This window comes from Stomoxys calcitrans, chromosome 3 (genome assembly GCF_963082655.1).
Source record: "Stomoxys calcitrans chromosome 3, idStoCalc2.1, whole genome shotgun sequence".
In the NCBI taxonomy this organism is placed as follows: Eukaryota; Metazoa; Arthropoda; class Insecta; order Diptera; family Muscidae; genus Stomoxys; species Stomoxys calcitrans.
The window spans coordinates 114464379-114608557 of record NC_081554.1 but is presented as its reverse complement, the minus strand read 5'-3'; the positions used below and the strand labels follow the sequence as shown (position 1 = coordinate 114608557).

General features: G+C 38.4%; 2 protein-coding genes across 5 annotated transcripts; both read right to left on the bottom strand.

The window, feature by feature from the left end:
- Positions 1-62100: 62100 nt before the first annotated feature.
- LOC131995977 (uncharacterized) lies at positions 62101-71258 on the bottom strand. Of its 2 annotated transcripts, XM_059365341.1 has the most exons (3): positions 71016-71258; positions 70713-70866; positions 62101-63549 (listed from the first exon to the last, which is right to left on the bottom strand). In XM_059365341.1, the coding sequence occupies exons 2-3, from the start codon at positions 70733-70735 to the stop codon at positions 62685-62687; spliced, it is 888 nt and encodes a 295-aa protein (XP_059221324.1). In that variant the 5' UTR covers positions 70736-70866; positions 71016-71258; the 3' UTR covers positions 62101-62684. The 2 variants fall into 2 exon arrangements, with proteins under 2 accessions (XP_059221324.1, XP_059221323.1); XM_059365340.1 differs by having other exon boundaries at positions 70713-71258.
- Positions 71259-71574: 316 nt separating this feature from the next.
- On the bottom strand, positions 71575-138358 carry LOC106081147 (uncharacterized). 3 transcript variants are annotated; one of them, XM_013242917.2, is made up of 8 exons: positions 138100-138358; positions 135960-137551; positions 105456-105951; positions 105273-105378; positions 82295-82611; positions 81650-82183; positions 72560-72772; positions 71575-72500 (listed from the first exon to the last, which is right to left on the bottom strand). In XM_013242917.2, exons 3-8 carry the CDS (start codon positions 105609-105611, stop codon positions 72276-72278), a joined length of 1551 nt encoding a protein of 516 aa, XP_013098371.1. In that variant the 5' UTR covers positions 105612-105951; positions 135960-137551; positions 138100-138358; the 3' UTR covers positions 71575-72275. The 3 variants fall into 3 exon arrangements, with proteins under 3 accessions (XP_013098371.1, XP_013098373.1, XP_059220635.1); XM_013242919.2 differs by lacking the exon at positions 138100-138358 and adding an exon at positions 138039-138056; XM_059364652.1 differs by lacking the exons at positions 105273-105378; positions 105456-105951.
- Positions 138359-144179: the final 5821 nt, after the last annotated feature.

The following is a 144179-nucleotide window of genomic DNA, read 5'->3' as shown; positions in this document are numbered from 1 at the left end:
TCCGATTTTGCTGAAATTTTGAACAGTGAGTTGTGTTAGGCCCTTCGGCATCCTCCGTCAATTTGGCCCAGATCGGTCTAGATTTGGATATAGCTGCCATATAGACCGATCCTCCGATTTAGGGTCTTAGGCCCATAAAAGCCACATTTAATATCCGATTTTGCTGAAATTTGGGACAGTGAGTTGTGTTAAGCCCTTTGATATCCTCCGTCAATTTGGCTCCGATCGGTCTAGATTTTGATATAGCTGCCATATACACCGATCCTCCGATTTGGGGTCTTAGGCCCATAAAAGCCACATTTATTATCCGATTTTGCTGAAATTTGTTACAGTGAGTTGTGTTAGGCCATTCGACATCCTCCGTCAATATGGCTCAGATCGGTTCAGATTTGGATATAGCTGCCATATAGACCGATCCTCAAATTTAGGGTCTTAAGCCCATAAAAGCCACATTTATTAGCCGATTTTGCTATGATTTGAGACAGTGAGTTGTGTTAGACCCTACAACGTCTTTCGTCAATTTGGCTCAGATCGGTTCACATTTGGATATAGCTGCCATATAGACCGATCCTCCGATTTAGGGTTATATGCTCATAAAAGCTACATTTATTATCCGATTTTGCTGAAATTTGGGACAGTGCGTTGTTTTAGGACCTCCGACGTCCTCTGTGAATTTGGATCAGATCGGTCCAGATTTGGATATAGCTGCCATATAGACCGATCCTCCGATTTGGGGTCTTAGGCCCATAAAACACGCATTTATTGTCCGATGTCGCCGAAATTTGGGACAGTGAGTTAAGTTAAGCCCCTTGACATACTTCTGCATTATCGCACTGATCGGTCCAGATTTGGATATAGCTGCCATATAGACCGATCTCTCGGTTTTAGGTTTTGGGGCCATAAAAAGCGCATTTATTGTCCGATGTTGCCGAAATTTGGGACAAAGAGTTAAGTTAAGCCCCTCCACATATTTCTGCTATGGGACATAAGTTATGAGTTTTGCACCGGATTTTGACGAAAGGTGGTTTACATATATAGCCGAGGTGGTGGGTATCCAAAGTTCGGCCCGGCCGAACTTAACGCCTTTTTACTTGTTTGCTTTGTAATAGCATTTGACTGCTTTCCTAGATCGCGATTTCATTTGGAACCACCCAAGCTCGTCGGTAGGATATGTGAATTTTTAAAAAATTAAAAAAAAAAAATCTTTTTATGTCCTAAGCCACTATGTTTTTTCAACAACAAAAAATCGTTTTCCTAATATTTTATGACCATTTAGCCAAGAAGAGTGAATTTTTATGAATTTGACATGAAATCGCACCTGCTGTTCTATGTCTTATCGCCATAAATTTGATGTTTTTAATATATAAGTGTGGGTGGCTCCTATAAGTGTGGGTGCCTTGGCACCTGTAGTCGAGAGTAATGCTTAAAGCGCACAACTAGTCGTCAGACTAATAAATGAGGAAGATACGGATAAACCAGAGGGATGCACAGTTCGTCCCCAGCCTTTAAGTAAAGGTGGAGTTTCTGACTCGGATTCAGACTGCGACTGTGCCAATGAAACAGTCATCCCAGCCGAAAAAGCTGAAGCTTTAGTAGACGACATGGGAGTGAGAGCAGAGCAGAGACGAAGGACATGTTGAGGCTTTTGATGAAAACCCATTTTCCACAGGATAGGACGGGACTCACGGAGACACTGGAATCTTGGAATAATGACGTTGATCGAGGGTTTATGATTACGGAATTTATGGTGAAGGAATCCTTGAGGAGCTTCAAACCATTTAAGTAACCCGGTCCTGATGGAATATTTCCGGCGTTACTGCAGAAAGAGGCAGACTATCTGGCGCCTCGTCTGGCCAAAATTTTCACAACGTGCCTAGGACTTTCATATACTCCGAAAGCCTGGCAGGAGGCAAGGGTGGTGTTTATACCTAAGCCCGGTAAGGCAAGTTATGCGACACCAAAGGCCTAGAGACCCATAAGCCTTACGTCCTTTCTACTCAAAACCATGGAACGTATTGTGGACACCATGATAAAGAGTATGACATCCAGCGAACTGTTCAAATACAAACAGTATGCCAATATCAAGGGAAGGTCGGTGGAGACTTCCCCTCATGAGGTTGTGCATAAAATAGAAGAATCGTTCGATGCCAAAACATACACTCTGGCGGTATGCATTGACATCGAGGGGGCTTTTAACAATGTGCGGAGCGACACACTGATCCAATCCTAAGACCAGTACCTGGTGGATCCAGTTCTTAGAGACTGGATAAACCATATGCAAAGGAATAGGTAGATAAAATGTGTGTCCAATGGCATATACAATATATAAGGGAGAAAGTGGCACAGGGCACGCCCCAGGGGGGCATTTTATTGCCTCTCCTATCGGTTACCTCCATAAATGACCTATTACGGATGCTGACTGAGGTGGGATTTGAACCCGTCTGCTACGCAGACGATGTTATAATACTTTAAGGGGTAAGGATCCGAACGAGCTAGGCAGAAGGGCCGAAAGGGTCTTGCATATGGCATATGGCTGGGCTAGACCCAGAGGTCTCAATGTTAACCCAGAGAAGACTGAATTATGCCTGTTCACGAGGAAGGCGAAGGTGGGCCAATTTAACGCACCACATTTCCTCAATAAGACGATTTCGATATCTCACAAGGTCAAATTCTTAGGTGTGATCTTGGACAGGAAACTGAATTGGAAACGTCACATTCAGGAGCGTACTGAGAAGGCTCACAGATGTTGGGCACGATGTAGACGGGCCGTAGGATCGAAATGGGGCCTGAATCCTAGGATAGACCACTGGCTCTACAGGAGCGTGATTAGACCAATACATACATACGCCTCAGTGGTTTGGTGGACTGCTATGGAGAAAAAGTGCAACATAAGGACCAAACAGACTAGATATCCGACCCCTTGACATACAGATTAAGTGTGAGGCAGCCACTGCGGCTATGAGACTTAAGGCGATGGGAGTATGGATTGAGGATGGGAGCAGCTCATACCATCGCGGCATTATCGAGGCGACGATGGGAGACCTGGAAGGAAGTGAAGAGGTTTCCGATCGGATACCTGAGATGAACATTGAAGTCGAGTGCGAGGCACTGCTGTCAGCGGCACAGTCTTAGATTGACGGAACCCTAGTATTGCCATGCCATGTTACAGGAAGCAATAAGGAAGTCAGTATAGCTAATGGTATCATAACGGGACACATAGGACTACGAGCTCACTTATATAAAATCGGTGCGGCAAGTGATAGCATGTGTAGGGCATGCGGGGAAGATGATGAGGCGTTGGAGCATTTTCTTTGTTATTGCCCGGCTTTCTTGTCCAACAGATACCGGTTCTTAGGTGGAGACACAATATCAGACATGAACCAACTTAGGGGAGTGGCATTGAAAATAATTGAGGATTATGTAAGTAGCACGGAATTCCTAACTTAAAATTTTCTTTTTAGAGGTTACTTTATAGTTTTTTGAGCGCACAACAAGCCGATTACTGGCTTAGGTCTATGTCCATACTGGCATGGGGCGGATTAATATCTGCACCCTCTTTTCAACCTAACCTAACCTAACCTAATATTGGAATCTCACACCTAAGAATTAATAAAAAAAATTTTTCTTTGATTTTTTTTTTCGATATAAAAAATTGTCGACTTTCGAAAAACCAAATTTTCCCCAAAACATGACCTTATATGACGGAAAAAATTTAAACTATTGGGTTGCTCAAAAAGTAATTGCGGATTTTTAAAAAAAAAATAAATGCATTTTTAATAAAACTTAGAATAAACTTTAATCAAATATACTTTTTTTACACTTTTTTTCTAAAGCAAGCTAAAAATAACAGCTGATAACTGACAGAAGAAAGAATGCAATTACAGAGTCACATGCGGTGAAAAAATTTGTCAACGCCAACTATATGAAAAATCCGCAATTACTTTTTGGGCAACCCAATAGTTTCCTTCATACACTTTATAGAAGTCCAAATTTCATTAGTATACCTGTTTCCTAAATCCAGCTACGATTTTACTAAGTCAGCTCATTTTTTGGGTATTTTTCTACCCATTCGTCGCTAATATAATTGAGTCCTCATATCTCCAAAACTATGACGATTCGTTTCATGTGGCCCCCACAGCAGGAGCAGCGTTATTTCTCACATATCAACCAGTTTTGTTCGATTTAAGCACTGGCAGTATGAGCCGATGGCTGAACTCTGTGTAGAGAACAAATAAGTTCGGCAAAGTTGTGTTTCTTAGTTGCTATTGGCATTGTTGGAGGCCACCGTAGCTCAGAGGTTAGCATGTCTGCCTTTGACGCTGAACTCCTGGGTTCAAATCCCGGTGAGACCATTAGAAAAAATATACAGCGGTGGTTTTCCCCACCTAATGCTGGCAACATTAGTGAGGTACTATGCCATATATAACTTCTCTCCAAAAGAGGTGTCGCACAGCGGCACGCCGGTCGGATTCGGCTATAAAACGAAGGCCCCTTATCATTGAGCTTAAACTTGAATCAGACTGCACTCATTAATATGTGAGTAGTTTGCCCCTGTTCCATAGTTCATGGGCAAAATTTGCAATTTGCAATATCAAAGAAATATTTGAGCAATGTCTAGTTGGGTGTACCAATTCAAGCAGACTGCACATTGTTGCTTCAATTCTAAAAACCTCTCAAAAAAATTAAAAAATCAGGAAATTCAACAAACGGAACATAAATGTACACATGAACGCATAGTTGTATATCGGTTTGGTTGTGTTTGAGTACTATGGATACCACCAGGTGAGTGGCGTTGTGCTAATTTATTTTTTCGACACGCATATACTCCTTTAATGAATTGGGCGATGCAAGTATGTATCGTATACCTGGCTGGCATTGATTAGGAAGCAGCATATTCAGCCAACCATATAGTACCGGAATGAGCAGTGTTAATTCTCTTAATGAATGCCTTTTAGGGATTTCCATCCCGAACACAGTACACTTGTTGATTTTGGATAAAAGCCGGTGTGCCGATCACAAAAATCTCAGTCCTTACTACCAGCAATACCAATATCGGATTGTCCCTTCTGAACTCTTCCAATTATATCTCACAGAGTTCGTTTAAAATTCGTTTGCAACACATCGAAATACCCATTTCCGACCATATTTAACAGTTATGTGCGAAGTAATAGGGATAGCAATTAGCTACATTGAAAAAAAATTCCCAATTTAAAATATTTGAGACAAAGATTAGCAAACTAAGTTTAATGACGATTATTTTTTAAGGAAAGATACTTTCTATACTATTAAAGATAAAAATACCAAATGAAGGTCAAAACATCGTTGAAAGTTAGGAAATTGACTTTGGGTCAAGACAACAGTGTACCTTAGTTGAAGACGCAAAATAGCCTTACAAAAAGTAGGGTCTTTAAATGTCACGTTTTTCTAGGTTAAGATACTAAGTTTAATAATATTGGACAGGTGTCAATGAATTAAAATAAGGGTCAATCCGAGATCAAAATTTGAAACGAATGGTCACGTCTGTTAGTAAATAGAAAATTTAATTTGAAAATTAGCATCTTTATTTTAAAGTTTTGATTTTTTGGCTCGTTATAATTGTTGAAATCCCACGAATAAGGAAATATATTAAATTTTCAACCAACTTTTTTTCAGTGTATATAAAAATTTTATGCGATAGCGAGTCTCGTTGGCTTAAAAGCAGTAATGGGCACACTAACACTGTTCAACAGACCAAACTATGCTTGTGTGAGTATCATCAAACATCAACTAAATGAAATAGCTTTGAAATAGAGGCAGCCGAACGAAGCCGCACTAAGTTGCTTGCATTGTCCGCATACGAATTTATGTGCGGATGTGTATGCCGCCTCCAATGATTAAAACCATTGAGTTATGGGTTGGTTCAACATGCATGCAACATTGTGGAACAGTGAAACGGGCGGTAGGACGGGGAAAATCCTATGGGGGGATCCGGATCGTGAGAAGTCGAGGCTATTACTGAAAGGAAGTAAGAAGGAGGTCAGTATAGCTATCGGTATCATAACGGGACACATAGGATGTGTAGGGCATGTGGGAAAGACGATGAGACGTTGGAGCATTTCCTTTGTCAATGCCTGGCTTTCGTGTCTAACAGATACCGGCACTTAGGTGGGGACACAATACCAGACATGAACCAACTTAGGGGAGTGGTATTGAAAACAATTAAGGAGTTTGTAAGTAGCACGGAATTCCTAATTTAAAATTTTCTTTTTAGAGGTTACTTTATAATTTTTAGAGCGCACAACAAGCCGATTACTGGCTTAGGCGGCATGGGGCGCATTAAAATCTGCACCCTCTTTTCAACCTAACCTACTTTTATCTATTTAACCAATTACTATTTTCCCATTTAACCCATGAAAAACCAAAGCAATAAAAAATTATTTTGTTTTTTTATTTTTTAATTTTTTTTTTGCCCATTTAGGCGATATATTCGCCTTAACGGGCAAATCTCTTTCGAGACAAGTTAATGATCAAAGAATTTTTTGTAATGAAAAAGTAAAGCCAGAAGATACCACAACCCCTACCATAGGATGACGCGCTTCGACCTCTTGGTTAAGATGTCATCGTCGGAAACTTTTAGTTGTGAAGGCTTCAAGGGTTGTTGTTCTTATTAGCGAATTAATTGCGAAAACGCCTTTATGATATCAGCGCGATACTAATCAAGCTCGACATCCTGTCTGCTAGATGTACTTTTTCCAATGCATGTTGTATACAGAAAAAAAATAAAAATCGGCTTCAATCACGAAATTAATTGACCCAAATATTTTTTTAATTTAAACTGTTTCCATCACGAACATGATAATTTCAATTCGAGTTTTTGAAAGGGGAACAAATTATCAATTACAAAAATTGCCTATTCATTTATATAAATAACAAAAAAATTTTAAAAATTTTCAATTAATTTTTTAATTGATCCAAATAAAAAAAAATAATTGAAAGTTGTGAAATTTTCAATAATTTTTTATTTGATCCAATTAAAAAATGATTGAAATTTTGGAAATATTCAATTAATTTTTTTACTTGACCAATTAAATTTCAATTAAAAATATGCAAATTTTATAAAAAATTTTTTGCTAAAAGCGCAATATAAAGCATTTAGATCCAACATGGCTCACATATTTCAAACTCCTGCAACACGAATTTGAAGTATATGTTTGTTCATGATCACTCCTTAAAATGCAACGGAAAATATTTTTTTTCCCAAATAATAAAAGAAAGAGAAGCGTGACGGGTTTATGTCTAGCTACCGACATATTGTAGATTAACAGTAGTTAATATATTTTTCATTCCAGCATATGTTATACTGAGATCGATGCTAAAGAAGACTAGAATTGCATATAGAAAATTGAAAAGTTCGAAATACTGTTTTTGGGGGACTTTTATCTTCTATATATAGAAAGTATTTATAAAAATTTCCCTTAAAATTTGCAGTTTTCCTTTATAAAATCAGATGTTTTCAATGAACTGGCGAACGAATCAAGTGACAAAAAGGAAAAAGTCAGTGGTTAAGGCTGTTATTGTTTCATTGAAAAAGATAACATTTTTAAACACATTTATATTGGGTTGCCCAAAAAGTAATTGCGGATTTTTCATATAGTCGGCGTTGACAAATTTTTTCACAGCTTGTGACTCTGTAATTCCATTCTTTCTTCTGTGAGTTATCAGCTGTAACTTTTAGCTTGCTTTAGAAAAAAAGTGTAAAAAAGTATATTTAATTAAAGTTCATTCTAAGTTTTATTAAAAATGCATTTACTTTCTTTTAAAAAATCCGCAATTACTTTTTGGGCAACCCAATATATACAAATTTTTTAAGATTCAATTCAAAAAATGATTGAATCAATTAATATTTTAATTGAAAAATTTCCTAAATTTCAATCACGACGGTAATTGCAAAAAATCCGGACTCGATCAAAGAAATGATTGGTTCAATTTATTTTTTAATTGAAAACGTTTTTATTTTCAATTCAAATTTAAATGGAAAACATTTTCACGATATTTTTTCTGTGTAGATAGATTAGATTTTTTGATCGCGCAACTAAAATGACTTCCAAGGCGGGGAGCCGTTGCCGCAGTCTAGCGTTCAAAGCTGTTGATACAACTTCTGGAAAATGCACTTAGACATTTGCTTAAATTTAAAATGTAGAATTTCGACCAAACCCGTACATATTGTGGGACTCGCAGAAGAAATCGTGCAAAATTTTAAGATCTGTTGATAAATGCGTTTTCAATGGTCCTAAAAGTGAAAGTCGGGAGAGACACATATTTGGGAGCTATATCTAAATCTGAGCCGCTTCCTATGAAATTCATCAGTGTTTACAGGACTCACAAGAGAAATGATCAAATAACTGCAGTATTAGTTAAAATCAAATGAAAATGTATGTTTATGGGAGCTATATATTAATCTGCATCGATTAAAACCAAAATCAGCACACACATTAAAATTGATAAAAGAAGACATCGTGCAAATTGTGAGTGAATCTGTTAAGATATACACTGACAAAGGGACAAAAAGTGAAAATCGGGTGATACATATTTATGCAAGCACTCCTTATCCCGATGATATAACGGCGCAGTGGAAAAACCACGAATCCGTACTTGGGTGTCAGAAGCCTCCTCCAAGAAACCCATGGTACGACCAAGAAGGCCGAAATGCTACTGAAGCCAATAATGCGGCACACAGAGCAACCTTGCAATCAGTAGCAAGGCGCGAGGGGAAGAGACGTGTCGGGAGAACACGAGAGAGAGAGAGAGAGAAACATCTTTTCTGCAGAGCTTAAAAGGAAATGTAAAGACGTGAGTGTAAACGAATTGAGATGTACAGGACTCAGAATGAATTCCGGAAATTCTAGCAAAGAATCGAACCAATGGCTTTGGGGTAGGCACATCCTGCTACAGAAACAAAGAAGGAAATTTGGTAACTGATACAGATAGTGAGCTGAGGATATAGAAAAAAAACATTTTACCCCGCTGCTAGTCTCCGACGATGTCCGAAGAGGATACCGGAGAACCTGATGATGGTATATAATGATAACCTCCTAGTCAAAATGAGGTTCAAGTAGCAGTGACTCGACTGAAGAATAACAAAGCGGAAGGAGCCGATGGGTTGCATGCTGAACTATTTAAGACCGGTGGCGAAACGCATACCGCAGCTTGTATGCGCGATCTGGCTATGTCCCGTACACAAGAAAGGAGGCAAGACGGAATGTGCCAAGTACAGAGGAATAAGTCTCCTCCCCATGTGTACAAGATTAAAACCCTGAAGTCAATCAGATAATTGGGCCCTATCAGTGCGACTTTAGACTTGGTTAATCCACCATAGACCACATATTCACACTGTGCCAACTCCTGAAAAAGACATGTGAAGGCAGCTCAACTCCTTCCATATCTGACTACAAAACCACAAAACCACTTTCGACAGCCCCATACTTTCAAAGGTATTTTAAGATATGTCTGAGTTTGATTTCCATGCAAAACTAATATGATTCTGCAGGATGACACTTGCTGATACACGTTCCTCAGTAAAAATAGAAAAGTATCTCTCCGGAGTTTTCAGAAAAGGAGAAAGCTTATCGTGTGATATCTTAAATATCTTGCTAGAGAAGATTATACCAAATGTAGAAGTAATAGATATGGCCTATGCCGACGACATTCATATCGTGGGTGGGACACCGAAAATAGTAGATAGACAAAAAATAGACAAAAAAAAATAGCCAAAAATTTGTTATTTCTGAAAAAAATTGAGGCAAATGTACCACAAAAAAAAACTATTTCAATAACTAATTGTAATTGTTCATGCACTTTGAGATTGAACGAGTGGGTCACGTCAAAATGCTTGATCGGTAAAAAAATTACAATCAAATCGGTGTGGTAGATCGAAAGTTATGTGCATTTAAGGAAATCACTACAGGAGCACTATAACCCAGAATAGAAAACCCTATATTATAAACAGGGTGCCCGATTCAAGCATTTTCTGAAAACTTACATCCTCTACTGCAAACAGGTCGAAGATAGCAAAACAATCCGTTTTCTTGTTTCAAAATTATAAAGGCTTTACAAATACAATTAAAATGCTGAAATAGTTTTGGCGAGTAAACAGTGGGCTGATCCATAGTGCGCCGTAACCGAAATGAATGCCACCAGTTTTGAAATAAAGCGAAGAATGATACTGCCAAACAGATGCTACTTTGGATTAAGGGAAAAGTTTAGAAACAAGGCCAAGTTTCGACAGACGCAGATCACACTATACAAGACACTGATACAACCCGTGTTGTTATATGGTTCCAAGGCACGGGCACTTGTGAAAGCAGACGAGACAGTGCCTGGAGTGTTTGAGAGAAAGATTCTTAATTTATGGGTCAGTTTTCATTGATGGAAAGCATCGGCGTCGTATGAACCACGAACTCTTTGAGCTGTATGACGACGTTAGCATAGTTAAACGTGTCAAAATAGAACGGTAGAAAATTGTCAAAATTCTTCAGATACTGTTAAATTGGTTAAATTGTCGTCGCTACTTGGTGCAGCAACTGACCCATCGGTGGTGATATTAGGTCCTAAATTCAGAACTAAATTGTATACTGCTTGTCAAAACACTATTTATAGACCGATCCTAATATTTCAAATCGATCATGAAATTTTTTCTTTTGTGCTCATTTTAATTTGCGCTTAAACCAGTGATTTATGATTTCAACAGGTTTTTGTTTGTGTCGGTCAATTGGTTTTAAATTACTTCTATTTCCATTAATTGTACTCAAACAAACTGGGAACAGTAAGCAACTATAGTTGTTAAATATATAAAACAAAAAAATGTTGACCAATTTTTACGAAAAGCCATCAATATTCTGCTTAGACCTTTCCACCGGCCTTCTCTTGACATAGGCACGCTGTTTGTATTTGAGCAGTTCGCTGTATGTCCTACTCTTTATCATGGTGTCCACAATACGTTCGATGGTTTGGAGTAGAAAGAACTTAAGGCTTATGGGTCTGTAGGCCTTTGGTGTCGCATAACTTACCTTGCCGGGCTTGGGTATAAACACCACCCTTGCCTCCTGCCAGGCTTTCGGAGTATATGCAAGTCCTAGGCACAATGTGAAAATTTTGGCTAGACGTGACGACAGATAGTCTGCCTCTTTCTGGAAATATTCCATCAGGTCCGGGTGACTTAAATGGTTTGAAGCTCCTCTAGGATTCGTTCACCATAAATTCCGCAATTATAAACCTTTGATCAACGTCATTATTCCAAGATTCTGGTGCCTCCGTGAGTCCCGTCATATCCTGCGGAAAATGGGTTTTCATCAAAAGCCTCAACATGTCCTCCGTTATCTCTGGTCTCACTCCCATGTCGTCTACTAAAGTTTCAGTTTGGGCAAGGGTTTTTGAGAGAAACTATTTTATCTTGGCGGCGTCATTAACGCTATCGATCTGTTCGCGGAAAATCCAAGATATATTTATTAACAGGTAGTGGCAGTTGCCCAACAACAAAACATTGAGAACACTATCTGCCAAAATCGGTGATTAGTGATTGTTTGTGTATGCTATGGTTCTTAACTAAAACACACACACACAACCAATACTCGTTGACAGATAGTGCACTTCACGAGAAAAATTTTAGTCAGCTGTTTACGGCACTCGACCTGGTAATTATGTCATGAGAAAAGCTTCCAGGAGGCACATTTGGCGCTCTGGTAATTTTATTGTATTCCTTGAGCTGGGTGTAATGCACATTCCAATAAAAGTCAGCTTTTTTACGACGTGCTCTGTTAAAAAGTCTGCGAACCTCTTTCCCATATTACAAATCTCTCCGATCATCCAGGGTTTTTCTTGGGCTGATTTCCTTTCTCGTAGAGGACAACTGTCTTCGAAGGACCCCACCAGTGCAGTCGTAATCCTGTTGACATTTTCGTCAGTGTCTTCTATGCTTGGACAATCAAAATTATCTTGCGCAAGCCTTCCGAATTTTGTTCAGTTGGTTTTCAAATTATTCCGGAAGTTTATCGGATTCGGCGCTGACCGTGCTATTCTAAACTTAATGTAGCGATGTTCAGAGAAAGAGTGTTGTATGGAGACCCTCCAACCCTGAACCCCATCGATTAGATTTTCTGAACATATCGTCACATCTAATACCTCCTCCCTAATCCTATTAACAAAGGTAGCGGTATTGCCAATATTAAGTGTTATTAGATCGTTAGTATTCAAGAACTCTGCCAGGGTTTGGCCCCTCTCACCCGAAATGTGGTGAGAGTTCGCATCGCACCCTATTAGTACCTCGTTTCCTTTTTTGTTTTGCTTTCCTCACCAGCCGTTGCAGCTCCGACGTGGGTGGCAGTGTCGGAGAGTAGAAAAGCAGATAAAGTATGCTCCACCGTCTCCCTGTCTCACCACTGTTGCATCCGACGTTGGAAAATGTATATTTTAAATTTTTATGACAAATAACGCAGGTCCTCGGCCGAGTACCATTGTTAGCGTATGAACTTTATAAGCTTATAATTGGCAGACTTTTTTCTTGATTGCGTGACATTCTAAGTCGATAAAATAATCAGTCTCTCTAGCGAGACTCTCGAAATTATACATTAAATTTCAGTTATAAGTGCTAGTCCAACACTAAAAAAATTTGGCCCTAATATAAAAGATTTTGTTCATAATAGTGAGGAAGAGTTTTTTCAAAAATTAGGTCTTGTTTTCAAAAATTAGGTCTTAAACGCAAAGATTTATTAACCTTAAAAATAGTACGTTTAGTCTTGAAAATCTCGTCCTTAACATAAGGACGCCTATCTTTAAGCTAAAGTTGAGGTGCCTTATATTACAGTATATTAACTTAAAAATAAAGAAATTACTTTTAAATTGAAGGTTATTGACTAAGAGTCTAAAATAACATTGACATTAATAAGACATTTTTGCAACTTTATTTTTAAGACTAAAAAACACTTCAACAAAAGTCATGTTTTTATTAAATTTTAAGAAATAGTCCTTATTATGTGGCATATTTCCATATTTATTAAATTAGACATGAGGTCTAAGGCCAAATATTAAAAATCGGAGGGCAATCCCAATATTGTGCTCAAGAATTAAAATATGGAGATAGGTTTCCATAACTTTTGTTTAAAAAATTAAAAAAAATTTCACCTGGCCGCCGCACAGTGGGCCAAATGGCAAAAAAATTGGAAATAAGTCTACAACTTTTTATCTGTTGATTTTAGCCATACAAAATGTTCTAGACATTTGTAGAGGAGGACATAGGCTTTCAGAAAAGTGCTGTTGTTGGTCCATATCTTTAATACAGGGTGAGCTACAGGGTGTGAAAGTTGACCACTTTTGACTTCTCCAAGCTTCTGGGGGCCATAACTTTTGATCTACTCAACCGATTTACATGATTTAGGACTCTAGAGAAAGAGCTTGACAAGATCTAAAAAACTTATGCATAAAGTACCATGCCATCGTGTACTGTTAAGGAGTTATGAATTGTTTAATTTTAAAATATGAAAATTTGGCCTTGGTTTTTTTCAGTGTTTTTTTAATAACTCCGTCAATTTTAAAGCTATAAACTTCATACTTCACACAAATTATGCCAGCATATGTGTGCATAAAATACAAAAGGAATCACGTGAATATCTTTGGCGGTTTAAAAATGGCATCGTTTTCAATATGAAAAATATTTTTTTTGTCAAAAAATTGCAAAATTTTTCAAAAAAGATACTCCCATTTCCTTTAAGTTTTCGCAAACTTTGGCCGTCAAAGCATTATCATTTCTTTCCATTTTCACAAAGTCGAGGTATTAAGAAAAGTTTTAAGTGCTAATTTGGCTAATTTCGATATCAAACAACACCGTTATCTTAAGACCAAAATGGCCAATTTTTTTACTAAACTTCAAAAGTTTCTCACTGGAAAAAAAGTTCCACGGGGATTTTTTCGCTTTTTTTGAACTTAAATGAAAGCTTAAAATGTTCCCAACATTTTAAGGTATGTCTCGCCATATCCTAGCCATAAATGAGATCGTAGCGATCAAAATACTGAAAAAAGTCAATTTTCAAGTAGTGCTATATTCATTGCTAAAAAACAAGTATTACGTCACATTTTATTGCAAAGATGTTAAATAAACTTTTATTTGGTAACACTTCTTCTACAAAACACAAAAAGAATCATGGAAATATCTCTATTCTATTCCATTTTATGGAACCGGCAATAAAAAAGTCAATTTTTCAAAAAAGTCGAATTTCCCAAATTTTGTTTTTGTTGTCCTAATTGCACATGACACACTATAGCCATATTTACGCAACATACCTTATCGTAAAGGAAATTTTCATACCTTTCCAACGATGTATAAAACATTTCTCAACTCGGATTCTATCTACTCTAAAATTCATTTACACTTCATTAAACTCTATATAAAAATGTCTATTTGTGAAATGGAACCTTATATGGGGCCTACACTAAAACATTGATAGATTTGCCCAGGGTTTACAATACAAATGTGTTAGAATAAAAAAAGGTCTCCTGCCAAAGTTTAAAAAAATTGGAATAAAAATATGTGTTTTAGAGCGAAAACACTTCGCATCGGCGTGCGTTTGTATAGTACCTACATCTATTTTTAATGTAAGCTGATGATTTTTGAATAAAAAGTAACCTAGAAATATACCTGCATATATATATATATTTGTGTTAAGATTTGATGCAGACAAATGTTACCTGTTTCGCTATGTCGAATTCCCAGGAAATCCACCGTATCAATGAATGTGAAAAAACCTACCCATAAAAAATTCATTGTCATTTTTTTTAACCAAATTCGAGTCCAGGTAAATAATTATAGAAGAGTAAGTAAAAAGAGGCACTTTGGACCCCTTTTTACGATTGCGTCTGATACCTGAAATGGGTCATTAATTGTGAATATATTGCATAAATATTTGAACAAAATCCAAATTTTCTTCATTATATTTTGTAGAGGCGTAAAGGACATTTATAAGTTATGGAAGTCATACTGAAGTATTCCACTCTTTCGAAAATTGTATGGGACATCAAAAATGATTCCAAATCATACACGGAGTCATTTAAGGAACTTGTTTACACTTTGGACCACATATATGGAATAAGGCTAAATAAAGACGCTTTAGACAAACTTGAAAAATTCTACAAATCATTTGAGAGAAGGTTGCCAGAATGTTCATTCGCAAAAATCAAGTTTTTCAAAATGTATGAGAAGTGGCTGAAATCGGATCTACTTATTGAAATTAAACCGCTGATTCCCGGCCGGCCTAGCAAAGCATACGACGAAGTTACGGAGAAAACCAAAAAGAAAAAACAAGAGGAACTATTGGCGGCACATCCGCCAAATTTAATAAAAGATACGTTCAAAACAGCATTGCTAAAAACACAACCAAAAAATGTTGGACGAATTGTCGATGTTTTACCATTAGCATCTCCGAAAAGGGTAAAGAGAATGGTAGAAAGTATTCCAACTCCAAAATCGACTACAGAATTCACGGAGGAAGATGCACTGGCCCTGATTTTGAACCTAGGCCTCTCAAGAAACAAATACTCAACAATGAGGAAGGCTCTTCGTGAAAAAGGATGGGGTTGTTTACCCTCAAAACATAAATTGTACAACACCAGGACGAAAATGGTGCCATCAAATATATACGTGGACGAATTAAAAGCAAGAGTGAAACTTGCTGATCTTGTTGAAAATACAGCTGTTAGAATTATTTCTAATTTTACTGAAGAACAGTTGAACACATGTAATAATTCCGAAGTGGTTTTGATCAGCAAATGGGGTTGTGATGGATCATCTGGATTTTCCGAATATAAGCAACAAACAGAAATAGATACCAACTTCGCATCAATTTTCATGGCATCATTAGTACCATTGAGAATGAGATTGTACAAGGACCAATCTTCATCATCGAAAGAAAATGCATTTCAAGATATATGGATAAATAGAACACCTGGGTCAAAATATTTATGTCGCCCAATTCGGTTTGAGTATACAAAGGAAGACCGGAACACAACACGATCTTTGGTGAACGAAATAAAGGAAGAAATTGCTGCATTACCCATGATTGTTATAAACCAATTGGGAAGAAATATAAAAGTTTCGTTTCAACTACAACTCACTATGATCGATGGAAAGGTGGCAAACGCATTAACTGGCGTTATGTCCAATTGGAGATGCAATATTTGTGGCAAGAAGAATGGGCAATTCGAGGACAAGTCTGATGAAAATTTAGTAAACGAAAATGCGCTCAATTTCGGTATTTCGCCCCTGCACTGTAGAATTCGATTCATGGAGTATTGTTTGCATTTATCGTATGACCTTAAATATCGGACTAGCCCTGGAAACCGCGATGTCTCTGCTAGAAACAACCAAGATCTTCACAAAATGAGGCAGGAAGAGAAGAATCGAATCCAGTTGGAGTTTAAACAAAAGGGACTTATAATAGATAAACCTCTTTACGGATACGGAAGCACAAATGATGGCAACTCGGCAAGGCGGTTTTTTGAGGACCCCGTATCGACATCTAAAATAACCGGTCTTGATGAACACTTGCTAAGACGATTCAAAGTGATTTTGGCTGTAATCAATAGCAAAAAGATGATAAATTCAACCAAATTTGAAGCTTATAGTAATGACACAAAAAACATTTTATCTGATTTATATTCGTGGAAAGCTTTAACACCGACAGTACATAAAGTCTTACATCATGGCAAGGAAATTGTGGAATACAACATACTTCCGTTAGGAGAACTTACAGAAGAAGCTCAGGAATCCCGTAATAGAGATGTTAAACAGTTCCGGCTTTTCAATACCCGAAAGAGCACCAAATTTAACCAAAATTATGATTTACTTCAATATTTATTGTTATCGTCTGATCCGGTACTATACAGCATCAGAACTAAATGGCTACCAAAAATATGTGACGATATAGATAAGGACGATCCCGATGCCATTCAAATTAAAGAGCTTTTAAATTTTGATACCTTAGATTATTTGGTAGAGAATAAAATCAAATAATACAAAACTAAAATGCTTTTTTATTTTGGGAGTAGCTAATATACATATAAACGCACGCCGATGCGAAGTGTTTTCGCTCTAAAACACATATTTTTATTCCAATTTTTTTAAACTTTGGCAGGAGACCTTTTTTTATTCTAACACATTTGTATTGTAAACCCTGGGCAAATCTATCAATGTTTTAGTGTAGGCCCCATATAAGGTTCCATTTCACAAATAGACATTTTTATATAGAGTTTAATGAAGTGTAAATGAATTTTAGAGTAGATAGAATCCGAGTTGAGAAATGTTTTATACATCGTTGGAAAGGTATGAAAATTTCCTTTACGATAAGGTATGTTGCGTAAATATGGCTATAGTGTGTCATGTGCAATTAGGACAACAAAAACAAAATTTGGGAAATTCGACTTTTTTGAAAAATTGACTTTTTTATTGCCGGTTCCATAAAATGGAATAGAATAGAGATATTTCCATGATTCTTTTTGTGTTTTGTAGAAGAAGTGTTACCAAATAAAAGTTTATTTAACATCTTTGCAATAAAATGTGACGTAATACTTGTTTTTTAGCAATGAATATAGCACTACTTGAAAATTGACTTTTTTCAGTATTTTGATCGCTACGATCTCATTTATGGCTAGGATATGGCGAGACATACCTTAAAATGTTGGGAACATTTTAAGCTTTCATTTAAGTTCAAAAAAAGCGAAAAAATCCCCGTGGAACTTTTTTTCCAGTGAGAAACTTTTGAAGTTTAGTAAAAAAATTGGCCATTTTGGTCTTAAGATAACGGTGTTGTTTGATATCGAAATTAGCCAAATTAGCACTTAAAACTTTTCTTAATACCTCGACTTTGTGAAAATGGAAAGAAATGATAATGCTTTGACGGCCAAAGTTTGCGAAAACTTAAAGGAAATGGGAGTATCTTTTTTGAAAAATTTTGCAATTTTTTGACAAAAAAAATATTTTTCATATTGAAAACGATGCCATTTTTAAACCGCCAAAGATATTCACGTGATTCCTTTTGTATTTTATGCACACATATGCTGGCATAATTTGTGTGAAGTATGAAGTTTATAGCTTTAAAATTGACGGAGTTATTAAAAAAACACTGAAAAAAACCAAGGCCAAATTTTCATATTTTAAAATTAAACAATTCATAACTCCTTAACAGTACACGATGGCATGGTACTTTATGCATAAGTTTTTTAGATCTTGTCAAGCTCTTTCTCTAGAGTCCTAAATCATGTAAATCGGTTGAGTAGATCAAAAGTTATGGCCCCCAGAAGCTTGGAGAAGTCAAAAGTGGTCAACTTTCACACCCTGTAGCTCACCCTGTATTAAAGATATGGACCAACAACAGCACTTTTCTGAAAGCCTATGTCCTCCTCTACAAATGTCTAGAACATTTTGTATGGCTAAAATCAACAGATAAAAAGTTGTAGACTTATTTCCAATTTTTTTGCCATTTGGCCCACTGTGCGCCGTTTGGTTGAGTGTTGGTATAACAGTGCACCTGTTATACCAATTTTCAATCTAATTCCATAAAAAATTATGCTTCTAGGAGCTTAAGTAGTAAAATGTGTAGATCGATTGGGAGCGTTATCCAAATCTAACCGATTCGCACCGAAAATAATAAAGGGTAAATTGTGTGACACGATACATCCTTCATATATCGCAAACTGGCGAAACCACTGCACAAAATGCCCAAAAATACTTTGACTGACAATCAATCGTCGAATGTGGTGAATCAAAATATAAAAATTTGTAACATCCGGAAGACACTGAGAAAAGAATGAAGGCATCATATCTTGTGGTTTGATGTCTCAGCGAACTTCACACTTGGAGAGCCTAGCAACGAAACATTCCGGAATCATATTGAAATATAGAAAAATAAAAATAAAAATAGAATAGAAAAATAAATAGTTAATAATATGCCATATCAAAGAGTGAAAGTTTACAAAATAGTTTTTTTGCGATAGTTTAATTCTATTCAAATATATTTAAGCATTAAGAATGTTCTAAAAATACCTAATTATAAAAAAGGAAGATTTTTAAAGTTTTATGACAGCTTTGTAATTTTTTTTATTCCATTTGACGCCATAAAATAACGGGTAATTACACCCTTTGGGTTTTTTTTTATTCCCATGTCCTTTCCAATGTCCATTTTACGCCGTAGAATAGTAGTTGGAAGTATCATTTGGATTTCTTCCACTTTGCTCAAATGATTTCGATTTAATGTTGATGGCGGTAGAGAATAATAAACAAAAACATGAAATTTGCAGGTCTTTGATGGCTACCATGCCGAATGCATGGGTCACAAAAATGTTCAACGGTTGTTATGATCTCAATTATACAGGCGACATTTGTGAGATATCAGTCATATTAAACTTCTGTACATTTTGGTTTCGCTTATCGGCACACTTGTTGTGTTTTATTTTAGTCCTATACAGGTCAGATGTTTTGACTAGAATTTCAGTGCAAAGTTATCCTGGATAGTTATCGATAACACGCAATAACAGATAATAATAACCGATTCATCGTGATTTGCACTATATAGTACAAATAAAATAAACATACAAACTATTCGGACTCAGCTATAAACACAAGGTTAAAAACTGGAACCGGGCTGCTTACATTGATGTAAGAGCAATTTCTTGTTATCCAACAAGATCTTTAAAGGAAAATTTGCAATTTACGTTAACTTTTACGATTGTTTTTTGAAAATAAATTTTGAAACGTGTTTTTAATTTAATTTTATCAAATCTAAATAAACATATATGTGAAAAGATAATGCTAATTTGCCCGTGAACATTGCATTAAGGATCTGTGGGGAAACTACTCTCATATCAATGAATGCTATCCGATACAATCTCAATGGTGAGGGACCTCTTTTTTATGGCCGAGGTCGAACGGTAACCTCTAAGCTTCTACCCCAATATTTAAATAGTAATATCTAATAAATTAAGGAAATCTTATATATAAAAATCAATTTGTGTTTGTTTGTATGTTTGTGCGTTCCTTATAGATTCAGAAACGGCTGAACCGATTTTCTTAAAATTTTCACAGATGGTACATATTGACCCCGTGGTGAAAATAGGGTACTACATTTTTTGATATCTGAAGGGGGGTGGTGCGATTTAAGAGAAATTTTGTGTGCTCTCATATAGTACCCTTAAAATAAAAATTTGGTATCCAAATTTAGGATAAGAAAACGTATCTGATATCCAATTGTCGGACAAAGTGCTAGGGGGACCACCCCAAGCCCCAAAACAACCCTAAATCGGACGTATTTACCGACCATAGCAATATGGGACTCAAATTGAAGGTCTTTACGAGTAGATATCCAAATGTGGGACCACGTTTCTGGGGGTCCACCCCTTCCCCAAAACACCCCCAAACAGTACTTATTTACTGACCATGGTAATATGGGGCTTACATAAAAGGTATATGAGTGTAGAATTCGAATCTGATATCCAAATATGGGACCAAGTGTTTGGGGGGCCGCCTCTCCACAAAAACCTCCCCCAAGGGACAAATTTACGACCATAGCAATATGGGGCTCAAATGAAAGGTCTTTGGGAGTAAAGCACGAATTTGATATCAATATTCGGGAAAAGTGTTTATGGGGCCACCTCACCCCCCCCCCCCCCCCCCAGCAGACGGCTCTCCTGAAAGATAACATTTTCGTCTCTACGATGCAACAGTTCCAATATGGATTAAAAGGGCTTCGGCCAAAACAAAGCCATGGTTCAATTCAAGAATCAAGGCGCTTATCGGGGATAGGCACTTGGCTTACAGTAGATGGAAGCGTTTCAAGTCTCCAGAGCTAATAGAAGAATTCCGTGAAGCCAGGAGGAAAGTTAATAGTTTTATTAATGCGGCTAAAATGGAATATTATTTTTCAAGATATGATTGCGCAGTGGGCTCGAAGAGTAAGTGGAAGGTGATACATGACATCGGAGTAGGTAAAGCCAAGTCAAACACTCGATACAATGGGGATCTAGATGAACTCAACAGGACCTTCGTAAGCATACCCGATATACAAACGGACACGCAATTTTACAGTGATGATAATGGGCCGGCTTTCGTTTTTGATGCCCGTAGTCCTTGACCATGAGGAAGTTTATGAGAGTTTTGTCCGTGTTAAGTCAAATGCAATTGGCTTGGACGGAGTTGATCCGAGATTTGTACGAATGTTACTTCCATATCTCTTAACGTACTTCACGTACCTGTTTAATTCAATTTTGAGCTCCAGTGTATATCCTATTAGTTGGAAGCATTCAAAGATTATCCTCATTTCTAAATCCAACGTTGATTTTCGGCCGATATCAATTCTATGCTACCTCTCTAAGGATTTCGACAAAATTCTTCATGGACAGATGTCGGTATATCTTCACCAAGAGTCCCAGTTGTCAGAAAGACAGTTCGCCTTCCGTTCTGATCATAGTTGCATTACTGCATTGGTTGTGGTGGCTGAATCGATCAGTGATGACATTGATGATGCTTTCTGGTTCTTTTGGATCACTCCAAAGCTTTCGACATGGTTGATCACCTTAATTTGTGCATGAAACTACGGAATTTTTTTAACTTCACATTAACGGCAACGAGTCTGATTATGTCGTATCTGAGCGATAGACGGCAGTCTGTATGCGCCGGGAATATATTATCAAACCCCTTGTTCGAACCTAAGGGGATTCCCCAAGGCCCGATTATAGGTCCACTTCTTTTTTCATTATATGCGAACGACTTGCTCGTCGACTAGCACATGGTCAGATTATGATGTATGCTGATGACGTGCCGATTTTTCAAAGCGGCCTTGTGGACAATGTAGACGACTGCATAAGTAGACTTAACGCGGACCTACATCGCGTTTATGACTGGGCGACTGCAAATGGTTTGTTGTTAAATCCAAGTAAGTCTAAATGTTTGGTTGTTCACAAAAACAAGAATTTCAACATGCGACAATCGGATATTTACGTTAATGGTCAGAGGATTAATATTGTATCTAGTGCGAAGAATTTAGGCGTGGTTTTTAACAGTTCTTTGAGCTGGTCCGATCATGCTAACATTGCAGCCGCGCAGACTTATGCAAGGCTTTGTGCTTTATGGATCACACACTCGTTTACACCCATAAAGAACCGATTTCTTCTGGCGAAAACATTACTAGTTCCAAGTTTGATATATGGTTGTAAACTTTTTTCGAATTGTGATTCTTCGAGCCTCCGAAAATTGAATGTAGCTTTTAACAGTATAGTCCGTTATGTGTATGGTTTAAAAGGAGTCAGCATGCATTCTCTATTTGGACTTAGTTTCAACAATCTTCTAAATACCACATCATTAATATTTTTACATTAGATTATTGTGGAAAAGAAACCCAGATGTTTGTTTGAGAGACTGAGATTTGCCCAATGTGATAGAGGAAGAAAGTTAATACCTTATAGCAGACGGAGTTTTATGTCTGAACGACAATTTTGTATTAGCAACATACGTCTTTGGAATAATCTACCACACGATATTCAATGCATCAGCAACATGATGATTAAATCATTTTTAAGGATTTTTCACTTTCAACTGTTTAAAACATTAAGAAGTCGCTAACAAAAATTTTGAAGTGGAACAATAACAACTAAAGTGAAATTTTGGTGCAGTTTGGTATCGATTATCCGTGGATCAATTACCTGGAATTAATAACGAAAATAAAATATTTTTATTTCAATTAGTATTTTTTTTTTTTTTTTTGATTCATTAGGTATTATTAAAAACATCAAAGTTAAATAACATATGTGTAAACAAAGATTTGCCACTACTGTGGTACAGTGTATTATAACTTAGTGCATTTGTTTGTAACACCCAGACGAAAGAGAGATAGACCCATTGATAAGTATACCGATCGACTCAGAATAACTTTTTGATTCGATTTAGCGATGTCCGTCTGTCCATGTTAATTTGTGTACAAACTACAGGACTTCATTTTCATCCGATCGTTTTCAAATTTGGCACATACTTTTTTTTGACGTAGAGGCGAAGCCTTTTGAATTTGGAAAAAATCTGTTCAAATTTGGATATAGCTCCCTTATATATGTTCGCTCGATTTGCAGTGCTAACGCAATTAAATGGTGGTTTGTTAACCGATTCTATCGAAATTTGGCAGGAAGAATTTTCTATTTAATCTCGACATTGCTGGTGAATGCCACAGAAATCGGTTCAGATTTAAATATCGCTCTAATATATAGATATATATACTAGCTGAACCGGGCCCGCTCCGCTGCGCCTTGTTTTACTTTATATGGAACAAAAGTTTCCATGGAATATTTATTTTCGACAATTAAAGATCTTTTAGTGAAATGCCATGCTACGAAAAAAGTATATCGCTTGACTAACAGTTTAACAATATAAGTGACTTTATCTAAATCCCATATGATCTTTATTGGTCTACGAATTTAAGTTTGGATGTAAGGTGTACTCCATTCTTAAAATACTTCATTTCAGCCCGATATTCTCATGATGTCTGATTAAGTGGTGTTTTAGGGGGAGAGGTTGTCCCCCAGATACTTGGGCCTGAAAAAATATCATCTGAAATACCATTTATTTAAACCCCGTATTGCCATTGGCTTAAGAGAAGTTTACAGGATGAGGCGTCCCCCAATCACATGGCCCCAAAATAGGTTATCAAATTCGTTTTCTAATCTCAAATACCTTTCATTTGAGCCACATTTTGGCGTGGTTGAAAAATGTTTTCCCTTTGGGGTTTTTTTTGGGAAAGGGGTGATGCCTAAATACATGGTCCTACATTTGGATATCAAATTAGTATTCAACTCCCAAATACCTTTATTTGAGCCCCATATTGCGATAGTCAGTAAAAAATTGCTGTTTGTGGGGTATTTTTGGAAATGGGTATACCCCCAGAAAATTGGTCCCGAAAATGGGTATCAATTCTTGCTCTACCCCCCAATACCTTTTATTTAAGCTCCACATTGACGTGGTGGGTAAATATGCCCGATTTAGGGGTGTTTTGGCGATTAGGGTGGTCCCCCAAACACTAAGCCCTGAAAATATATCAGCAACGTACTCTTTTCTCATATATCTATATAACATTTAATTAAACCCCATATTGCCATTGCCCTCAAAATTGGATATCAAATTCGTTTTCTAATCTCCTTATTGCAAAAGTCAGCAAATATGTCCGGTTTGGGGTATTGGCCCTAAAAATATAATATAATATTTAGTTCCACTCTCTTTAAGACCTAAATTGTCTTGGTGAGCAAATACGTCCTATTTGGGGGTTGTTATGGTGGTGTGACGTCCCCTAGACAGTTGGCCCCTAATGTTGATATCAAATACGTGGTCTACTCCCACATACCTTTAATTTGAGTCCCATATTTCCATAGTCGGCAAACATGACCGGCTTGGGGGGTGTTTTGGGGGATGGGCGGCCACTCAGTGAGTTGGCCTTGAAAATATATATCGGATTCGTGTTCCACTTTAAAAACCCTCTTATTCGAGCCTCATATTGCAATAGTCAACAAATACTTCCTATTTGGGTGGTGTTGTGGGAGTGGGGTGGCCCCATAGACACTTTTCCCGAATATTGATAAAAAATTCGTGCTTTACTCCCAAAGACCTTTCATTTGAGCCCTATATTGCTATGGTCGTAAATTTGTCCCTTGGGAGAGGTTTTTGTGGAGAGGCGACCCCCCATACACTTGGTCCCATATTTGAATATCAGATTCGACTTCTACACTCAAATATCTTTTATATAAGCTCTTTATCCCCATGGTCAGTAAATAAGTCCTGTTTGGGGGTTGTTTTAGGAAAGGGGTGGACCACCAGAAACGTGGTCCCACATTTGGATATTAGTTTCGTATTCTAGTCGCAAATACCTTTCATTTGAGTCCCATATTGCCATGGTCGGTAAATATGTCCGATTTAGGGGTGTTTTGGGGGTTGGGGTGGTCCCTCTAGCTCTTGGTTCATTAATTGGATATCAGATACATTTTCTTATCCTAAATACCTTTCATTTGAGTCCCATATTGTCGTGATTGGTCTAAATATATGTTTGATAGGTTTTAGGGTGGGGCAGCCCCCCTAGGTACCCCATCCGAAATTTGGATACCGCTTTCCTCGATGCTTACCAAATCAAAAAAGTTTGGTCGAAATCGGTTTAGATTTAGATGAAGTTAATATGCAATAATGTTGTCATTTGTTATTACAGTCGGAACAAATTTGCTTTGCTCGAAATTTGATACGACTTCTTCAATAACCCATCAAAAAACATACGCCGAGGTCCATCAAAATTAGTTAAGAATCAGATATAGCTCTCACTTTGTACTTATAGGGTAGCTGTAGGGTATTATACAGTCGGCACTGCTCGACTTTTGCCTTTCCCTACTGGTTTAATTTGCAATCGAACGAAGCTAAAGAAAAAATTGAGGAGAAGAAATTGAAAGATCAATCCGATGTATTTACTTAAGATTTTCGGAAGCACAATTCTTGCCCGCTTTGGCTGATGTTTGTGATTTGTTCTAATATGACTTACAAAATCTATGCCAAGTAGGATCAGAATCAATGCATAAACTGGTATTTGTAGTTCTCATAAAAACCGATAACATTTGTTGATTCTTGAGGAGGATACAATTTTGAACCGATTGAAACTTTTTGTTTTGTTTTAAAAAGAAATCGCGTAAAATATGGGTTTTCCATTGTAAATCACAAACATAGTACCTTACTGAACTTAAGTTGGAACTGTGACTTGTTTTCGTTGTAAAGGCTGGTACAATGTTCTCTTTTTGCACCAATTTTCGCTACCTATTATTCTAACGATTCTAGTTTAAAGTTGTAAATTTCGATATTTCCATCCGCAAACACATTTCCATGCAGGAAAATCTACAATTATTTGAAAAAAATATCATTCATGATTTCTTTTAAATTGGATTTCGCTAGCTTAAAGCGGACATAGTACCAAACTTAACTCGTCATTCAGAGGACTCACGCAATTATATTTTCCGCCACTACTGTTGTACAAGGCATTATACCAAACTGCACTAGTTTGTAACACCTACAATAATATATGCATACCAAACCATGTTGGTATGACTTTGTTGAATTGTGCTCGTTAGGTTAGGTTGAAAAGAGGGTGGGGATCCGCCCCTTGCCACTATTGGCATACAACTAAGCCAGTAATGGGTTTGTTGTGCGCCCTAAATACTAAAAAATAACCTCGAAAAAGAATGAAAGAAAATCTAAGTTAGGAATTCAGTGCTACTTACAAAATCCTTAATTGTATTTCATACCACGCCACTGAGTTGGTTCATGCCTGGTATTGGGTCGCCACCTAAGAACCGATGTCTGTTAGCCGCGAAAGCCAAGCAATGACATAGAAAATGCTCCAACGTTTCATCATCTCCCCCACATGCCCAACACATGCTATCACTTGCCACACCGATTTTATATAAGTGAGCTTGTAATCCTATGTGTCCTGTTATGATACCGAAAGTTATACTGACCACTTTTTTACTTCCTTTCATTTCCACATTTTTTAAATGCGCGTTCGCAGCCCACGTCCTTAACTCGGACTGCGTCGAACCGAAAGGCTTCGGGATAACCAAGTTTATTCACAGCATTCCACTGGCCTTCACTGCCAATTCGTCTGATTTTTCATTCCCCCTTACTCCGCTATGGTTCGGCAACCAAACGATGCGGATTTTGCCATCCTCAGTGAAGGCGTAAATCTCCTTCTTACCCTACAAGACTGTTCGTGACCTTACCGTCCTGGTTGTTATTGCCCTGATGGCTAGTTTACTGTCCGTAAAGATTTTAACACTCGACGTCCTCGCGTTAACAACACACCACCTCACACATTCCGTGATCGCCCGGATCTCCGCCTGCAGGACCGTATTATGGTCAGGCAGCCTAAAATAGATCTCAGCCCCTGGGTTCTCAATGTAGACCCCCATTCCCACCCTGTTCTCTAGCTTTGATCCACATGTGCAACATGATCTTCCAGATGGCAATACTAGAGTTCCGTCAATCCTGTACCTGTACCAAATTTCAACAAAATCGGTCCGTATGGGTGATATACTCAAACTGATCCGATCTAAACTATATTCGGCACGAACTTCAAAGAGCAAAACTCAGCTCACTGTGTCAAATTTTAGCAAAATCGAGCAATAAATATGATTTTTATGGGCCTTAGGCTTTTAATTTGAGAATCGATCCATATAAGGGCTATATTAAGATATAATCCGACCTAGACCATACACCACGCTCATATACCATACACCATACACCTAGACCATACACCATACACCATCAGCTCAAAAGTCTGTAGGCTGATTGCAATAGACAGAGGGACAGGCACACGGGCATCGTTAATTGGTCTTAGAATTTTACGATGATCAAAATAAAAATATATGTGCAGTCCGATTCAAGTTTAAGCTCAATGATAAGGATCTTCCTTTTTATAGCCGAGTCCGAACGACGTGCCGTAGTGCGACACCTCTTTGGAGAGAAGTTTTACATGACATAGTTCCACACAAATGTTGCCAACACTAGGAGGGGAAAACCACCGTTGAAATTTTTTCTGATGGTCTCACCAGGATTCGAACCCAGGCGTTCAGCGTCATATGCGGACATGGTAACCTCTGCGCTACGGTGGCCTCCATACATATATAAAATTTTTTTCAGAAAATAGCAAAGTCTGCTTAATATTTGTAGTTAATTTTGCAGTTATTACAGCTGCAGTTCTGCTGACTGTTGCTTAATTATGAAGGGGATGTTAGAAGGAAAAATAAAATGGAAATGTAAATGTATGTTTTGGTGGATGTTTATAATCACCACTGAATGTATACTTTCCATAATCTTTTTTCTTTAAATTTAAAAACAAAGGCCCATACCAGTCATGTTCACATTAGTAGAGCAATAACAAACAAGTAAAAGCGTGCTAAGTTCGGCCGGGCCGAATCCTATATACCCTCCACCATGGACCGCATTTGTCGAGTTCTTTCCCGGTATCTCTTTTTAGATAAGCAAAGGATAAAAGAGGAGAATTGCTTTGCTAATTGAATTGAATGTTGGAGACCACAGTAGAAGTATAAAAAGTAAAATTTCAGCCAAATCGAATAAGAATTGGGCCTTTTAGGGGCTCAAGAAGTAAAGTGGGGAGATCGGTTAATAGGGGAGCTGTGTCAGGCTTAAGACCGATTCAGACCATATTTGACACGTATGTTGGAGGTCAGGGAAGAAGCCGTTGTACAAAATTTCAGCCAAATCGGATAATTATTAGGCCTTCTTGAGGCTCAAGAAGTCAAATCCCCAGATCGGTTTATATGGCAGCTATATCAGGTTATAGACCGATTTGATCCATACTTAGCACAGTTGTTGGAAGTCGTAACAAAAAAACTCATGCAAAATTTCAGCCAACTTGGATAGGAATTGCGCACTCCAGTTTGTAAAGAAGTCCAGATTCAAGATCGGTTTATATAGCAGCTATATCAAATAACAGACCGATTTAAATACTAGCCTAGGCACAGTTATTGGAAGTTATAACGAAACACGTCATGCAAAATTTCAGCATTTCTTATCCAATTTCAAATTGGATAAGAATTGCGTCCTCTAGAGGCTCAAGAGTCAAGACCCCAGATCGGTTTATATGACAGCTATATCAGGTTATGGACCGATTTTAACCATACTCAACAAAGTTGTTGGAAATCATAACAAAACACCTCATGCAACATTTCAGTCAAATCGGATAATAATTGCGTCCTCTAGTGGCTCAAGAAGTCAAGATCCCAGATCGGTTTATATGACAGCTATATCAGGTTATAGGCCGATTAGAACCATACTTACCACAGTTGTTGGAAATCATATCAAAATAATTCAAGTAAAATTTCACGCAAATCGGATAAGAATTGTGTTCTCTAGTAGCTCAAGAAGTCAAGATCCAAAATCGGTTTATATAGCAGCTATATCAAAAGATGGACCGATTTCGCTCATTTACAATCCCAACCGACCTACACTAATAAGAAGTATTTGTGCAAAATTTCAAGCGGCTAGCTTTAATCCTTCGAAAGTAAACGTGCTTTCGACAGACAGACGTACGGACGGACATGGCTAGATCGACATAAAATGTCATGACGATCAAGGATGGATGTACTTTATGACAGAATGACGAAATTAGTATACCCCCATCCCATAGTGGAGGGTATAATAATAGATGGATAATAATATATTCCAATGCAATGGGGTAAAATGAATATACATGAACACCTAATTCAGTTTCTACAGTGGTCGCCAATTTTGGCTACGTTTCACAATGGAATTCTTCCATTTCTATTTTCACATCCTAGATTTTTTTGTTTGCACTCCTCCAATGCACACTAAAAATTAATTTCATTTCAAAGTCATTGAATTTTATGCTATCGTAAATACATTTTACACTTTCTTGGCGGGTTTTCTTTGGCAAATTTATTTTCGTCTAGCCCCGTTTTATTGAATTATATCAAGGATGCACAAAGTGAAAAGCAAGAAATTTTGTTTTTATATTCGGTGGTGTATGCGTACATATATTTGTCTCATTGGCACTTCTGTTTGGATGACATGTGTGTGAATTTTGCTTTTTGTGGAAACAGATACATACTGTTTATGCTATTGCATATTGCAAATTAGTCCATGAACATTCCATTAAGGAAGAGAGGCAAACTTCTCGCATTTCAATGAGTTCTGTCCGAACCAAGTTTAAGCGAATTGACATGGGGCCTACTTTTAATAGGCCAGTCCGAACGGCGTGACGCAGTGCGAACCCTCTTTGTGGATAAGTTTATGCTACTAGCTAACTATTTTTATTCGTATAATTGAAAAGTTGGAATGGAATATAGAATTTCAATGTTAAAAATTGTCAAAACAACTAATCACTTTTTTAAAAATGTTTTTATACCCCCCACCATAAGAGGGGGGGTATACTAATTCTTCATTCTGATTGTAACTACTCGAAATATTCGTCTGAGACCCCATAAAGTATATATATTCTTGATCGTCGTGAAATTTTATGTCGATCTAGCCATGTCCGTCCGTCTGTCCGTCCGTCTGTCCGTCCGTCTGTCCGTCCGTCCGTCTGTCTGTCGAAAGCACGCTAACTTCCGAAGGAGTAAAGCTAGCCGCTTGAAATTTTGCACAAATACTTCTTATTAGTGTAGGTCGGTTGGTATTGTAAATGGGCCATATCGGTCCATGTTTTGATATAGCTGCCATATAAACCGATCTTGGGTCTTGACTTCTTGAGCCTCTAGAGTGCGCAATTCTTATCCGATTGGGATGAAATTTTGCACGACGTGTTTTGTTATGATATCCAATAACTGTGCCAAGTATGGTTCAAATCGGTTTATAACCTGATATAGCTGCCATATAAACCGATCTTGGGTCTTGACTTCTTGAGCCTCTAGAGTGCGCAATTCTTATCCGATTGGAATGAAATTTTGCACGACGTGTTTCGTTATGATATCCAACAACTGTGCCAGGTATGGTTCAAATATAGCTGTCATATAAACCGATCTTAGGTCTTGACTTCTTGAGCCTCTAGAGTGCGCAATTCTTATCCGATTGGAATGACATTTTGCACGACGTGTTTTGTTATGATATCCAACAACTGTGTCAAGTATGGTTCAAATCGGTCTATAAACTGATATAGCTGCCATATAAACCGATCTGGGGTCTTGACTTCTTGAGCCTCTAGAGTGCGCAATTCTTATCCGATTGGAATGAAATTTTGCACGACGTGTTTTGTTATGACATCCAACAACTGTGCCAGGTATGGTTCAAATCGGTCCATAACCTTATATAGATGTCATAGAAACCGATCTTGGGTCTTGACTTCTTGAGCCTCTAGAGGGCGCAATTCTTATCCAATTTGAATGAATTTTGGTACGTAGTATTTTGTTATAATATCCAACAACTGTGCCAAATATGGTTCAAATCGGTTCATAACCTGATATAGCTGTCATATAAACAGATCTGGGGACTTGACTTCGTGAGCTTTTAGAGGGCGCAATTCCTATCCGATTTGGCTGAAATTTTGTACGACGTATTCTCTCATGACCATTAACATACGTGTTTATTATGGTCTGAATCGGTCTATAGCCCGATACAGCTCCCATATAAATCGATCTCTCTATTTTACTTCTTGAGCCCACAAAGAGCTCAATTCTTATTCGAATTGGCTGACATTTTACACCGGTCTCCAACATAAATATAATTTAATTGTGGTCCAAACCTGACCATATATTAATATCGCTTTAATAGCAGAGCAAATCTTTTCTTATATCCTTTTTTTGCCTAAGAAGAGATGCCGGGAAAAGAACTCGTCAAATGCGATCCATGGTGGAGGGTATATAAGATTCGGCCCGGCCGAACTTAGCACGCTTTTACTTGTTATTAATTAATGCCAAGTTTAATTGATCAAATTTAATTCAATATTGTTTCTGTGTACTTATTTGCGGATGACAGCAATCTCTGTCAATACTATTTATTCGACCATAGGCTGGATCTGTTTGAGATTGAAGACAAGAGGCGGAATATGGATGGGACACTCCGCCGGACTGTACAATGGAAGATAACTAATATGTATGGGCAGGTACTCTCGAAGCATCCTTGGAGCAGCTCGAAAATGTCCACAGGAGATCAATGGTGTTGGTAGGGGATAGCATAATATCCACTATTCCATCGGTACTTTCATGGTGTGTGTAAGGATGTTCGTTACAAATACAAAACTTTCCCGGAATTCACACCATTTTGTAATTGATTGGCTAGCTGGCCGGACAATGCACTATAGAGATAATTTTTTTTCCGCCCGTTGTTGTTGTTGTAGCACATTGCAAGATGAGTGAAATCGTTCGGGTTCATGTGATCGATTGTAATGGTCATTGGTTATTTAAAGACGCATTGTTATATTGAGTATCATAGGCGATCAGTATTTAAGAGAGCTGGTGCTGCCCATTTAGAAAGCATTCCACTATCCGCAACCTGTGGATGCGCCCGGTAGCTCTCAGCTGAGCTTCTCGTGATGACTACGTATGACCACCACACAGACCGGAGTTCAAAGTTCCAGCCTGTGTTTGATGTTCATAGTTATCCCTTTCCGGGATAGTTTTCGGCCGTACTGTTCGTGTGTGGAATTGACTTCCGGCTGATGTTTTTCCCACATAAAGCATGTTGGTCAAATAAAAAAGAATCAAAAATCCAAGGCTAAGCTCAGGATCTTACGCTCTTAGGTCAGAGGTGCACAAAATTAAAAAAAAAAAAAAACAAGTAAAAAGGCGTTAGGCATAGCAGCTATATCGAAATATGTTTTGGACCAAATACTTATAGGTACAAGTTATTGTTCAATTGTGTATAACAAAATATTGGTCTTTTTTGTACATCTGAACCATATACGACACGGATGTCGAAAAGCCTAACATAATTCACTGTGTCAAATTTCAGTGAAATCGGATTTAAAATGCCTCTTTTATGGGGCCAAGACTTTAAATCGAGATATCGGTCTATATGGCAGCTATATCCAAATCTGGACCGATTTGTGCTAAGTTGCAGAAAAATGTCGAAGGGCCTAACACAACTCACTGTCCCAAATTTCGGCGAAATCGGACAATAAATGCGCCTTTCATGGGCTCAAACCCTTAAATCGCGAAATTGGTCTATATGGCAGTTATATGGAAATCTTGATCAATCTAGGCCAAATTGCAGAAATATGTCGGGGGACTAAACTCACTGTCCCAAATTTCGGCGACATCGGACAATAAATGCTCCCTTTATGGGCGCAAGACCTTAAATCGAGAGATCGGTCTATATGGCAGCTATATCAAAATCTGGACCGATCTGTGCCAAATTCAAGAAGGATATTGAAGGGTCTAACACAACTCACTATCCCAAATATCTCACTATCCCAAACAACTCACTATCCCAAACAACTCACTATCCCAAAGATCTCGAAGGGCCTAGCACAACTCTGTCCCAAATTTTAACAAAATCGGATAATAAATTTGGTTTTTATGGGCCTAAAACCCCAAATTGGCGGATCGGTCTATATGACAGCTATATCTAAATCTTGACCGATCTGGACCTAATTGAAGAAGAATGTTGAAGGGCCTAACACAACTCAAATCGGATAATAAATGTGGCTTTTATGGGCCTAAGACCCTAAATCGACGAATGGGTCTATATGGGGGCTATATCAAGATATAATCCGATATAGCCCGTCTTCAAACTTAACCTGCTTATGGACAAAAAAAAGAATATGTGCAAAGTTTCAGCTCAATATCTCTATTTTTAAAGACTGACGGACGGACATGGCTAGTTCGTCTTAAATTTTTACGCTGATCAAGAATGTATATACTTTATAGGATCGGAAATGGATATTTCGATGTGTTATGGTGAGCACGGTCGTTCCGGTTCAAAGAACCGATCGCCACGAGAACAGGGTGGCCATTGGTTATTTAAAGGCGTCAATAACCTGCTTTGTCATATGGAGCATGATATGTACTCAGTATTTGTGCAAGAGCCAGTGCCGCCCGGCCTCTCACAGAGATTCTCCTGCTCGATACCGCTGATTGGCCGTGACTGCCGTTACAGGTACTCCATATGGAGCATTCCACTATCCGTAACGTGTAGACGCGCCCGCTAGCTCGACGCTAAGCTTCTCGTGACAGCAATGAACACCACACATATCTGACCTCAATGTTGCAGCCTGTGTGGTGCTCACAGCTATCCCGTGCCGGGCTTAAACATTCTTGTTGGATTTATTTGTCCAGCTGTAACCAATATAGGTGTTGTTTTTGTTTCTTTTTAAAGTATAAAGCAAAATAAAACCCTTTTTCCAAAAAGTTTTAGGTAAAATGTGGTTGCGATTAATGCATTGGGCAGACTACAGAGATTGCAATTACGAAGCTAACCAAGCTCCATTTGTCTGCTTTGCGCCAAAAACCCTTTATTGGTTTCAGCTGGACAAATAAATCCAACAACAAAATAAAAGAGAGCAAAAACAGCTTAAATATAGTTTAAAACATTTGTTTGATAATCACCTGGTGAAAAACTAGGTCGTTTAACATCTTTGTAACTTTAACGCAACAGCAGTAGAATGTAAAGGGAGCTTGCACTCACAAAAAGTGTAGGTTCTGAAAAAGTCAGAACAATAGTGCTTTTGTTACCCTAGGTGTACCCTAGTACCCCCACGACCCATTAGCTACCTTTCAAAGCATTAGGAATTCCAATATATTGAGGGAACAAGTTAATTATGTCGATTGGGATTACACATGGCATAACTATCACATGTGGTTTGTATCAATTAGAGGATACCTACAGAGAACAAACACTTTTTTGATCGCGATAAAACGGCTGCTTTTCGCATCGTATTGTTAGTGGTGATGACAAGTTGATGTTAATGTAACCACATATTTGCAAGTGGAGGTAGCGATACTCGCCAGGCTTCAATGGGTTAGCAAGCTCGTTCTGATTATATAGCAATAAATCGGCTTGTCCGCGACTGCAGTTGCAGCAACTTCTACGGAGCATCCCACTATCCGCAACCTGTGGACGCGGATAGCAGAGCTTCTCGTGATGACGATGTACACCACACAAATTAGAACTCAAAGTTCCATGATGCTCATGATTATCCAATGGCGGGTGATGAAATGGGAAAAATAAAGTAACTCCAAGATATGGCGAGTCTAGCGCGAAATAATTCAAATTTGACATTAGAGATATGATTAAGTTGTTTGATATTTCCGATTACCAACACATCAATGAGTTCGAAACTGGTTGTGGTTGTAGATTTAGGTATACTTGAAGAACAACAAATGACAGTCATTGTGTCCATCATGAGTCATGACACATGACATATCAGTGCTTCTGATTGCAGACTGTCATTTGAACCTAGCCTAACCTAACATACTTTTAAATGAATATCGAGTCATAGCTAGATATGAATAGATAGAGTTATGCAAATAATGTCTCTTCTAAATGCAGAGAAGAAATATAGACCTAAATTTGACCGATAAAATATGGTTTTGACTTATAAAATACTTTTCAAACAAGGTAATTGGTGTCAAAATTTTGCCATATCCCAGTTTTTTACCTGTTAGGGCGAAAATCGTTAAATTTTACAATTTTTGTTTATTTTCATTGGAAATGTAAAAGGAAAGCCAGCGATCGCTGGCGTAATTTGGTAACAATTACTTATCAGTAGAGATGGGTGATGGGTAAATACTTACTTATCAGTAGAGATGGGTGATGGGTAAATACCCATTTATACATAAAAGCTTGGTATCTATAATTTTGCAGATATTCTACGGAGCATCCCACTATCCGCAACCTGTGGATGCGGATAGCAGAGCTTCTCGTGATGACGATGTACACCACACAAATTAGAACTCAAAGTTCCATGATGCTCATGATTATCCAATGGCGGGTGATGAAATGGGGAAAATAAAGTAACTCCAAGATATGGCGAGTCTAGCGCGAAATAATTCAAATTTGACAATAGAGATACTATTAAGTTGTTTGATATTTCCGATTACCAACACATCAATGAGTTCGAAACTGGTTGTGGTTGTAGATTTAGGTATACTTGAAGAACAACAAATGACAGTCATTGTGTCCATCATGAGTCATGACACATGACATATCAGTGCTTCTGATTGCAGACTGCCATTTGAACCTAGCCTAACCTAACATACTTTTAAATGAATATCGAGTCATAGCTAGATATGAATAGATAGAGTTATGCAAATAATGTCTCTTCTAAATGCAGAGAAGAAATATAGACCTAAATTTGACCGATAAAATATGGTTTTGACTTATAAAATACTTTTCAAACAAGGTAATTGGTTTCAAAATTTTGCCATATCCCAGTTTTTTACCTGTTAGGGCGAAAATCATTAAATTTTACAATTTTTGTTTATTTTCATTGGAAATGTAAAAGGAAAGCCAGCGATCGCTGGCGTAATTTGGTAACAATTACTTATCAGTAGAGATGGGTGATGGGTAAATACTTACTTATCAGTAGAGATGGGTGATGGGTAAATACCCATTTATACATAAAAGCTTGGTATCTATAATTTTGCAGATATCTTGGGTATTTTCCAAACAATTGTTGATTATTTCGTATTCTTTGTATATAACCCTGATCTTCTGATCTCATAAAATCGGATTTTAGATTTTAGTTATATATAGCCGCTATATAGACAGATTTCCAGACTTAAAGTCTTGAGGCAATGAATTGGTCATTTTTCATCAGATTACGATGAATTTTGTGAGTGAGTTCTGGAAGACCGGATGATAAATGCTCCTTTTATAGGCTCATTACACTATATCGGGAGATCGGTCTATACGGCAGTTATATCTAAATATGGTCCGATCTGGACCACATTTGATAGGAAAAGGTAGGGGTCTACCAGAACACACTGTGCTAAATTTTATCGTATTCGGGTAAAAAATGGATCTTTTATGGCCTCAAGACTTTAGGTCTGGAGATCGGTCGATATAGCGGCTCTATATGTAACTAAAATCCCATTTTATGAGATCAGAAGATCAGGCTTGCAAATGCAAATTTTGCCCATGAACATTCCACTAAGAAACAGAGGCAAACTTCTCAAATATCAATGAGTGCAGAACGATTCAAGTTTAAGCTCAATGATAAGGGGCCTCCTTTTTATAGCGAGAAGTTTTTTTTTTTTATAGAGAGAAGTTGTACATGGCATTGTACCTCACAAATGTTGCCAGCATTAGGAGGGGAAAACCACCGCTGACAATTTTTTCTGATGGTCTCGCCAGGATTCAGGCGTTCAGCGTCATATGCGGACATGCTAACCTTGTGCTACGGTGGCCTCATTGGGTAAATACCGAAGAGTTGGGTATTTACCCGGTTATTTCTACTTATCAGCTTTATAAGGCGTGAAGGCTTTATTGCGAAAACGCCTAAATGATTCAAATACTACATCGACAACTCTGTCTATTAGCTGATCTTCTCCTAATGCATATATTTTTGTGTAATGGCAAATTTTCTGTCTGCACAAATTACACTCTTCCATGGTATGCACATGATTTTGTGCATCTGCTGGAAGTTGCATTGGTGACCTCGAACGTTAGACAACGTAATTGGTGTGTGTTGCGATCTTTGGCTTTCCTTTTTCATTTGCAAAGAAAATCTCCCATCATTGAGCTCGTCTCGAAAGAGAAACACACAAAAATTTTTGACATAGAAATTCGATTTTCTTTTTTATCACGGCAAGTGATTGGTAAGCAAGGCGTATGTTGAACACATTTTTAACTGTACGAATTTAATGTTTATTTAATAATAGTATAAATTATTCATGTTTCAAAATTGTAATTTGTTTCCTTTCCAACAACAGGAACAGGAATGCGAACAGGAGTGCGAATGAGTCAAATATATGTTTAGCTTCTATCACATTCAGACACAAGGTGGCGCGACTAGACGAAAACAAGTAAAAGTGTGCTAAGTTCGGCCTAGCCGAATCCACTGCTAAAAGTTTACGCAAAGGATTTGGACCATACGTAACACGATTGTTGGAAGTCGTAACAGAACACTTCGTACAAAATTTCAGTCCCATCTGATAAAAATTGAGGCTTCCAGGGGTTTGAGATGTCAAAACAGGAGATTGGTTTATATATGCTATATCAGATTATAGACCGATTCAAACTTGGCACGATTATTGGTAGTCGTATCGGAATACTATGTGCAAAATTTCAGCCCAATAGCATAATAATTGCCGCTTCTAGGAGCTCAAGAAGTCAAGTTGACGCGCCACCTAATGGGAGCTATATCTAAATATGAATCCATATGACCCATTTGCAATCCCCAACGACCTACATCAATTATAAGCATCGGTGGAAAATTTTGTGCAGCTACACTCTACCAAATTTTTCATTCAAAACAGCAAAAATATTTACTAAAACAGCAGTTTTTTCTGCTGAAAACGGGAAAATAGACATTACTGCTGTTTCTGCGAACATAGGGCTGATGTATTAGCAAACAATTCGGTCAGCAATAAAATCAGCAAACAAAATCTGCTGTATTGAAGACCCAAGTCTGCTTAAAAAAATGTGTATTCTAATTTTAATGGTTGCCTGTTACTTGTTTTTTTTTTTAGAAATTTTGTTGGAAGAGGTGATTTTAATTTCTGGAATATTGCTGTTAAGAAGCTCCTGATCATTGGTATACATTTCGCTTTTTTTTTGTTATTGCTCTACTAATGTGTGCAGAACTGGCATGAACTTTTGTTTCATATTTTAAGGAAAAAGTAATGGAAAGTATATATGTATGCAGTGGTGATTGCATATCAACATCCACTGAGACACACATTTAAATTGAATTTTAACTTTTCTTCTAACATCTCCTTCAAAATTAAGCAGCAGTCATTTGCAGCAAACAACAGACTTTTCAGCAGTAAGCTTGCTGCTCTGAAATTGCAGAACTACTGCTATAATAGCATATCTGCTGCTACAATAGCAGCAAAATTAACTACTAATATTCAGCAGACAGTGTATGCTATTTTCAGCAAACTTTCTTCTATGAGTGTAGCTTACGCGTTCGACCGCTATCGTCCGCCCCCCAAAGGAGGGGCAGACCCTCCCCCATACCTCAATTTTCAAAAACGCCTGATCTCGGAGATGCGTGCACCGATTTATGCGAAATTTTTTATACCACCTCATGGTACTCCAGAAACACGACATTGGTAAAAAATTTTGGGGTCAAATAATCTGGGGTACGCCCCATCCCAAAACTCACCCGAACGGACATGTGTACCGATTGGGACAATATGGGTATCAAATGAAAGGTATTTAAGAGAAGAGTACGAATTTGGTATACAAATTTCACTCTTAAGTTTGGGGTGGGGTCCCCCACCCCCAAAAAAGCCCCAAGAGGGCACTTTCACCGCTTTGGGCAATAAAGAGTATCAAATGAACTTGGCATTAAAATGTTACCCTAAGAGTCGGGGGGCCCCCGCCCCCTAAAACACCACCCAACAAGACACTTTAAACGCTTTAAGTAATATGGGTATCAAATAAAAGGTATTTAAAAGTAGAATACAAATCTGAGACAAAAATTTATTTTTTTGGTGTCTGAGGGCCCTCCCCACCCCTCAAAACCCCCCACAGGACAAATTTACCGATTGGGAAAATATGGATATGGGTATCAAACGAAAGGTTTTTGGAAGCTGAGTACACATCTGCTATAAGAATTTGGTCCAAGGTGTCTACGGGGCCTCGCTAACCCAAAAAACCCCCACAACGGGCATAAATGTCCGGATCTTTAAGAATATAGTATCCCAATTGGTCGCTTTGAAATACAATACGATTTTGAATGTAGATGGCAACTATGCCTTGTAAAACTTCTCTCTAAAGAGGTGTCGCACTGCGGCCCGCCGTCCGGACTCGGCTAAAGAAATTATAATTGAGCTTAAAGCTGGAATCCGTCTGTACTCATTGATATGTGGGAAATTTGCTCCTTTTTTTAGTGGAATGTTCATGGGAAAAATTTGGTGTTTGTTTGTAAGTATGTGAGTGGCCGCTCCACCCTGTATACACCTCTAACTGGAATGGTTGTGGAGTATTGCAAAAAGGGGCTCAAATCTATATCTGTTTCACGGCCAAGTATTTTAGGGACACCTCACCTCATAAACTCCCCACAAACCACACATATATGTAGCTCCACACAATATGTGGTTCCAATGTGATTTTCAGGAGTGGAGTATGAATCTGATATCAACTTTTGGGGCAAAGAGTTTGGCTACTCCAATCCACCACCAAGTCCAAGAGAATGGAAAAGATCTAACATCCAAACTTTGAAAGGGCGGACCCTCCCCTTACCCTATTTCCAAAAACCTCAGATCTCGGAAATGGGTGGGATATCTAGAGGGCCGTCCCACCTCAAAAGCCACCAGCCAAATGGAATATAAACCAATAATGACAATATGGGACTCAAATGAAAGGTATTTGAGACCAGAGTACGAATCTGATATATGGGGATCCGCCTCACTCTCAGAAACACCCCCATATCGGATATATTCACCGACAATAGCAATATACGGCTCCAATGAAGAGCACCAATATAATTCCACATTGCCGCGAAATATCTGAAAGGCCCTACCAGCACCCCCAAACAGGACTTATTTCCTGACGTGACCGAATAGGGCTCAGATAAAATAAGAGATTGGAAGAAGGCGCAGACGAGCGGGCCCTGTCCAGCTAGTATATATATAAAATTAAATAAATTTTAAACAATAATTTGTGTAACAGTGGGACTAAGAAAGCACTGTTCCAAAGACAGGCGAGAACTAGTCCACAACTACAAAAAATAATCAAAATACTATGAAAAATATACCGATCAATTTAAGAAATAGTAGTATGCTTTGATCAAACGATTGCCAATGGCTCATTATATAAATATTGGCTGAAAAGCCAAGGAGACTTAATCTAACCGAAATTGGTCTCACTATTCGAAGACGTTTGTTTGAAATAACTTATTCGAAAAAATTCCAAGAATGTTGACATTGCTTATCAAAAGGTATACAGTGGGGCCAAAGTGTTGATTCGTTGGAGATTTTGGACAACGGTATAGGTTCAATAATGAAATATAAAACTTCATGGACATGCTACAACTCTGGAGCATATTATGTTACATTATGCAGATTGGAATATGCTTCTGAAATTGGTACTCTAACAATAATGGCCGGAAACATACTAGTAAATTGGCATGGGATGGCTTCAGATCACTGGGGTTCAAGATAAGCTGTGACTTGCTCGGTCTCCTGTCGGCAATCCCATTGAACATTTATAGGGATACATTGAAATTATATTGAAGAGAACCGAATGTCAAATGCGGAAGAGCTTTGGAACGCTTTGTCACTACGACCTGTCCTATTCAGTATATAACACACATTTCTCACTGCCACACCTTTAACATGTCAAAGACAGTGCTTTGCTATGAATCATGGACCTAGCAGCTTCAACAATTTTCCGCATACATTTTTTGTCTCGAACACTTTTTTCCGAACAAGTTCGGACCCATTGTCAGAACGAATGGTTCGGACATTTCTTCCTGTTTCAGTTTCCACTTGAGACAAGTACTTTTTTAATATTTCTGAAACTTGCGACTTTGCTTTGATACAGTAAACATGACGACAGTTGAAATATTCACCTCTTAACAATAACATGTATCGTGAATCACCTAGAAATAGTCCTTGCATTGGTCTGCATAACTCTGTATGAACCAGATCACCTGTTTGGTTGACTAGCTCTCTTTAAATTTTATTTAAATAATTGTCAATGTTCCTTACCCATTACACAACCTTCACAAAAGAAATCATTTCCGGAACATTCAATGTCATACTTCTTTAACACCTCCTTTACGTGCTCTTTTCATTGATGACACAATCTTTCATGCCAAACTTGCAAGCTATTCATATTTTCCCCTGCATTAGCCTCGCCAATGATTGGAATTTTCACCTCTATCAACAACACAAACATTTTAGAATGCTTGCGGACTCCTTTCAGTGCAATTTTCCCATTGTAAGTAAAAATAAGTAAAAATACAATAATTTGCTTCTGCTGGCATTGAAAATCCTTTATCAATGATGAAAACAAATTCAATTTTATGTCTGGAATAAAGAAAACACCGAATTCCAAAAGCCTCTGATTTATGCGGTTGAACGAACAGTCTACATTTCTAAACACATAGACGACTTGACAAATTTGTCAACGTCCGCTCACTCTTTTCCGCTGACCGTATTCATACGGTGGTGTCATAAGGATTTTGGTTATCATCATGTTGTCTCTTATTTTTTCACCTAAATCACTCAATTGTTTGGTAATTTTCAAGCTTCCGTAATAAGTTGAAAAACAACTGGTAAAAATTCGGAAGACTACTCGGAAGAAGATTTGGGCAAGTAATTGAGATTGTCCAAGCATATAGAACATTGACGACAATGTCAAAAGGATTACAACTGCACTAGTGGGGTCTTTCGAAGATAGTTGTCCTCTTCGAGAAAAGAAGAGGGGCAAGGTAATTGAGATTGTCCAAGCATAGAGAACATTGACGACAATGTAAAAAGGATTACAACTGCACTAGTGGGGTCTTTCGAAGATAGTTGTCCTCTTCGAGAAAAGACATCAGCCCAAGAAAAACCTTGGATGACCGGGGAGATTCGCAATATTGCGAAAGAGGTCCGCAGACTTTATAACAGAGTACGTCGTAAAAAAACGGAAGTTTATTGGGATATGTATTACTCACGACTCAAGGAATACAATAAGACTATCAGAGCGGCAAAACGTGCCTTCTGGAAACTTTTCTGCGAACAGATCTCTCAAAAACCCATATACACACTGAAACGTTAGTAGACGACATAGAAGTGAGAGCAGAGACAGCGGATAATATGTTGAGGCCAGAGCTGCGGAATCAGAGTTGAGCAATTTTTCCTGGAGTCGGAGAAAAAATTATCTCGACCCCGACTCCGGACAAAATAGAAACAAATGTCTCAAAAAAAAAATTATATTAAAAAAAAATCATTAAAATGTAGTCTTTAGAAGAAATTTATGTGAAATTTTGCCTTAACAAAAATTTCATCGAAATTTTGTTTTTAGAAAAAAATTCTTTAAATTATGTTATTAAAATTTTAGAGTTAGAAAAATTTTATTGAAATATTGTCTTAAGAAAAAAATTCATTCAAATTTTATCTTTAGAAAAAATTTTATAGAAATTATGTCATTCGAAAAAATTTAATTGTTTAAAAAAAAATATCGGAATTTAGCCTTTAGAAAAAATCTCATAGAAATTTTGTCTTTAAAGAAAATTGAAAGTTTTCCTTTAGAAAATTTTTGGAAAAAATATCAATATAATTTTGTCTTTAATAACTTTCTGTGAAATGTTAACTTTAAGTGGTCCTTCAAATTTTGAGTTATTTTTTTTTTTAATTTTGTCTTTCAAAAACGTTTGATTGAAAAATCTTATATATAAAAATCAATTTATGTAGGTTTGTTTGTTCCTTATAGACTCAGAAACGGCTGAACCGATTTTCTTTGAATTTTCACAGATGGTGCATAATGATCCCGTGGTGAAAATAAATATAAAAAATGTATTAAATTTTTTGATATCTGAAGGGGGGCGGACCATCCCCCTTAACTTAATTTTCAGAAACGCCAGATTTCGGAGATGAGTGGTGCAACTTAAGCGAAATTTTGTGTGATCTCATATAGTACCCTAAAAATAAAAATTTGGTATCCAAATTTGGTATTTAGGATAAGAAAACTTATCTGATATCCAATTGTCGGACCAAGCCCCAAAACACCCCTAAATCGGACATATTTACCGACCATGGCAATATGGGACTCAAATAAAAGGTATTTGCGAGTACAATACGAATCTGATATCCAAATGTGGGGTTAAATATGGGGCTTAAATAAAAGTTATTTGAATGTATAATACGAATCTGATATCCAAATATGAGACCAAGTGTTAGGAGGACCACCCCAAGCCCCAAAACACCCCTAAATCGGGCATATATACCGACCATGTCAATGTGGAGCTTAAATGAAAGGTATTGGGGGGTAGAGCAAGAATTGATACCCATTTTCGGAACCAATTTTCTGGGGGTCTACCCCTCGCCCAAAATACCCCACAAACATCAATTTTTTAGTGACCATCGCAATGTGGGCCTCAAATAAAGGTATTTGGGAATAGAATACGAATTTGATATCTAAATGTAGGACCATGTATTTAGAGCATCACCCCTTTCCCAAAACACCCCCAAAGGGAAAAAAATTTCGACCATGCCAATATGTGGCTCAAATAAAAGGTATTTAAGATTAGAACGCCAGGGGGACGCCTCATCCTGTAAACTCCTCTTAAGCCAATGGCAATGTGGGGTTTAAATAAATGGTATTTGTGAGAAGAGCACGATGCTGATATTTTTTCAGGACCAAGTATCTGGGGGACCACCTCTCCCCGGAAAACACCACTAAATCAGACATCATGAGAATATCGGGCAGAAATGAAGTATTTTAAGAATGGAGTACACCTTACATCCAAACTTAAATTCGTAGACCAATTAAGATCATATGGGATTCAGATAAAGGCACTTATATTGGTAAACTGTTAGTCAAGTTAGAATGGTATTTCACTAAAAGATCTTCGAAAATAAACAATCCAAGGAAACTTTTCTTCCATATAAAGTAAAGGAAGGCGCAGCGGAGCGGGCCCGGGTCAGCTAGTTCTATATAAAAATTGCATGAAAATTTTGTCTTAAGAATACACTCTATTGAAATTGTGTATGTATTAGGAAAAAATTACATTAAAATTTTAACTTTGGAAAAAGTTTCATTAAAATTTTAAGTTTGGAAAAAATTTCATTAAAATTTTACGTTTGGAAAAAATTTCATTAAATTTTGTACCATAGGACAAAAATTGTTCAATTATTAAAGTGCAAATTTCATGTTTTAGTTTTTCCATGTTTACCCCGCATATCCTTCAACGGATATTTAAAAATATTAAAAACTCCCACAATTTTTTCAGGTTGGTCCATTAATCGCCTTACGTATTACGAAACAATTTTTAACATTTTTTTTTATAAAAACTAAAATCAATCAAACCAATATGGACAATATTGGACAGCAAACGACCCACAATAAGAAGTATCTATGCAAAATTTTAAGCGAATAGCCTCATTTGTTCCGACGGTATCGTGATTTCGTCTACCTATTGATCGGATGGATGGATATGGCTAGATTGACTTCGAATACTCAGACGATTCAGAATATTTATTATAAATATTTCCTCGTCCTCTTCATCCTTAATTTTTGTTAAAAATTAGAATTGGAAAAAGCGCCGTAGGTGATTGAATTGTATTTTATTTTTGCCTTTTCATAATCTACCTTTCATTTGGTCCAAAATACTTAAGATCCCGTAGGTCCTACCCAGTTCCAATATTTAGTTCGTGTTTTCACATATTCGTAATCTACTCGCTAATACCTTTCATTTGATGCCTATATTGTCTTGGTTGGAGCACCTCACCTCCATTCTTTCGTGGTGGGTATAAAACATAGCATGGAGGTTTGCATTGACATCGAAGGGGCGTTTAATAATATGCAGACCGACACATTGATCTAATCCTTAGACCAGTACCGGGTGGACCGGGTCCTTAGAGACTGGATAAACCATATGCAAAGGAACAGAAAGTGGAACAGGGCACGCCACAGGGGGTCATTTTATTGCCACTCCTATGGGTGACCACCATCAATAACCTACAACGGATGCTGACCAAAGAGGGATTTGAACCCGTGTGCTACGCAGACGATGTTATTATACTTCTTAGGGGTAAGGATCCGAACCAGCTATGCAGAAGGGCCGAAAGGATCTTGCAGATGGCATACGATTGGGCTAAATCAAAGGGTCCCAATGTTAACCCCAAAAAGACCGAAATCTGCTTGGCTCAAGAGAAATGCAAAGGCGGGTCAATTTAACACACCTCGCCACTGCTGCCAGCGGCACAGTCTTGGATTGAAGGAAGATCATGTTGCACAGATGGAACAAAGCTAGAGGACAGAGTAGGGGTCTACATTGAGAACCATGGAACTGAGATCTGTTTTAGACTGCCTGACCATAATACGGTCCTGCCGGCGGAGATCCGGGCGATTACGGAATGCGTGAGGTGGTGTGGTTTTCACGCGAGGACGTCGAGTGTGAACATCTTTAGGGACAGTAAATTAGCCATCAGGGCATTAACAACCAGGATGGTATGATCACTAACAGTCTTGGAGTTTAAGAAGGAGATTACAGCCTTTTTTGAGGATAGCATGATCCGCATCGATTGGGTGCCGGGCCATAGCAGAGTAAGGGGGAATGAAAAGCAGACGATTTGGCAGTGAAGGTCAGAGGACTGCCGCCAATAAACTTATTTAACCCGAAGCGTTTCGGTTGACGTAGTCCGAGTTAAGGGCGTGGGCTAATGTGGAACAGCGACACGGTCGGTAGGGCGTAGAAAATCCTATGGGGAGATCCGGGTCATGTGAAGACGAGGCTATTACTGGAAGGATATTAGAAGGAGGTCAGTATAGCTGTCGGTATCATAATAGGACACAAAGCTCACTTTTGCAAAATCGGTGCGCAAGTGATAGCATATGCAGGGCATGGGGGGAAGATGATGAGACGTTGGAGCATTTCCTATATCATTGCCCGGCATTCGCGGCCAAACAGACATCGGTACTTAGGTGGAGACACAATACCAGATATGAAGAAACTAAGGGGTGTGGTATGGTAAACAATTAACAGTTAGATTATCTTTTTCGAGGTTGATTTTTAGTAATTAGAGCGTACAACAAGCCGATTACTGGCTTAAGTGTATGTCCATAGTGTCATGGGGCGGATACATAAATATCCGCACCCTCTTTTTAACCTAGCCTAACCTATCATTGAGCTTGAACTTAAATCGGACAGCACCCATTGATATGTAAGAAGTTTGCCTCTGTTCCTTAATGGAATGTTCATGGGCAAATTTTGCATATTATTTTTGTACCCTTGGGAGCATCGTCTGCATCGGTTTTTTCACTAGTTGCGTCAATCCATTTTACGCATTAAAAAGGGTAGAGGGAAGGTGAAACCAAGAACATACACAAATGTCATATTTATGACTAAAACAAAGGAGCACAAAACTAACATTTTCTCTGCAACGCTAAGAAGGAGAAGAGCTAGATTCATCGATCGGCTTAGAATCACTTCCTGATTTGATTTAGCCATGCCCGTCTGTCTGTCTGTCTGTCTATTTATACTTGTAATCAGGGTACAGGTCGCATTTGTTGTCCAATTTTCACAAGTCTTTTTTTTTTGTCCAAGGACGCTGTTGATTTTGAAAAAAATCGGTCCAGATTTAGATATAGCTCCCATATATATCTTTTATCAAATGTCCGCATTAAAAGTTGTAGAAGCCACAGTTTTTGTCCGATCCTTTCAAAGTTTAGTGCAAAGTGTTGTTTTTTTTTTGACGCCCCAATATGTGTGCAAAATTTTATTAAAATCGGATCAGATTTAGATATAGCTCCTATATTTTTTTTTTTCATCCGATATGGCCTTTTAAGTCTTTAGTATCCACAATTTTGGTCTGATTCTTACAAAATTCAGCATGAGATGTTTCGTGTAACGTCTTAATATATGTGCAAAATTTGATCAAAATCGTGTCAGATTTAGATACAGATCCCATATATATCTTTCATCCGATTTGACCTATTAAGGCTGTAGAAGCCACAATTTTGGTCCGAAGTGGCAAGAAGTGTTTTTTGTGACGTTCTAATATATGTGCAATATTTCATCAGATTCGGATCAGATTTGGATATAGCTCCCATATATATCATTCAGCAAATATGGCATTTTAAGACTGTAAAAGCCACAATTTTGGTCCGATCTTTACACAATTTTGCATGATGTGTTTTATTTATGGTTTTATGAAAATTTATTCCAATTGAGATATGGGTTCATATATATATTTTATCCCATATGGCCTTTTAAGGCTGCAGTCGCCACAATTTTGGTTCGAACTTTATAAAATTTAGCGTGAGGTGTTAAACGTCCTAGCACGTGTGCTAAATTAAAGTTGGTCTAGATTTAGATATATATCCGATATATCTGTCATCCGATATGGCCCTAGCGACCATTTAAGTCTTATCGAAAAAAAATCTTACAAGGTTCTATGGAGTTTTTCAATAGGTTTCATATATTGAAAGTAGTATGTATGTTGATTCGGTGGTGTAGGGTATTATATAGTCGGCTCCACCCGACTTTTGCTTTTCCTTACTGGTTCAATTTTCGTTTTGTCAAATAAATAAGTTTTTTGTCACGCAGAGAGTTAAAACATTAAAAGAGGGTGGCCCTTATTATTTATGTCGAATTTAACTGCGATTGCCTAAATTTCACAGCTTTATTTCGTCGGTATTATACAAAGTAAAATGGTCTTAAGTTTGGCTGAAGTTCGGTATGAACCCAACATACTGAATATAAATATTTTGAACCCCAACTATGACAAATAGGAATTCCGTGCTACTTACAAAATCCTTAATTTTTTCAATACCACTCCCCTAAGTTGGTCCATGTCTGGTAATGTGTCTCCACCTAAGTACCGGTATCTGTTGGACAAGAAAGCCGGGCAATGACAAAGGAAATGCTCCAACATCTCATCATCTTCCCCGCATGCCCTAAACCTGCTATCACTTGCCGCACCGATTTTACATAAGTGAGCTCTTAGTCCTATGTGAACCGTTATGATAGCAATAGCTATACTGACCTCCTTCTTGCTTCCTTTCAGTAATAGCCTCATCTTCTCACAATCTGGATCTCCCAATAGGATTTTCGCCGTCCTACCGACCGTTTCGCTGATTCGTCCCCCACTCCCTTAACTCGGTCTGCGTCGAGCCGAAAGGCTTCGGGTTAACCAAGTTTATTGACGGCAAACGATGCGGATTTTACCATCCTCAAAGAACATGATCTTCCAGACGACGATACTAGGGTTCGGTCAATCCAAGACTGTACCGCTGACAGCAGTGCCTCGCCTCAAGGTTCATCTCAGGTGTTCGATCGGAAACCTCTTCCCTTCCTTCCAGGTTTCTTATCGTCGCCTCGTAAGTATTGGTCTAATCATGCTCCTGTAGAGCCAGTTGACTAACTTCGGATTCAGGCCCCATTTCGAGCCTATGGCCCTTCTACATAGTGCCCAACATCTATGAGCCTTCTCTGTACGGTCCTAATTGTTACACTTCCAATTCAGTTTCCCGCCCAAGATCACACCTAAGTATTTGACCTTGTCAGATATCGAAATCGTCTTATTGAGAAAACGTGGTGCGTTAAATTGGCCCACCTTCGTTTTCCTCGTTAACAGGCAATATGCCTGTCTTCTCAGTCTTCTTTGGGTAAACATTGAGACCTCTGGGTCAAGCCCAGTCATATGCCATATGCAAGACCCTTTCGGTCTTCTGCATAGCTCGTTCGGATCCTTACCTCTTAGAAGTATTATAACATCGTCTTCGTAGCAGACGGGTTTAAATCGCTCCTCAGGAGTGACGATAAAATGCCCCCTTTGATGTGCCCTGTGCCACTTTCTCCCTTATATTTATGTCATGAGACACACAATTTATCCACCTGTTCCTTAGCATACTGGATCCACCCGGTACTGGTCTAAGGATTGGATCAGTGTGGGTCCGCAGATTGTTAAAAGCCCCCTCGATGTCAATGCATACCGCCAGTGTATACGTTTTGGCATCGAAGGATTCTTCTATTTTATGCACAACCTCATGCAACCACCGACCATCTCTTGACATAGACATGCTGTTTGTACTTGAGCAGTTCGCTGGATATCATAATCATTATCATGGTGTCCACACTACGTTCCATGGTTTTGAGTAGAAAGGACGTAAGGCTTATGGGTCTGTATGCCTTTGGTGTCGCATAACTCGCCTTGCCGTGCTTGGGTATAAACACCATTCTTGACTCCTGCTAGGCTGTTTTTGAGTATATGAAAGTCCTAGGCACGCTGTGAAAATTTTGGCCAAATGAGGCGCCAGATTGTCTGCCTCTTTCTGTAGTAACGCCGGAAATATTCCATCAGGCCCGGGTGGCTTAAATGGTTTATAAACCTTAGATCACGTCATTATTTCAAGATTTTGGTGTCTCCGTGAGTCCCTTCGTATCCTGTGGAAAATGTGTTTTCATCAAAAGCCTCAACATGTCCTCGGTTGTCTCTGCTCTCACTCCCATGTCGTCTACTAAAGTTTAAGTTTGGACATGGGTTTTTGAGAGAAACTTTTTTATCTCGGCGGCGTCACTATAGCTATCGACCTGTTCGCAGAAAAGCTTCCAGGAGGCACGTTTTGTCGCTCTGGTAATCTTATTGTATTTCTTGAGCCGTGTGTAATACACATCTCAATAAACTTCCGTTTTTTTACGACGTGCACTGTTAAAAAGTTTGCGGACCTCTTTCCCAATATTGCGAATCTCTCCGGTCATCCAGGGTTTTTCTTGGGCTGATTTCCTTTCCCGAAGAGGACAACTATCTTCGAAGGACCCCACCAGTGCAGTCGCAATCCTGTTGACATTTTCGTCAATGTCTTCTATGCTTGGATATTCTAAATTATCTTGCGTCAGATGGTTAGAGAAAGGGTGTTCCATTGAGACCCTCCAATTCTAAACCTCATCGATCAGATTTTCCGAACAATAAATTACAAATAAATAAATTACAAATTAAATATTAGTACCTCATTTCCTGTCTGTTTTGCTTTCCGTTGCAGCTCCGACGTGGGTGGCGGTGTCGGAGAGTCGAAAGGCAGAAAAAGTGATGCCAGGTATGCTCCACCGTCTCCCTGTCTCACCACTGTTGCATCCGACGTTGACAACTCTGGGGAAAATATATAATTCAAATTTTTATGACAAATTAGCTGAACCGGGCCCGCTCCGCTGCTTCTTCTTTTACTTAATATGGAACAAAATTATCCTTTGATAATTTTTTTCGACAATTAAAGAGCTTTTAGTGAAATAACATGCTACGAAAATAATATACGCATATCGCAAAAGCATAACAATATAAGTGCCTTTATCTGAATCCCATACGATTTTTACTGGTCCATGCATTTGCTCGCAGGGTATAAGGTCATTAACGTTTGGGTGTTAGATATACTCTATTATATAGTCTTTATTTCAGCTCGATATTGTCATAATGTCCAATTGAGGGGTGTTTTCGGGGGTGAGGTGGTCCCTTAGACTTGGCCCAGAAAAAATATCAGCATCGTGCTCTTCTCTTCATTTAAACCCCATATTGCCAATGGTTTAAGGGGAGTTTATTAGATGAGGCGTTCTCAAACATTCGGCCCCAAAATTTTTACTCTTTGGGGGATTATTGGGAAAGGGGCGGTGCCCCAAATACATGGGCACATTTGGATATCCGATTCGTGTACTACTCCCAAACATCTTTCATTTTAGCCCCACATTGACGTGGTTGGTAAATATTCCGGATTTAGAGATGTTTTGGGGAGTGGGGTGGTCCCCAAAACACTTAACCCTGATAATATATCAGCATCGTGCTCTTCTCTAAAATATCATTTATTTGAACTCCATAAAATTCGTTTTCTAATCTCAAATACCTTTCATTTAAACCCCTTGTTGCAAAAATCAGCAAATATGTCCGGTTATGGGCCCTAAAAACTATTCATATCGAGATCCACAACCATTAAGATCCAAAATTGTCATGGTGAGCAAATACGTCCTATTTGGGCGTTGTTATGGGGGTGGTACGTCCCCTAGGGAGTTGATCCCTAATGTTGCCATAAGATTCGTGGTCTACTCCCAAATACCTTTCATTTAAGCCCCATGTTTCCATAGTCGGCAAACATGACCTATCTTGGGGTTTTTTTCTTTTACAAAGGCCGTTCAGTGAATTGGTCCTGAAAATATATATCAGATTCTTGTTCTACTCTAAAATACTTCTTGTTACAGACCAAATTTTGGAATGGTCAGCAAATACGTCCTATATGGGTGGTGTTATGGGGGTGGGGTGACCCCATACACACTTTTTCCCGAATATTGCTGATATCAATATTCGTGCTTTACTCCCAAAGACCTTTCATTTGAGCCCCATAATGCTATTGTATTGTCCTCTTTGGGGGTTGTTTTTGGAAGGGGCAATCCCACATTTGGATACCAAATTCGTATTCTACTCGCAAATACCTCTCATTTGAGTCCCATATTGCCAAGGTCGGGAAATATGTCCGATTTAGGGGTGATTTGGGGGTTGGGTGACCCCAAGCACTAAGTCCGACAATTGGATAGCAGATACGCTTTCTAATCTTAAATACCTTTCATTTGAGTCCCATATTGTCATGATTGGTCTATATATATATTTGGTAGGGTTTTGGGGGTTTTAGGTACCCCATCTAAAATTTGGATATCAAATTCTGCTCTCTGTTCTTTAGACTGCGTTGACTTTCCTGTCACCGCACCGCCTGATGTCATTGTTTTAGGTTTGTAGTTTAGGTGTAGTCTTCCGACTTTTTAAAAAGTCGGCAAGGGTTCCATCGTCGGGTTCCTGTTCGTTGAGCTCTATTGGGTTTCCATTCCCTGTACTGCCTGATGTTTCAATACTAGGATTTTATCCTTCCAAATTTTAAGTAAATGGGCTTCTTGGGAGTATTTGATGGTACCATCATCGGCTCCCTATTCGTTGGGTTGCATTAAGTCTCCTGTCGCTGCGCTGCCTAATGCTTCAATATTAGGATCTTGGGATGGGTTCGTAGCCGGGTTCCTGTTGTAAGGCTGTGTTGGGTCTCTCGCCACTGCACTGCATGCTATTTTAGTATTAGTATCATTGCTTCTCCTAGTCTTTCCAATATTGAGAGATGCTGCGATTGTCTCGTTGTCGGCCCCTTGTTTGTTGGGCGGTGTTGAGTCACCTGCCACTGCACGGCCTGAAGTCGCAGAATGAAAATTTCTGCCTATCCTAGTCTTCCCAATCTTAAAAAACAGCTTTGCTCCCGTAGTGCGCCATGCCTTTAGTCTTAGCCAAACTTGTCACGGTGACTTGATCAATGCCAACCACAAAGAGAGTTCCTTACTCCTCCTCTGCGACCAAACCTTCGTTTTGCTTGCCCAAGAATCCCACCATGCGTTCCGTCGCAAATTTACTGTCCCATCCCTTGATGAAGACCGTAGCCTTTGTGAGCTGGGGGACATCCATCTTTTTCAACACGTCGAGCTTTGCGCCCTCCCAGGGAGCGTGAATAGCTCTGACTAGCCGTTTGACGGTATCAATACATTCCGCCGACGCAAAACGCAGCGTAAAGATGTCCCCTCTAAACTCGCAGCTCATCATTAGTATGGGTGGACCCACTACAGATTTCCATATATGTTCAAAAAGCCGAAACCCTATATACGTTCATAACGCCATAGATTCCTTCACGGGAAAGGGAAAATTCATATTTAGAAAATGCAAACGACGCAAACTGCATGCCATTGAGAGCAGAATTCTAATTGCGGCATGTTCTTTGATAATTCTCATTTATATATATTCGCAAGCGCCACCAACCAATCTATGTGCGAAGTTAAAATTCTTTGTCTATATATATTACTAGCCGAACCGGGCCCACTCCACTGCGCCTTCTTTAAATGTCTAATATCTTTTTAGGGTAGGGACACTTCGCCCTGAATGCGGAGATCGAATTCGTGCCATTGTAACCTATGACGCAAAACGCGTTCGAATCCTGGCGAGAACATCGGACAAAGCGGTATTTATCCCCTCCTAACATTTGCGAGGTGCAATGCCATGCATGGTCATTTAAACAATTTTCCCCAAAGAGGTATTGCACTGCGGGACGCCGTTCGGACACGGCTATAAAAAAGGTCCCTTATTATTGAGTTCAAACTTGAATTGGAAAGCACTCATTTATGTGTGAGAATCCGCCCCTCTCGGTTCCTGGTGGTAATGTTCTTCCTTAGGGTAATGTCCTTTCCTTTCATCTGAGTCCCATATTATCATGATCGCGAAATAAACCTGTTTTAAGGGGTTTTGAGGCTGGGGCGGCCCCACAGGTAATTGGACCCAACTTTTATTTTAAAATTCGTACTCTACTCTTAAATACAGGACAGGGTTCGCTCCGCTGCACCTTCTTTCACTCTCTTATTTTATCTGAGCCTTATACTGGCACTGTCAGGAAAAAATTCCTGTTTGGTGGTGCTGGTACGGCCTTTCAGATATTTCGCCCCAATGTGGATATCATATTGGTGCTCTACACCCAAATTTCTTAGATTTATGAGATGAGTCGTCCCTGAAACACTGCCCATAAAATAGATATCAGATTTGAGCACCTTTTTGCCATAATCCACAAATATGTCCAGATTGAGGGGTATGTAGGGTGTGACGGCACCCACGCACTTAGCTCTGAAAAATATCAGCATCGAGCCCTACTGTTACTGTTAAATTCCTTTTATTCGAGCCACAATTGCAATTGGTTTAGGGGAAGTTTATGCGGTGACACTACCACCAAACACTTGGTCGCAAAATTGCATATCTTCTTATATATAAAAATAAATGTGTGTTTGTTGTTGGTTTGTTTGTTAGTTTGTATGTTTGTGTGTTCCTTATAGACTCAGAAACGGGTGAACTGATTTTCTTGAAATTTTCACAGATGGTGCATAATAACCCCGTGGTGAAAATGGAGTACTATATTTTTCGATATCTGAAGGGCGGCGTACCCTCCCCCTTACCCTAATTTTCAGAAACGCCAGATCTCGGAGATGGGTGGTGCGATTTAAGCGAAATTTTGTGTGCTCTCATATAGTACCCTAAAAATAAAAATATGTTATCCAAATTTCGGATAGGGTACCTAGGGGGGCCGCCCCACCCTAAAACCTACCAAACATATATTTAGGCCAATCACGACAATATGCGACTCAAATGAAAGATATTTAGGATAAGAAAACTTATCTGATATCCAATTGTCGAACCAAGTGTTAGGAGGACCACCCCATCCCCCAAAATACCCCTAAATCGAACATATTTACCGACCATGGCAATATGGGTCTCAAATGAAAGGTATTTGCGAGTAGAATACAAATCTGATATTTAAATGTGGCACCACGTTTCTGGGGGTCCACCCCTTTCCCAAAACACCCCCCCAAACGGGACTTATTTACTGAGCATGGGAATATGGGGCTTAAATTAAAGGTATTTGAATGTAGAATACGAATCTGATATCCCAATTGGAAATTGGGGGGCCGCCTCTCACCAAAAACATCCCCCAAAGGGGAAAAATTTATGACCACAGGAATATGGGGCTCAAATGAAAGGTCTTTGGGAGTAAAGCACGATTTTGATACCAATATTCGGGAAAAGTGTCTATGGGGCCACGCCACCCCCACAACACCACCCAAATAGTAAGTGTTTTCTGACTATTGCAATATGAGGCTCAAATAAGAGGGGTTTTAAAGTGGAACACGAACCCGATATATATATTCAAGGCCAACTCACTGAGTGGCCGCCCATCCCACAAAACACCCCCAAGTCGGTAATTTTTGCCGACTATGGAAATATAGGGCTCAAATTAAAGGTATGTGGGAGTAGACCACGTATCTGATATCAACATTAGTAGCCAACTGTCTAGTGGACGTCCCACCACCATAACAACCCCCAAATAGGAAGTATTTGCTCACCAAGACAATTTGGATCCTAAAGAGAGTGGAACTAAATATTCATAGTTTTTAGGGCCAATACCCCAAACCGGACATATTTGCTGACTTTTGCAAGTTTAAATGAGATATCCAATTTTGAGGGTAATGGCAATATGGGGTTCAAATAAATGATATGTAGATATATGAGAATAGAGCACGTTGCTGATATATTTTCCGGGCTTAGTGTTTGGAGGACCACCGCAATCCCCAAAACACCCCTTAATCGGGCATATTTACCGACCATGTCAATGTGGAGCTTAAATGAAAGGTATTGGGGGGTAAAGCAAGAATTGATACCAATTTTCGGGACCAATTTTCTGGGGGTCTACCCCTTTCCCAAAATACCCCACAAACAGCATTTTTTTACTGACTATCGCAATGTGGGGCTCAAATAAAGGTATTCGGGAGCAGAATACGAATTTGATATCCAAATGTAGGACTATGTATTTAGGGCATCACCACTTTCCCAAAACACCCCCAAAGGGAAAAAATTTTTCGACCAAGCCAATATGTGGCTCAAATGAAAGGTATTTGAGATTAGAAAACGAATTTGATATTTTGGGGCCATGTGTTTGGGGGACGCCTCATCCCGTAAACTCCTCTAAAGCCAATGGCAATATGGGGTTTAAATAAATGGTATTTGAGAGAAGAGCACAATGCTAATATTTTTTCAGGGCCAAGTATCTGGGGGACCACCTCTCCCCCGAAAACGCGACTAAATCAGAAATCATGAGAATATCGGGCAGAAATGAAGTATTTTAAGAATGAGTACACCTTACATCCAAACTTAAATTCGTAGACCAATAAAGATCAAATGGGATTCAGATAAAGGCACTTATATTGTTAAACTGTTAGTCAAGTTAGCATGGTATTTCACTAAAAAATAAATATTCCAAGGAAACTTTTGTTCCATATAAAGTAAAAGAAGGCGCAGCGGAGCGGGCCCGGGTCAGCTAGTCAAATATATTTTCTACTGTCAAATACCTATCATTTGAGCCCCTTATTGCCATAGTAGGCAAATATGGCCATAGCTTCCATATATATCTTCCATCCGATATGGTCTTTTAAGGCTATAGAAGCCACAATTTTGGTTCGATCTTTAAAAAATTTTGCATGGAATGTTTTATGTCCAAATGCATATGCAAAATTTCATTAAAATCGGTTCAGATTTAGATATAGCTCCCGTATATATCTTTCATTCGTTGAAGGCTATAGAAGCCACTATATTAGTCCGATCTATGCAAAATTTTGCATAAAATGTTTTATTTGAGTTCCAATATGTGTGCAAAATTTCATAAAAATCGGATCAGATTTCGATATTGCTCATATAGCTCGGAGATTTCCCTCTAACACGTCTTTTCATTTGAATGCAAAATATTCTCGGTCGTCCTACATGACTGTTTGGTATTGTTTTTTTTTTTTTTATTTTTGACAAGAAATACATTTGATATCCATATTGTCCCAATCGGTTCAAATGTCCTGTAGGGGTGTGGAGGCCCTCAAACACCAAGCAATAAATTTTTATGTCTGATTTGTACTCCCCTTTTAAATACCTTTCATTTGATTGCCCAAAGCGACAAAAGTGTCCTGTTGGTTTGTGTTATTGGGGGTAGAGTATCCCCTCGACACATGGGGTGCCATTTTTATGCCAAGTTCATACTCTACTCATAACTACCTTTCATTTGATACCCATATTGCCAATAGCGGTAAAAGTGTCCTGTTGGGTGCTGTTTTTGGGGGTGGGGTACCCCCCGACACATAGAGTGCCATTTTTATGCCAAGTTCGTATACCTTTCATCTGATATTCATATTGTCCTAATCGGTATATATGTCCTGCTGGGGGTTTCGGGGGGTGGGCGCCTCAGACACCAAAAGATACTTTTATGTCAGATTTGTATTCTACTGTTAAATACCTTTCATATGATACCCATATTGCCCAAAGCGGTGAAAGAGTCGTGTTGGGGGGTTTTTGGGGGTGGGGAACACCCCCCGAAAATTAAGAGTGAAATTTCTTTACCAAATTCGTACTCTACTCTTAAATACCTTTCATTTGATACCCATATTGTCCCAATCGGTACACATGTCTGTTCGGGTGGGTTTTGGGGTGGGGCGTCCCCCCAGCTTATTTGACCCCAAAATTGTTTACCAATTTCGTGTTTTTGGGGTACCATAAGGTGGCATACAAAATTGGTTCACGAATCTCCGAAATCTGGCATTTTTGAAGATAAGTGTAAGGAGGAGAGTCCGCTCCCCCTTTGGAAATCAAAAAATGTAGTACCCTATTTTCACCGAGGACCCAAACTCTACCATCTGTGAAAATTTCATGAAAATCGGTTCAGCCGTTCGAGTCTATACGCAACAAACAAACTAACAAACAAACAAAGCGCAAAAATTTCATTTTTATATAATAGACTAGCTGATCCCGGCCCTCTCTGCTGCGCCCGATTATGATATGTTAGAGAGGAGTACTCTTAATTTAAACATTTCTGCGTAATTGTGGTTGAAATGTATTCCAATTTTCCAGAGACAAAAGTGGGAGTCAATTTCGTTCTCAATTCCCAAAGACCTTTCATTTAAGATCCATATTGCCACGGTCGGTAAATATTTCCGATTTGAGGGGTTTTATGGGGTGGGGTGACGCACGAAACACTTAGTTCCACAATTGGATACCAGATTCGTTTTTTACTCTCAAATACCTTTAATTTGAGTCCCATGTTGTAGTGATTGGTCTATAAATCAGTTTGCCGGGTTTTGGGGGTTGGCGGTTCTCTTAGGCATCCCACCCCAGATTTTTAAACCATTTTTTTGTTTTTAGGTCGCTGTAAGTGTGCAAACAAAATTTAGTTTAAATCCGAGATCTGTCGATTTTGAAAATTAGGGTAAGGAGGAGGGTCCCCCCATCGTCACATAACAAAAAAAGACGTTCCCTATATTCACCACGGGTCCATAATGCACCATATGTGAAAATTTCAAGAAAATCGGTTCAGCCGGGTTTGAGTCTATATGGTACACACAAACAAAGCCATCGACAAACAAACAAAAATTAATTTTTATATATATATATAGCTGAGCCCGGCCGGCATCACTGTGCCTTCATTTTCACCACGCGGACATAATTGTTCTTATTCTTACTCTAAAATTTTGACAACATTTTAACTAACAAGACTTTTCTGCAAAATTTATTTTTCTATAGAAATTTTTTGTATTTATATCTATTTTTTTCTATGGCAAAGATTGGCAATTAAACTACCTTAAACACCGTTTTGGGTGGAAAAGTTAAAAAATAATACCGCAAATAAACGCAACGAAATTCCTATATTTTATTTTTGTTTATTCAAAGGACCGATAGGTTGTCATAACAAAGATACAATACATGCTGGATGATTAATTTTTACCACTCTGCCCTCTCTCTGTTCATGTTGGATTCTCCAAATTAGCGCCATCTACTGGTTGTTTGCAACTAAATCCAATTGGATCAAGTAAAACCAATTGAATTAAATGTTAGTGCTTCCCGCTTAGAGTGGAACGTCATTTGGTGGTTGTCTATGAGTAGTCATTCATAGTCAACCACCATACCATATGACTAACTATTAAATAGTCGTCATTTATTCTTTTTTATACCCTCCACCATAGGTATACTAATTTCGTCATTCTGTTTGTAACACCTCGAAATATGCGTCTGAGACCCCATAAAGTATATATATTCTTGATCGTCATGTCATTTAAGTCGATCTAGCCATGTCCGTCCGTCTGGCTGTCGAAAGCACGCTAACTTTCGAAGGAGAAAATCTAGCCGCTTGAAATTTTCAACAAATACTTTTTATTAGTGTAGGTCAGTTGAGATTTTAAATGGGCCAAATCGGTCCACGTTTTAATATAGCTGCCATTTTAACCGATCTTTGGTCTTGACTTCTTGAACCTCTAGAGGGCACAATTCTCATCCGATTTGGCTGAAACGCAGTGTTTTGGTATCACTTCCAACAACTGTGTTTAGTATGATTCAACTCGGATCATAACCTGATATGGCTGTCATATAAACCGATCTGGGATCTTGACCTCTTGAACCCCTAGAGGGCACAATTCTCATCCGATTTGGCAGAAATTTTGTACAATGGCTTCTCTCACGACCTTCAACATACGTGTCTAATATGGTCTGAATCGATTAATAGCTTGATACAGCTCCCATATAAACCTATCTCTCGATTTTGCTTCTTAAGCCCCACCATGCGCAATTCTTAGTCAAATGAACTGAAATATTACACAATGACTTTTTCAATGTTCAGCATTCATTTATGGTCCGAATCGGACTATAACTTGATATAGCTTCAATAGCATAACAGTTCTTAATTAATATTCTTTGTTTGCCTAAAAAGAGATACCGCGCATAGAACTTGACAAATGCGATCCATGGTGGAGGGTATATAAAACTCGGCCTGACCGAACTTGGCATGCTCTTACTTGTTTTTAATCAAATCAAATTGCCATGTTAAAGGATTTTCTGTGGTAAAGAACTAATTTGCCAGTCTATATATTTGTGCGGTGGCGATAGTTCTTACTATTAAACTATGTAAAACTTTTAAACAAAAAAGTAATGCAACATGTCGTTTGGTCTTGTCTATCGATGAGCTAAAAAGGGTCGCAACCATAAAGTTAAGGTTTGCAACTCCTGCTATCACGCTGAACGTCACAATTTCGGGGCTATGACGTCCTACATTTTGTGTCCCCACAAATTAATTAAATCACACAGTGTCCCGTTAGGTCATTATAATTGATCGACTGTTTTGGGGTGAGGTGGTCCGCTAGATATATGAGCAGAATAATGATATCAGATTCGCAGTTCACAACCTTATACCTTTAATTTTACCCCATATTGTCATGATTGGTGTATACAGCCGTTTGGTGGAGGGCGTCTATATGAGGGTTGTGCGCTACACCCCATCTGCCACTTGAGCACAAATTTGAATAACGCACTCTATTCAAAAAAATCTATCACATCACTCCCCATTGTTTTAATAGGTCAAATAACATATTGGAAGCGATTTTAGGAGGTAAAGCACCACCTGCATTCTTGGACACAAAGTTTAATGTTATATTCGCAATCTGCTCTCAAATGCCTTTCACTTGAGTTTCATCAAGCTATGATCGACTAAAATTCCCATTTGGGGAGCTTATCGGGGATGGGGCGACCATCAATTACTAAGACCACCTTTTTTATGTCATATTCGTAGTCTACTCCCGAATTCCTTTCATTTGAGTCCTATATTGATATACACGCCCAATATGTCTATTTGGAGCAGTTTTTTGGGTTGGGCGAACCCTTGGATACATGAACCCAAGTTTTTATACCACATTCGTATTCTACTCTCCAATACCTTTCATTTGATATCAATATTGTTCCTATCGGTCCACTTTTGATTTTGGGTGGCGTTTTTGTGGTAACGGTGCAGGGTCCGCTCCTTTAAACATCAACAAATTACATAGCCTATTGCTCCATCCGGACCATATTCGTAATCTACTCCCGAATACCTTTCATTCGAGTCCCATATTGTCATTATCGTCCAATATACCTATTTTGGGGGGTTTTAGAGTCGGGGCGGCCCCCCAAATAATTGGACCCAATTTTAATATGGAATTCGTACTCTACTCTTGGATACCTTTCATTTGAGTCCCATATTGCCTAGATCAGTCCACTTTTATTTTTAGGTGGTACTTTTGGGTAAGGGGGAGGGTCCGCCACCCTTGTGATATCAAAAAATTATATAGCCTATTGCTTCTTTCGGACCACTTCCTACAATCTGTGAAAATTTTAAAGAAATCGGTTCAGCCGTTTTTGAGTCTATACGGAACAAACTTATTTACAAACCCATAAACAAACAAACAAACATACAAACAAACTTTCAAACAAACACAAATTCATTTATATAAATATATATAGATTGACAAGGAATAAATGTTTATATTAGCTTTTCACTATACTTTTACATAGTAATTCTATTTGATATCCATATTGTCCCAATCGGTTCCGATGTCCTGCTGGGGTGTTTGGGGGTTGGGGAGGACCTCAAACACCAAGCAATAAATTTTTATGTCAGATTTGCATTCTTCTTTTAAATACCTTTCATTTGATACTTATATTGCCCAAAGCGGTAAAATTGTCATGTTGGGTGGTGTTTTTGGGGGTGGAGTACCCCCCGACACATGGGGTGCCATTTTTATGCCAAGTTCGTACTCTACTCATAAATACCTTTCATTTGATACCCATATTGTCCTAATCGGTATATATGTCCTGCTCGGGGTTTTGGGTGGTGGGGAGGTGTGGGCGCCTCAGACACTAAAAGAAAAACTTTTATGCCAGATTTGTATTCTACTTTTAAATACCTTTCATTTGATACCCATATTGCCCAAAGCGGTGAAAGCGTCCTGTTGCGGGGGTTTTTGGGGGCTTGTATCAAATTCGTACTCTACTATAAATACCTTTGATTTGATACCCATATTGTTCCAATCGGTACACATGTCTGTTCGGGTAGGTTTTGGGTTGGGGCATCCTCCCAGGTTCGTGTTTTTGGGGTACAATAAGTTGGCATACAAAATTTCGCTTAAATCGGTGCACGCATCTCCGAGATCTGGCATTTTTGAAAATTAGGGTAAGGGGGAGTGAACAAATTCGGTATGGTGGACTGTATTGAAGGTTGGAATTAATCCTAGGATGGTGTAGTTAGGCCCTCTGAAAGACGAATTGTTGGTGAATTTTAGGCACAGAATATGACCGCAAATTCCTCGTTGCCGTTTTGGAAAGAAATAGAAACATACACAATTGGAATAAATTTGCAGAAATAGCAAATATACTTTTATTTGGATTTTATGTTTTCTTACCAATAAATAACAAAACTGCTTTGGTGGACGGATTTATAGAGCTTAGTCTAAACGAACAGAGTTAGTTCATCGAAGGTTGGGATAACAAGAAGAAGTTAATTGCGCATCCAATCTTATTTAAAGCCTTGGATATGCTTGTTTCGGAAAAGATTCTTGACATTTCAAGAATTGCAGCTAACTTCTATTTTATAGATAAACGGGTCAAAATGTTGATAACACCATTTCACATGCAGATGGCGTTAACATTCTGACATAAACATTTCCGGCCCACTTTGCAAGGATTGCAAAATTTTTTTTTTTTTTTTAAGGAATTCATTTTAAAGTTAATCTAAGAAATTCATATGTAGTACAATTCTTATTCTATTTAATTCAAATTATAAAATATGTGATACGTTTGCATACAATTAGTTCCAAATTGTAGTGATAAAGTCTTAAGATTCTAAAAAATCGAGAAACTATCTTATTTCGGTTTGGAGCAAGATTGTGTAAATTGGCTTTGCCGATTTCGTAACAGAAAGACAAAAATTATGATGCATCAGAGGTATTGCACGACCCAGATAAAACCCACCCGAAGATAGTGTTCATTGCTACTGGTAAGCCATCATGGCTTGGAATCAATCCAGGTAAAACAATTTTTGAATATAAATCTGCCCCAAAGACAATAGCCACTGAGCTAGGCTTAAAAAAATTTGGGTCTGCCAATACAATGTTATTCAGCCTAGTCCTAATCGCAGAATTCACTTCTCTGGCTGGGATCTTCAAAGACATCCGATTGTTGACTTCCATGGTTGCCTCAATAGTAACGTAAGGAGATTTTCGAGATCGAATAACAACCGAACAGATAGTGTCATTTCCAAATTTTATAGTGGGTAGTTTCAATTCCTCTACCAATGACATAGAAATTTTGCTTACGGAGCTACAGGTGTCCAGTACAGCTCTTACGTGGGTCTGGTTTGCTTCGGCTTGAACAGTAACCACAGTCGTTGGGAAAAGTGCAACCCCATTTGGTGTCGTTATTGAAGTTATGGAAACTGACTTTGGAATGACTGACTTGCTGGTATCATTTTTCTTATTAGCAGATCTTCCTTTAATCTTACTGGCTTTCGGAGATCTTTGCTCACCGTTTATATGAAGTAATGTATGATGATTACTTCCGCAGGTTTTGCAGCCCTTTTTGGTAAAACAAGAGCCTGCAGAATGCTTATGGGCCAAACAATTGGGACAGTAACCGTGAAGTAAAACCAAACGCATTCGCCCATCAACCGGTTTACTTAAAAAATTGCGACAGTCTCGAAGAGCATGCTTTCCTTTACATACGCGACATAAAAAATTATTATCAATTATTCGATCTTTTGTGGGTTCTGTTAATCTTTTTTTCGTAGACGGCATTCTGAAATATGAATACATGATGTGATACGCGAAAGGTCATGAATGTAAAATATAGGGTAATTAAGGAAGTAGAACAAGTTTTACCAAAGGCCGCGTAATAGTACCCCTTTGAGTGATAACATCTGCCACCCGGACTAAACCATCTTTGCCTTTGTAAATCTTTGAGACTCGTCCTAATCTCCATTCGGTAGGAGCCAGAGCTTCGTCCCTAATAACAACCAGAGCACCTACGTCAATATTCTTTTGGGGGTTTTGCCATTTTTGTCTTTTGTGGAGCTCTTTTAAGTACTCATGTTTCCAACGAGTGCTGAATTGCTGGGAAATTGCCTTTACTCGACGCCAACGGTTTAAAATGGATAAGTTGGTTTCGGATTCAGAGTTTTCAGCAATGGATAGGATTGGTCCTCCAACTAAAAAATGACCAGGAGTGAGAGCCAATAGGTCATTCGGATCTTCAGACATTGGCGAAATGGGTCTTGAATTCAAACAAGCCTCTATTCTGGATAAAATAGTGGAAAACTCCTCGTAAGTATATTTGTGACTTCCAGCCATTTTTCGGAAATGGGCTTTGAAGCTCTTAACTCCCGCTTCCCATAATCCACCCATATGTGGGGATCCGGGAGGAATAAAATGCCAAACGATTTCCTGGTGAGCAAATTGGTATAATATAGACCTTCGGGACTCTTGCAGAAAATTCCTCGCTAACTCTCTAGAGGCACCAATAAATGTTTTGCCGTTGTCAGAGTATAGTGATCGTGGACAACCTCGACGAGATACGAATCTATGGAAACTTGCCAAAAAGGCAGGGGTGGACAGAGTGCTCGTGGCTTCTAAATGAATAGCTCGTGTGGAGAAGCACACGAACACACAAACATAACCTTTTGTTATTATGCAGGATCTGCAAGTATAAGTCTTAATATCAAACGGTCCCGCGAAATCGAGGCCCGTATAAGTGAATGGACGTGAAAAGGTTGTCCTTTCAGGAGGAAGTGCGGCCATTAACTGCTCCTGCAATTTTTGTTTGGAAATCGCGCAAATCTTGCACTGATGAATTACTGTCTTAATGAGGTTCTTTGCTCTAGGAACCCAAAAACAAAGCCTTAGCGTACGAAGCATTAAACTATTCGGCCCGTGTAAAGTAATGGTATGAATAAACTTCAGTAATAACCGAGAGAATGTGCAACTATATGGGAGGATGATAGGATATCTTTCGTTATAAGAAAGACTCCCCGAATTTGAAAGACGACCACAAACTCTTAAAACGCCATTTGTGTCCAAAAATGGATTGAGGTTGGATAGAGAACTGGACGTTTTAATGACTTCCTTTCTTGATAAGCATCTGTATTCCTCCGGATATACCAGCTTTTGAGAAAGCAAAATAAGTTTGTTTTGTGTAAGTTTAACCTCACGAGAATCTAAAGCCAGCTGTTCGGATTGAAAGGTTGTCTGTCTCCTGGTACGGCATATAAAACGAAATACATAAGTAAATACTCTCAAAGCTCGATGAAATGAAGAAAATCTCGCTAATAAGTCATCGTAGTCTTGAAAATAAGAAAAGTTACATGCGACAGCCTTTGCCTCCAGCATGTCTTCGTCTATGGAAAAAGTAGACTCAAGAGGCCACAGACTAGCCGAGGTCACTAACCATGGAGGCCCAAACCACCATAAATCTGAGGGAATTAGATCCAAAGGGATTGAACCGCGGGAGGCGATATCCGCTGGGTTTTGTCCGGATTCAACATGAGACCAATACTCTACACTTACAAGCTCAGAAATTTTCGAAACTCGGTTGGCAATAAAAGTCTTCCAATGAAATGCCGGCTTCTTGAGCCAGGCAAGGACTATCATCGAATCAGTCCAGCAGAAGACTTTAAAGTCTTGAATTGGAATATGACCTGCAAGTGAAGAAATTGTCTCAGCGAGTAGAACGGCCCCACAAAGCTCCAATCTAGGAATCGACAATGTCTTGAGAGGAGATACACGAGATTTTGCCGTCAGAAGATGTGTCGTTACCACACCGGATGGTGATTCAACACGAATGTAAACCACAGCGGCATACGCTTTCTCGGAAGCGTCGGAAAACCCATGAATTTGGACATCAAACTCCGGAGAATAGTCTATCCAACGTGGAATCACAATCTGCTCTATACTTGGATAATTATTGGAAAAGTCCTGCCATTTCGCGAGAAGTGAAGGGGACAACTTATCGTCCCAGTCAATTCCTGAAACCCAAATGTCCCGCATTAGTAACTTGGCCAAAACAATAAAAGGACACAACCACCCCGCAGGGTCGAAAAGCTTCGATATTTCCGAAAGGACCTGCCGTTTAGTGGGATGGGAAGGAATACTCAATCTCTCAACGGAAAAATAAAAAGAATCGGACTTGGCATTCCAGCGCACTCCCAAAGTCTTCGCAGTGCTTCTATCCTCGAGTTGAAGAAAGTCTCCGTTCAAAAGATGCTCCTTCGGAATGTTTCGTAGGAAGGTAGCGGAATTCGAAGTCCATTTTCTTAGGGAGAATTTTGCGGATTCAAGTGCCCCTATCAGTTGACGTTGAGCCTCCATAGCCTCCTCAATATCGTGAGCGCCAGCCAAAACGTCATCGACATACATGCATGTCCTCAAAATGTGGCTGGCTATAGGATAGATCTCACCCACATCTTCAGCCAATTGCAGGAGCGTGCGTATCGCAAGATATGGAGCACAATTGACCCCAAACGTGACTGTCTTCAATTCGTATTCTCTAATGGCATTCAAGGGCGAGTCACGAAAGACAATCCTATGAAAGCGTGTGTGTTCATTATCCACCAGAATTTGGCGGTACATCTTTTCGATGTCACAGTTAAAAACATAGCGGAAGAAACGCCACTGTAGGAGTAACAGGGTCAAATCGAGCTGCAAGGATGGCCCACTGAGCAAAACGTCATTCAAGCTTCGTCCATTGCTAGTCGGGCTTGAAGCGTTAAACACTACTCGGATCTTCGTAGACGAACTCTCTGGACGAAACACCGCGTGGTGAGGAAGGTAATAACCTAATTCCGGATCCTGGCATACCTCCCTCATATGTCCCAGCTCAAGATACTCATTAACAACAGCGTCATACTGAGCCTTAACATCGGGCGTTCCAAGAAGACGCTTCTCACTCCGAAGAAACTGGGCTACCGCCAACTTTCGGGAGTGTCCCAAGCCAAGGGAGTGGGGGAACCCCTCTCTGAATGGAAGAGATACAATATAACGTCCGGAGGAGTCCCTTCTAGTCGTATTCTTGTAATTCTCTTCGCATATGAAATCGTCTGGACTCATCTCTCTATGTCTGGGAAGGTCTTCCACCTCCCAAAACCTAGATATCTGCCTATCCAAGGAAGCCCCATTGAAAAAGGAGACACGGGCGTTAAAGGAGCTAATCGGAGACAACTTGACCGGGCCAGTCAAAATCCATCCGAACACCGTCTCCTGAGCTATAAGTGAATCGCATACGTTACGCCGAACTCCACCCAGCATGATAAACGGAATCAAGTCAGCACCCAGTAACATATCTATATGTGAGGTCTTGTAAAACTCCGGGTCAGCAAGTCGCAAATCGGGAAGTGATGAAAATATTCCCCGTTCAACACCAAAAGTGGGCAAAGCCGATGTGAGATGTGGAATAACTATGGCCGTTGCCTCAATGACTACCTCGGCATCAAATCGAGATCCGATGGTCAACGAACACATTCTTTTGGATTGAGCCGAAGTAGTCCCATTCAAACCAAATATCTTGGTGGAAGCGAATTTAGAGGGTAACCGTAATTGATTAAAAAGTTTCTCAGAGATGAAGGATGCCTCGGAACCCGAATCTATCAAGGCCCGTGCAGGGAAAATCTCGTCATTATAGACAATATTAACTACCACCGTTCCCAAGAGAACCATGTTAATGCGAGTCGCGGCACAAGACTGAACCTGCAATGTATTGTCCCCCACGGTGGGATCCTCGGCTGGAGGGGCATTTTGGACCGGCTCAGGCACATCTCTATGAAGAAGAGTGTTGTGTCTTCTCTGACACTCACCACAGTTATAAGCACTCTTGCAATCCCTAACCCCATGAGCCTTCGAGAAGCAATTTAAGCACAATTTGTACTTTTTTATACACGACAATCGATCAGAATAATTCATAGAAATAAAGCGTGGACACAATCGAATAGTGTGACGTTCATCTGGGCAAAGCTTGCAAACTGGAGGAGCCAAACTATTCTGATATGAGCCCACACGTTTCGGAATGTTACTCTTGGCCTGATTCTTGGGCTTATCATTCGAACTAGCGGACGGTAATGACCTATTAAAATCGGATACTGTCTCTAAAGTCTGAAAGCGGCTGGTCAAAAATGAATCAAGTTCATTCCAAGAGGGGATCTCCCTCTTATCCTGCAACGAATGTTCCCACAGTGACAGTGTAGTCTCTGAGAGTCTCGTGCTGCAATGATACACAAATACAGGATCCCAACTTGAAATATCAACGTCATACAGCCTCAATGCAGATATAACCCCATTAATGGCGCTTCGAAGTCTCTTAATAGAATCACTGGATTCGACAGAAGCGTTTTCAAGACTAAAGAGAATCCTTAGCTGGGTATTTATAAGCAGCCTCTTATTCTCAAATCTTGCTCGTAAAGCCCCCCATGCGACATCAAACCCCTCATTCGTAAGTGGAGCCTTTCGAACAATTTCCAGTGCTTCACCGCGAGTCTTATTATTAAGGTGAAACAACTTCTCCACGGAAGACAATCGTGCATTCCGAACATAAAGAGCGGTGAATAAATCACGAAATGACGGCCAACTGGAATAATCACCGGAGAATGCCTCAATGTCGCAAGGGGGTAAATGAACGTTAGAATGGAGACCTATGTCGGAATTCTGCACCACTGGAGCGGAAGATGCTGTCGAAATTGCCCTCTTGAGCTCAATCTGCTCGCAGATCCTAGAAATACTGGAAACATATGTCTGGTATGCAGTCTGGTATCGAGCTTTCAACGTCTCAATATCAACCTTTGCATTTTCGTCAGATCTTGAGACCTCGCTCATACTGGACTCATAAACTGGCCTAACACGTAGCCATAGATTTCTTAACTCCTCTTTGTGTACCTCCAAAGAGTGAACTGTTGAAGAGGATAGGGTCTCGCCACAAATATCTGCATTGAACTCTATCAACGCATCAGAAATCAAAATAAAATTGGAAAGGGAAGTCATTGTAGGAAGAGAGTAGTCTCGAAAATAAAGTATCAATCAAATTAAATAATGAAGCCAGTCGGAGAACCAATAACACAATCTGATCGTCGATCGTAGAAACCAGAGATACATAAAAGGCGAGAGGAATTCAAGCAGAAATTAATATCAATATATGTATGTATATATTTACTTATATATTTACTTCATTTGTCTCTTTTCTCCTTAAAATTAAAATTGGAAAAATATCAATTATATAGCAGTGTAAACGAAAACTTTATAAACTTAATGAAAACATCAGTTATAAATATGCCATGTAAAATATACACAAATGTATCCCATGGATGCAACGTAAATAAATCTAATCCACAGATTGTATCTTCTCGAATGCAGATGACCAGGCGGATTAATAGCAAAAAAAAAAAATGGTACTGCTGTGAGCTGAAGAGAGGTTGAAACAAGTGGAATCGGAACTAAAACCATTAATAGCAAGTAAATTCCCCGCAGTCCAAAAATGTTAAACTCTCAACTATTCTCAAGAAGAATGTAACAGACTGGAAAATGTAATGCTTGTTATAAAATAAGTGGAAATATAAAATGCGCTCTCATTGGTAGGAGCAGAACTGAAGAGAGTGAACGAAAACTGGAACATAATCTTAAGGCGCAATGAATAACATAACTCTCAGCGAAATACAAAGAGAGAGTACGAAAAAAATAGAAACAAAATTGCCTTAAGGCGAAGAGCATTAAGAATATCACTCTCAACAGGGCGAAATATCAAAGAGAGCACCCAACAAAAAACTTGAAATGACAATAGGGCAAAATTCAGAAATGACGAGGGGGAAAGATATAATTTGTAAAGCACGTTGCTTTTATGTGTAGCATGCGTTCATGTGTAACTAAGCAAAAGAATAGGCGGTGACAGAAGCACAGCCAAAAAAAGTAATGCTTTGCCTATGAGTGTCAAAGAAGGCTAACTCGCAGAATAGAAATTATTTTAGAGGGTATACACTTGTTGTTACCAGTAGAATTTCTGAAACAGTAAATCAATGGCGAATGAAAACACTTGTCCGTCTGCGTTAAAATTCACAGCAAAGATACTTTATCTTCGATTAATATAAGATTTCAAATAAAAAAATAATGAAAATTCGCACTGAAAATATTCTCGTCTGAGTTTTATGATGAAACCAGTTCATACACTTTATTAGTGTTTAAAAGCACTTTATCTCAATACGAATTCAAAATGCATGCATATCATTTAAAAAAATATCACTTTTCATCATATTGTATCAAATTTGGAACTGAAGAACAACATACCTGATAACAATCACTAAAAATTATGGCGTGGCTCCTCTTGTAGTCTTCTCTATAATCCCACTAGTGACATCATTGATCCTTCTTACTGCACATGCACTATACAATAAAACTTCAGGCACCAGCCTTCACGGTCATATTTCTTCCTCATAAAAAAATTGATTTAACGTACAGTTAGAAATAACACTTCAACAATTCTGCGCCTTGTGCCAAAATTTGATCACTTGAACATGCGAAAAGCAAATGATTGTAGGAAAGAAATGAAATTCTTCTCTAGCATAAATTTCACATGTACGCTTTAACTTGCAGTTTCGCGATTGGAGTGGGAGTCAATGGGAATGAAACGCAATGGAAATATTCTTGTACCTAAGCATAAGATGATGACGGAGATTCCTGCGACAAATAGTCTTATGTTGTTTCCCAACGGACACAGTTCGGAATGACGGTAGAAATATTGACGGGCTATGCTCTGGTTATTCACTCATATTAGTTGTTGTTTTCCACGTACGATCTGATGGCAATGAATCCATAACCTTAAATCGGTTTCTGTGTCTAACTTATAGCGAATGCACGCTAATTAACAACTTGTTCTATTTCATAATTTTACTGCCTAACATTTGGAACTTTACAAAAACTTGTATGCAAACGTACCTGCAGCTTTGAAGTGGTGGCATTGGAATCACGGTCTTCAATATTAATCGCTTTCGGGGATTGCCTTATCCGGTTCGAAGGACCATGAACAAATTCGGTATGGTGGACTGTATTGAAGGTTGGAATTAATCCTAGGATGGTGTAGTTAGGCCCTCTGAAAGACGAATTGTTGGTGAATTTTAGGCACAGAATATGACCGCAAATTCCTCGTTGCCGTTTTGGAAAGAAATAGAAACATACACAATTGGAATAAATTTGCAGAAATAGCAAATATACTTTTATTTGGATTTTATGTTTTCTTACCAATAAATAACAAAACTGCTTTGGTGGACGGATTTATAGAGCTTAGTCTAAACGAACAGAGTTAGTTCATCGAAGGTTGGGATAACAAGAAGAAGTTAATTGCGCATCCAATCTTATTTAAAGCCTTGGATATGCTTGTTTCGGAAAAGATTCTTGACATTTCAAGAATTGCAGCTAACTTCTATTTTATAGATAAACGGGTCAAAATGTTGATAACACCATTTCACATGCAGATGGCGTTAACATTCTGACATAAACAGGGAGTGTCCACCCCCATTTAGGATATCAAAAAATGTAGTACCCTATTTTCAGCGGGGGCCCAAACTCTGTCGTCCGTGAAAATTTCATGAAAATCGGTTCAGCCGTTTTTGAGTCTATACGGAACAAACAAACAGACAAAGCGAAACAATTTCATTTTTATATGTATAGTAGATAGTATTTATCTACAATATGTCTCACTTTTATTTTGTGCACCTCTGCACTAAACCATTCTACATTGGTGGAAAGCAGAGGAGAGCACCAGCCCAAGTGGATTTATAATTGAATAATAACCATTGCATTTGTAGTTCGTGTATAGTTTGTTTATTTAAAAAATATATTTTTTGTTGACTAGTATTAGATGTTTAATAAAATTGTGGATTAGTGGATTTTGTTTTAGATTTTTTTTTCTGATCTCTTCGCTCTCTATAAAATCTTGTGAACGAAATAATTTTGAGCTCGAAATGCTTCTATGCTTCATTGGGATTGAATAAATATCGACCATGCTTCAGGGGGATATTTTCTAGATACTTATGTTGGTTTTATAAATATGTCAGTATATAAAGATTATAATTTGTATGAGATACTACTTCTGCTACTACTGCTGATAAAGGGTCACGTATAACTTATTTTACGATAATAATCTGGTCATAGAGGCTTATATGAATTGCAATATGTATTATTAATCAATTAAGAAGAAACATTAAAAACGTTGCCTAATGTATGTATGTATGTATGTTTTGTTTATCGGTGAGTATGAATATATGAGTGTGTGTATTTGTATAAGTAAAATGTTTTGATGGATTCAAAGGTGGGGGGGGGGGATTCATTGCTCCAACAAATCATTTGCATCCTATATAAATGCAACATATGTATGTTCTATGTAAGTGCTTATGTATGAGTGAATGAGTAATTGCATGGTATTCTGAGTAACAAATATATAAATTAACAGATTTACTAGATTTCATATCTAGATTTTAATGTGATTCGGGGTACATTGACCTATTTAGCCGATGGATAATAGTAAAGCACCGTATTGCCGGGCAATTGCCAATGTGAGGCCTGAAGTTCAATCAACTGCAGCAAGGTGCGACGAATAGCTGGAGCCGAATCGCTTGCATTCAAGAACGCATCCCGTATCATTGACAACAACAGCTCCAGCTGCTGTGGTAATTGCATTTCCAAATCTTGGCCAATACAAGTCAATACGTAGAACAAACATTCAATCTGAAAGAATTGCGGTATAAATTGGGTCAGGCCATTTTATAAAATCTGAACACACTTACCTCTGATAGGGATCTTACTGGAGGTTTGACACAATCTTCGCAACATTTAGATAAGAGCGTTAGTAAAACCAGTGGAGGGGGTGCTCCTTCGCATTGGGTGCGCAGCTGAAGCTGCCGCCGCTTTAACTGACAAAACATTTCTGTTAGAAATGCCATGAAAGCGGTGAAGCGAGCTCTCGACGGGGATTTCATTCCTTGTATAGTGAATAAAAGCTGAAATAAAAAAATTAAATGTGTGTTAGGAATGTCTATAAAAGAAATTTGTTGTAGCCTATATAAATTGGTGTCTCGCAATATATGCAGAAGTGATAGGTGACGACGTAGTGGTGGTATAGCTATTTTCGTAAGTAGCCATTTGAAGTCTAGTTTTCGTTCCAAATCAACACGTGAGGATTAAATAGAAATGTTTTCGACAGAAATAGAATCTGCGCAAGAGAAATATTCGTTAGTTTTTTCTATCGACCTCGCAATGACGTTGTGAATGGCAAGTTTTCAATAACTTAGCGACGCACAGTGGCATGGAACAGAAAAAAACTATTAAAAATTATGTCATTTGGGAACGGACAGAGAAAACTATTTGAAATTAAAAATGGTTAGAGCGGAGATTTAGTCGAGATCGTGTGCAAAATTTCAAGGCCCGAGGTCGTCTGGGCGCCTCTTGGCAATGCCCTTAACTTGGTCACCTCGGCATTTCGAAAAGTTATTCAGGCTGGAAAATCTTCATTTGTGGTCTGATTTCCAATTTTTTGATGGATATTGGTAGTCTTAAGGCATTAAATCGCACGATCTAGGCGGCTAATTGACTGGTCCAGAAAGTGAAATAAAATGTTCACCGAATTCGCCTCTCAATAAGTCCATTGTTACGCGTGCTGTGTGGCATGTGGCACCTTATTGTTGAAACTACATGTCATGCAAGACAAGCTCAGTTCCTGGGTTCTCAATGTAAATCCCCAGGCCCACTCTGTCCTTTAGCTTCCAGATGGCAATACTATTGTTCCGACAATCTAAGACTGTGCCGATGGCAGCAGTGCCTTGCACTCCACTTCAAGGTTCATCTCAGGTATCCGATTCGAAACCTCTCCCTTCCTTCCAGGTCTCCTATCGTCGCCTCGATAATGCCGCAATGGTATGAGCTGCTCCCATCCTCAATCCATTCTCCCACCGCCTTAAGTCTCATAGCCGCAGTGGCTGCCTCACACTTAATTTGTATGTCTATCTGATATCTAGAATAGTCTCCAGTACTAGGGCACTGGAGACTATTCTAGATGTGGTCCTCATCGCTCCGCCTATGCCAAGACAACATATTCTCTAAACCTGTTGTATAGTCCTTATATTGCACTTTTCTCCATAGCAGTCCACCAAACTACTGAGGCGTAAGTAAGTATTGGTCTAATCACGCTCCTGTAGAGCCAGTGGGCTATCCTCGGATTCAGGCCCCATTTTGTCTGTCTACATAGTGCCCAACATCTGTGAGCCTTCTCCGTACGCTCCTGAATGTGACACTTCCAATTCAGTTTCCTGTCCAAGATCACACCTAAGTATTTGACCTTGTCAGATATCAAAATCGTCTTATTGAGGAAACGTGGTGCGTTAAATTGGCCCATCTTCGTCTTCCTCTTGAACAGACATATTTCAATCTTCTCTGAGTTAACATTGAGACCTCTGCAAGACCCTTTCGGCCCTTCTGCATAGCTCGTTCGGATCCTTACCCCTTAAAGTATTATAACATCGTCTGCGTAGCAGACGGGTTCACATCCCTCCTCAGTCAGCATCCGTAATAGGTCATTTATGGTGGTCACCCATAGAAGTGGCGATAAAATGCCCCCCTGTGATGTGCCCTGTGCCACTTTCTTCCTTATATTTATGTCATGGGACACACAATTTATCCACCTGTTCTTTAGCATATGGTTTATCCAATCTCTAAGGACCGGATCCACCCGGTACTGGTCTAAGGATTGGATCAGTGTGGGTTCGCACATTGTTAAAAGCCCCCTCGATGTCAATGCATACCGCCAGTGTGTACGTTTTGGCATCGAAGGATTCTTCTATTTTATGCACAACCTCGTGCAGGGCAATCTCCACCGACCTTCCCTTGACGTAAGCATGCTGTTAGTATTTGAGCAGTTCGCTGGATGTCTTACTCTTTATCATGGTGTCCACAATACGTTCCATGGTTTTGAGTAGAAAGGACGTAAGGCTTATGGGTCTGTAGGTCTGTGGTGTCGCATAACTTGCCTTGCCGGGCTTGGGTATAAACACCACCTCCTGCCAGGCTTTCGGCGTATATGAAAGTTCTAGGCACGCTGTGAAAATTTTGGTCTGATGAGGCGCCAGAAAGTCTGCCTATTTCTGTAGTAACGATGGAAATATTCCATCAGGTCCGGGTGACTTAACTGTTTTGAAGCTTCTCAAGGTTCACCACAAATTCTGGAATTATAAACCTTCGATCAACGTCATTATTCCAAGATTCCGCTGTCTTCGTGAGTCCTTCGTATCCCATGGAAAATGGGTTTTCATCAAAAGCCTCAACATGTCCTCCGTTGTCTCTGCTCTCACTCCCATGTCGTCTACTAAAGTTTCAGTTTGGACATGGGTTTTTGATAGAAACTTTTTATCTTAGCGGCGTCATTAAAGCTATCGACCTGTTTGCAGAAAAGCTTCCAGGGGGCACTTTTGCCGCTCTGGTAATCTTATTGTATTCCTTGAGCCGTGTGTAATGCACATCCCAATATACTTCCGTTTTTTTACGACGTGCACTGTTAAAAAGTTTGCGGACCTCTTTCCCAATATTGCGAATCTCTCCGGTCATCCAGGGTTTTTCTTGGGCTGATTTCCTTTCCCGAAGAGGACAACTGTCTTCGAAGGACCCCACCAGTGCAGTCGTAATCCTGTTGACATTTTCGTCAATGTCTTCTATGCTTGGACAATCTTAATTATCTTGCTCAAGTCTTCTTCTGAGTAGCCTTCCGAATTTTGTCCAGTTGGTTTTCAACTTATTCCGGAAGCTTATCGGATTTGGCGCTGGATGTGCTATCCTACACCTGATGTAGCGAGAGAAAGAGTCTTCCATGGAGACCCTCCAATCCTGAACCTCATCGATTAGATTTTCCGAACATATCGTCACATCTAATACATCCTCCCTAATCCTATTAACAAAGGTAGCGGTGTTACCAATATTAAGTGTTATTAGTTCGTTAGTATTCAAGAACTCTGCCAAGGCTTGACCCCGCTTATTAATGTTGGTACTACACCACGAAATGTGGTGAGAGTTCGCATCGCACCCTATAAATACCTCATTTTCTGTCCGTTTTGCTTTCCTCACCAGCCGTTGCAGCTCCGACGTGGGAGGCGGTGTCGGAGAGTCGAAAGGCAGATAAAGTGATGTCAGGTATGCTCAACCGTCTCCCTGTCTCTATCAGAGCGTGTGTAGCAGTCTCGCTGCGGTGGAGGTTTATCTGGATTACCTCAATCATTGGTCCTCCAATAAATGGGCATCTTGGGAATAGGTGATGATCTCATCGCCTGCTCCTTGTTCTTTAGACTGCATTGACTTTCCTGTCACTGCGCTGCTTGATGTGATTGTTTTAGGTTCTTTGTCTAGTCTAGTCTTCCGACTTTTTATAAAGTCGGCAATGGTTCCATCGTCGGGTCCCTGATCGTTTAGCTGTATTGGGTTTCCATTCCCTGCACTGCCTGATGTTTCAATACTAGGATCTTTGCCTATTTTAGCGTTCCAAATCTTAGTAAATGGGCTTCTTGGGAGTAGGTGATGGTACCATAATCGGCTCTCTGTTCGTTGAGTTGCATTGAGACTCCTGTCGCTGCGCTGCCTAATGTTTCAATATTAGGATCTTTACTTATCCCAGTATTCCGAATCTTTAAGTCGGTGATGGGTCCGTCGTCGGGTTCCTGTTTATTAGGCTGTGTTTGGTCTCTCTCGTCACTGCACTCCCTGCTATTTTAGTATTAGTATCATTGCTTCTCCTAGTCTTTCCAATATTGAGAGATGTTGTTGGGCGGTGTTGAGTCACCTGCCACTACACGGCCTGATGTCGCCAAATGAAAATTTCTGCCTATCCTAGTCTTACCAATCTTGAAAAAGACAGTTTTGCTCCCGTAGTGCGCCATGCCTTTAGTCTTAGCCTAACTTGTCACGGAGACTTGATCAATGCCGACCACAAAGAGAGTTCCTTCCTCCTTCTCCTCCCTGTGGAAGACCTCCCAATTCTCTGCGACAAACCTTCGTTTTGCTTGCCGAAGAATCCCAACATGCGTTCCGTCGCAAATTTACTGCCCCATCCCTTGATAAAGACCGTAGACCAGGTCGAGCTTTGCGCCTTCCCAGGGAGCGTGAATAGCTCTGACGAGCCGTTTGACGGTATCAATACATTCCGTCGAAGCAACACGCAGCGTAAAGATGTCCCCTCTAAACTCACAGCTCATCATTTGTATGGATGGACCCTCTACAGAGTTCCACACATGTTCAAAAATACGATCGTTAACCAAATCCTCCACTTGGGACCGATGATCTGGTGGAATCCTACCGGATGCACAGCCGATGTTGATGACTGCATAAGTCAGCTCATCTCTGTTGTGCTTCCTTGCCACTCTGGCGTAAGAGTGCGGCTCCTTGTCGTTCTCAGCGACCATCTTCCCGTTCCGTGATGACTGTGGCCTCCTATTGGAGGACACAGTCCTCCATGAAGACTCAGGGGCCGTACGCGCTTCCTTCGGCCTCTTCCGACTTTGTCTACCTCCGCAGGACACTGTCTGGAGTCACCATTGGATGGCTTTGTTTTCCCAAAGTACTTGAAAGCGGGGAGCTCTTTTTTTCTTCAGCGTCTTGGCAGTATTATGCTATTCGGGAGATCTGATTCTTTTTCCAGCTTCCGTAGAAGTGCTTGGAATGTCAGTTCTGTCCCTTCCAGCATCCTGCACTTTCGCCCGATTATGCTGCCTCTGTCTCCTTCGTCGTGCACCGGATCTCAGTCTGCTTGTGAACTTAGCAAAGCCATCGCTCATTTCTGCTATCATCCCGATGCCCTTATCTATCGATTCGGCTGCGATGACTCTTTCATTGACACAGTCGCTGTCTGAATCCGAGTCAGAAACACCACCTTTACTTAAAGGCTGCGGACGAACTGTGCATCCTTCTGGTTTATCCGTCTCTTCCTCATAAATTAATCTGACGACTAGTTGTGCGCTTGAAGCATTACTCTCGACAATAGGTGCCAAGGCACCCACACCTATAGGAGGGGAGGACAACACGCTACGGTCTGACGCCACCACCGCAGATGTTGAGTCTTTAAGGTCCATTTCTAGCCTACTCCAAAAGGCTTTAAATTTTTTTTAGTAGTACCCTTTCCGAGATACGGATATATATATTTTTTTCTTTGAGGAGGGAAATAAAACCACGTCCGCTCCACTCAACGGCTACAAAATAATTCGTACACCAAGTATTCCGGAATTTAAACTACTTCTTGCAAAGAGTAGTCTAAATGTTTTTCTTCTTCCGTCGTTAAACACTGAAGATTCAGTAGTAGCCAGCCTTGAAATAAATAAGTCTCATTACTGGCTGGCTTCCTTATGTATGGCACACGATTCAGAGATGCCGCCTTCAAACATTAAGTTGCTGGTTGAAGCCGCTTCTGCAGGGAAAAAGAGCCTCATTGTGAAGTGATGCTAATGCACATCACCAGATATGGGGAAGTTCTGATGTCAACGAAAGAGGTGAGCTGCTTATTGAATATATTTGTACTTAAGGGTATAAACCATCCTTTATTACCAGGAACAGGCAAGAGATACAAAATATTACCTTTGTATCGGAAGATACAAGCGCAAGAATATGCGACTGGGCAGTGTTGGCTGACCACAGCTTCTCTGATAATCGTTTTTTAGTTTCAGCCTTGGAGAAAAAACTGCAGAAGTGGACCCACGCTTAAACAGATGAAAGGCGGATTGGGATAAATTTCGGCAACAATTCTGCACGCCTATCCCTTCTAGACCAAAAAAGGGAAGTGGGAACTGCGGAGGATGTAGACATAGTGGACAAGCGGATCACGAAGGCCCTAAATGACTCGCTTGTGTCAGCATGTCCTAGTGCCATGCCAAGGGGCAAACAGCGACCGCCATGTAGGACCTAAGGAAGGACTGCAGAAAAACTTTCAATAGGGCGAAAGCCAAAAGATCACAACACGATTGGGACATCTATAAGGCTGAGCTAAGGAAATAATAGGGCGAGCTGAGAAAGGCTCAGAACAAATCCTGGGTGGAATTATGTAGCTCCGTGGAGGATACATATGAGGCCTCTCGGCTAAGGAAGATTTTGTCCTCGAGACCTATTACGGTGGGGTATATTCAGAAGTACTCGTTGATACACATTTCCCAGGAATTTTTCCAACGGACAAGGTGGCGCTAGAAGAGAAGAAGATATACTCTGCTTGTATCAGAATGTCATATATACCTGTAGGATGGAGGGACACGAAGGTCATTTTCATTCTGAAAGCAGGAAAACCTTACCACACGAAGGCGAAAGATTTTCGTCCTATTAGTCTGTCATCCTTTATGTTGAAGACTCTTGAGAGGTTGATAGAACCATATCTTAGGGCAAATATTCCTGGAAAGCGCCTGTTGCGGCAATAGCATGCATAAAGGCAAATTCACTGAAACTGCCCTTCGCGACCTAGTCGGCTACATAGGGTCTCTCCCACTGTCAATGAATATACAATGGAAGCATTTCTTGACATTGAAGGTGCTTTCAAAAATGTAAAACCGACGTCAATCATGAAGGAGTTGGAGTTTCTAGGCATCAACTCTAACGTAAGAAGTTTGTTAATAATGATGCATTGCATCATGCTAAAAGATGCATTACGGCAGGCTTGGGATCTGCGGATCTAAAAAGATGGGTCAGCAGAGGAACACCTCAAGAAGGTGTACTGTCTCCTCTACTTTGAAATATAGCCATTAACAATATATTATTGTCTCTGGATAAAAAAAAGGTGTAAAAGTGGTCGCGTATGTTGATGACGTGGCAATTGCGATTAGGGGAAAGTATCCCAGCACTCTTAGAGATATACTGCAGGAAGCTCTATATGACACAGCAAAGTGGGCTACCGGAAGCGGTCTAGGCGTAAATCCTTGCAAAACAGAAGTAGTTCTTTTCAGCAGGAGATACAAGTTGCCTAAAGTGGCACCTGTCTCGTTGGGAGGAGAGAATGTTCCATTTACTGAAAGCGCAAAATACATGGGTATTTTGCTGGACAGGAAATATAACTTCAAATCCAAGTTTTGCACAATTATAAGCAGATCTCGGAGGCCGCCGTAGCGCAGAAGTTAACATGTCCGACTATGACATGCTAGGATCAAATCCTAGCGTTAACATCAGAAAATATTTCCAGCGATGTTTATCCTCTTACTAACGCTGGCTACATTTATGACGTATCCTGCCATGTTAAAACATCTCTACCAAGTGGTGTCGCTATGCGGCATGCCGTTCGGACTCGGCATAAAAAAGGAGGTCCCTTATCATTGAGCTTAAACTTTAATCCGACTGCACTCGTTTATATGGGAGAAGTATTACCTGCTCCTTAATGGAATGTTCAAGGGAAATTTGGTTTCGTACAAGCAGATCTCAATTTGTAATTCAAACTCTTCCAGAGTTTATTTGGATTTAATTCTATGTTTCACAATACACAATTTTTTAAAAGCCTTCCATTTTCGCACAACTCCATTATGGTTTTATATTGTGTTTTGGTGTACTCTAAAAATTACTTATGGGAGTTGTTGTTTTCGCACATTTAAATACCTACTTTGGGATGGATAGTTCTTTATCGCGTAAATATTACCAAACAATGTATATGTCTTAGAAATTCTTGTTCTGTTTTCTTGTACCCGGCAGCCATGTGTCTGTTGCTCTAATGATTTTTGTCGTTGGACTTATCACCATTTTTGTATCTTGGGCGAATCTTTAAAAATGGTCACTTTCCAAGTCTACAATCAGCACTCGACCGAGCTTCGCAATATACTGACTGCTCTTTGCTCAGTCAAAACAAAAAAGAGAAAAAATGCTGTGTGTGGGAATGTGTCTATACCAGTGACGAGTACACAATTGCAATTATTTGCAAGCCCATAGGTCTGCTTTGGATTTCTTGTATATCTACAAAGTAATGTGCAAAGTGTGAGTATTTTTGCCAACCATTGGTCTATACGCTCAAATACACACTCTTTCCTCTAGTAGGAGAAATACAAGAGAATAATTATTGGCCTGATAAACGAATAATCATTTGATGCTATCAAAGCACTTTTGCAATTAAAAGGTTTTTAGTTTAACAACAAACGAAAGGTAATTTTACCATAAGCGAAGCTGCTAAATAATAATGTTAAATAATCATACGCTTATGGCTAACGATTAATTTGTTAAGCCGAAACGTTACATGGTTCCAATAAAAGAAAAACTTCGTGATAAAAGTATTTTGTTTGTCGTAAAAAAGTCCCAAAGGTTTTATTTGTTTGCGTGTAGTGAGCGGCCGTGTGTACGAACTATACAGGTTTTGGATCAATTTAGGTCATACTTGAAAGTCATCGAAGAAAATTTCCGCCAAATCGGATTAAAATTGCGCCCTCTTGAATCTCAAGAAATAAAATCAGGAGATCGTTTTATAGAGCAGCTTTATCAGATTATATACAGATCCGGACTATACATTTTTTAGCCAAATCGTATAAGATTTGCACCCCATAAAGGCTCAAGAGAGAAGATCGATTTATATGGGACCTTTTTATAAACATGGAGCGATCTGGTCCATTTACAACCCGAACCGACTACATTAACAAGAAGTTTTGATGAAAAATTTGCAGCGGGTAGCTTTACTCCTTCAAAAGTAAGCTTGTTTTCTATAGACGGGCAAGGACCACTTTTTCATGTCATGACGATCAAGATTATGTATTATTTATGGGATCTTAGGCCCATATTTCGAGATGTTACCAACGAAATGACGATACTAGTATACCCCCATTCTATGGTCGAGGGTATTATGAATGAAGAAAAAAATTCAGCATTCCCAAATTTCATTTTGTATATATGTATGTACATACCTTTTCTCTTTCTTGATACCATTGACGGCATGTATTTAGCAAAGCCTCTAAAAATGTCTCCTTTTGCTCTTTGGCTATGATGTTAAGGCAAAGACGAGCTATGGGCAAAGCAAAGCGACGTCCCTCGACCGCTCGTTTAATAAAATGCGATGTCAGTTCCATGAGACTACGAGAGTTCAATTTATTTGGATCCTCTAGGGCTGTGTCAATAAGAGCTTGAATTTCCGGTGGAAATGGTCCTATGTCGGTGACTTCGTTGCCCAAACCCAAACCGAGCCCAGCAATGCCACGTGTTAGTGCATCAGCGGAAGACAATGATTTGGAGCGTTGTAATGGCGATATGTTCATGGCAATATAAGGATCCATTGGGCCATTGACCATCTGATTGTTGGTCACAATATAGGGATTCACGTTGTTCATTTGTTGTTTATAATTCTGATTCAGATTATTGTTCATCTGAACCATATTCATTTGTCCCTTATTGTGATGTATCTTCTGAGGCTCTGGAGCAAACTTCACACGGTTTGCAGTCGCCTATATAAACATAAAGTTATTAACATATTTATATGTGTATGTATGTATGTATGTATGTGTATGTTAGAGTTTTTTTTTTCATTTTAGGTCAGAAGAAACAAGTGTACTCACATGCAGTATATTACCACTAGAAGGAGAGTTTATTATTGGCACCTGAGGTGAAACGGCTCCATGTGTCATATGACCCATTTGCATAGGATGCGAGTGTGTCACCAATATCGGACGATGACCACCTCCACCACCCGCCATGTGATGACCTTTGTGGTTTAATGTACCCAATGGTAAGCTTCCCACAGAAAGACCGGCTTGTCTTCGATTCACCATGGCATTGTTTGCCGCCACAAACTGCATTTGTTGGTGCAAGCCCGTGGGAGAATTGGGGAAAACCATGGATGAACTTGAAGAGTGTTGTAGGTTGTAGTTCAGTTCTGAAAATAAAATCAAAGCAATTTGAAATTATTTAACAACTTTATTTGATGGGCTACAAAAGATGTTCGAATTTGCGAAGATCTACAGTTCCAAGTAGATGCACCAGTGAAACGTTAATCGGAAAATAGACAAAATTAAGAAGCCCAATAAACAATATAGCATGCATTAGATTTTTAATATTCATTTACAAGAGCAGTTATTGAAAAAAAAAACGGCACAGAATAATCTAAAATATTTTGTACCGAAAAGGCTGGGTTGAGGAACACCAGAGGAGCCAATGATGGTCCTAGAGATCGCTTTCCAAATTTCCAACTTTGAGTACGACGAATTTAATATGAACTCAACCCTTTTAATTAACGAATTTCCAAGCCCACATTAATCCATAATCGGGGAAAAGCTTTACAAAAGTCTGTGTAGATGGTCTCAGGCTGTCAAGTGCTCCTGAAAACATCATTGATAAAATATGTAATTTTCAAAACGTTTATTACATTTGAGCAAAATTTTCTACATCCATGTTGGCGTCTAGTCATTATTGAGGAAGTTTAATGAGAAATAACTAAGTCTATAACTTTCCCATTTACTTAGGCATAGCACTAAATATGGAGATACCCTTGTTATTACAAGCAACATTACGGCAGCCAAATTTGGGCCGACTATATAGTATCCAACACCACCAAGTCGACCAACTTCTTTTAAATTAGTTTTAAAAGCACTATTTTTATAAAAAAAGTTAAAAACAAAAGTTCAATAAACGTTTTCTGCAAACAACATTTGTACAATTTTTTTTTAGAAACAAAATTGCAAAAATTTTGTTTCTAAAAATAAATTTTTTTACCAAAGGCAATATTCTTTTTTAAAGAAAACGGGTCATAACCTGATGTAGCTCCCATATAAACCGAACTCCCGATTTTACTTCTTGAGATTCTAGAGGGCGTAATTCTTATCCGATTTAGCTGACATTTTACACAGTGACTTCTCCTATGCCCTCTAATATACGTGCCAAATATGGTCGAAATCGATCCATAACCTGATATAGCTCCCATCTAAACCGATCTCCCCATTTTACACTCAGACACATTAGTCTGCTGATATCAGCAAACACTGTCTGCTGATATTAAATTAAACAGTTTAATATTATGGATTAATCCATACAACATTTTTGAATTTCTAAACAACAATTAAGCATTTGCTATATATTTATAACAAAAATTGCCAATTTTAGGTGTTAATTTTTGGTCTAAAAGCCTTAAAAACTAGCAAATTGCAGAATATTGGATAAGTTTTACTTTGTATGCTTGCAAGCTTGAAAGATATGATGGAATTTATGAAATATTTATGACATTTTTGACCTATTTTTTAACTTTTGATCATTGACAAGGAAGTGTTTGCTGTTTTAGCACAAAATTACTGCTGTCCCATTTCAGCAGACTTTCTGCTGTTACAGCAAAAGTTGTTGCTGTTTTTACTAACAAATTTCTCTGAGAGTATTTCTTAAGTCCTTGTAGGGCGCAATTCTTGTCCGATATGGTTGAAATCGGGCCAGAGCCCCAACAAAATGATTTTGTTTAAAGAAAAAGTTTAAATTAAATTTATTATAACAAAAAATGTTAGTAACCATTTTTAAATATAACATTTCATGTTTATAATGTTCAACAAAAGGCAACATTTTGCTGCTGCCAAGGCCGCCTTGAAACTATTTTTCGTAAGGACAAAAATGTAATGAAATTCTTAGTAAAATCAAAATTTTAATAAATTTTTTTCTAAACAAATTTTAATGAACATTTCATTCTCTAATGACGAAACTTCAGCACGGGCCGGACCTTCTCAAAATTATTTTTACAAAATTTCATTTAAATTTTTTCTTAAGACAACATAATAATTAGGTTTGGTTAGGTTGAAAAGAGGGTGCAGATATTAATCCGCCCCATGACACTATGGACATAAACCTAAGCCAGTAATCGGCTTGTTGTACGCATTGAAACTAAAAAGTAAGCTCGAAAAAAAAGGAATTCCGTGCTACTTAGAAAATTCTTAATATAATTTTCCATACCACTCCCCCAAGTTGGTTGCTATAGTGTCCCCACCTAAATACCGGTGTCTGTTAGTTAATTAACATTTTCTAGAGAAAAACTTTTTAAATTCTCCAAGTTTTTTTCCTGTTAGGGCGAGATCATTAAATTCTACAATCGGAGAAGCAAATGGAAAAGGAAAGCCAAAGATAGCAACACACACCAACCACTATGGGACGCGTTTCGTCTTTGGTTAGAAAACTTCTCATTACACAAAAATACACGCATTAGGAAAAGTACAGCTAGTAGACAGGGTTTTCGAGTGTGGTTAATGTGGTTATTGTATCATAGATGCGTTTTCGCTATTAATACGATTCAAATCCAACATACCAACTCACGGCCCTTGAAGCCATCACACTTAATATGGTTGAGAAGTCTTCTAACCAAAAACGAAACGCGTCCTATAGTGGTTGGTGTGTGTTGCTATCTTTGGATTTCCTTTTCCATTTGCATCTCCGATCATTGAGCTCGTCTCGAAAGAGAAACAGACAAAAATTGAGAAACTTTTTATAAAAAAATGTCAATACATTTTTTTCTAAAGACTGAATTTTAAAGTATTTTTTTAAGGACAAAAGTTTAGCGAAAAACTCTCTAAAGACTATCTAACCTCGAGATTATTTTTTAAAGCCAAAATTTCAAAAAATGCATTTTGCGACACTTCATTTTGCATAAAAATTTTTAAAGTCTTTTTATTATGCTTATCTGTCCCAAACAACATCTGCTAAAATTTTTTATGGACAAATTTCATTAAATATTTTTAAAGACAAAATTTTGACCCATTATGCCTGACCGATTTTCCGATTTTGATGAATTTTTATCAAAAAATCATTATCTTAATACTTTATGACCATTTAGCGAAGAATGCTGGATTTAATGATTTTGGCATAAAATCGCACCTGCTGTCAAAAGAAGTAGAATTATTGCCAAAAATTTATTTTTTTAAGATAGAAACCAACAAGATATTAAAAAGGATTCCAGAAAAATCACTCCTAAGAATTTTGAGAAATTTTCTCGTTTGATTTTTGGGATATAAAAAATTGACGACTTTCGCCAAGCCAATTTTGGCCCGAAACATGACGGGAAAAATGTTGTAACTGGTTCAGTCATCGAGCTAGAATTTTTTTAAGGCAGCTCCATTTTTGGGCATATTTTGTCGATAATGAGTCAATGCCGTTTTGTTTAACGACTGAATCGCAAAGTAATTTTTAAAAAAAAAAAAAAAAAATTATTTTTTTTAAACCAAAAATTTATTAAAAGTTTCTTTAAGCCAAAATCTTCATGGAATTTCCTTGCCAAAAACAATTAAGTTCTAAGTTTTTTCTTATTTTTTTATTATTTTAATTGAAATTTTATCTGTAAAAAACTTGACTTTAAATGAAATATTTTGCACTGTTAGTCTGAAAAACTTTTCAAAAGAATAATTAGTAATATTTAATTATAAATTATTTGAATTACTTCAGCAATGGAATGAAACATTTTTAGGATTGGGAAACACAATTTTTAAACACCGAAATCATCACCCAGATTAATTTACATTTTAAAAAAATTATTTCAAATAAAACAATTTAGTTTTTTTTTTTTGGAATTCCATAATTCACAATACAGTATTTAAGGCAATTGATGCGGAACTCAAAGTGATTAAGGGACGAAAATTCTAGTTGAAATTTGATAGTTTTGTTGGCTTTGGCCGTAGCTTTAAGCACATTGAAATGTTGTTTAAATCTTTTAAAAATTTGCTTTTTGAATTTTTGATTTTTACGAATAATGATGTGCCTATGCGCTATGTACGAAAGTCGTTAATGATATTCGACGAGTCAAATTGTATATCTATAAAAAGGTGGGTATTAAGTTCGTGTTTTACTGTTAAATACCAATGTTTTTCACCATTACTTTTTTGAAAAACTACAAAAATATGACTGATAACATAACACTTTTATTAAATTTGTATCATAAATAATGGGAATGAAGTCAGAAAGTCTTTTTGCTTGAAAATCTATTATCTACAAAAAGTAATAGAAAAAATATTATTTTAAGCTGTGAAACACGAACTTAATACCCGCCTTAAGTGAGGAAATGTATTAAAATAATATTAATCAGCAGTCATTTATTTATGAGGGCATGTTTTATATTACACTTACTTTGCCGCTAGGTCATTTGACATTAATTAGTTGACAAAGAGAGAACAAAGTTTACAACTGCAATAACGTGAAATCTCTTGGTGTTTCTGATTTTAAGTTCTAACACCTTTTCTTATTTTTATACTAAACCGATACCATATAAACCGGTCTTGGATCTTGAGTTCTTAAGTCACTAGAGGGAGCATTTCTCATCCGATTTGACTGAAATTTAGCATGACGTGTTCTGTTATGATTTTCAACAACTGTGATTAGTATGGTTCAAATTGGTCCATAACATGATATAGCTGTCATATAAACCCATCTGGGTTCTTGACTTCTTGATCCCTATCCGATTTGGCTGAAATTTTGCACGACGTGTTTCGCTGACTTCCAATAACTGTGCTAAGTAAGGTTCAAATCGGTCCTTAACCTGATATAGCTGCGATATAAACCGATCTAAAATCTCGACTTCTTGAGCCATTAGAGCGCGAAATTCTTAACCGATTTGGCTGAAATTTTGCATGACGTGTTTTTTCATAACTTCCAACAACTTTGTCAAATATGGTTCAAATTACTCTATAACCTAACATAGCTGCCATATAAACCGATCTGGGATTTTGACTTCTTGAGCCTCTAGGGGTCGCAATTAATATGCGATTTATCTGAAATTTTGTACGACGGATCCTCTCACAACCATTAACATACATGTTTATTATGGTCCGAATCGGTCTATAGCCTAATGCAGCTCCCATATAATCTGATCTCTCTATTTTACTTCTTGAGCCCCCAAAGGGCGCAATTCTTATTCGAATTGGCTTAAATTTTACACAGGTCTCCCACATATAATTTAATTATGGCCCGATTCGGGCCATAAATTGATATCGCTCTAATAGCAGAGCTGAACTTTTCTTTTGTCCTTTTTGTGCCAAAGAAGAGATGCCGAGAAAAGAACTCGACAAATGCGATCCATGGTGGGTATATAAGATTCGGCCCGGCCGAACTAAGCACGCTTTTACTTGTTTCTCCAATAAATTAGGAAAACTTAGGACTTATAAACCCATGATGGAAATTATAAGCATATACGACAATAGTTGGATGCAATTTTTACCTTTTTTTATCTTTTCCATCAAAACCGGATTTTTCGATCGATTTGAATTAATTTTAATTTAATTAAGCAAAATGTATATGGATATTCGTAAAAATTGGTAAAAATTTATTTCTTGAAATATTTAACAAATCGAGTTGCTTTATATTTTCAGTTTGTTTGCGTAAAATTTTATGGAAATAAAAGGCTTTCAAAGCTTAGGATCGGCCTTTAAATAATGTGTTGGCATTCAGTGCAAAATTCAGCTCTGATTTTATGACCAAATGTCACCGCCGATGGGGTAAGGTACAAGGTACGAGTATCTTTACCAATTTCACAGTAACGGAGGATTTTTTACTTTTTGCGAGCGCGTTGAGAAGTACAACTCTGCAAACAAATATCAAAGAGAATCAGGTCACAAAAGTTAAAAAATTTTTAACTTTGACGACTAAAAACACAATTTCACCTGTGACAGCACAAAATGACGCTCGTTTTCAAGCGTTGATGTAGATTTTTTTTTATTCTTCCGCCCTGCTTTTGTGGGATTTGTGTGCATCCTGTTTCGGCCTAATTGCTTATTGCGTTATTCCATCATTAACAAAGTGATGTCGGTAGGCTGGAGAATGCGTGGAAGACTATTAAACCTAAGATGATGAGTTCAAATCCTCTCGTCGGTCACTGACAAAACTTATGAAATTGTTTAAGTAGAGAGACTGGCAGAGAAAAAACCAAGAGCAATCAGAAAAATAAAAATTATTCTTTAAAACTTTGTGACAAGTGTCAAAAGAAATCAGTTACGGAACTAGTTTTTTGGAATTAGAAAAAGTACTAGTTCCAGGGTCAACTGGTTGCCCCAATGACAAACCCATGTCAAAATTCACCAGTTGCTTACACTGAAAGTAAACACATTTTTTAATTTTACATTTAATTTAAGTGAGAAAATTAATGGTGTGCATTAATGTTTATTGCGTTATTACCATCATTAACATGAAAGCTAGAGGATGCGTCAAAGACTGACAAACATGAGATGATGAGTTAATTAAATTTTATCTTAAACTCTTTAGACCTAAGTTCCGTAAATAAAAATTGCTTTTTATTTCATTTGTCCCAACGTTTCGTCAATTTGTGTTGACCTCTTCAGGGGATACGACTATTTAATTAAAACATTACATTAATTTCAAATCTTCATGAAAATTCACATAAAGTTTTTTCCGTTAAAAGCACATTCATTAACAACATGACATTAATTATATTATAGACAACTTAAATTTTAATATCACAGATCTTTATATTGCAGCACGGTAACTTATACTAATATTGTTTGTGTCCTCTTTTAAGTTCATGGTCCTACCTACCTTTTGTTGTATTCTTTCTAAAGTGTATCTCTTTCACTCTTTGTTTTCTTTATCTAATATTTTGACATTTTCGGACAAGTCTGCCCCATGTCCCCTTTTCAAATATGTTGCGCCAAAGCTGTTTTCTGCGTTCCTTTTCTAATGTCAGCTCTGTGTTCACCCATTCTTGTTTGCATCGTTCGTTTTGTTGTTCCTACATACTCTTACTCTCTTACATTCTATTTCGTTAACAATATTGCTTTGTTCTTGTTTGCCGATTGGAGTATTCGATTCGCTCTGTATGCATATTTTATGTTGTTTGTTTTGTTCATTAAAGTTCTTAAGCTTTTGTTATCTATTAATCAGGGATGTATTTGAATATCGTTTGGTTTCTTCATTCATTGTAGGGTTGCCATAAGTGCTGTTTAGTTTTCGTTTTATTTCGTCGAAAAGTTTATTTATTCAAATCTCTACGTCGATCACTGACAAAACGTACAAAATTGTTTAAGTAAAGAGAGAGTGACAAAGAAAAAAATAAAAAATATATATATTTTTCTGACTTTGACAAATGTCACAAGAAATCAATTACGAAACTAGTATGTTGGAATTAGCCAAAATACTAGTTCCAGGATCAACTGATTACTCCAATGATAAACCCGTGTTGAATATACCAGTTTAGTCCTGATTACTTTGGAGCTAGTGAATTAACAGTTTTGGAACTAGTGACCTGGACGACTGGGCATCTACTCATTCCGTTTGTAACACATCGAAACATTAATCTGTGAGCTAAAGGCGTGCACAGTTACAGCAACAATAGCAGCTTGAACGCTTTTCAACAATTAGTGAGTACAGATGAGTAGAATTCTGTTTGATATTTTGAAAGTAACAGATCTTTTATCCTATAGTTTATCCAAACAGCTATTGGTGGTGATACAACAAATGTTTTTTGCGCGCTGTCCGAACGAAGGCTCACAATGTTACTGTGGGCATACGAAATTATTAGCACCCATCTACGATGTATACACAATTTTATTTGTTTTAACACCAGCAAAAAAGATGTTTGCGGTACCACAGATATTTGAAAACAAGAAAACAAATAAATACCTTCCTTACTCAAACACAACACCCTTCTGTTTCTCCTTTTATTTTTCAATAGAGGCCACCGTAGCGCATAGGTTAGCATCTCCGACTATGACTCTGAACGCCTGGGTTCGAATACTGGTGAGAACTATGCTATTGAAAAATAGTATGGCAAATAGAGTTGTCGAATTGCGGCACGCCGTTCGGACTAGGCTATAAAAAGGAGGTCCCTTATCATTGAGCGTAAAACTGGAATCGGACAGCACTCATTGATATGTAAGAAGTTTGGCCCTGTTTTTTCAAAGGAATGTTTATGGGCAAATTTGCATTTTACTGATAGTATAAAGTATATATATGGTATATCTGTTTTGTTGACGCTTACAGTTACCCAGTGCACGCATTTATTTCGAACCCATTTTTTTGACATTCTAAGTCGATTAAGCCATGTTCGGTCGTATGTCGGTCTGAAGTATGATTGTCAAAACTTCGATAGCAGTCGAACGAATAAAGATATTTTTGCACAGATACTTCTTATTGATGTGGGTCATTGAGGATTGCAAATGGGCCATATCGGTTCGGATTTTTTTATAGCATATAAAACCACGTTTACACTGTTCATTAAATCCTGATTTAAGGTTGATTTTATAAAGGAAAAACAGATGATCGAGCCATTAAATCCGGATTTAAAGAGCTCGTAGAAACACCAATTTTGGCCGATTTGGCACAGACTATATTCTCAAGACTTCAAATATCTGTGGTAAGTATGGTTAAATTCGATTCCTGACCCAATGCAGCTCCCATACTAACCGATTTCTCGATTTTAGTTCTTGATTTCAATTGTTGTCTGATCTGGCTGAAATTTTGCATATGATGTTCTTTTACGACTTCCAACAATCGTGCCACATATGGTCCACATCTGTCTTCAACCTAATATAGCTCCAATATAAACTGATCTTTCGTTGATTTGCCCAACATTTTTCTGGTAGTGTTCTGTTAATACTTCAGACATTTTCTACGTAAAGTACGTAAAGCATTTAAATGAACGGAAACCTAGCTAAAAAATAGTATGTTGAAATGTAAACATGTATTAGCTTAAATTTCAAAATTTTTCTGACATTTTTCGACAGCAGTGGGTGCTATTAAATATGTAAGAGTTTAATATAAAAAAAAAACATAAAAATGGACTTTTAAGATGTGATTTAAATGAATAGATAGGGAGTAATGTGCTGTATGTAACAGTTTTAAAGAGATTTCAGGAACAAAGATAATAGTTCAACTCAAATGAGATTTTAATAAGAAAAATTTAGTATTATTTTTTTCTTTTAACCTAAATGAGTTTAGAATACACATTTAATGCTGATTAATATTTACAGTATAAATAATCAAAATATCTACCATATATTGGCCATATGCGCGTAGTAATTAGCCATAGTTCCTTTTTTACATAAGTCAATCTACCGATTTGGCTGATCCTTTTGTTTTGGTATTTTCAGCCAAGTTATAACAACAAAAGCGCACCATGTTCTGAAAGGCAAAATCTTATAAACCACTCACAATTGATCGCATGTGACAAGTTCTTTGAATAAATGATGTTAGAGCCATATCAAATTATGGACCGTATTGATATAGCTGTTAGATGTCATAAACAACCACCTTCAAAGTTTCAGGCAAATCGGAAAGTAATTGCGCCATTTAGAGGCTCAAGAAGTCAAATCGGGAGATCGGTTAACATGGCAGCCATATTAAAACACTTACAACCCAACCAACCTACACTATTGAGCTGGCATGGCAACTAAGGACTTTTCGCACTGGACTTGATTGTTTTAGCTCATCAAAAACCCGAAAAGGTGACAACTAGTGCCAAACGAGAAAAATGTACTATGTTAACTCTTTCTGTAAATTGAGAAATTTTTACGAGAAACAAAATACTTTTATTACGTAGTTTTTCTTTTATTGTAACTGTGTAACGTTAGCCAGAAACGAAGTATTATCGAGTGTAACTAACTTTGTTTATTGTAAACCCTTTGCAACTTTGCCTACGGTAAAAGTACATCTCTTTTGTTGTAAAAACAAAAACTCTTTTATTGCAAATGTATTTAGATAGCCGCAAGCGATTATTCATTCGAATGACCAATAATAATTATCTTGTGTCTCTCCTACTAGAGAGAGAGAGAGAGGGTCAGTATTAGAGGTGTGCTCGTGAGTTGTCGTGTAACGCAAAATTCTTCGTACGTGAGCGTGAGGGAGTGAAATCATGCTCACCACACCAATCCTCACGAGACACTCACGAAACGATTACGACTCATGAAACAAACAAAAATAACATGCTTGTTGTTTAAAGTACGGATTTATCTACAGATGCAAAGAAAGAAAAAGAGCAAATGAATGGCTATGCAGAGCTGATACATTTTATACATTAAACAACATTTTAACATTTATACATTAAAAAGTTCGGCCGGGCCAAATCTTGGGAATTCACCATGGTGGGTAAAAATTTATACAAAATTAATTTAGTTGAAGAGCATAATTTTATTCTACATATTAGATTTCTGTAAAACCAGCAAAAATTAAAGCTTCTTGGAAGTCGTAACAGAACACCGCAATGCAATTTTCAGCCAAATCGGACAAAAATTGCTGCTTGTAATGACTCAAGAAGTCAAATCGGAAGATCGGTTTATATGGCAGCTATATTTAAATCTGATCCGATATGGCCTATTTGCAATCCCCAATCCCAAAATTTCAAGCGGCTAACTTTACGCGTTCGACCGCTATCGTGATTTCGACAGACGGGCGGACGGACATGGCTAGATCGACTCAGACATCGAGACGATCAAAAATATATATACTTTATGGGGTCTTAGACGAAGATTTCGAGGTGTTACAAACGGAATGACTAGATTAGTATACCCCCATTAGTATACCCCCCATCGTCATTGTTTCGTGAGTCTTGCGTGAGTGTACGTGATTAAAATTTTTGTCTCATGGGCGTGCGTGGACTTGAGTCCACATTAAAAAGCCATGCATGAGTAACGTTTTTCTCCCGTAAGCGTGCGTGTGCGTGAATGAAATATTACTCACGCGCACATCTCTAGTGAGTATTTAAGCGTATAGACCAGTGATGGTTAAAGTTTAGCTATAAACATCGAAATTAATCCAAATATACTCTGAAAGAGTCCGAATTACCAAATTAGATCTGCTTATAATTGGTACAAATTTAAAGTAGAATTGTGTAACAACATTAATTTGAATTTGGCAGCTTTTTAATATGGCCAATCTATTTTTAAAATTTAAAAGAATATTCATATGCACAAGCATGATGTTAAATTTATTTATTATTATAGAAAAACTGATTGAAACCCCGAATAAGATTTTATGTATCAAGAATGAAAGTCGCAAATTCTTGCAAGAATTTATCGCAATAAACATCTACTTTTATCATAAACAACATCCAATGTTTTTCAGAAAAGAAGTTTACACCCCGAAACTTTCTGCATATAAAAGTCTATTTGATTTTATGTTTAAGTCCGTTTTATGTTTAAGCTAGGAATTCGGAGTGAACAACAAATTACAACTGTCCCATTTTCAGCAGACTTTCCGCTGTTTTAGCAAACATTTTTGCTGTTTTTACTAACAAATTTTTATGAGTGCAAGGCCCCCGATATCCAAACCGAATATGGTCCATATCGTGTCGTTATTAGATAAAGCTGCCATATAGACCGATTTACCGATTTAGGGTATTCAGCCCATAAGAGGCGCGTTTATCACCCGATTTTGTTGACATTTAGAACAGTGAGTTTGATTTACCCGGAATGAGTACGGTCAAGATCGGTATATATTTATGTAGATACCAGCTGGACAGGGCCCGCTCCGCACCGCCTTCTTTTACTTTATATGGAACAAAATTATCATTTAAATATTTATTTTCGACAATTTAGGAGCTTTTAGTGAAGTACCATGCTACAAAAACTGTATATGTATATCGCTTGACTAACAATATAATTGCCTTTATCTGAATCCGATATGATCTTAATTGGTCTATGAATTCGCTCGGGGGCTTTAGGATCATTTAAATGTGGTTGTTTGGTGTATCCCATTCTTAAAAGACTTTATTAGAGCCCTATATTATCATGGGGATTTTCAGAGTGGGAAGGCCCCCAGGGTGGTGGTTGGTGGGTTAAAGGGTGATCCCAAATGTGGGTATCAATTTCGAGTTCTACTCCCAAATAGCTGTCAATTGAGCCCAATATTGCCATGGTCGATAAATAGGTATTTCTGATTAAGGGGTGTTTTAGGGAGGTGGGGTGGTCTCCCAGACACCTAGCCTTGAAAAAGTATCAGCATCGTGCTATACTCTCAAATACTATTTATTTAAACCCATATTGCCATTGGTTTAAAGCGAGTTTATGGGATGAGGAGTCCCCCAAAATTGGTTAACAAATTCATTCTGGTTTGGCGTATGGGCGCTAAAAACTATCAACATCGAACTCCAATCTCTATAAGACCCAAATTGTCATGGGTAGCAAATACATCCTATCTGGGGTCTATTCCCAAATACCTTTCATTTGAGCCCCATATTTCCATAGTCGGCAAGCATGACCATTTTGGGGGGATAGGGCGGCCACTCAGTGACTTGACCCTGAAAATGTGTATCAGATTCGTGTTATGCTCTAAAATACATCTTATTTGAGCCCCATATTGTAATGGTCAGCAAATACGTCCTATTTGGATGGTGTAATGGGAGTGAGGTGGTCTCATAGACACTTTTTCCCGAATATTGACATCAGATTCGAGCTTTACTCCCAAAGACCTTTCATTTGAGACCCATTTTGCGGTGGTTGCAAATTTGTCGTGTTTGGATTGTATTTGGGGAATATCATATTCGTATTTTACACTCAAATACCTTTTATTTAAGCCTCATATTGCTATGGTCAGTAAATAAGTCCAATTTGGGACCCGAGAATCTTGGTCCCACATTAGGATATCAGATTCGTATTCCCTTTTCAAATACCTTTCATTTGAGTACAATATTGCCATGGTCGGTAAATATGTCCGATTTAGGGGTGTTTTGGGGTTTGGGATGGACCCCCAAACACTTGGTTGGATAGCAGATACCTTTTTTTATCTTAAATACCTTTCATTTCAATCCCATATTGTCGTGTTTGGTCTATATATATACCATATTAAGTTATAGCTGTCATATAGGTCCGATTAATCGCACTAGGGTTTTAAGCACATAAAAGCCCCATTTATTACGCGATGTCGCTGTAATTTGGAACAGTGATTTGGTCTACGCCTCTCGTTAAACGAACTGAACATGGTCCAGATTAGATTACATTTAGTTAAGGCTGCCATATAGGCCGATCTGTCGATTATTAGTCTTAAGCCCATAAAAATCCGTATACTCTATTTCGATGAAATTTATAACAGTGAGTTGGATTAGATTTCCCTTTGTCGAACCTGATTTGGTCCAGATCGGACCATATTTTGATATAAATCTGGAACATGAAGTTGCACTAGGCCGAACCGCGTTGGTCCACGTCAGACCATATTTGGATATAGATATCATATGGACCGATATATGAACTTAAGCCATACAATCCTCATTTATAACCTCATTTCTCTCAAATATGCAACTGTAGGTTGTAAAGGCTTCTCCGCACCTAAACAGAATATGATCCAAATCGGCCAATAATTGGTCGTTAATATGCACATAGTAGGTTTCTAATAAAATAGGATAATTAATATATCCTTGGTGGTGGATATCCAAAGTTCAGCACGGCCGAACTAAATGCGTTTTTACTTGTTCGCCATACGGGAGTAATAGAGACGTATTCAGAACATACTTGGCATGAATGTTGGAGGTTATAGGAGAAATTATTATGCAAAAGTTCAGCCAAATTGAATAATAATTGCGAACTCTAGAGGTTTATGAAGTAAAGTCGGGAGATCGCATAATATGGGAGCTATATACGTTTAGGGATCGATTGAGACTATACTTGACAACCATTTTGGAGGTCTTAAAAGAAGCAAAATTTCAGCCAAATCGGTTGACAATTGCGCCCTCTAGAGTGGCAAGAAATCAATTCGGAAAATCGGTTTATATGGGGGTTTTATGAAGATATAGTTTGATATAGATAGTGATCAAGAATACATAAAATCGAAATTAAATATTGCTTGATGTTGTAAACTTAATATATCAATTGCCCTATGACGGTGTGTATAAGAAGAAAATTGAAAAACAAATAGTCAATTTAAATTTAAACGAGCGGGAGCGAAGTGAAAAAAATTGCCGGAGCGGAAAAAAGATACGCTCTTCGGAACCCTGGGTTAAGCCCAATGATCAGGGACCAGTTTATTTCGGAGTCCGAACGGCATGCTTCTTAAAGACAGGCGTTGGTTCGTAGAGAGTATCAAATGGCTGAAGACATCACAAATGGTGCAGCATGAACGGGAAGATAACATTTTTTCAAATTTTTCAAATTCCTTAGTTTTTTTTTTTCATTTCAGGAAAAATCCTAACGCCAAGCCACGATTGAAAATAATTTCCTTAAAATTATATACTTGTTTGTAAAATTGTCCAATTATAGTAGTTAGTGCCCTTTCACTTTTTTACACAAATTGTGGTGGTTTTCCACTCCTAATGCAGGCGAAAATTGTGAGGTGCTATGCCATGTAAAAACTTTTCCCCAAAGAGTTGTCGCACTGCGGCACGCTGTTCGGACGCGGCTATAAAAAGGAGGCTCCTTATCATAGAGCTTTAATTTTAGCCGGCCAGCTCTCCCTGATCTGTGAGAAGTTTGTCCCTGTTCCACAAAAGTTTACTCTCTCCAAATTCGAAATATTTGTGCAAAATTTCAAGCGCGTAGGCGTGCTTTCCACAAACAAACGGCCAGACAGATATTCGGAGCGACATGCTTAAATCACCTTAGAATGTCAAGACGATCAAGAATGTACGGATATATACTTTGTTGGGTCTAAAATCAATATTTCCATCAGTTACAAAGGGAATGGCGATTAGTATATCCCCATCCTATGCTGCACAGTGGTCCCGCCCATACTCAATGCTTTTATTTAGGAAAATCTTCTTAGAACATGTCAAACTATTCAACTATTATCAATTTTTTACAATTTGTAACGGTACTTTTGCCCAAACGCTCCATAAACACAGTTCTTTTTCACCAAAATATCGCATTTGAAAAAGGAGAAGAAAGGTGTTGTCAGAAAAAGTCAGCATCTCTGTGAAAAAAAGTGATGAATGAATTTTGTAAAATGGATGTTGTAGAGCAAGGGAAAGGCACACCCTGACACAGCGACCGTATATATTTGAAAGCCTCAAGTCTTTAGAAAACGAAAATGTTGTAATTGGGTGCAGCTGTTTGGAGCTGCATGTGTAGTCTTCGATTTAGTGACATAACCTCAATGTGAGAACTAAATAAACATTGAGTTGACACATGGGTTTAAATCTAGTAATTCTTTTAAAATGCCAGTAAATTTTATAAATGGGTATTGCTCATGAATTAATCTATGTATATTCTTTTAATAATATGACATATTTAATTTCGAAACGTTGATGTTTTTTGGCAGAGTTGAACTATTTCGTACTATTTTAAACTTTTGTGTATTGATTTTTGATTGAATTTTAAATCCGATTTCATTCCTGGTGCATCAAGTCAATGAGTCAGCCAAGCAACTCTTTTACATTTATAATACTCATTCCAAAAATAGGGCCGAAATTGAATATTTGCATTCTAGTTATCCAACATCGTACCAAATTCACTTACTTTCTTGCATTCCTTCTTGAATAGGGACTTTAGTACCAATAGTTATATTTAGGTCCAAGGAGCACTTACTTTAAATGTTAATAGCATTAAATCAGATCTTTACAACATTGCCGCAAACAAAATTTCAATGCTATATTGAAATCTGTTGCCTCAAAAGTGAAAATGGTATGTTTCACATAAATGACACATTTTAGCGCCAATTAATAGTCTTTTGTGCCAAATAGTACTTATTGGTACCAAATAGTACTCTTTGGTGCCAAAGAGAATTTTTTTGTACCAAATAGTACTTTTTGGTACCAAATAGTACTTGTTGGAATTAAATATTACTTTTTTTGTACCAAATACCACAATTTTCATACAAAAATTTTACTGACCAATCCATACACCAAATTTCCATTAGTTAGGTTAATTTGAAAAGAGGGTGCGGATATTGTTCCACCCCCTTCGGGAAATGGTACGGAAGGAAGTACAAATCGAAAAGTTGTACTAAAAATGGTACATTTCGTACCTTTTTAATACAAAAGTGTACAAATCAAGATATTTCACGCTAAATTTCAATATTATTGCTTTAACCGTTTTGTCTAGAGGTTTGCCTATTATTCCTCCTTGAAAGATATATATATGCAAAAAATTAAACGTTTTGGACTTTATTACGACAAACAAAATACTTGTATTCTACTCTTTCAAAGAGTAGGTTTTCTCTTTCCGTCGCTAAACACTGAAGATTTGGTAATAGCCAGCATTGAAAAAAACAAGTCTCATTACTGGCTGGCTTCCCTATATATGGCACACGATTCAAACCTTAAGTCGCTGGTTGAAGCCACCTCTGTAGGGAAGAAAAACCTCATTGTAGGAAGTGATGCTAATGCACAGTACCAGATATGGGCAAGTTCGGATGTCAACGAAAGGGGTGAGCTGCTTATTGAATATATTGTAAGTTGCAATCTGGCGATTTGTAATCAAGGGGATAAACCGACCTTTATTACCAGGAACAGGCAGGAGGTGCTAGACATTACCTTTGAATCGGAAGATATAAGTGGAAGAATATGCGACTGAGATGTGCTGCATGACCACAGCTTCTCTGATCATCGCTATATTAGTTTCAGTCTTGGAGAAATGGTCCCACGGCTAAACAGAAGAAAGGCGGATTGGGATAAATTTCGGCACAAATTCTGCACGACTATCCCTTCTAGACCAGAAAATGGAGTGGAAACTGCGGAGGATATAGACACAGTGGTCAAGCGGATCACGAAGGCCCTTAATGACTCGCTTGTGTGCTATCCTAGTGCCAAGCCAAGGGGCATACAGCGACCGCCATGGGGGACCCCAGAGCTGGTTGGTCTAAGGAAGGACTGCAGAAAACTCTTCAACAGACCAAAAGATACACGAATGGGACATCTATAAGGCTGAGTTAAGAAGATATAAGAGCGAGCTGAGAAAGGCTCAGAAAAAATCCTTGGTAGAATTATGCAGTTCCGTGGAGGATACATCTGAGGCCTCTAGGAGGTAATTTTCAATCCGAAAGCAGGAAAGCCCTACCACACGAAGGCGAAAGATTTTCGTCCTATTAGTCTGTCATCCTTTATGCTGAAGATTCTTGAGAGGTTGATAGAAACATATCACATATCTGAGGGCAAAGATTCCTTGAGATCGCCTGTCGCGGCAGCAGCATTCATATAGTAAAGGCAAATCCACTGAAACAGCCCTTCACGACCTAGTCGGCTACATAAAGGATTCTCCCACTGTCGAGGAATAATCAATGACAGCATTTCTTAACATTGAAGGTGCTTTCAATAAAGTAAAACCGACGTCAATCATGAAGGAGTTGGAGTTTCTAGGCATCAACTCAACCGTAAGAAGGTTTATTAATAACTTACTTTCAAAAAGATGCATTACGGCAGGCTTGAGATCTGTGCATCTAAAAAGATGGATCAGCAGAGGAACACCTCAAGAAGGTGTACTGTCTCCTCTACTTTGGAATATCGCCATTAACAATATAGTATTGTCCTGGAAAAAAAGGTGTAAAAGTGGTCGCTTATGCTAATGACGTGGCGATTGCGGTTAGGGGTAAATTTTTCCAGCACCATAAGAGACATACTTCAGGAAGCTCTACGTGCAACAGCAAAGTGGTCTACCAAAAGTGGTCTAGGCATTAATCCGTGCAAAACAGAAGTAGTTCTTTTCAGCAGGTGATACAAGTTGCCTACAGTGGAACCTGTCTCCTTGGGAGGAGAGAATATTCCATTTGCAGGCAGCGAAATACCTGGGTGTTTTGCTGAACAGGAAATTAAACTTCAAATGCAACATTTTGGAAAGGGCAAGAAAGGCAACTCTTGCCCTATACACCTGCAAGAGAGCCATTGGCAAAAGTTGGGGGTTTAGACCGCGTGTCATGTATTGGTGTCAGACCTATAATGCTATATGGTGTTGTGGTCTGGTGGGCGACGCTTCAAAAGTCCACCTACTGCTCAATATTTAACCGGATCCAAAGGACCACTACCGTGAGGTTAAGAGAGCTTTCTCATTGGTCCTGTTGCGACTACGGACACTGTGTTATCCTTGATATAATATCCGATGTCCCAGGCAATGTGGATTACACCCTACCTGAGCCGCTTTTTGATAAAAAGTACTGTACCACTATTCCTGATAAAACCGATTGGAATTACGATATCTCTGGGAACAGAAGTTACATAGACTTCTATACGGATTGTTCCAAACTAAACGACCAGGTGGGCTTTGGGGTGTAATCTAAAGATCTAGAACTGGTCATATCGAAAAGTTTACCCGACCACTGCAGTGCGTATCAAGCGGAGATCCTTGCAATAAAGGAAGTGGTGAAATGGCTAAGATATAAAGTCATTACGACAATTGACATAAATATTTACTCAGACAGCCAGGCAGCCATTTAATCCCTGGAGAACGTATTTCTGAACACAAAAACCGACCTCGGCTGTCGCAGATCTCTCAACGAGATGGCTGAACAGTTCAAAATTCATCTGTTCTGGGCGCCGGGCCACAGAGATATTCCAGGAATACTGGAATCTGTAGGCATGTCTCTTGCAAAATGTAAGCTAAGTTTTCAGGACTAGGTCCGAAGGACATCGAAAGATAGAAGGTCACAAAGAGGAGGCTGTGAGCATTCCAAAACTATGTGGTCTAATCTAGACTTGAAGAGGTCTACCGCTTTGTTGTCGTTGGCTAGAACAGACGTCTCAGTCATTGTGTCCGTCATGACAGGTCACTGTCTAATCGGAAAACATCCTGACAGACTAAAGATTGCCAGCAGCTACTGGTGCATAAGCTGTGTGGACATCGAAGAAGAAGAGACTATAGAACACCTGTGTGTGTGTCCCGCACTAGCAGTCAGAAGGAGTTCCACTTTAGGTTCGGATTTCTTTGAGAACCTGTCTGATTTAGCGGATGTGAACATTCGCAAGTTATTGGGCTTTTTAAAGCGATGGTTCAACGGTAGGAACTAGAAAGCATCTTCCTTCTTCTGTTTCTGTGGTATCACAATGAACGAAAACGTCTAAGTAAGTCTGATGCCAGACTGACACTTAAACCTAACGTTTCACTTCAACAAATCAAACGTTAGCCATAAACGTAGCTTTATTGAACGTCACTAACTTTGTTTATTGTAAACCCTTTAGCAGCTTCGCCTACGACAAAAAGGACCTTTCTTTTGTTGTAAAACCAAAAACTAATGAATTTGCAAAAGTGCTTATAATAGGCGTATTCGTGTACCGGACCAATAATTATTCTCTCCTACTACTCTTCGTGTCTCTCTTACTAGAGAGGAAATGTGTGTATTTGGGCATATAGATTAGTGGTTTGCAAAAATACTCACACTATTGAATATTACTATGTACGTAAACAAGAAATCTCAAGCAGGCCTATGGGCTTGCAAATAATTTCAATTGTGTGCTCGTCACTGGTTTAGACAAATTCTCACACACAATATTTTTCCGTTTTTGTCTTAACTCATCAAGGGCAGTCAATATATTGAGCAGATCGGAAGAGTGTGGATGGTAAATTCGGAAAGTGAAAATTTTTAAAATTTCGCTATGAGTCCAAAAATTTTAGTATGTCCAACGACAAAAATCGTTAAAGCAACACACAAATGATGACAGGTACAAAAACACACAATAAGAATTTCTAAGGCACATTGTTTTATAACATTTTCGCGATAAAGGACTGTCCATCCCAAAATAGGTACTTAAATGTGCGAAAACAACAACTTCCATAAGCTTTTATTGTTTTTTTTTTTATTTATAGCATAATGAATACACCAGATCTAAATACAAAAGCATAATGGATTTGTCGAAAAATCGAAAGGCTTTTTATATAATTGTGCATCATAAATTCATAAATTCAAATAAACTATAGAAAAGTTTGAATTAGCAACTGAACTTGGCATCCTCTTCAATATGCAAACGTATTTTAAAATCCAAAATGATATACTAAGACATAAGCAAGACGCTAAATTAATTTATAAAAAAAAGAAAAACTAGTTGAAACCCCTAATAACAAGTCCTATATATCAAGAATGTAAGGTATTGTCGGGATTAAAAAAAACTTTATATTTGTTACAAATTCATGCAAGTTATCGCAAAAAAAAAACATGTATTTTATCGTAAACAAAGTTCAACGTTTTAGCGAAAATTTCCTTTATGGGAAACGATTTATATTTTTGCGTGTATGTATAGACTATAATACAGGTAAAACATGTCCGATCATGCCTAAACGTTGACATTTTTTTGGCTTTGTGGCAATGACCCTTACCTAGAAATTTGAAGTCGATAGCTTAACTAAAACAATTTTTGTCGCACCTTCCCATACAAATAGAACCTGTGTGTGCTGGAGGTAGAGGTGGGCATTTTAGTTCCTTTAAGTGATCGCTCCTCTTAGTTCCGTTCCACAAAAGGAACTAGTTCATTTTCTTAGTTCCTTAGCTCCTTTTTCATTTGCGATCCTCTTTTTTGGTTCCTCCATACAAAACAAAAATGAGCTTTGAATTTGGTTTTGAACCTTAAAATTAGTGTTTTTAATTGTACACATAGATACATACAATCATTCCAACTGTATATGTAATTGAATTTAAAATTCATTTTTTGTACTTTGTTTTAAACAAGTATTAAGTCTCGATGCTGAAGAAAAGAATCGAAGCGCATCAAAACAATTTAGATTTGTTGACAATAAATAAAAAACAAGTAAAAAGGCGTTAAGTTCGGCCGGGCCGAACTTTGAACCACCACCTCGGCTATATATGTAAACCACCTTTCGTCAAAATCCGTTGCAAAACTCATAACTTATGTCCCATAGCAGAAATATGTGGAGGGGCTTAACTTAACTCTTTGTCCCAAATTTCGGCAACATCGGACAATAAATGCGCTTTTTATGGCCCCAAAACCTAAAACCGAGAGATCGGTCTATATGGCAGCTATATCCAAATTTGGACCGATCTGTGCGATAATGCAGAAGTATGTCAAGGGGCTTAACTTAACTCACTGTCCCAAATTTCGGCGACATCGGACAATAAATGCGTGTTTTATGGGCCTAAGACCCCAAATCGGAGGATCGGTCTATATGGCAGCTATATCCAAATCTGGACCGATCTGATCCAAATTCACAGAGGACGGAGGGCCTACAACAACGCACTGTCCCAAATTTCAGCAAAATCGGATAATAAATGTAGCTTTTATGAGCATATAACCCTAAATCGGAGGATCGGTCTATATGGCAGCTATATCCAAATGTGAACCGATCTGAGCCAAATTGACGAAAGACGTTGTAGGGCCTAACACAACTCACTGTCTCAAATCATAGCAAAATCGGCTAATAAATGTGGCTTTTATGGGCTTAAGACCCTAAATTTGAGGATCGGTCTATATGGCAGCTATATCCAAATCTGAACCGATCTGATCCATATTGACGGAGGATGTCGAATGGCCTAACACAACTCACTGTCCCAAATTTCAGCAAAATCGGATAATAAATGTGGCTTTTATGGGCCTAAGACCCTAAATCGGAGGATCGGTCTATATGTGAACCGATCTGAGCCAAATTGACGAAAGACGTTGTAGGGCCTAACACAACTCACTGTCTCAAATCATAGCAAAATCGGATAATAAATGTGGCTTTTATGGGCCTAAGACCCCAAATCGGAGGATCGGTGTATATGGCAGCTATATCAAAATCTAGACCGATCTGGGCCAAATTGACGGAGGATATCAAAGGGCTTAACACAACTCACTGTCCCAAATTTCAGCAAAATCGGATAATAAATGTGGCTTTTATGGGCCTAAGACCCTAAATCGGAGGATCGGTCTATATGGCAGCTATATCCAAATCTAGACCGATCTGGGCCAAATTGACGGAGGAGGTCGAAGGGCCTAACACAACTCACTGTCCCAAATTTCAGCAAAATCGGATAATAAATGTGGCTTTTATGGGCCTTAGACTCTAAATCGGCGGATCGGTCTATATGGGGGCGATATCAAGATATAGTCCGACATAGGCCATCTTCGAACTTAACTTATGGACAAGAAAAGAATCTGTGCAAAATTTCAGCTTAATATCTCTATTTTTAAAGACTGTAGCGTGATTTCAACAGACAGACGGACGGACATGTCTAGATCGTCTTAGATTTTTACGCTGATCAAGAATATATATACTTTATAGGGTCGGAAATGGATATTTCGATGTGTTGCAAACGGAATGACAAAATGAATATACCCCCATCCTTTGGTGGTGGGTATAATAATATGTGGATGCCACCAAAGGAAAGGGTCCCTCTTGGATGCCACCACGTTTCTATATTTGTGCCACCACATTCATTTAATGTGGTTGCCACAAATAATTTATTTTCCTTTCACCTAAATTACAACGTACACAGTTGTTGTCCATTAAAAAAAGTTGACGATTCTATTTAGTTGTTGTATGGCATGCCAATCAGCTGGTCTACAAATTAACAAAAGGGAGCAAAAGACAAGTGTGCATGCAAAAAAGGAATTACGGAACTATAAACAGAAAAGAGATGAAACTAGTTCCAGCAGTTCCTTAATTGGATAAGTTCCAATGAACTAGTCCCATCCGGAATTACCCAACTCTAGCTGCAGGGTATACAAATGTGTCTTATATGAAACTAGAAGCCCCTTATGTGGCTGGTTTTTTACAGATACATATGTGTACTTACTAGGTGGTCTGTAAATGTCCATTGTGGGCTTGCCTCTCAATTGTCCACCCGGATTGTTGGCGGCAGCTTGAATGTTAAAGGCTAGACTGCGTCTTTTATTAGCGTTCTGTAATCAGAGGACAAATTGAATTAGCATTTCTCGACAATGTGAAAACAGGAATGCTATGACTATTGTGTGTTCACCTGTTGATTGGAGGTGCGCACGAAACTTCGCTCACGGGTTATACTGGCTGGTACAATGACCTGTTGCTGCGGCTGAAATTCGGGTGATTTGCGTATTTTACGCCCATCGTTATGGTTGCCCGCCATCGACTGTGATTGTTCAACTTTATCAGCCATCTTATTGGTTATTTGTTGGGAATATTAGCCAATTTCTCTGAGAGTCACAATTCTTTGGCGTCTAAGATTAGTGTGTGTCTTTATGGGATCTGTGGGAGTTACTAATGTACTCGTATGTGTAACTTGCTTAAGTAAAATATATTGCTCTTCCTTTTATTTCAATGGTTGTTAAATTGTAATTTCAAATATCACATTCAATGTTTCATTTTAGAAATAAACAATAAATATTTTTTGTTTGGTTTTTGGTTTTTATATATACACAGTATATGTTTTCAATTATACGTTTTTTTTCATCCGTAGATATATCGTAGGTTTATTTCGAAGAGTATTTTAGATTATCCTGTAAAGAAAGCGAAAAAACAAATGGAAAAGTTTTTAATTTATACAGAAGGAATGGAACGGTGAATGAGCTTTTCAGCAGGACAAAATCCAAAGTCCAAAAAGAGGATAAGTCAAACGTCGCACAGTGGGCCAAATGGCAAAAAAATTGGAAATAAGTCTACAACTTTTTATCTGTTGATTTTAGCCATACAAAATGTTCTAGACATTTGTAGAGGAGGACATAGGCTTTCAGAAAAGTGCTGTTGTTGGTCCATATCTTTAATACAGGGTGAGCTACAGGGTGTCAAAGTTGACCACTTTTGACTTCTCCAAGCTTCTGGGGGCCATAACTTTTGATCTACTCAACCGATTTACATGATTTAGGACTCTAGAGAAAGAGCTTGACAAGCTTATGCATAAAGTACCATGCCATCGTGTACTGTTAAGGAGTTATGAATTGTTTAATTTTAAAATATGAAAATTTGGCCTTGGTTTTTTTCAGTGTTTTTTAAATAACTCCGTCAATTTTAAAGCTATAAACTTCATACTTCACACAAATTATGCCAGCATATGTGTGCATAAAATACAAAAGGAATCACGTGAATATCTTTGGCGGTTTAAAAATGGCATCGTTTTCAATATGAAAAATATTTTTTTTGTCAAAAAATTGCAAAATTTTTCAAAAAAGATACTCCCATTTCCTTTAAGTTTTCGCAAACTTTGGCCATCAAAGCATTATCATTTCTTTCCATTTTCACAAAGTCGAGGTATTAAGAAAAGTTTTAAGTGCTAATTTGGCTAATTTCGATATCAAACAACACCGTTATCTTAAGACCAAAATGGCCAATTTTTTTACTAAACTTCAAAAGTTTCTCACTGGAAAAAAAGTTCCACGGGGATTTTTTCGCTTTTTTTGAACTTAAATGAAAGCTTAAAATGTTCCCAACATTTTAAGGTATGTCTCGCCATATCCTAGCCATAAATGAGATCGTAGCGATCAAAATACTGAAAAAAGTCAATTTTCAAGTAGTGCTATATTCATTGCTAAAAAACAAGTATTACGTCACATTTTATTGCAAAGATGTTAAATAAACTTTTATTTGGTAACACTTCTTCTACAAAACACAAAAAGAATCATGGAAATATCTCTATTCTATTCCATTTTATGGAACCGGCAATAAAAAAGTCAATTTTTCAAAAAAGTCGAATTTCCCAAATTTTGTTTTTGTTGTCCTAATTGCACATGACACACTATAGCCATATTTACGCAACATACCTTATCGTAAAGGAAATTTTCATACCTTTCCAACGATGTATAAAACATTTCTCAACTCGGATTCTATCTACTCTAAAATTCATTTACACTTCATTAAACTCTATATAAAAATGTCTATTTGTGAAATGGAACCTTATATGGGGCCTACACTAAAACATTGATAGATTTGCCCAGGGTTTACAATACAAATGTGTTAGAATAAAAAAAGGTCTCCTGCCAAAGTATAAAAAAATTGGAATAAAAATATGTGTTTTAGAGCGAAAACACTTCGCATCGGCGTGCGTTTGTATAGTACCTACATCTATTTTTAATGTAAGCTGATGATTTTTGAATAAAAAGTAACCTAGAAATATACCTGCATATATATATATATTTGTGTTAAGATTTGATGCAGACAAATGTTACCTGTTTCGCTATGTCGAATTCCCAGGAAATCCACCGTATCAATGAATGTGAAAAAACCTACCCATAAAAAATTCATTGTCATTTTTTTTAACCAAATTCGAGTCCAGGTAAATAATTATAGAAGAGTAAGTAAAAAGAGGCACTTTGGACCCCTTTTTACGATTGCGTCTGATACCTGAAATGGGTCATTAATTGTGAATATATTGCATAAATATTTGAACAAAATCCAAATTTTCTTCATTATATTTTGTAGAGGCGTAAAGGACATTTATAAGTTATGGAAGTCATACTGAAGTATTCCACTCTTTCGAAAATTGTATGGGACATCAAAAATGATTCCAAATCATACACGGAGTCATTTAAGGAACTTGTTTACACTTTGGACCACATATATGGAATAAGGCTAAATAAAGACGCTTTAGACAAACTTGAAAAATTCTACAAATCATTTGAGAGAAGGTTGCCAGAATGTTCATTCGCAAAAATCAAGTTTTTCAAAATGTATGAGAAGTGGCTGAAATCGGATCTACTTATTGAAATTAAACCGCTGATTCCCGGCCGGCCTAGCAAAGCATACGACGAAGTTACGGAGAAAACCAAAAAGAAAAAACAAGAGGAACTATTGGCGGCACATCCGCCAAATTTAATAAAAGATACGTTCAAAACAGCATTGTTAAAAACACAACCAAAAAATGTTGGACGAATTGTCGATGTTTTACCATTAGCATCTCCGAAAAGGGTAAAGAGAATGGTAGAAAGTATTCCAACTCCAAAATCGACTACAGAATTCACGGAGGAAGATGCACTGGCCCTGATTTTGAACCTAGGCCTCTCAAGAAACAAATACTCAACAATGAGGAAGGCTCTTCGTGAAAAAGGATGGGGTTGTTTACCCTCAAAACATAAATTGTACAACACCAGGACGAAAATGGTGCCATCAAATATATACGTGGACGAATTAAAAGCAAGAGTGAAACTTGCTGATCTTGTTGAAAATACAGCTGTTAGAATTATTTCTAATTTTACTGAAGAACAGTTGAACACATGTAATAATTCCGAAGTGGTTTTGATCAGCAAATGGGGTTGTGATGGATCATCTGGATTTTCCGAATATAAGCAACAAACAGAAATAGATACCAACTTCGCATCAATTTTCATGGCATCATTAGTACCATTGAGAATGAGATTGTACAAGGACCAATCTTCATCATCGAAAGAAAATGCATTTCAAGATATATGGATAAATAGAACACCTGGGTCAAAATATTTATGTCGCCCAATTCGGTTTGAGTATACAAAGGAAGACCGGAACACAACACGATCTTTGGTGAACGAAATAAAGGAAGAAATTGCTGCATTACCCATGATTGTTATAAACCAATTGGGAAGAAATATAAAAGTTTCGTTTCAACTACAACTCACTATGATCGATGGAAAGGTGGCAAACGCATTAACTGGCGTTATGTCCAATTGGAGATGCAATATTTGTGGCAAGAAGAATGGGCAATTCGAGGACAAGTCTGATGAAAATTTAGTAAACGAAAATGCGCTCAATTTCGGTATTTCGCCCCTGCACTGTAGAATTCGATTCATGGAGTATTGTTTGCATTTATCGTATGACCTTAAATATCGGACTAGCCCTGGAAACCGCGATGTCTCTGCTAGAAACAACCAAGATCTTCACAAAATGAGGCAGGAAGAGAAGAATCGAATCCAGTTGGAGTTTAAACAAAAGGGACTTATAATAGATAAACCTCTTTACGGATACGGAAGCACAAATGATGGCAACTCGGCAAGGCGGTTTTTTGAGGACCCCGTATCGACATCTAAAATAACCGGTCTTGATGAGCACTTGCTAAGACGATTCAAAGTGATTTTGGCTGTAATCAATAGCAAAAAGATGATAAATTCAACCAAATTTGAAGCTTATAGTAATGACACAAAAAACATTTTATCTGATTTATATTCGTGGAAAGCTTTAACACCGACAGTACATAAAGTCTTACATCATGGCAAGGAAATTGTGGAATACAACATACTTCCGTTAGGAGAACTTACAGAAGAAGCTCAGGAATCCCGTAATAGAGATGTTAAACAGTTCCGGCTTTTCAATACCCGAAAGAGCACCAAATTTAACCAAAATTATGATTTACTTCAATATTTATTGTTATCGTCTGATCCGGTACTATACAGCATCAGAACTAAATGGCTACCAAAAATATGTGACGATATAGATAAGGACGATCCCGATGCCATTCAAATTAAAGAGCTTTTAAATTTTGATACCTTAGATTATTTGGTAGAGAATAAAATCAAATAATACAAAACTAAAATGCTTTTTTATTTTGGGAGTAGCTAATATACATATAAACGCACGCCGATGCGAAGTGTTTTCGCTCTAAAACACATATTTTTATTCCAATTTTTTTAAACTTTGGCAGGAGACCTTTTTTTATTCTAACACATTTGTATTGTAAACCCTGGGCAAATCTATCAATGTTTTAGTGTAGGCCCCATATAAGGTTCCATTTCACAAATAGACATTTTTATATAGAGTTTAATGAAGTGTAAATGAATTTTAGAGTAGATAGAATCCGAGTTGAGAAATGTTTTATACATTGTTGGAAAGGTATGAAAATTTCCTTTACGATAAGGTATGTTGCGTAAATATGGCTATAGTGTGTCATGTGCAATTAGGACAACAAAAACAAAATTTGGGAAATTCGACTTTTTTGAAAAATTGACTTTTTTATTGCCGGTTCCATAAAATGGAATAGAATAGAGATATTTCCATGATTCTTTTTGTGTTTTGTAGAAGAAGTGTTACCAAATAAAAGTTTATTTAACATCTTTGCAATAAAATGTGACGTAATACTTGTTTTTTAGCAATGAATATAGCACTACTTGAAAATTGACTTTTTTCAGTATTTTGATCGCTACGATCTCATTTATGGCTAGGATATGGCGAGACATACCTTAAAATGTTGGGAACATTTTAAGCTTTCATTTAAGTTCAAAAAAAGCGAAAAAATCCCCGTGGAACTTTTTTTCCAGTGAGAAACTTTTGAAGTTTAGTAAAAAAATTGGCCATTTTGGTCTTAAGATAACGGTGTTGTTTGATATCGAAATTAGCCAAATTAGCACTTAAAACTTTTCTTAATACCTCGACTTTGTGAAAATGGAAAGAAATGATAATGCTTTGACGGCCAAAGTTTGCGAAAACTTAAAGGAAATGGGAGTATCTTTTTTGAAAAATTTTGCAATTTTTTGACAAAAAAAATATTTTTCATATTGAAAACGATGCCATTTTTAAACCGCCAAAGATATTCACTTTTGTATTTTATGCACACATATGCTGGCATAATTTGTGTGAAGTATGAAGTTTATAGCTTTAAAATTGACGGAGTTATTTAAAAAACACTGAAAAAAACCAAGGCCAAATTTTCATATTTTAAAATTAAACAATTCATAACTCCTTAACAGTACACGATGGCATGGTACTTTATGCATAAGTTTTTTAGATCTTGTCAAGCTCTTTCTCTAGAGTCCTAAATCATGTAAATCGGTTGAGTAGATCAAAAGTTATGGCCCCCAGAAGCTTGGAGAAGTCAAAAGTGGTCAACTTTGACACCCTGTAGCTCACCCTGTATTAAAGATATGGACCAACAACAGCACTTTTCTGAAAGCCTATGTCCTCCTCTACAAATGTCTAGAACATTTTGTATGGCTAAAATCAACAGATAAAAAGTTGTAGACTTATTTCCAATTTTTTTGCCATTTGGCCCACTGTGCGTCGTTTATACGATCAAATGTAGAGGGGACAAGAGCAGCATATGACAAAACTAAAGACCCGACTATCATCCCATAGGTCAGACCAAAAAGCTGCGGACAAACCACCGGAACAAAAAACAGCCCTTGCTGCCCACTGTGCATCGACTGGACACAGACCCAACTATAATGACGTTGAGATTTAGGCTCAAGACAACCACCACAGACGCAGATTCACTCTCGAGATGATGCACATCATCGACATCCCAAAGGACAAGAGAATAAACTACAAAATAGATATAGAGAGCTGTGCAAAAAGTCTATCGGCATATCGTTAGAAAACATAAAAATGCAACAATAGTTGGCAGCAGACGGTGAATACAACAGCATCACGTTAAACGCAACTCCATATTTCAAAATGTAATATATTGGGAATTATGTTACTAAAATGTTTTAAATTTCGCATTTTGTGTAAACATCTGGCCTTGAAAATGGTTTGACGACGTCGACCGAAATATTGGAAATAAAATAAGTCGAAAAACAGCCAAAAACTTTGTTTTTTCCCCATGAGATCATGGGGTACTTTAAACCAAGCTTCATAAATATAAAATGGTCAACTATATCCCCTCAAAACAATTATGAAGAACTTTATGAAGCCAAATCAAGGAAATGCGGCTTGAAATTGTTCGGACCAAAGAATATTTTATTCTTTCGGTTAAACTTGTTTTGTCCTATAGTCGGAGTCTAAAATCTTTGCTTTATTTCCCGCTGATATAATATTTAAAAGAACGGTCATGATATCAATCAAACGTTTTAGAACAGCCGACAGCGATTTCTTGTAAATAGGCCTAAATGAGCCACAAATTTACAGCAGATTAAGGTTAAACGCTAAATAGTGGGTTGCCCAAAAAGTAATTGCGGATTTTTTAAAAGAAAGTAAATGCATTTTTAATAAAACTTAGAATGAACTTTAATCAAATATACTTTTTTTCTAAAGCAAGCTAAAAGTAACAGCTGATAACTGACAGAAGAAATAATGCAATTACAGAGTCACAAGCTGTGAAAAAATTTGTCAACGCCGACTATATGAAAAATCCGCAATTACTTTTTGGGCAACCCAATACATGCTTTTAGGAGTTTTAATTAGATCAAACGTAAGGTATTACGAAATACCTTCAATGGAGAGAAAAAAAATCGCGCAAATTGTACAAATCCTAAAGATACGTTTAAAAGCATTGTCTTAGATCAATTATGAAGGACCTTCTAGACGAAAGAGAATGAACGGATTGCTGTTGAAAAAGTAGAACTCTGGCGTTCGGCTTTCTAGTCGAACCATAAATATAGTCCACTATATAGACCAACTCGATCGATCGATCCATTTAATATGATAAGCATCTGGGGCCTTGATTTTTCCTTAATTCGGGAATCATACTTTTGTCATGTAATATTCACAGAAAATACAGTTCAAATAGGTTCGTAAATATATGTATCAAACTGAACGAACTTTTATAGAACTTATTGAAACTGGGTGTATCAAATGCTCAGGGCGCCCGAACTCAAGTACGTTTCTACTTGTAACGCATATTAATGTACTTACTGTAAGAAATAAAACAAAATCTTAGGGTAATTAAGAAGAATTAAGTTGTTATAAAATCGGTCGAATTTTTTCGAATTTATATTGAACTCAATCCCTAGTATCGGTAGCATAATACGTTATTCTCACGAGCAGGTAAAGTGACGTGACCATTTGGCTGACATTTGTTTATACACTTCAACACTCATACCAAATTAGGCCCAAATAGGTATAGCAGTCATACGAACCGATTTATGGACGATTGGCAGATATTTTGTTCGCGAAGTTCGTTTAAGTCTTCTAACACTCACACGAAATGCCGATTAGATAGGTTCATAAATGGATATAGCCCCTATACAATACATAACCCCCCGATCCTGAATCCGCTGAAAATAGTTTCTCATGTTCTCGTCAGGGTTCGAACCCAGGCTTTAAGCATCAAAAGCGGACATGCAAATCTCTGCGCTACGCTATTGAGGCAAGTTGTTGTCTGAACGGTCTTATTGAGCAAACTATTGCCAAATTTAGCTACTATAAAGTAATATCCGAAATATAACACAAGGGCTGAAAAATCAATTGGATAATTATAAATATCGCGCCACAAACTCCTAGTCTATAATAGTTATAGAAGTGCTAGCTGAGCAAGCAGTTTAGAAACAAGGCCACCCCCCATCAGACGAGGATCAAACTATACAAGACACTAAAACTTCCCCATAAAGTAAATGCGGCAAATCAAAAATCCCGTATTTTAAAACGAAACAATTCCTAACACACGATGGCATGAAACATTATGCATGTTTTTTAGATTTAGCCACGTTCTTCCTCTAGAGTCATAAATCATGCAAATCGGTCGGGTAAATAAAAAGTTATGGCAACCAGAACGTTGGAGAAGTCAAAAGCGGTTCACTTTGACACCCTGTAGCTCAACATGATTTAAAGATATGGAACTACCGAGAATGTTACCCGGCAACTACAGTGGGTATCAAGCGGAGATCCTTGCAATTAAAGAAGAAGTAGAATGGCTAAGTGGATGTAATGCCATATCGAAAACTAGCATAAATATCTTCTCAGACAGCCAGAATGTATTTCTAAATTCAAAAACCGACCTCGTCTTTCAACCTCTCGACGAGATGGCTGAATAGATCAAAATTCACCTGTTCCCGGTGCCGGGAATTGTAGAGCGGACGAGCTTACGAGACTAGGAACTACCTAACACTGGGAACTGGAATCTGTGGGTATGCTTCTAGCGACATGTAAGCTAAGTGTTCAAAATCATGCCCGAAGGGCAACGATGGTCACAAAAAGGGGGTTGTAGGCATTCCAAAACTATGTGGCCTGGTTTAGATTTGAAGAGGTCTACCACTTTGCTGTGGCTGGCCAAAACGGACCGTCATTGCATTGTGTCCGTCATGGCAGATCGCTGTCTGATCGGAAAACATGCTGATAGACTAAAGGTTGCCAGTAACGAGGAAGAAGAAACTATAGAACATCTGCTATGTGTGTGTCCCGCACTAGCAGTCAGAACGAGTTCCACTTTAGGTTCTCATTTCTTTGAGAACTTTTCTGATTCAACGGATATGAACAGTCGCAAGTTGTTGGGCATTTTAAAGCGGTCTAAATGGTTCAATAGTAGGAACTAGAAGGCAGCTTCCTTATCCTGTTCCTGTGGTATCACAATGGACGGAAACATTTAAGTGAATCTGATGGTAGACTGCCACTTAACCTAACCTAGACTGCTTTGGTATTGGTGTCGACTCCACACCAATTTTTTTTTTTTATTTTAGCCAAATCCAGTAAAAGATAGCAATTAAAAGTTAAATCGCGATATCGGTCTATATGGGGACAGTCTGATATGTTTCGCCCACAATGAACTGACCGAGCCAGAAATATGATATTTGTCACTGATGATTGGCGCTTTGAAAAAAGTGGGAGAAAACGTATATATGTATAGATATAGATAGAAAACGTATATACAGGGTGGCTGATGAAAGCCGCTACCAAAAAAAAATGTAATAACTTTTTTTCTATTTAATAATAATAATTTAATAATTAATTTAATTAATTAATTAATTAATTTAATTAATAATAATTTAATAATTAATTTAATAATTTAATTTAACATGAATAAAAGAAAAATGTATTCCATACACCGAAAAAAAAATGTAGCAATATTCATCATTGTAGCAATATTCATCAGCCACCCTGTATGTATACATATTCGGAACTGCTTGGTAATTTCCCTTCGAATTGTGCCAGAGCTCTGTAATTGTATGCACCGTTGCTTTGAGAAAATCTTAAAATGAGTAATTAATGAACCTAATCAGAAAATAACTTTTTGGTAGCTAAAAGTGCAAAATTACATGAAGTGGCAGGGATATACGTTTTGCACAAAGTGTCGTTCTTGAAAAGATTTGCAACACTAGATGTTATAAATTAGAAAAGAAGCGCATTTGTTATGATATTCGGAACTGATAATAACAAAATAAAATAAAAAAAGTTGGCTGTTTGCTGAGTTTTGTTGGTATTGCTATTTGAATTTTTTTTTCTAACAGCTTTTTAGTTTTAAGTTTTTCTCTAACAGATTTTGTTTTTTGAGATATAGATTGGAACCATATTTAACGACTTACCCTGTCTTTTGCTTTATTATATACTAAAAAATAATTTATTGCCGTGTTTCCGATATTTATTCGCACACGGGCTAGAACTTTGGGCTTCGACTTGAGTAGCTCAAAATATGGCAGCGGGCAGTCAGCGATTTCGATTTTTTTGAAGAGTTGCGTTGACAAATACCAGAAAAGTCAGGGGCAAATTCTGAATGCCAATGATAATTTAAATTCGGCGAGTGAATGGCGCCTTCAAATAACCAATGGCCAACATCAGCGTATGTTCCCAGCGTATGTTAGGGGCGGCTGGAGGCGAGCGTTAGATCTGGGAGCAAACTGCTTGCCCGAGCGGTTCGGGTGCTGGGCCAGTAAACCGCCCCCGGAAAATTATAAGGATTACTCTGGGAAACCAAAACGGGCTCTTCTAACGTTGACAACCCACTCAAACGAAAAAAATTACCATGGTTTGCGGATCTGCACCTGGAAAGTCCTCCCTCTTTATAGTGAAGCTGCAGTATTTGCTCTTGTGGATGTATTGGAACGATGCAATATACTGGGAATGGCGTCACAACAACACCAAACAGTGGCGAACTATACTATATCGGCCATGAAACGAGGAATAAATTTGGCTGTGGATTTGTGGTATGTATATCCAGCTTTACTAAGGTAGAAGAAGGCTAGCATAAAGACAACATCAGCCCTATTTGTGACCATGCCCCGATGGAAGACAAGATCAGACTTTGTCAAAGTAGAATAGCAGCAGTAGCTTAAAATCGATTTGTAATGTGTTTCTCATATTGAATGTCCGAAATGTGTGGTATGTCCAATGATGTCAACAATTTACCAGCAAACGGCATAAAAAAATTTGTAACCTGACACGGGAGGACTACACGCAAAAAATTACACGTTTGGGACAATTTTACGACACTCAAAATATTTTTATTACAAAGTTTTTCGTTTATTGTTGTTGTGGCCACATTGCATGTGGAGGAAGCGATTCGGTGCCGCCCGGCCGCTCACTGAGACTCTCCACTCGATTCCGCTGATTGTGCGCGACTGCAGTTGCAGCTATACCGTATACAAAGCATCACTGTTCGCAACCTGTAGACGCTCCCGGTAGCTCTCAACTGAGCTTCTCGTGTTCAGTGTTGCCGTTTTTGGTAGGTTTTTATTCTCTTGGTAGGTTGATAGGCTGACCTACATTTTTGGTAGGTTTTTTCAAATTATAAATACCAAATTAATTACTGAACAAGTAAAAACGTGCTAAGTTCGGCTGGACTGAACCTTGGAATTCTTCTTCAAATTTATACATACCAAATTTCTACCAAATCAGGCAAAAATTTAAGCTTCTAGGGGTCGTAACAAACACTAAATGCAAAATTTCAGCCAATTCGGTTAACAATTGTGGTTTTCAGGAGCTCAAGATGTCAAATCGGGAGAACGGCTTGTATGGGAGTTGTGTCAGGTTAAATACCGATTTGAACCATACTTGGCAGGTTGTTGGAAGCCTTAACAAAACCGTGGATGTTGAGGGGCCTAATACCCTAACAAGGGGTCTCACTATTTTAAATTTTAGGAAAAAGTTTCTAAGTTCAGATATTAACTGTAAATGGTACGAGTGTTAAGAGATTTCTTCCGAATTTCGTATATTCTGGGTAAGATGTGGCTTTTCCGAGTTCAGTGCCTGACAACTGATAAAAAGGCTATATTTTAGCTAAATGCAAATATGGTCAGTTTTGATTCATCCTCAGATGTTGAGGGGTCCATGCAGTAAACTGCTATGACGAAAGTGGGTAGTAAATGCACATTTATGGACTTTATTGCAATTGTAAACTTTTTTCTTTCATCTTTAGAAAAATTTCATTAAAAATTGTTTAGAAAAACTTTCCATAATATTTTGTCATTAGCAAAATAATTTTTAGGCGGCCCTAGCCTCAGCAAAATGTTATCTTTGTAGAATTTTGTAAATACGAAATTTTGTCATTTTAAAATATGCTACTGACATTTTTTGTTTAGAATAAATTTAATTTAAATTTTTCTTTAGACAACATCATTTTGAGCGGGGGCTCGGACCACCCAGGCGGGGGCGATTTATATGGGATTTATATGGCAGCCAGGCGATTTATATGGGAGCCAGGCTACGTCCCTGACTCCCATATAAATCGAACTCCCGATTACATTACTGAGCCCCTATAGGACATAAGTTTTATCCGATTTGATTGAAGTATTGCACAATGACTTCTAGTATGGGCTGCAACATCCAAACCAAGTATGAATCGCTTCATAATCTGAAATAGCTCTTATAGCAAATCCATTATTTTTCATTATCCTTTGTTAGATCTTGTATCGACAAACTTAACCAGTTCATTTTGTTTTCCAGAGTTCAAATTTCGAATGAAGATGCAGTTTACCGAATTGTATTTCTAATTTTCAGTATTTATCGTATGATTGTCTATGGCAATCCTAATTCGTTGGCAATATAAACCTTCTCAATCCCATGGCAGCCGGTTGTGCGTACCGGATTGATCCGATGGAGTTCTTCAGTGAATAACACACTGCTACAACAACAACATAAACCTTCTCACTACTGTCATATCGGCTAAGAATTTCTATCTTGGGGTATACTGTTTGTAACTCCTCGAAATATTCGTCTAAGATCCCACAAAGTATATATATATATATATATATATATATATATATATATATATATATATATATATATATATATATATATATATATATATATATATAAAGTGTTTGGAGTGTTTGATATATATATATATATATATATATATATATGTCCCTCGGTCTGACCGTCCGTCCATCCGTCCGTCTGTCTATCGAAAGCACGAAATTTTGCTCAAACACTTCTTATAAATGTAGGTCGCTTGAGATTGCAAATTGGCCATATCGGTCCATATTTAGATATAGCTGCCATATAAACCGATCTTGGATCTTGACTTCTTGAACCTTCAGAGGGCGCAATTCCTATCCGATTTGGCTGAAATTTCCACGACGTGTTTTGTAATGATTTCCAACAAATATGCTAAATATGGTCCAAATTGTTCCATAACCTGATATGCTGCCATATAAACTGATCTTAAATCTTGGCTTCTTGAGCCACTAAAGGGCGCAATTCCTATCCGACTGGGCTGAATATTTGCATAAGGTGTTTTGTTATAACTTCCAAAAACTGTGCCAAATATGGTTCAAATCTGTCCATAACCTGATATACCTGATAACCGATCTGGGATCTTTACTTCTTGAGCCTCTAGGGGGCGTAATTATTATCCGATTTGTACAAGGGCTTCTCCCATGACCTCTAATATACGTGTCAAATATGGTCTGAATCGGTCAATAGCCTGATACAGCTCCCTCATAAACCTATCTCCCTATTTTACTTCTTAAGTCCCTAAAAGGCGCAATTTCGTTCAATTAGCAAAGCAATTCTTTTCGTTTATCTTTTAGTTGTTTAAAAAGCGATACCGGGAAAGAACTCGACAAATGCGATCCATGGTGGAGGGTATATAGGATTCGGCCCGGCCGAACTTAGCACGCTTTTACTTGTTTTAACCCGTTCAACTCATTTTCCTAAAACGAATTCCCTAAACAAATAAAAAACAGGCACATCGGATAAAATTAAGATTCCGGATATTCCAAAACAAATAAACAACGCAATCAGCACATCAGCTGGTTTTTGCTTTGAAATTGGAAGGAAAACTTTTTTGACGACGTAAATCGAATTGACCTAAACCTAGACGACTTAAATCGAAGTATCAGGAAGTAGCTGCAGTCGCAGGTAGGCGCCTTCTTTTGGTCAAATACTGAGTGCCTGTTATTCTCGATATGGCAAACCAAGTTATAAAGTTCCCACGGCGATCGGTGCTATGGACCGGAACAAGCATGTTCACATATGGAGAATAAGTCAAAAAACCAAGAAAGTCATAACCATTGTACGAATCAGCAAAAATGTATATGGGAAACCAATATCAGACTTTGTCAAAGTAGCTTAAAATCGAATTGCAATGTGTTTCCCATATTCAATGTCCGAAATGTGTGGTATGTCCAGTGATGTCAACAATTTACCAGCAAATAGCGGAACAAAAAATGTAACCCGACATGGGATGACTTAAGAGCTACACGGTTTGAAACTCTGACCTCGGATTTGTGTGTTGTTCATCGCCAGAGCGAGAAGCTCAGCTGAAAGCTACCGGGCTCGTCCCCACGTTTCGGATGGTGGAGTGTTCCATATACGGAGTAGCTGCAGTCGCGGACAGACGCTTTCTCTTCTCAAATACTGAGCGCCTGATATACTCGATTTGACAATATGGCAAAGCAAGTTATAAATTTCGGTGCTATGGACCGGAACAAGCTTGTTCAAATGTGGAACTTGACGAGGATCACTACCTGCACATACAAATATGTGGATACAACAACAACAAAAACTGTTAAAACGGTAAACAAGAGTAAAATTTTATGAATAAAAGAAGCCCTCACTTCGATTTTATGAAAATTTTACTAAAAGGAATAACTCAAAAAACCAATGAAGTCATAAATCTTGTACGAATTGGCAAACAATAATAGGGCGTCCCGACGATTGTTTTCGATTCGATCATCCAGTTATCAATTTTGTTCACTTAACAGTACTTCTGGAAATAAAGGAAATTTTCGCCAAATAAACTTCTTTTCTGAAAAGTGTTGGACTTTGTTTACGATAGCAGTATGTTTTTGCGATAAATTCATGCAAGAATTTGTGACAAATGTAAAGTTTTTTTACCCTGACAATGCATTTAAATCTTGATATATAGGATATGTTTTTCAGGGTTTCAACTAGTTTTGAAACCCGAACCGGGCCCGCTACGCTGCGCCTTCTTTAACTCTCTAATATCTTTTAAGGGTGAGGACACTTCGTCCTGAATGCGGATATCGAATTCGTGCCAAACCATATGACGCTGAACGCATTCGAATCCTGGCGAGAAATCGGACAAAGCGTTGGTTGGCAACATTTGCGAGGTACAATGCCATGCATGATCATTTAAAGCATTTTCCCCAAAGAGGTGACACACTATGCGACGCCGTTCGGACTCGGCTATAAAAAAAGGTCCTTTATCATTGAGTTTAAACTTGAATCGGAAAGCACTCATTGATGTGCGAGAAGTTCGCCCCTCGCTCGGTTCCTGGTGTTTTTAAAAATTGGGGTAATGAGAAGTGCTTTTTAGGGGAGGGATGGCACCTCAGATATTTCGACTCAAATATGGATATCAAATTCGTGCTGTACTTCCTAATCCCATTAATTTGAACCCCATATTGCCATGGCCGGTAAATATGAACCGTTTGGAAGGTGTTTTAGGGCTGGGGCGGCCACCGGTACTTTGCACTGAAAATAGATATCAAATTCGTTCTTTATTCCCAACGGAAATTAAGTTCAGTTTAGGGAGTGCTTTAAGGCGTACCCCAAAACACTTCGTTCCAAAATTGGATATCAAATTCGTTTTCTACTCTCAAATACCTTTCATTTGAGTCCCATATTGTCATAATGGGTCAAATAACCTCCTAATATCTTTAGGAGGAAAAACGCCACCTAAACTTGAACGCAAATTTCAATGTCATATTCGTAATCTACTCCCAAATTCCTTTCATTTGAGTCCCATATAGCCATGGTCGGCTAATATGTCCATTTGGGGGTGGGCGACCTCCCGTTACTTGGACCTAATGTTTTATGCCATATTTGTAATATACTGCCTAATATTTTTCATTTGAGTCCCATATTGACATGAACTTCGAATATAATTGTTTAGAGCAGTTTTGGGGTTGGGGGCCCGCTTATACTTAGACCCAAATTTTAATACCATGTTCGTTTTCTGGTCTCTAATACCTTTCATTTGATACCCCTATTGTGCGCGTCGGACCACTTTCGGATATGGGTGGCGTTTTTGGGGTAAGGGGGAGGGAACGCCTCCGCCCGATATCCTTCCAGATAAACGTACACAATCTATGAAAACTTTAGGAAAATCGGTTCAGCCAAGTATCATATAGTCATAAAGGGTCTAATGGCGTTTTTGAAGTGGTGGCGTGAACCTCTATACTTCGATCTGATTTTGTATGCCAGATTCGAAATCTACTCCCGAATACCTTTCATTTGAGCCCTATATTGAAACGAACGTCCAATATGTCTGTTTGGGGGAGTTTTGGGGTTGGGGTGGCCCGATGGTACTTAGACTCAAATTGTAATACAATATTATATATATCTTATTTTACTCTCTAATAATTTTCATTTGATACCTATATTGTTTCGATCGGTCCACCTTTGATTTTGGGTTGTGTTTTTGGCATAAGGAGGAGGGTCAGTCCCCCGTCCGATATCGAAAAATGATATAGCCTATGTTTCCTTCCAGACCGACATACACAATATGCGAAAATTTCGAGAAAATCGGTTATGCCGTTTTTCAGTCTACACGAAACAAATAAACCGAGTCCCATATATCCGTGATTGGCTAATGTGTCCATTTTGGGCGTTTTTGTAGGGGTGGGGTGCCCCCTTTACATCGACATGAATTTGTATACCAGATTCGTTATCTACACCCGCATATTTTACATTTGATACCCATATTGTCCTTATCGGTCCACTTTTAAGCTTAGGTGGTGTTTTTGGGGTAAGGGGGAGCGTCCACCACCTTCTGTTATCAACAAAATATAACGCCTTTTCCTACTTCGTGACCATATTCGTAACCTACTACCGAATACCTTTCATTTGAGTCCCATATTGTCATGATCGTCAAATAGACCTATTTTAAGGGGTTTTAGGGCTGGGGCCGCCCCCCAGTTACTTGGACCCAACTTTTATTATGAAATTCGTACTCTACTCACGAATATCTTTCAATTGAACCCATATTGTCCCGATCGGTCCACTTTTATTTTTGGGTAGTACTTTTGGGGTAAGGCGGGTCTGCCCCCCTCCCGATATCAAAAAATTATATAGCCTACTAGCTGACCCGGGCCCGCTCCGCTGCGCTTTCTTTTACTTTATATGGAACAAAAGTTTCCTTGGAATATTTATTTTCGAGAATTAAAGAGCTTTTAGTGAAATGCAATGCTACGAAAATAGTATATCGCTTGACAAACAGTTTAACAATATAAGTGCCTTTGTCCGAATCCCATATGATCTTTATTAGTCTACAAATTTAAATTTGGATGTAAGGTGTACTCCATTCCAAAAATACTTATTTCAGCCCGCTACTCTCATGATATCTGATTTAGTGGTGTTTTTGGGGGTGAGGTGGTCCCCCAGGCACTTGGCCCAGAAAAATATCAGCATCATGCTCTTCTTTCAAAAGCCATTTATTTAAACCCCATATAGCCATTGGTTTAGGGGAGTTTACACGATGAGGCGTCCCCAAACACATGGCCCAAAATAGTTTATCAAATTCGTTTTCTAATCCTAAATACCATATATTGGCATGGTCGAAAATTTTTTACCCTTTGCAGGGTGAAGGGGTGATTCCCTAAATACATGGTACTAAATTTGGATATCAAATTCGTATTCTACTCCCAAATACCTTTATTTGAGCCCCATTTTGCGATTGTCACTAAAAAATTGCTGCTTGTGGGGTATTTTGGGAAAGGGGTTGACCTCCCGAAAATGGATATTAATTCTTGCTCTACCCCCCAACACCTTTCATTTAATCTCCACATAGACATGGTCGGCAAATATGGCCAATTTAGGGGTGTTTTGGGGAATGGTGTGGTCCCCATGGGCGGCCACTCAGTGAGTTGGCCTTGAAAATATATATCGGATTCGTGTTCCACTCAAAAAACCCTCTTATTTGAGCCTCATATTTCAAAAGTCAGCAAATACTTACTACTTGGGTGGTGTTGTGGGGGTGGGGTGGCCCCATAGACACTTTTCCCGAACATTGATATCAGATTTGTGCTTTACTCCCAAAGACCTTTCATTTGAGCCCCATGTGGCTATGGTCGTAAATTTGTTCCCTTTGGGTGAGGTTTTTGGGGAGAGGCGGCCACCCAAACACTTGGACTCATATTTGGATATCAGATTCTAATTCTACACTCAAATACCTTTAATTTAAGCCCCATATTCCCATGGTCAGTAAATAAGTTCTGTTTGGGGGGTGTTTTGGGGAAGGGGTCCACCCCCCGGAAACGTGGTCCCACATTTAAATATCAGATTCGTATTCTACTCGCAAATACCTTTCATTTGAGTCCCATATTGCCATGGTCGGTAAATATGTCCGATTTAGGGGTGTTTTGGGGGTTGGGGTGGTCCCTCTAGCACTTGGTTCGTTAATTTTTATTTTTAGGGTACTATATGAGAGCACACAAAATTTCGCTTAAATCGCACCACCCATCTCCGAGATCTGGCATTTCTGAAAATTAGGGTAAGAGGGAGGGTCCCCCCCTTCGGATATCAAAAAGTTTAGTACCCTATTTTTACCACGGGGTCATTATGCACCATCTGTGAAAATTTCAAAAAAAATTGGTTAAGCCATTTCTGAGTCTGAGAACAAACAAACAAACCTACAAACAAACACAAATTGATTTTTATATATAAGATTCAATTTGTGTTTTCCTTATAGACTCAGAAACGGCTGAACCGATTTTCTTGAAATTTTCACAGATGGTGTATAATGACCCCGTGGTGAAAATAGGGTACTACATTTGTTGATATCTGAAGGGGGGGCGGACCCTCCCCCTTACCCTAATTTTCAGAAACGCCAGATCTCGGAGATGGGTGGTGCGATTTAAGAGAAATTTTGCATGCTCTCATATAGTACCCTAAAAATAAAAATTTGGTATCCAAATTTCGGATGGGGTACCTAGGGGGGCCGCCCCAACCTAAAACCTACCAAACATATATTTAGACCAATCACGACAATATGGGACTCAAATGAAAGGTATTTAGGATAAGAAAATGTATCTGATATCCAATTAACGAACCAAGTGCTAGGGGGACCACCCCAACCCCCAAAACACCCCTAAATCGGACATATTTACCGACCATGGCAATATGGGACTCAAATGAAAGGTATTTGCGAGTAGAATACGAATCTGATATTTAAATGTGGGACCACGTTTCCGGGGGTGGAACCCTTCCCCAAAACACCCCCCAAACAGGACTTATTTACTGATCATGGGATTATGGGGATTAAATAAAATGTATTTAAGTGTAGAATTCTAATCTGATATCCAAATATGAGACCAAGTGTTTGGGTGGCCGCCTCTCCCCAAAAACCTCCCCCAAAAGGGACAAATTTACGACCATAGCCACATAGGGCTCAAATGAAAGGTCTTTGGGAGTAAAGCACAAATCTGATATCAATATTCGGGAAAAGTGTCTATGGGGCCACCCCACCCCCACAACACCACCCAAGTAGTAAGTATTTGCTGACTTTTGAAATATGAGGCTCAAATAAGAGGGTTTTTAGAGTGGAACACGAAACCGATATATATTTTCAAGGCCAACTCACTGAGTGGCCGCCCATCCCCCAAAACACCCCCCAACTCGGTCACGTTTGCCTACTATGGAAATATGGGGCTCAAATGAAAGGTATTTGTGAGTAGACCACGTATCTGATATCAACATTAGGGACCAACTGTCTAGGGGACGTCCCCCCACCATTAAAACCCCCAAATAGGACGTATTTGCTCACCAAGACAATTTGGTTCGTAAAGAGAGTGGAACTAAATACTTATAGTTTTTAGGGCCAATACCACAATCCGGGCATATTTGCCGACTTTTGCAATAGGGAGTTTAAGTGAGATTTGAAAACGAATTTGATATCCAATTTTGAGGCCAATGGCAATATGGGGTTCAAATAAATGATATATAGATATATGAGAATAGAGCACGTTACTGATATATTTTCCGCGCTTAGTGTTTGGGGATCACACCATTCCCTAAAACACCCCTAAATTGGCCATATTTACCGACCATGTCAATGTGGAGATTAAATGAAAGGTATAGGCGTAGAGCAAGAATTGATATCCATTTTCGGGACCAATTTTTTGGGGGTCAACCCCTTTCCCAAAATACCCCACAAGCAGCAAGTTTTTAGTGACAATCGCAAAATGGGGCTCAAATAAAGGTATTTGGGAGTAGAATACAAATTTGATATCCAAATTTAGTACCATGTATTAAGGGAATCACCCCTCCACCAAAACACACTGCAAAGGGTAAAAAATTTTCGACCATGCCAATATATGGTTTTTAGGATTAGAAAACGAATTTGATAAACTATTTTGGGCCATGCGTTTGGGGACGCCTCATCGTGTAAACTCCCCTAAACCAATGGCAATATGGGGTTTAAATAAATGGTTTTTGAAAGAAGAGCACGATGCTGATATTTTTCTGGGCCAAGTGCCTGGGGGACCACCTCACCCCCAAAAACACCACTAAATCAGATATCATGAGAGTAGCGGGCTGAAATAAGTATTTTAGGAATTGAGTACACCTTACATCCAAATTTAAATTCGTAGACTAATAAAGATCATATGGGATTCGGACAAAGGCACTTATATTGTTAAACTGTTTGTCAAGCGATATACTATTTTCGTAGCATTGCATTTCACTAAAAGCTCTTTAATTGTCGAAAATAAATATTCCAAGGAAACTTTTGTTCCATATAAAGTAAAAGAAGGCGCAGCGGAGCGGGCCCGGGTCAGCTAGTTTTATATATAAGAAGATTAATTTAGCGACATACTTATGTCTTAATATATTCTTTTTATACCCACCACCATAAGCCACCCATAAAGTATATATTAGAGATGTGCACATGAGTGATTTTTCACAAGACAAAAACATTATTCAAGCACGCTCACGCACTACTTTTTTATGTCGACTCACGCTCACGTTTTACTTACGCACGACTCACGAAAAACTTGCCAATCACGGTTGAAAAAATATTTTTCCATGAAGCGTATAACAATTTTTTTTGCAAACATCGGCGAAAAGTTTGCGAAAAAGTAGTTCTCTTCTTTTAGTGCGGAACATGGCAAAAAAAATTATATTAGCAACCCTTGAAACCATTATGGCTACCATTGCCGGCATATTATTTTTTTGTTTTCTTGGCTTAAATGCAGAAAAAACGTTTAAATGCGGTGCATTTAAACAGATAAAAAATGTGTTTTGGTATGAAAACAAAAATATTTCGCTCGCGAGCCAATTAAAAATTGTAGCGACTTTTTCGAAAGCAGAGTTGAATACCAACCTTAAGTGATTTTCTTATGAGTCGTGATATCTCGTGGTTCATGATTTTTCCATGAGTCGTGATTAACGTTGTAAGCAGTATTGCCACTCATTATTTCCTACCAAAATTTAAGAACAATCCTACTAAACCCAACCAAAACCTACCAGATGTTCTGCAAGCCAAAAATGAGGTGTATGTTATAATACCGAAGGACGGCCATTTTGCCATTCTATTTTTCAACGCTACAAAGTAGTATATCATCGTTAACCATATAGGATCCTATATCTCGATATAACACCCTTTATATCTATCTTCCGATAAGAAATCTTGAGTTCATAAAGTCGTATTTTTGCCCCAATTTCAATGAACAGCCGAGCCGAGTTTGGATAAAACGATCTATCGATTTAAGTGTTTGAACCCTAAGTTGCGTTTTTTACTACCCATTTTCGCCGTTACAGTAAGTTGCATGAACCCCTCAACTTCTGGGTATGGGTCAGATCTGACCACATAGCCATGTTTTCCGATTGAAGGCATTGAACGCACAAAAGAAATTTGGAAAAGATCCCTTAACATTAGTACCAGTTACAGAACTTACGCCCTTTTTTCAGAAAATTGAAGCAATGAGAAGCTTTGTAACAGTATTTGGCTCCCAGCGCCCATGACTTTATTTTGCACTCTTAACGAATACACGGAAACGAGAAGTGAATACATTTTGAGTTATCCCCTGCGATTTTATCAGTAATTAATGTGGTATTTATTTTGTTGGAAAAACATACCAAAAATGGAGGCCAGCCTACTAACCTACCAAGAGAATAAAAACCAAGCAAATTAGGTAGGAACCTACCCAAAACGGCAACACTGGTTGTAAGTCGTGATTCACGCTCACGCACGAAGAATTTTAATTCAATAACGCTCACGCACGATCACGTGGTTAGATTTGGATCTCACTCACGAACCACGTGACTCACGCGTGACACGACTACTCACGACTCACGTGCACAACCCTAGTATATATATTCCGCATTTTTTGTCCGATCAAGCTAAAAATTTGCAGAGTGTGTTTTGTTACGACTTCCAACAACTGTGCTAAGTACAATCCAAATCGGTCTATAACATGATATAGCTTCCATATAAACCGATCTCCCGATTATGTTTCTCGACACCCTACAAGGCGCAATTTTTTTCTGATGGTCTCGCCAAGATTCGAACCCAGGCGTTCAGCGTCATATGCGGACATTCTATCCTCTGCGCTACGGTTGCCTCCAATAGAATCAAGCAGACGAAAGATAGAACACAACAAACTACTACAACAACAACAATCATCTTCTCCACATGCCCTACGCATCACTTGCCGCACCGAGTTTGCATAAGTAAGCTCGTAGTCGTATTTGTCCCGTTATGACATCAAAAGCTATACTAGCCTCCTTATTACTTCTTTCAGTAATAGTCTCGCCCTCTCACGATCCGGATCACCGCATTGCACTTTTGCCGTCCTACCGACTGTTCCGCTGTTCCACATGCGCTTTTGTCGCCCACGCCCTTAAATCGGACTGTGGACCCGAAAGGCTTCGGGTTAACCAAGTTTAACGACGGCAGTTCTCTGGCCCTCACTGCCAAATCGTCTGTCCTCTCATTCCCCATTACTCCATTATGGCCCGGCACCCAAACAATGCGGATGATGCCATTCTCAGAGAAGGCGTTAAACTCGTTCTTATACTGCAAGACTGTTCATAAACTTGGCGTCCTGGTTATTATTGCCCTTATGGCCATTTTACTGTCCGTAAAGATATTCACAGTCGACGTCCTGGTGCCCAACATCTGTGAGCCTTCTCGGTACGCCCCTTGGGATTGTTGGCCCAAAATTTCGATATCAAATTCCTAATCTAGTCTCAAATACAATCTTAAAACTCTCTGACAGTTGAATCCATATTTCAATGAAAGGTTCGCACTCTACTTGTAAAACCCTCATTGTCATGATAGGTAGTTTAAGGAAAAAGGATGACCCCCAAATACTTGACGTCATATTTTTATGCCAGATACGTTCTGCCTTCCATTCGAGACCACATATTACCAGATCGCGCAACATGCCGCTTTGGGTTATTCATTGGCAGGCCATTCCCTCACAGAATCCCATTCTGATATTGAAATAAAGATTGCACTTTTTCATTACATGATCATTTTGATCTATCTGAATATTGCAAGTAAATCTTAGTCTATACGAACATAGAAACGTACACAAAAGATTTTGATTTTTCACCTTAGAATGCATTATAGAATATAAGCAAAAATACTGCACCCTCATCCCTTTACTTGTTTAAACTCTCCGGCAACTATTTTAATCATTAAGTGCATAGTGTGGCTACACAATTAGTTACTTTGACTTCTTTTAATGTTTACTTCAATGTGTAAATAAGTGCGCTGCCAAAGTTGTATTTAATTGCCAACGTATTAAACCGCAAACGTCATTGTTCATAGCCGCAGCTTAAGCTACTGACCGACCTTCATGCCAAAGAACACCAAGTAGGGCCACACAAATCTCACTACCACACAACCACACCACAATAGTGACCAGTTTTAGCATACTCTTTCTCTCGGACATACCAGTCACCTCTCGCACTCTCCCTACTATTACTCCCACCTATGGCTTACATTCACATAAATAACGGACACTTAACTAAAAGGTTGACGGGCCATAACGGAGTAAGGGGATATGAAAGGGCAGACGATTTGGCGGTGAAGGCCAGAGGACTGCCGTCAATAAACTTGGTTAACCCGAAGCCTTTCGGGTCGACGCAGTCCGAGTTAAGGGAGTGGGCGACGAATGCTCATGCAACATTGTGGAACAGCGATACGGTCGGAAGGACGGCGAAAATCCTATGGGGGATCCAGATCGTGAGAAGACAAGGCTATTACTGAAAGGAAGTAAGGAGGAGGTCAGTATATCTATTGGTATCATAACGGGAGACATATTGGTATCATAACGGGAGACATAGGACTACGAGCTCACTTATGTAAAATCGGTGCGGCAAGTTATAGCATGTGTAGGGCATGCGGGGAAGATGATGAGACGTTGGAGCATTTCCTTTGTCATTGCCCGGCTTTCGCGTCTAACAGATACCGGTACTTAGGTGGAGACATAACACTATACATGAACCAACTTAGGGAAGTCGTATTGAAAACACTTAAAGAGTTTGTAAGTAGCACGGAATTCCGAATTTAAAATTTTCTTTTTAGAGGTTACTTTATAATTTTTAGAGCGCACAACAGGCCGATTACTGGCTTAGGTGTACGTCCACAGTGGCATGGGGCTCATTAATATCTGCACCCTCTTTTCAAGCTAACCTAACCTAAGTAAAAGGCAACAATAATTTGCTGTTTCTGCTTCTTCTTCTTTTATTGAAAATTAATTCCTCATTTTCATGAATATTCTTTTCAGAAAATTAATTTTCATATATATTCTGCACATCTCCGGAAAATGTCATTTGATTGATGCTAATTTTATGAAAATCATTCAGTCATTTGGCCGTAGTAAGTACTACAACTCGCCTTTATAAAACCCTTGGCAGTTTAATAATACATATTCACATGTCTGGAAAAATGTGTTTCGATTGATACCAATTTCATTAAAATCCATCCATGTTTTTTGTAACAACAGCGAGAAAACTGCAAATGCCTCGCCGAACCTTAGGGAATTGGCTGACCTTCATACCAAATATGGCCACCCACATCACACCCCCACAACACTCTCACCTAAAAGTGATACTCTTTCTCTAGCACCATATATTACCCGCTGAAGTGCTACCTGTAGTCGGTATGCAGAACCATGACTAGCCCGCCATATTCCGGAATTTGATGAGTACGCGCTCCCCACGTAGAGAGGAGTGGGATCGACAGTAGAAAATAGACGGCCACTTAAGTGGTCGTCTATAATAATAATTATTTCTCCTGTACCTATGACATCACAATGACGAAAATGTCTAAATGAGTCTGCAGACTGTCGTTGAAACTATTCCCTCATTAATTCTGGCGACATTTGTGAAGTATTCAACCATGTTAGATTTCTCGATTAGAAGAGCTCTATGAAATAACCCCCCAAAATCGAAAATGAAATAGATTCCCAAAATGCTCTATAGAAAGCAAAACCAACTATTTTTGGGGAGTTAAATCGTTATTGGGGATTTATTTCCTATTCACTTTTGGGGTGTTATTTCGTTATGAAATAACTCCTTGATCTCAAAAATGAAAAAATCCCCGAATCCAGTTTTTGAGGAGTTATTTAATTTTGCTGTAAAAAGCAAAAAGTGGTAAAGCGAGGATCTACTGAAAAAAAATTTTGGAGTTATTAGCGGTCAAAGGCATAACAGTGAGCTGTTGAATGTGATAGATCAAAAAATGGTCATTAACATGATATCAAGCAACTAAAAGCGTGCTAAATTCGGCCGTGCCGAATCTTATATACCCTCCACTATATTCGCATTTGTCAAGTTCTTTGCCCGATATCTCTTTATAGGCAAACCAAGGACAATGGGTAAGAATTGGTATTATATTGCAGCTTTACCAAGTTATGAAACGATTATGGCCATACTTGGTTTAGCAGTTGGAGACCAAAGTGGAAGTCATTGTAAAAAATTTCAGCCAAATCGGATAGTTATTGCGCCTTGTAGAGACTCAAGAAGTATAATCGATAGATCGGTTTATATGGGAGCTATATTAGGTTACGATTTAGACCATACGTTATGTTTTAAAGGCAGTCTGCCATCAGACTCGCTTAGACGTTTCGTTCATTGTGGTACGACAGGAACAGAAGATCACTTAAAAAAGCCCAATAACTTGCGAATGATCACATCCGCTAAACCAGAAGGTTCTCAAAGAAATGAGAACCTAAAGTGGAACTCCTTCTGACTGCTAGTGCGGGACACACACAGAAGATGTTCTATAGTCTCTTCTTCTTCGATGTCCTCACAGCTTATGCAAAAGTCGCTGCTGGCAACCTTTAGTCTGTCAGGATGGTCCTGAAAACTTAGCTTACATGTCGCTAGAAGCTTACCCACAGATTTCAGCCCCCCTGGAATGTGTAAGGTTCATAGACTCGCAAGCTCGTCCGCTTAACAATTCCCAGGCCCGTCACCCAGAACAGATGAACAGGTGGCTGCTTGGCGTTCCAAGAAGATATTTATGCCAATCGTCGTAATGACTTTATATCTAAGCCATTCTACCACTTCCTTAATTGCAAGGATCTCCGCTTAATCGGTTTTACATTATTGAAAGCACCTTCAATGTCAAGAAATGCTATCATTGTATATTCCTTGACAGCGAGAGAACCCTCTATGTAGCCGACTCGGTAGTTAAGGGCTATTTCAGTAGACCAGGGATCTTTGCCCTAAGATATGTTCTTTCAATCAATCTCTCAAGAGTCTTCAGCACAAAGATGACAGACTAATGGGACGAAAATCTTTCGCCTTCGTGTGGTAAGGGTTTCCTGCTTTCGGAATGGAAATGACCTTTGTGTCCCTCCATCCAACAGGTATAAATGCCAAGCAGATACAAGCAGAGTATATCCCCTAAGCCAGGGAACCATTCTATCAGACACAGCTTGTAACTCAACCAGTTATGCATCATAAGGGCCTGGCGACTTAAAGGAGTCGAAACTTCTTTTCGCCCAAAGGATTTTCGTCTCAGACACAATTTCCTAATAACCTCCAACGAATGCATATCAGTGACAACCTCTTCTTGCGCCACGTTGTCCGTTGGAGAATTTCCCGAGAAATGTGTATCTACGAGTAGTTCTAGTGTTTCCTCATTAGACATTGCCCATACATTCTCTGACTTCTGAATATACCCCACCGTAATAGGTCTCGAGGTCAGAATCTTCCTTAGTCTAGAGGCCTCGGATGTATCCTCCACGGAGCTGCAGAATTCTACCAAAGATTTGTTCTGAGCCTTGTTCAGCTCGCCCCTATATATTCTTAGCTCAGCCTTATAGATGTCGCAATCGTGTGATGCTCTTGTGGCTTTTGATCTGTTAAAGAGTTTTCTGCAGTCCTTCCTTAGACCAACCGGCTCTGGGGTCCACCATGGCGGTCGCTGTTGCCCCTTGGCTTGGCACTAGTACATGCTGACACAACCGAGTCATTCAGGGCCTTCGTGAACCGCTTGACCACTATGTCTATATTCTCCGTAGTTTCCACTTCTTTTTCTGGTCTAGAAGGGATAGACGTACAGAATTTGTGCTGAAATTTATCCCAATCCGCCTTTCTTCTGTTTAATCTAGGGACCACTTCTGCAGTATTTTCTCCAAGACTGAAACTAATATAACGATAATCAGAGAAGCTGTGGTCATCCAACACTTCTCAGTCGCATATTATTTCACTTATATCTTCGGATACAAAGGTAATATCTAGTACTTCCTGTCTGTTCCTGGTGAAAAAGGTCGGTTTGTCCCCTTTATTAAAGCTCACCCCTTTCGTTAACATCTGTACAATCAGCCAGTATTGGGACTTGTTTATTTCAAAGCTGGCTACTACTAAATCTTCAGTGCTTAGCGACGGAGGAAGAAAGCCATTTAGACTACTCTTTGCAAGAATACAGGCTCTGTGTCTCCCATTCCCCCTACCCTTGAGTAGTTTAAATCCCGGAATTCTTAGTCCACGAACCATTCCTCCACACACCCATGGTTCCTGAATAAAAACCACGTCGAATCCCCCTACCATCATGAGGAAACCTTACAACGGTGGAGATTTATCTATAGAAACCAGACCATGGTCAGGATTCAAAACTTCCAACACTGTTGTGTTAGCCTCGTTTTCTGATTCCACCAGGAGTTCCGTTTCCATGCCATCCCCTCCTGTCTCGATTGTGGCATGGTTAGTCTCCTGAAATCCGCCATACTTTTGCGATGTGGTCGATAGAGCCACAGGCAAGTCATCAGCAACAACTGCTGAGTCGACTCCTGATTCCCCAACCCCACCGCTCCTTTAGACCTTCAGTTTCAATAGGATAAAACCCCTTCAGACTTGTTGAGGTCCGCGAGACAGCCGGATTTTGGTACGAATACTGAATGTCACCGGTCACCATCAGCCTCATGAACAGATTTAGACCATACTTGGCATAGTTTTTGCAAGACAAAACAAAACACCACATCCAAAATTTAAGCCAAGAATTGCGTTCTCTAGTGGTTCAAGAAGTCAAGATCTAAGATCGGTTTATATGGCAGCTATATCAAAACACGGTGCGATAAGACCCATTTACATTCCCAACCGACTTACAGTAATAAGAAGTATTTGTGCAAAATTTCAAGTAGCTGGCTTTGCTTATTCAAAAGTAGGCGTGCTTTCGACATACGAATGGACACTTATATATGCTTTATGGTGTCCTAGGCGAATATTTCGAGGTTTTACAAACGGAATGACGAAATTAGTTTTCCCCCCATCTTAGGGTGGAGGGTATACAAAATTAAAAAAGATTCCGACAATTATTGGCGGGTTATTTCGATTTTTGGGGAGTTATTTCATTGTGAAATATCTCCCCTATTTTGGGGTTTATTTTCATTTTCAGTTTTGAAGAGTTATTACTGGCACCGTTCGGACTCGACAAAATAATGGTAAAATGGTTACAGAGCATTGATCCAAAACTTTAACCGGACTGTATTCGTTGATATGAGTGACAAACGACGACAGTAAAATTGTGCTTTTGGTGAAAAGAATTAAATTAAAACGTATAAAAGCGTGCTAAGTTCAGCCGGGCCGAATCTCATATACCCTTCACCATGGATCACATTTATCTCAATTGCCTGTTATCTCATTATTGGCTAAACAAGGATAATGGATAAGAATTCCTATGCTATTATAGCTGGTTGCCCAAAAAGTAATTGCGGATTTTTCATATAGTCGGCGTTGACAAATTTTTTCACAGCTTGTGACTCTGTAATTGCATTTTTTCTTCTGTCAGTTATCAGCTGTTACTTTTAGCTTGCTTTAGAAAAAAAGTGTAAAAAAGTATATTTGATTAAAGTTCATTCTAAGTTTTATTAAAAATGCATTTACTTTCTTTTAAAAATCCGCAATTACTTTTTGGGCAACCCAATATATAGTAATAATAAAATTATTTCAAAGGATTCGTGCCATGTCAGAGGTTATCGCTCTCCTGATTACGGTTTTTGTGTATGCGTATAATATTTCTGATGCGCAATATTGACAAAAAACGATATAGGCTTTTAAATTTTTTCGAATATGTATGCACCACAAATATAGCAAAAACTATTTGAATGAAGCACACAATGTTATTGCGAATTCATACTGGAAAAATAACAATAAAATAGTTTTTAATGTCCAAAGCATCTTGGTTAAAATAAAGGTTAATGAAAGTCCTAAGCTATATATCAGCTATGCAAAAGATGTTGAATGAAATTTGGGCCTGTTTGGAAACAACTCGCCAATTTAAAATGGAAACAACAAAGAAAATCAGAGAAAACAAAAGTTGTGTTGACCGGTGTCATTTTATGCATGTCTCTTTGCGTGCCTTAGAATATATTTACTAGTTTTTACCAGCTCATCGTTGTCCTTTGGATATATAAGAAATCAAGGAAAAAGGGAATGTATTGCCTACAATTTTGGATGACGAAAATTGTCGACGAATACTAGATGTTCATGTTTAGAGCAGAAGAACCTACATTCAACCAAATTTGTTATTCATAGCAGCGAAAATATTAAAAATTTTGTTGTAAGAGATGAATTTAATTTGTGAAATATTACTGTAAAGAAGCTACCTGATCCATCCATTGGTTTACATTTCGAAATGTGGCTGAGCTCGCTCGCATTTGTTGTTATTGCTCTACTAATGTGAATATGGCTGGCATGGCCTTTTGTTTACAAATTTAAAGAGAAAAAGATTATGGAAAGTATACATTCAGTGGTGATCATAAACATGCACTGAAACACACATTAACATTTGTATTTTATTTATTTACTTTTTTCTAACATCCACTTCATAATTGAGCAGCAGCCATTTTCAGCAAACAAGAGACTTTGCAGCAGTAAGCCTGCTACTCTGAAATTGGAGAACTACTGCTCCAATAGCAGCAACATTAACTACTAATATTCAGCAGACAGTGTTTGCTATTTTCAGCAAACTTTTTTCTATGAGTGTTCTTTATCTAGCGTATCGTGAAATTTTGTTTACTAATATGTTAGTAGTTATTACCTTTTATGCGAGGATATAAGATGTTTGCGCTTTGGCGATCTTTTCGCGAGTCCTTGGGCGATTGGCGTTGCAATGTTGGAGCTTAGTAGCCTGTTAAAAATTTGTCTCGTTGGCTCTATTTCCTGCCGTGTCTTATTACTTTGTCGCTTGTGAGGATGGTTAGTGATTTTATTTGCACCAAAAATTGGACGCTTTCTGGCTCCAGAGAAAGTTGAATTAAAATTAAACACAAAGTTCTATATACAGAGTCGTGGGAAGTAACTATGTGTTGGATTATTATTTGCTTAAATCGTTGTTAATTTCTTTATAAAATTATTTCGTTGACTTGAATACGATTAGACAAAAACATAAAAAAAAATCTTGCCGGTCGTTGGGTGAGTCTGCGTTTCTGTGTGGGTGTTGGTTCAATTAAGTCATGGAGAAGGTGCGATATCTGCTTGCAAACGTGTGATGCAATCTAGTGCAAGCTATGCTTGCTTGCTAGTCCCGCGCTAATTAGTCACAAATATTCAATCACCAAATGATTGTGTTGGCGTGAGCTTTGTTTTGCAAGTTTTGTTGTTACTCTCGCTGTTATTTATGTTTTTGAAACTGTCTTCGTTGTTGACAGTAGCTGCAGATGGCTTAGTTTGTTTGCTAGTTATTCTCCTTGATTGATGACATATGTATATTGTTTATTTTTCAATTATTTTCATTTGTTTTTTGGTTAGATAAATTTTCGTTCGTTTCGATCGCTCAGTGAAAATTTTCAGATTTGTTTTTTTCTGGTTTCGTTCGATTATGAATTTTTCTTCCACACGTCGGTTCAATTGCTGCGCGCGTATATGTGTATAGTGCGTGTTAATTTGACCGCTCCCTTTTAATCTCACGGTCTCTCGTTCTCTTCGACTAATGGGATTTCCGTTGAATTCGTTGGGGATCTCTTTCAGAAGCGGTCTTTGAATTTGCGATTAAGTTCTCTTAGCTACTATAGCATGTAGGCGGACCACCGTCCCTACTTTGTTCTATTGTTGGTGGAGACGAAGTATGATACTTGTTGTTGTCTCTAATTATCGGTTGCTCGTCTCTCTGTTTTGGCTTGATTCTTCTTTGGGGGGATTTCGACGTAGTTCTTGTTCTCATCCGCCTTTATACAAACATACATATGTAGGTATAAATTATTTATGTGTCGCTTTGGATGTTGGACAGATACCAAGCATCAAAATAATAACAGCGAAAATAGATATTTAGCTTTGTTGCTGGTATTGGTGATGTTCTAAAGGTTGTTGTTGTATGTTGGCCGTAGTAGACTCTAGAGTGTTGACTCTTTTCATTTCCATCTGCAATTGTGTTGATGTTGGGTATTAGGTTGGTGGCGACAGGGAAGATGATTACAGATCGTTCCTATGGTCTGTGTATGCGAATTGTGTTATTGCTTCTTCCGCTTTTCCTTCCGTTGATTTTTATGTTTCTGTTGATGACACCGCGATGACGTACTTTACAAATTATTTCACACTTTTTCTACACCTTACGTACATACATACACACATGCGGATGTCTTTATATTTGTACATATAAGTTTTATTTTTATTCCTATTGCTTTCGTTTATTGACTAAGTACGAAAGGAAAGAAAACACAAAACTGTTGCGTTCTATAAATTGTGGTGGAGAACTATGTACATACATATACACGAGTACATATATGTACATCTGGATAGATAAATACGTATGAATAAAGATACATGCATGCTACTGTCTGCATGTGTATGTATCCTCATCTATACGAAATCTGTAGGCCTGTATCCTCATGCAAACACATGTGTGAACATACATTGAAGTTAAACTGAGTTAATATCCATGTCAACGCTGTAATAATGAATCAGAATTCCAAGTATTATTATTATTATTATTTTTTTTTTTCAAATTATTCTTATTTGTGGGCATTGCTTTCACTGTCATCCTCATGCCATCGATAAATATTCATAAATTTAGATATTAACCACAAATATGTGCACACATGTATGTAGGAATTAGTTTTTCTTTTTATTCTTGGTTTTTCTTTTTCGTCTTTCTATTTCTTTTAAATAAGTTATCACAGACATTGGCCACTCGTTTCCCAATCAGAATGAGACTGACCGACCGACCGACCGTTTGTGCCTACCGTTTATTTTTAACCATTTAACCGTTTCATGATTAAAATTGACGTAATTCGTTTCGTAAACTTTAATATTCGTTTTTTTTTTTTGCAATCTTATTCAGATCCCTTTCTCGTTTGAATAGAATTTTGGGTGTTTCTGTTCTTTTTTCTTGTGTAGACCGTTTGAAAAAAGACCAATTGAAAGTCTTTGGAGGTTGAGATGCAAAAAACTCTTCGTACTTAAAAATATTTTATTTTAATCATTGGGCGATCAGAGATATACTGAATTGTACATTTTGTCAATTGTTTCGCAATGCCTCAGCAAAGGCAATGGATGCCTCTGTAAATTTTTGCTCAGCTACTTCGGGGGCGATTCTCTTCCACTTTCGATCTCTTCGAAGAGAGTTTTGGGGGATTTTGTTTGGACGTTTTATTTATATTTATTTGCCTTCTTGTTTGTTTTTACTCGGCGAGTAGATATTGCATTTTATGTTTTCCCTACTCTGTGTGCTTTTTAATGCGACTAGATTCTATTTGCCCATAGAACGACTAGATCGCTGCTCTGGGTATGCTGACTGTGTTCTCGCTGTACAGACAGACACTCACATGTCTGTATGTTCGTTTAAATGGGCGTGTGGCTCTCGATTCGTAAAGTTCTTTCCATAATTATTATTGTTATTGGTGTACACTGTGACTGTTGTACGCCTGTGTGTGTTTGTGTTCGGTTTGCTTTTTGCCTAAGATTCTAAATAATTTTCTTTTTTGTATGAATGAAGTAATCATCCATGAGTCATTCGTAAGATTTAATTCCATGTTTGTTGTTGTCTTATTCTGCAATCACCGATATTCTTATGAAGACGAACACTCATCGGCCAGCAATTTTCTCTCTCAGTGGGAATTTTTTGTTTGGTTTATATGTTTGTCGCGAGCTGCCGCTCATGGGTCAGAGTAGCAAAATATTCTCTTGGCCGTTTAGCCAATTTTGGCCATCGTTACTTCTCTGTGACTTTAATAATGTTGGTAGTTGCGAAAGCTCTCATCAAAACAAAGCAATAAACATTTCTTTGGCTGTTTTTTCTACCTTTAGAATAATTCAAAGAATGAGTTAAACAAAACCAACAACACCAAATAAACAAGCTAAAAACTACTGTCTGCGAACTGTGGAAAGACAAAGGGTCTCCCCGAAGCGAATACATCTTATATGAATATGGTTAGCAATAAAATTCTGAGTTCATGCACTTAACCATGTGCAGAGTGATGTAAAATCAATTTAATAAGCGTATTTTTGTGGATGTTCTGAAATTAACCCGTTTTCTCCTAACCACCGATATCATTGTCCGATTTTGTGGATTTGTTAAGCTACAATTTAGGGTATTTATGTATATTGACAGGGTATTTAGGAAGATGGATCAAAGCTAGAGAGACTGAGGTCTATTTTAGACTCCCTGACCAAAATAGGTCATGCAGGCGGAAATCCGGGCGAGCACGGAATGCGTGAGGTGGTGTGGTGTTAACACGAGGACATCGAGTGTGAGCATTAGGATGATGACTTTGTTCTTAAAAAATATTTCCTGTTGCACAAATGATGAACTTTTGCCTATTAATGACTTAAATAACATTTATTATATTTACATATTAACTAGTAAAAGCGTGCTAAGATCGCATTTGTCAAATTCTTTGCCCGAAATCTCTTTAAAGGTAAACAAAGTATAGTGGATAAGAATTGCTATGCTTTGCAAAATTCAGCCAAATCGGATAAGAGCTACGCCCTATAGTTGCAAAAAAACTGAGATCTTTTTATATGGGACCTATTAAGGTTACGAAGCGATTAAGACCAAACTAGACACAGTTGTTGCAAGTAAAAAGCAAAACGCTTCACGCAAAATTTCAGACAAATCGGATAATAATTACGCACAATCCACTTTAAAATTATATTTTTGTGAAACAATTAAATTTTTTCCATTTTATTCCCACCACCACAAACCTAGTCATTTCGTTTGCAATGCTCCATAAAGTATATATATTCTTTATCGTCTGGACATTTTGAGTCGACCTAGCCATGTCTGTCCGTCCGTCTGTCGAAATCACGATAGCCGCTTGAATTTTGCACAGATGCATCTTATTGATGTAGGTCGTTGGGAATTGCATATAGGTCATATCGGTTCCGATTTTCTTATAGCTCCAATATAAACCAATCTCCCAATTTGAGCTCCTATTGAGCTGAAATTATGCATGTAGTGTTTTGCGCAAAGGCCTACTCAAAACCTTTCATTTCTGCTTTCAAGACACAATCATAGAGTATTTCAAGAACTGAACTCTTCGTTTCTGCTTTCAAGACACACTAACAATCATAGAGTATTTCAAGAACTTAATTCTTCGTTTAAAAATACAACATTGTATGAGATAATTGAGATAACCAAGCCCCCAAGTAGAGAGATGGGTGAATGTATAAAATGAGCCCTTCAGCAAAAAGAAAATTTGATTCGGATTTCAGTGAGTGCACGTTGTACAACGCATATATTCGGGTACATTTTGTTTCAGATGAGGTACTCTTTTTCTTGTCGCCTGCTTTCGAAGTACGAAATTCGTACAAAGGCAACGTGGTTGATTTGGCAAAAGCATGGGTAAACACACACACACGCCTAGTTTTTTTTTTATATCAGAAAAAAAAAAACATTTGTGTGGTCAGTTCATATTTTGGAAATGACAGCTAGACGTTTTCATATACATCGGGTAAATATACATCACTGTGGTACAGGGCATTATAACTTTGTGCATCTAAGGCTAAGAAGGAGACGAATTAGACCCATTGATAAATATACCGATCGGTTTAGAATCACTTCCTGATTCGATTTAGCTATCTCCGTCGGTCCGTCTGCCTGTCTTGTAATCTAGGTACAGGTCGCATTTTTTGTTCGACTGACACAAAATGTTGCACAAGTCACTTTTTTGGCCCAGGGACGAATGCTATTGATTTTGAAAAAAATTGGTCCAGATTTATATTTTTCATCCTATATGGCCTATTAAGACTGTAGAACCACAGTTTTGGTCTGATCTTCTCAATATTTTGCATGATGTGTTTTTTTGACGTCCCAATATGTGTGCAGAATTCCACAAAAATCGGTTCAGATTTAGATATAGCTCTCATATATATCGTTCATCCGATATGGACTTTGAAGGTTATAGAAGCCACAATTTTGGTCTGATCTTTACAAAAGTTAGCATGAGGTGTCTTATTTGATGTTCCAATATGTGTGCAAAATTTCAAAAAAATCGGTTCAGATTTTGATATAGCTCCAATATACATATATCTTTTATCCGATATCAACTTTTAAGGCAAGAGAAGCCACAATTTTTGTCCGATCTTTACAAAATTTTGCATCGATTTTTTTTTTTTTTGGTTTCCCAATACGTGCGGAGAATTTCATATAAATCAGTTCAGGTTTAGATATAGCTCCCATATATACCTTTCATCCGATATGGCCACTTAAGGCTATAGAAGCCAAAATTTTGGTTTGAAATTTAGCGTGGGGTTTTTTTGTTTGAAGTCTTAGTACGTGTGCTAAATTTTATCAAAGTCCGTCCAGATTTAGATATATGTAGCTCCCATATATATCTTTCATATGATATGGCCTTTAAGGCTCTAGTAGCCTATCGTAAGAAAATCTTACAAGGCTCTATTCGACATATCAATAGGTATACAAAATTAAAATGTGTCTATATTTCACTAAAAATAGTACGCAGACTCGGTGGTGTAGGGTAATATATATGCCTTTCGTTACTGGTTTTTTATATCTGACTGTAGCGGCGATGAGTTCGAGATTAAAATACTCCCAAGCTCTGAATGGTGGTTGTTTTTCAAAATTATCTACTCAGAAGCAACTTGTTCGTTTTACTCTATCTTCAGTAGTCTTGAAATACAACGTTATATGGGTTCAGTGTTCACGAGTTCAGCAAAAACAGTCCCCAATGAATGGTTTTGTGCAGGCCTTTAATTCTGTGTCTTTCCGTTTCCTACGCATTTTCTATTCGAGTCAGCGAGTACAATACAATATGTCAACATGTCATTCAAGAAGAGGTCTTTGAACCCATAGAAGAACATAAAAACCTGGACGGGAAATCTAGCCCAGTTTCAAGTACCATCCAGAAGATGCAACGTGGCAATTTTTGATGGTCCATTAAGTGAACAGGGTCGCATGCTCCTGAAAAACCACGTCATTGGGCGCTTCAAATTTCTTAAGTCCACTACCAAAGAACGGAGAGAGAGAGGATCGATCTAATTGCTATAGAGCAGCGACGTCCAAAATGAAAATGCGACTGTATATGTGTATTACTCTCTTTTAAGTATTTTTAATTCTCTCAGTACCTAAAAAATAATTTTTTGGACTGAGTGATTAGTGTTTGGCAAAATAAACATAAAAATTAGAAATTTTAAATACTTTTTTGTATCTTCCAAGCGTTTAATCAACAAAAATCATTGTTTTAAAATAAAAACAGAAAAAACGTTGCGTATACCCCTGCGCATGTCCATTCGTTGTTGTCTCAAGTTTTACATGGCATAGTACCTCACAAATGTTGCCAACATTAGGAGGGGAAAACCACCGTTGAAAATTTCTTCTGATGGTCTCGCCAGGATTCGAACCCAGGCGTTCAGCGTCATAGGCGGACATGCTAACCTCTGCGCTGCGGTGGCCTCCGACATCGCTGCTATAGAGCTTAAGTCCCGACAAACTCAAAGCTGTCGTCCCACGGAATAGCAAAGGGCTGCCACCAGATTTTCTCTGTGGGCATTGAAATCCCAACCACATGTCAGTCAGGAATCCAAAAGGCAATATACAAGGAAGCTACACGGGTGAAGGTGTACTTGGTGAGCACACTTTATCTGGAGAAGTAAAGCATGCATTTTGACGGCAAATACCTTAAGACCGTTAAATATCAGGTCGTGGTCCTAAAGAATGAATCCTAGTCAACTTGACTAGGCTCAAATTAAAAGATGGGAGCTCAAACAATCGCAGAAGGACTCCAAAGTATGTTAGATGAGTTCAGCCGGTGGGTTGTAAAGCCAACTTTGTGTTTTTCGCACTAGATAGAAAAAGATCACCTCACTTCCAAGTTTATGAGTTGCCAACATCATGTGCTGGATCGCATTCTTCGCGTTCTCATGGCCGATGAGCTTTATGGATCGACTACATCACCAAACATCGAGTACTTTTTTGTGCAGGAATTGATAAGCAGTTATGGTGAATTGAAAATAGCCTTCAGAAAGGGTAGAACTCAGATTAAGGAAACAGGCTGGTGGAGAGACGACATAAAGTTGATCTTCCACCTTATTCGTGTCTTTCGTCACTTCACTGAGAGGAATGAATTCTCTTTTGTATAGTTTAATTAGATCCCAAACATCTGCAATGCAAGCTGGAACTCTATTGCCATTCTAGCTCAAAGTTATGCAAGACTAATATAACTGCTGCCCCAACAAGGACAACCTCCCACTAAAATTCAAAATCTCCAATGACAACGTGGATATTTAACTTCCTTGAGTGTTTGATGATGTTACATATATGTGGCTCTTAAGCTTGAATTCAATTATATAACTGCTTACAGTGACCAAAATGCCGAAATAACAATTTTACAACCATTTTGTGCGTGAGGTTCTTTTTACCAAATCACTTTCAATGTAGGATTTTATCTAATCTTAAACAGAAACTCGTCAAAATATGATTCAGATACAGATGATTTGAGGTTGTAAAAAACTAATCACCCTAGTGAACATGAATGAGCAGACGATTTGGCAATGAAGGCCAGAAGACTGCCGCCAATAAACTTGGTTAACCTGAAGCCTTTAGGGTCGAAGCAGTCCGAGTTAAGGGCGTGGTAGACGAACGCATGTAACACTGTGGCACCGCAAAACGGTCGGTAGGAGGGCGAAAATCCTATATAGAGATCCGGATCGTAAGAAGACGAGGCTACTACTAAAAGAAAGTAAGAAAGAAGTCGGTGTAGCTTTCGGTATCATAACGGGATACATAGGACTACGAGCTCACTTATACAAAATCGGTGCGGCAAGTGATAGCATGTGTAGGGGATGTGGGTATGATGATGAGACG

Excerpts from the sequence above, each read along its gene's own strand:
- LOC131995977 (XM_059365340.1), bottom strand. The coding sequence starts at position 70,735 with ATGCCACCACTTCAAAGCTGCAG. Across the intron at positions 63,550-70,712 it reads CCACCACTTCAAAGCTGCAG|AATGCCGTCTACGAAAAAAA; the intron begins GTACGTTTGCAT and ends TTCATATTTCAG.
- LOC106081147 (XM_013242917.2), bottom strand. The coding sequence starts at position 105,611 with ATGGCTGATAAAGTTGAACAATCACAGTCGATGGCGGGCAACCATAAC. Across the intron at positions 82,184-82,294 it reads CTAGTGGTAATATACTGCAT|GCGACTGCAAACCGTGTGAA; the intron begins GTGAGTACACTT and ends ATGTTTATATAG. Across the intron at positions 72,501-72,559 it reads CAGTAAGATCCCTATCAGAG|ATTGAATGTTTGTTCTACGT; the intron begins GTAAGTGTGTTC and ends CAATTCTTTCAG.